The 143284-nt window shown below is 40.2% G+C and overlaps 8 protein-coding genes, 1 long non-coding RNA gene and 4 pseudogenes across 13 annotated transcripts in view; 6 read left to right on the forward strand and 7 right to left on the reverse strand.

Annotated features, from left to right (window-relative positions):
* Positions 1 to 13036: 13036 nt before the first annotated feature.
* Positions 13037 to 14652, reverse strand: LOC149112546 (uncharacterized; annotated as a pseudogene).
* A 4109-nt stretch (positions 14653 to 18761) lies between these two features.
* Positions 18762 to 34092, reverse strand: LOC110065229 (ATP-binding cassette subfamily C member 4-like). Its single transcript, XM_089288964.1, has 7 exons — positions 34054 to 34092; positions 29101 to 29654; positions 28193 to 28572; positions 25184 to 26442; positions 24256 to 24826; positions 23469 to 23605; positions 18762 to 22540 (listed from the first exon to the last, which is right to left on the reverse strand). The coding sequence occupies exons 2-7, from the start codon at positions 29635 to 29637 to the stop codon at positions 21624 to 21626; spliced, it is 3801 nt and encodes a 1266-aa protein (XP_089145090.1). The 5' UTR covers positions 29638 to 29654; positions 34054 to 34092; the 3' UTR covers positions 18762 to 21623.
* A 499-nt stretch (positions 34093 to 34591) lies between these two features.
* LOC149112547 (uncharacterized) lies at positions 34592 to 37535 on the reverse strand. The gene is made up of 2 exons (XR_016207043.1): positions 36317 to 37535; positions 34592 to 35358 (listed from the first exon to the last, which is right to left on the reverse strand). It is a non-coding gene; the product is annotated as an uncharacterized LOC149112547 (long non-coding RNA).
* A 3380-nt stretch (positions 37536 to 40915) lies between these two features.
* Positions 40916 to 42850, forward strand: LOC149112548 (zinc finger MYM-type protein 2-like; annotated as a pseudogene).
* A 1372-nt stretch (positions 42851 to 44222) lies between these two features.
* On the reverse strand, positions 44223 to 45184 carry LOC149112549 (uncharacterized; annotated as a pseudogene).
* A 10253-nt stretch (positions 45185 to 55437) lies between these two features.
* Positions 55438 to 68972, reverse strand: LOC110055133 (actin-related protein 8-like). The gene is made up of 13 exons (XM_089288944.1): positions 68745 to 68972; positions 66900 to 67184; positions 66006 to 66113; positions 65018 to 65191; positions 64584 to 64694; positions 63541 to 63656; positions 62765 to 62825; positions 62209 to 62301; positions 61372 to 61476; positions 60896 to 61006; positions 60335 to 60521; positions 57613 to 57776; positions 55438 to 56612 (listed from the first exon to the last, which is right to left on the reverse strand). The coding sequence occupies exons 1-13, from the start codon at positions 68793 to 68795 to the stop codon at positions 56457 to 56459; spliced, it is 1722 nt and encodes a 573-aa protein (XP_089145070.1). The 5' UTR covers positions 68796 to 68972; the 3' UTR covers positions 55438 to 56456.
* Positions 68957 to 74391, forward strand: LOC110055136 (autophagy protein 12-like). Of its 2 annotated transcripts, XM_089288962.1 has the most exons (5): positions 68957 to 69133; positions 69889 to 70025; positions 70669 to 70731; positions 71128 to 71173; positions 72142 to 74391. In XM_089288962.1, the coding sequence occupies exons 1-4, from the start codon at positions 68986 to 68988 to the stop codon at positions 71146 to 71148; spliced, it is 369 nt and encodes a 122-aa protein (XP_089145088.1). In that variant the 5' UTR covers positions 68957 to 68985; the 3' UTR covers positions 71149 to 71173; positions 72142 to 74391. The 2 variants fall into 2 exon arrangements, with proteins under 2 accessions (XP_089145088.1, XP_020617174.2); XM_020761515.2 differs by lacking the exon at positions 71128 to 71173.
* A 4272-nt stretch (positions 74392 to 78663) lies between these two features.
* LOC110055138 (sphingosine kinase 1-like) lies at positions 78664 to 86745 on the forward strand. Of its 2 annotated transcripts, none has more exons than XM_020761518.2 (5): positions 78664 to 79168; positions 80797 to 80940; positions 81609 to 81703; positions 83057 to 83172; positions 84395 to 86745. In XM_020761518.2, the coding sequence occupies exons 1-5, from the start codon at positions 78772 to 78774 to the stop codon at positions 85251 to 85253; spliced, it is 1611 nt and encodes a 536-aa protein (XP_020617177.2). In that variant the 5' UTR covers positions 78664 to 78771; the 3' UTR covers positions 85254 to 86745. The 2 variants fall into 2 exon arrangements, with proteins under 2 accessions (XP_020617177.2, XP_020617178.2); XM_020761519.2 differs by having other exon boundaries at positions 84695 to 86745.
* A 2448-nt stretch (positions 86746 to 89193) lies between these two features.
* LOC149112550 (uncharacterized) lies at positions 89194 to 92006 on the forward strand (annotated as a pseudogene).
* A 1083-nt stretch (positions 92007 to 93089) lies between these two features.
* Positions 93090 to 101498, reverse strand: LOC110055119 (uncharacterized). Of its 2 annotated transcripts, XR_002297291.2 has the most exons (3): positions 101056 to 101498; positions 99133 to 99678; positions 93090 to 96833 (listed from the first exon to the last, which is right to left on the reverse strand). XR_002297291.2 is itself a non-coding variant. In XM_020761499.2 (2 exons), exons 1-2 carry the CDS (start codon positions 101433 to 101435, stop codon positions 99282 to 99284), a joined length of 777 nt encoding a protein of 258 aa, XP_020617158.2. In that variant the 5' UTR covers positions 101436 to 101498; the 3' UTR covers positions 96835 to 99281. The 2 variants fall into 2 exon arrangements, 1 of the variants encoding a protein (XP_020617158.2); XM_020761499.2 differs by lacking the exon at positions 93090 to 96833 and having other exon boundaries at positions 96835 to 99678.
* A 14764-nt stretch (positions 101499 to 116262) lies between these two features.
* On the forward strand, positions 116263 to 120975 carry LOC110055111 (uncharacterized). The gene is made up of 6 exons (XM_089288954.1): positions 116263 to 116610; positions 117158 to 117235; positions 118442 to 118699; positions 119042 to 119167; positions 119489 to 119659; positions 120144 to 120975. Exons 1-6 carry the CDS (start codon positions 116440 to 116442, stop codon positions 120231 to 120233), a joined length of 894 nt encoding a protein of 297 aa, XP_089145080.1. The 5' UTR covers positions 116263 to 116439; the 3' UTR covers positions 120234 to 120975.
* A 2863-nt stretch (positions 120976 to 123838) lies between these two features.
* Positions 123839 to 139875, reverse strand: LOC110055116 (sorting nexin-8-like). Of its 2 annotated transcripts, XM_020761496.2 has the most exons (13): positions 139827 to 139875; positions 139574 to 139701; positions 136784 to 136919; positions 134486 to 134679; positions 133884 to 134001; positions 133126 to 133247; positions 132439 to 132519; positions 131265 to 131385; positions 130054 to 130093; positions 129140 to 129272; positions 128173 to 128241; positions 127029 to 127325; positions 123839 to 125188 (listed from the first exon to the last, which is right to left on the reverse strand). In XM_020761496.2, the coding sequence occupies exons 1-13, from the start codon at positions 139846 to 139848 to the stop codon at positions 125090 to 125092; spliced, it is 1560 nt and encodes a 519-aa protein (XP_020617155.1). In that variant the 5' UTR covers positions 139849 to 139875; the 3' UTR covers positions 123839 to 125089. The 2 variants fall into 2 exon arrangements, with proteins under 2 accessions (XP_020617155.1, XP_089145071.1); XM_089288945.1 differs by lacking the exon at positions 139827 to 139875 and having other exon boundaries at positions 139574 to 139794.
* Positions 139867 to 143284, forward strand: part of LOC110055115 (peroxisomal 2,4-dienoyl-CoA reductase [(3E)-enoyl-CoA-producing]-like) — a 12112-nt gene continuing 8694 nt past the window's right edge. The window contains exons 1-2 of the mRNA XM_020761495.2: positions 139867 to 140057; positions 142462 to 142513. Coding sequence (XP_020617154.2) covers positions 139867 to 140057; positions 142462 to 142513 — 243 coding nt within the window. The remainder of the gene's footprint in view (positions 140058 to 142461; positions 142514 to 143284) is intronic.

Genomic DNA, 143284 nt, shown 5'->3' on the forward strand with positions numbered 1-143284 from the left:
AAACTACACTAGAGCGTTTATTTCATTCTTTAATTGTCTCTATCAAAGAGAGCAAAATGTTCATACCCGCAGCCGAAACTCTCCCGAGCAAGTGGCATTAAAACTTGTCAAATTGTCCAAAAACGCAGGAAACTGCTCAAATTTTGCTGCAGACTCCGTGGTATCTACTGAAAGCATAAATTTTTATCAATCTCTAACGGGACTCGTTCACCGATGAAGGATATAATCTCGGTCAAGTGGCGCTGTTTACTTTCAATATCTCTCGTTGAAACGCTTCTCAGTTGTATTAATCGATATCAGTGTGTATTTTAATTAAATTTAAGTGGTTTTATTGTTAACGCCAAAGGTGGCAACAGAACTTGCTGTTCTGTGACAATTTGATAATTAGATTAGTTCTTCTTTATCGGTCAAACGAAAATTTGCGTGTTAAATAAAGCAAATCATTCCTCTTCCATTTCGTCTTTCAACATTGAACTTTCTTCCATCTATCTCCTGCTGTGAAAAGATTACAAGCACATCTTCCGTGTGTTTTCGAGAAAACAAGAGTCTCAGGCTACATACCTTTGGGAGGAAAACAAAAGTATCAAGCTACAAACGCTTGCGTGAAGAGTATAATTGTCACGTTCGCTACTTAAATGTATTGTTTAATTTAACATAAGCAAAAATCAACGTAAAACACTACAGTAAAATTTAAGAGCTGTCTTGACAAACGGTAATTAGTTGTAAGCTATTCTTGGACTGTGAATGAAAATACACACACCCAAACATATACAATGCTAAGATCATGTCTCATCAAAACTAGCAAGGTCAATACAAACCAGGGGTGAATGGTAGGGGTTATAAAGGAACTGTGTAATGAGTACTGTGTAATGAGTACTGTGTCAGAGCTACACAATTACAGTCTGCACTATCTGAGATTGTCTCACTAGTTTTCTTACGCGTAAGAAACACATTCACCCTAATGTATTGAAACAAGGTGGTTTCCCTGCAAAGACAAAAGCCTGTCTAAATTAGCCTCAAACATGGCAGCGACGATCTCGCGTGTAGGGTGTTTGGAAAACCCGAATAGCGAATAGCGAATAGCGAATAGCGAATAGCGAATAGTCGCGAATAGTGCGAATAGTCTCGAATAGTGCGAATAGAGGCGAACAGTCGCGAAAAGTGGCGAATAGTGACGAACAGTCGTAAATAGTCACCGCTTTAGATCTAATATCCAGCGTTAATTAATTATCCAAATAAGCAACAGAACTTCAGTGAATTTATTACCTTTTCTTCTCCGGACTCAGGGTAGTAGGCTGTCCATCGCCGACATTAAGAAAACAGAAAACACAAGGATTACCTAATAAAGACGTATTTACGCTTTTGCAGCGGTTAAAACAGAAGAAATTACGTTTAGAAACACCTTTTGTCCTGATAAGCGTCTGTGCTTTTTAGCGGGAAAATCCCATCCTTAAGTTGCTACGAGCTTGACTGCGAGATACTGGGTACCCTGTTTGCTACTATTTGCCACTATTTGCCACTATTTGCCACTATTTGCCACTATTTGCCACTATTCGCCACTATTCAAGACTGTTCGCCACTACTCGCACTATTCGTACTATTTGCTATTCGCTATTCGGGACTATTCGCTGTTCGCTATTCGCGACTATTCGCTATTCGCTATTCGTGTTTTCCAGACAACCCTCGTGTGTAATATCACGCACGTTTCTCTGCCACTCAGGCGAGAAATATTCATTCACGAGAAACACGATCAAGTGGAAACTGACACTCATCGCTCTATAATATGCAAATGAAACTTTGTGTTTTCAAATGTCAATTCGAAGCGGCGGGGTCGGTTATTATTATTATTTTTTTTTTTATCAATTCGGCTTCAACTTCGCCGCGGATATCTTTCTCCAGTTTGTCAACATCAACAATCTTTCTGCTCGATGGACTTGTTCCTTCGATGGACTTGTTCCTTCAAGAAGTTGTACTGCTGAACTCGGAAAGGATGACGTCAAACTCGTGGGCAGACACGGCGTTGTTATTCAAAGCTTTGGATAACAGTCTGCTGATCGTGTCGCGTTTGGCGACGGCGAGCGTGGTAATCTCTTGATGCTTTTTAATTTTTGCCTCAAGTTTTCTGCTGGCGATTATCAGCCCTGAAGAAACGAGAGCGAAACAGTCGCCAACGCCGCCTAATGGAACTGTGGCCGGCAGGCCAACCACAGACCGAGCCGAACCAAAGCTCGCGCTTGAAAACGCTGCTGAGAGAAAACTGGAGCACGCGGCACTCCAGTTAAGGCGGGGGTACACATGAATTTAAGTGAAATTTTAGAAAGTTTCAAGAGGGATTAAAAGGATAAAAAGGGTTTTGGAACACCACCAGACAGTTGATTGCCCCCAAAAGGGCACCCCGGGTTGGTGGGCAACTGTTTGGTGTACGTCTACTAATGTCTAACTTCAAATTCTAATTTTAAAACAACATCAAATCTTCAAAATATCCTATTTCCATAAATTTTACTAACCCTTTGAGAAAAACTGTTTATCCCCAAATATACCCAAAAATCACCAAAAAATTTACAAAACAGCCCAAAACGTAGCTATGTGAAATGAGCAGAGAGATTCTTCACTGCTTGAAACGTGAACGAGATATTTGCATTCAAACCATAATACCCAGCAAAAATGTGGCCTTCATGTTAACCCCCATCTTAACGAATTTTTTTGCCCGTTTGTATTTTTTCGCAACGAAGCGATAGTTGCCGACCTCTTGGTCCAAAACTTTGGCCATCTCGTCGATCTTTTGCAAACGGAAATTTTCAGCTGATGCCGTCAGCACGGGATGGAGAGGCTCTTCAGGAGGAGCGGAAGGCAGAACGTTCGCAGACGACATGGTATAAAAAGCGTTAATTAATTTCTAATTCAAATTTTAGAGGCATGCCTTTGAAATCAAAGAGCTCGCCACGTTCATCTTTGACGCTGACAGTTATGCTATTTACATAGACGTCTATCGAACAGTCACGCAACACCTGTTGCAGGGTAGAATCGTAGCTTACTTTGGCATAAGGCAAGCTTTTTATATCAAATCTAGCCAAAACATCTGATCTCTTCCCGTTCAAAAAGGTTTTGGTTTTGTCGAGCAGATCGCAATGAATAAAATATGTCGTTGGAGATGTAAGCCGTTTTACGAATGTTATAAGTTTTAAATTCCGGCCGATACCAAGCAAACGAGCTAAATCACGGTCAAAGGTAATTGGTTTTAACCCAAAATGTTTGATTACGAGCTGTCCAACAGGTTGATTTGTTTCTGTTTCCAGGTGTAATCACATTTTGCGAACAGACCGCCTATTTCTTTTGCCAAGCTCTCTAAAGTGTAATGCCCAGGGAGGATTTTAGAAACCTGCTTAGCTGGAGCATCTTGGGCCCCCAACTCAGCTGAACCTTCGTTTTGCAGATTGTGCCAGCTATTGTACAAACTGCAAGAGAGGAGTCTGATGAAATGTACCTTTGGGATCGGCTCCTCAAAGTACACAGTTTCTTCGTTGTTTTGCGCGACAATCGTTAGCACCACCATTATATTGTACAAAAATACAATATATTCAAAATGGATAGCGCCGCGTTCAAGGACTTTCAAAAATGGGCACAAAGGCCCGATACGAAAGCCAAAGAAGCCGCGGCCCAGACAAGCGCGTGGGCCGCATTCACAAACTAGTTCCCGAACGCTGATCGATCGTGATCGCCTCGCACTAGCCCCGCTTTTTGATATATTTTTGAAACAAAAAGGCCACTGCTGCAAGAATCAGCAGCCAGGTGTGCTCGGTGACATAGCTGACCACCTGCCCCGCGGTTTTGAAAAGGAAGCTCGCGACCTGGCCGATCAGCCTGGGGAGCATGGACCCCAGCTTCGCGCTTATTTCTTTGAGGCCGGCTCCCAAAGCTCTGCCGGTGGCTTTCAAAGCATTAGTAGCTGAACCGACGACAGCCCCGATCGTGACTCCGGCAGCCAAGAAGACGGCCGCCACCGTCACACCATATTTTTTGAAAATATCTTTGATTCTTTCGGAGAGAGGGCGCGCTATTTCTCTTTCCTCAATCTGGGATTACAAACGCGCGAGCTCCTCGTTTATTTCTGCCACTCTTTCTTCTGCACCGGCTTTGTCAAAGGGCGAAGCATCTAAAGCCTGGAGGGTCTCTTGGGCTTCTACGTTTTTACGTAGCAGCTTGCTTTCTCGCTCTCTCAGGGCATCTAACGCTTTGGTTCTGTTAAGGGTTTCTTCCAGCGCATTTGTTTTATTTCTCTCTTCCGCAATACTTGCTTCAAGGCGGATGTTCTTTTCATCTTCATTGTCCAGATTTTTTACTTTTTTTTTTCACGTTCTTTTCTTTCTTTTATTGCGTCTTGTAAAACTTTTTCTAAATTCTTTGTCAGTTGTTTCTTCCTTTTAAGTTCTGCTTCATATTCTGGCCCTTGGTCTTTGAGTTGTTCAATCTTGGCTTTTTCTTTATTTAACTTCTCATTTAGAGACATTACCACTTCATTTTGTTCATTTAAACTTTGTTTTGCTTTTCGCTCTCGCTCTCGAGATTCATTTAGTTCTTTTTGCCGTTTTCGAATATCAGCAGTGTTTTTACAGCACTATCCCCCAGAATTTTTTTGACGAATGTTTTACTTAAGAAGTCTTTCCGCAAACCGCTGCCATCATCTAAAGCTACTTTGTACTCTCCACCCTTCGGGCCCACAACTACAATATCCATCGGCTTTTTTTGTTGGAAAATGTGATTACCAGTTCATCAACGTTGGCGTTGGGATACCAGGCTTTGATTAATTTTCTTCCTCGCTTAAAAGGTTTTCACGAGGATCGATTTTTGTTAAATAAAGCAAACCTGTGTTTTTGTTTTTTAAAGCATTTAGCCTTCTTTCAATCTCTTCAGTGGAGTCCCCTTTTCTTCCACCGAAAGAGGTCTTGGTGTCAGGCAGCCCGATCTTTTATTTTTGCATTGTTTGCATTTTAATTTCTTCTACATTAGAAGGCCTGGGGTAGATGCAGAGGTTGGAACAAAAGGTGTGGTTTTGTTGACGCCCTCGCTATCATCCTCGCCCCCCCCCCCCATCATCCAGGCCCCCATCATCCACGCCCCCCCCCCCCCCCCCATCATCTACGCCCCCGCTGTCATCCTCGCCCCTGCTATCATAATCGCCAGGGTCATAGCCATCGTCATATTGATGGGGGTCATAGACAGGGTGTTCATAGCCGCCTTCTGCCATCAGTATATTTCAAGCACGTTCTTTTTTTAAATTAGAAAATAATCTCGGCTGGTTATACGACGGCCGAGATGCATGACGATGAAGAGAGAAAAACCGGGCGAAATTCCACACGTGCTGCTTCCAACATACATGGCGAAAACTTTGCGGGCCATGAAGGCGCCGCGTGCCGTCAAATGCATCACCTTTAACCGCACCGAAGCCGTCCCCGGCGAGACCTTGTACGTTTCGGTGCCCAAGCTGAACGAACACGAAGTGCTGGTCCCTGGCACGCTGGCGCTGCGCTTTGACATCGACCTGGAGGGCGGGCACGCCAAAAACTTCCTCGTTCAGAACGTCACACGGGCGCTGGTCGACAAGCTGGTCGTGAAGTTCGCGGGCCACACCTGCAAGACACGGTGGGGTACGACATCTACAAAACGTTCGAAGACTTGTTCCTCCCGGTCGAACGACGCGACAACATGGTGCCGGAGGGGATCCAGAGCGAAGCCTTATGCAAGATACGCTCCAAAGCCGGGGACAAGAAAACGTCGGGCGTCGACGCTGAAAACACGCTGAACGAGATCTTCGGAACAAAGTACTACATTAGGCTCGACCACCAGATTTTTGACCGACCACGGCGTGTTCTACCCCCAAGCCCTGAACAACGACCTCGTGTTCGGAGTAACGCTCGCCCCTTCTTCACAGGTGGTCAGGGGCTCGGACTCCACTAAGCTGAAATACAAGCTGACCAACATCCAGCTCGAGTACGAAATGATCCGCAGGAAGTTCCTCGGAGCCGACGCGCTCAGTGTGTATCAGGCCGGCAAAGAGTTCGCTTATGACCACGTGATGCGCCACAAAGTCGTGTCCTTCATAAAAGAGACGGCCTCGCGGCTGAACATCAAAGTGGACGCCCAGAGACGGTCCTTGAAAGGGATCCTCTTGCTTTTCGTGGAGCCTTTTACCGCAGGCGCCCGGGACTCGGAAAAATCCATCTTCCCTGAAATCACCAAAGTCAGCGTCACCATCAACGGCTCGCCGAACATGCTGTACAACGAAGGCATCGAAAGCCAAGACATGTGGGCCGAAGCCAGCCGCTTCTTTGTAAAAGGAAAAAGCAAAACCAAACACATGACCCTGAAAAAGTTCTACACCGGTAACCTGTTCGGGCTGCTGATCGACCTGCGCTCAATGGCCGATCAAACGATGCACGGCAGCGGAACGCGGCTTGTGAACACCACCGACGGCGTCCAGCTGGAAATCGAGCGGAAGACAACCGGCGCAGGCGACGTGAACTGCCATATCTTCGTGGTCTCCAACGCCCAGTTCAGCATCCAAAGCAGAGGGCTAGACACCGTGCAGTTTTGATGGACCCCGGCAACATCCCCTTCAACACACTCATCGTGGGGCCAACCAACTCAGGCAAAACGTGGTTCCTCGTGGACAAGCTCTGCGGCCCTTTCCGAGGCCGGTTTTATTTCGTCGTGCTCATCTTCCCGACGTTCGCTCATAACAAGACCCTGTATCGCTTCGCTGAGAGAGATCCGCGGCTGTTTGTTATCATCTGCCAGCAGCACGAAGTGGAGTTTTGGTTAAAAGTGGCGAGTTTCGTTTTTGAAGGCGCCAACACGCTGATAGTCCTTGATGACTGTGCGGCCTCCAAAGACGTGAAAGGGCGCACCGGCGAGCTCGTGAAGCTTGGCTTCTCTGCCCCCCACGCGAACATCAGCGTGTGGGTGCTGACCCAGCAGCTCTCCAGCATCGCGAAACCGTTCCGTGAAAATGTGGCGGCCATCGTGCTGTTTTACACCCCTTCGGCCAAGTCCACGAAGGCCATCTTTCAAGAATACGCGGGTGAGCTTTCCCAAGATGACTTCAAGCAGCTGATTGCAAGGCTGAAAGAGCGCAAGTTCTCCAACCTGGTGTTCTCTCTTCGCACCCTTACGAGATCGAATTTTCGTATTAAAAAAACCACACGCAGACGAAAGATGGACGCTGATGAAGCCAAAGCTTTTCAAGAAGTCATGCAGATGATGGAAACCGAGCCCTCAGGCTCTCCTGGCGGTGGAAGCGGCAACGCGCTTGCTCAGCCAAACATGCGTGAACAGCTGGCAATTCTTGTTTCCACAGGCAAAGCAAACGAAGCCGTTGGCGTGCACCTGACACACGAGCAGGTGAAGCGCTTTACTGACAAAGAGGTTGAAAAGCACTACAAAAGATACGAGACGTACATGGGCGCCAAGACCACTGAAACTTTGATTGAAAGCTTCCTGATGTTGGCCACGAAAGCGGTCGACATGGTGGTGCGGGTCAAAGATGCCGACGCTTTGCAGAATGAGCTGAAAAACGACTATATAATTACTAAAGAGCTGTCTGCCCTGGCAGGCGGCCTTGTCTTGAGATGTGGACGGCTGCTCGCGGTGGCCAATTAGGCACTGATCACGACAAAAAAATATCGATTTCAGTCCACTGCGCCGTGATGATCCGCTTGAAGGTGTTGATGAAGTACCCGCGCCCAAAGTTGTTGAGCAAACTGCTGATTGCTCGGCAAGCCGAGCTGAATAATTGGTTAGCATTCCTCAATTATATATTTTTGTTGAATAAAATAATGGCAGATTCATAAACCACTCAAACTGCGGCCGCCCAAACAAGTTTGGGCCTCCGGCTGCCGAGCAGGCACAAGTGACTTCAAAAATACCAACCTCCACACCTGTGGCTGCCAAAAACCCGAAGCGGGTGGCTGCGGGAAAAGCCGTTGCTGCGAAAACAAAACAGGCGCGCGAAGCACAGAAAGAAGCCGCTGAAGCCGCTGAAGCTGCTGGCCTCGTTCCAAGCCAAAATCGCCCCAAGGCGTCCCCAAACGAAGAGGCGGCCGCTTCCACCAATGAAGACACGACAAACGTTGTCACGACAACTCAATGGCTCAGCATAATCAGCATTTTTGTTTCCATCATTAGCCTCTACTACAAACGCGAAGAGATAAAAAAGATTTTCAATCCACAGCCTGCCCCGCCTCAACCAGTCGTTGCCCAAACTCGTTTGGACGAGATGCAAGCCCCTGCTTCGACTAGTTGAAGCATTCCTGTGGATACGCAGCCCACCCAGACAAACAAATCGCCCCGCCCAAAGAGCCTCGGTTCGCTGACTTTTATCAACCCAGTGAGCAACAAAAACAAGGCGAGCTGCTTTTTGTGGGCGGCAGCGCGCTCGCTCTCGGCTACGCAGCTTTCCGTTTTCTTTGAAAATGCTTGCATTTTCAGTTTGAATAAATGCCTTGGTGATATAAATGGACGCCAAGTTTGTCAAAGTCTACTACAGCCCCCAGGGCTACTGGAAAGGCATCGCTGCCATCAAAAAATTAGCGGACGCCGCAAAAGTCCCTGAAGAAACCGCCAAGTAGTGGCTCATCAAACAAGCCCTTTGGAAGATCAATCTCCCCGCGCCGCGCTACATTCCTCGTCCCAAATTCGACGCATCGTCGCCTAACGCGGTCCACCAAGCGGACCTTCTTTTTCTACCTCACGACAAGCTCCCTGGTGGGCGCAAAATTTACAAATACGTGCTGACTGTTGTCGACGTCGTCAGCCGTTACAAGGAGGCTGAGCCTCTGACCTCCAAAGACTCCGCTAAGGTTGCGAAAGCTCTTCAATCGATTTACAAGCGTAGCCCTTTGACCTGGCCTCAGCTGCTGCAGGTCGACCCTGGGCGCGAGTTCATGGGAAGCGTGACCAAAGAAATGGAAAACCACAAAACCGCTAATCGCCGCGGACGCCCTGAAATTCACAGAGACCAAACTATCGTGGAGCGTTTCAACTGCACGCTCGCTGAGCGCTTGTTTGGACATCAGTATGCCGTAGAAATGCTGCCGCCTTCTGGCCAGCCGTCGACTGCCTGGGTTAACAGGCTCCCCGACGTTGTTACTGCTCTTAACGGCGAAGTCACTAGTCTTATCGGGAAAGAAACCAGCTGTCGCAATCAAAGAGAAATCTAATAAGATCCAGGACCACGAGATCATGGTGTCTTTCGACGTAGAGTCACTGTTTACCAACGTACCGATCGAGAGCGCCGGACAAGCTGGGCTACAAAAAATGGAGAACGACGTAGGCCTGGCTGACCGCACGACACTTACACCAGTTCAAATCGCGGACCTCTTGGATTTCGTATTAAGATCTACGTACTTCCAGTACAACGGATCGATTTACGAACAACGAGACGGCGCAGCCATGGGGAGCCCTGTATCCGCGGTTATTGCTAATCTCTACATGGAGATATTTGAAGAACAAGCAATAGAGTCCGTACCTTGCAAGCCTAAGATCTGGAAACGCTACGTAGATGCTACTTTCACCATCCTGGATCGGGATAGAGTTGACGTCTTCCTGCAACACCTGAACAGTCAACAACCATCAATCCGTTTCACCATGGAGATCGAGAACAACAGCAAGATCGCCTTTCTCGACACGTCAGTTTACAGAGAAGCTGATGGCCGCCTTACCACCAGTGTCTACAGGAAACCAACACATGCTGATCATTACCTAGCGTATGATTCACACCAGCCTTAGTCAGTAAAGCGCGGTATTGTGAAGTGTCTGTACGACCGGGCTAAACGTCTCGTGACCAAACCATCAGTAATCGCTGGAGAGAAGAAACATCTGTCATCTGTACTTGTTTCTAACGGATATCCCTCCTCTTTTGTACAGAAGATCACAAAGGCACGAACAACCCCAAGAAGAGAGCCTGTCGCGGAATTTAAATCCACCGCCGTTTTACCTTATGTCCAAGAAGTTTCGGAGTCTCTCCGCCGCTGCCTAGAACAACAAGGCATTCGCACCGTCTTTTAGTCCGACACGACACTTCGGTCACACTTAGTGCGACCAAAGGACACCGTCAACCCGGCTAAACAAGGTGGTGTTGTCTACAGGATTCCCTGCGAGTGCGGTAAAGTCTACGTCGGGGAAACAGGGAGATCTATGCAGGAGAGGATCAAAGAACACGATAGGGATATACGACTCGCCCGTACCCAGACCTCCGCCGTTTCTAAACAAACCCACGAGACCGGCCACTATCCTATCTGGAATGAGGTTAAGTTTATTGATCGAGATCCTCACTGGTACACACGTAAGGTCAAGGAAGCTATTCACATAAGACTTAACCCTAATAATATCAACAGGGATAGTGGAATTGAAATTCCTGAAGCATGGATACCCACGATCAAGAAACACAGCAACAGGAGAACGGTACAACAGCGCACCACTGAGGGAACAGCTACTCGCCGGAACAATGGAACAATAGGAGGATCGAAATGCACCAATCACAGCCGACCTTTGTGATATAAATGATACCGTGCAATCAGTCGACCTTATCGCCTGAAGAAGACGAGCAGTAAGCAGTCGAAACGTCGCGATCTACATCTCAAGTGACTACATCGTGAGACAAACGATAATACACTTTATTATTGCATCTACCTCGATGAATAACAACCTTTTCCTCGACAAAGAGAAATCTGTCACCTCCAAACCCTCTACAATGTATTCCAGACCTGTTGGCTTGAAAGAAAAAATTCCCTCCACTCATCAATGTAAGATATTTGTATCAGCCGGGCGAACTTGAAGGGGGGACTAAAAGAGCCACAGACCCAGTATGGTCTTTGAAAGTATACCATCTTGAAAGAGCTGTAACTAAACCGAACGAACCTGTTGTCTATTATTTGTCCGAGGGGCCTAAGCGCGGCTTTGTTCGCGAAGAGCTGTTGGTTGTGCCTCCAAATACGCAGCTTCCTCCCGAACAAGTCCGTGCCTGATGATGTCTTTGTGTCCGTATGCCGGTGTGTGCACGCCGTCTTCTGCTATCCACCGCTTCGTGTCGCACGCCGACAGCGAGACCTTTCCACGCGCATGCCGTAGATCTCGTGGCCCTCGCTTCGCAAGATGTTCATCCCGTGCCAGAACTGCTTTTCCTCGAACAGTGCCTCTTTGTATTGCTCATGCTGGATCTCTTTTTCTACCACGCTGTTTTTTACTCCCTTGGCTTTCTTGACATTTTTTCTTTTTCTTCCATGATGGAATACATTTTTGGCCGTATAGCCACCGCTTCATCAATCACCTTTCCCGCGCACTCGTCTTTCATCTTCCCCAACACCTTTTTGTTTTCGCTGCTGTAGAGGGGGTGCTCTTTGGGATAACTGCTTGTATCGTACAGCACGAGGTCTTCCGCCATGTCTCGGTAGACGTCGTCCGTCTCTATTTCCGTGAGCAGGCTGTCGGTGTCTGTGTAGATCAGCTCGCACTTTTGCCCGTAACGGGCTTTCATCTGGTTGTAGACGAAGTCGTACGTCAAAATCTTGCTGTTCTCTAAGATCGTCATGCCGGTGTAGATCGGCTTGTCCAAGAGCAGCCTCGTTTAGTGCATGTGGATGCCCGCCAGGTCGTTTCCGAATATCTCGTGTCTTGCATACGAGGGGCTGGCCACCAGGCGGCGGATCTTGTCGATCTCCCAGCTGAGGACGATCTTCACGCCGACGCGGTTTCTCAGGTTTTCCATGGTTTTGCCGAACACCGAGTTGTTCATCAGTTTGTAGAAGTTGGTCTCGAACTCGCTCTTCGCTTCTTTCCTGAACTCCGTGTTCATCCGGATGTAGGGCTCCATCCACCGCTTCTGGTCGAACTCGATCACCCGGTGGACTTTTTTCAAACGCATCCCCTGGCTGAGGTAAAACTGCAGATTCTTGTAATGGACGACGTAATTGCTTTTGTCCACCAGCGTGAGCACCAGTTTCTCGCTTTTCGGAAAGTTCAGTTCTAGGTCTTCCATCATTCTTTTTTGGTAACCCGACATCTGCTCAACCCCGATCGCCTTTTCCTCTGGCGCGAGCGGGTAGCTGTTGTGGGGTTCGTGGAGCTCCTCCGGATACTCCAATTCCACCTCTAAGATCCATCCTATCCGGGAGTTTTCTTTCAGCTTCATGATTATCTCTTGGGTGGGCATCACTCTCTTCCACTTGAAGCCTCCTTTGGGCAGCGGCAGGCTCATGGCCCAGCCGTACAGATTGTTTGCGTCCAGGTACGTTATGAATTTGTGCGGCTTGGTGGGGTCGTAGTCGGCGGCCCGCGGGTTGTTGGCCTTCGCGTACCGCTTGCTCGCCATCGAGATGCCGCCCCGCATGCCTTTTTCGAAGAACAGGTGCATGTGCAGGTCTTTCAAAAGCTCCAGCTCTACGCCGGCCTTTTTCAGCAGCGCGTCCCAGCTCAGACCGGGGGCTGTGTAATAATGTGCTGGATCTAGCCTATACCTCCCCATGCAGACTTTTCGGAAGTTTTCGAACACATCTGCCAGCAGCACGACGTCGGTTTTCACGTATAGATCGTGATAGTCGCCGAGGGTTTTGCATCCGAACTCGGCCCAGACCTTCTTCGCGTGGGCGTACTCTTCATCAGCTATCCCTTTTCCGGCCAGCTTCGAGAAGAACTCTTGTTTGGCCGGGAGCTCTGTCTCGGTGAACCTTTCAAAGCCGTCCATGTATTCGTAAGGATAAATCCCTTTCTTCAGGAGCAGCTTCCTCTTTCCGGTATCTTCGTAAGTTTTTTTTCTGTTATTTTCATGTCTTCTGGTGCGCTGCCCTTAACTAGCGCGTCTAAGCTGCTCATCATGAAATTTAAGTTGTCTATGAACTTCAGGTTTCCGAGTGAAAAGGAGAGGTATTTCTCTGTGTTGTTCGGGATGCAACTTATTTCTCCCTACACCCGCGCCATGGCCTGCATCAGGAGATGTCCGTCATATCCTTGCAAGTTGTGAAAGACCACTGGAATTGGCGTTTTGGAGTTTAGGCGGAGCTTCAGGTTGCAGGCATTGTGCGCAGCCCCCCGATATTTCCCTGTGATGTGGCAGTGGTCTTTCACCGAGTCTTTGTAGTTTTTCACCAAAAGCGGCGCTTTGCAAAATATGCAGTCTACGCTGTCGGGAACTTTGGGCTGTCTCTCTCTCTCAGAGGCCCCACAAACCCATTCCTGTCCTGGTAATAGCACCTTTTGTGGCTTTGACCGTGGTACTCGCCGGTGTTGGGGTCGTGCACGTCGAGCAAGTCTCGAAACTCTACCTTTACCAGACTTTCGTTGCAGATGCGACATTCGGTCGCGCTGTTGTATCAACGCCAGTCTTCCGGCGTCATCACGAGCGGCTTTTTGTCGGCCAGCTCGGCCCTCATCAGCTTTTCGTGGTACTGAAGGCTCGCCAAAAACCTGTACACCGCGTCTTTCCCGTGGTACACGAACGGGCCGTGCGTCTGGCCGTCGCTTTTCACAATTATGTACGAAAAACCGCAGGGCTCGTGGGCCTCTGTTTTGATCGTTTCCTGGCCTTTTTTCGCGCAGCCGTGGATCTTCCTTATTAAAGATTCGAAGTCGGCGTACACCACGAACGGCGCTTTCATCTGCTTGTGGTGGTTCTTGAACTTTACCTTGTTTTCGCCCTCTCTGGGCAGCTCGGTCCTTGTTGGCCTTTTCAGCTGCTGTTATGCCTGCTTTGGTCATACAACAAAGCGTTCAACCTTCTCACGAAAGTATAATGAGATTTTTCGTTGTTCTGTATCAACATCAAGTTAATTCTCGGGAGGCTTCCCTCTTTTTCGCTGAGCCTATCCACGATCACGCGCTCTTTTTCCCAGCCAAACACGTTTATAGCCAGATGCGGTTTTTGCTTTTCTAGCTTATTTATCTGTGATACGGGGAAGTCTATTCCTGTAAAATTCAGCCCGTCTTCCGTGGGGTATCTTGATGGCCATGACACGTTCGTGCCGTCTTTCGGTGGAAATAACGCCGCACGCAGCGCCCATCTCAAGCACTGTTTGTCCCGGTTTTGGACGTTGATGATCGCTTTTTTGTTTTGTAGCTTTTTGGGCAGCGGCATGTATCTGCCTCCACGAAAGGGCTGATATTAGGCGACATTAACGAAAGCTTCCAAGACGACTTCTACCACCCTGCCTGAGCCTCTTTGGGACCAGGCTTCTCTTTCGCCTTTGAATTCATCAATGGATCGGCGTAATACGCTATTTACTGTTGCCGCGTTGTTTCTGTTGAAAACCTCGGGGTCTCTCTGTTTAAAATAGTACTTCATTTCTTGCTTTTCACCATCTCTAGTTATCAATGTTAAGCGCAAACTGCGTTTTTACGCTTTTTAGGATTTTACTTTCATTTTCTATTACTTCGGCAAATCTTGATTTCGTTTTTTGTGCGAATTTCAGAAGGTCGGCTTTGAATTTATAGGCTTCTGGAACTTCCATTTTCCACACACGAAACCATTCGTTGAAGTTGGTTTTTCCCAACTGAAAATCAAAACCTGCTGGGCTTTATGGGGGGCCGAAGTCTCGCTTTCTTTTCGCGCGAGATAGGACCGTAATATATCTCTATCACATCAGATGAAAATCTTGACACGGCCATGGTTGCTTTATACCAAGGCAAGCGGCTTGTTCAATTGGAAAATAATCCTAGATAAACAATCGCGGTCAGTTAACACACATGTATAATGGGGGTTCTGGACTCAAGGCGGTTTGTGCTAATCGCGTCGAGCGAAGCGAGACGCGAAATAAGCAGCAAACCGCCTTGATCTAGAACCTCCATTATACATGTGTGTCGAGCAACTTTTTGCATTCTGAGCAATTTCTAGTTTTCTACATATCGGAGCAGCTTTTAGTGCTTTAATTGACCATGCTTCCATATTTTGCAATGTTTCATTAAACAATTTCTGAATTTCCTGTGAAAAAGGAGCAGTTCCTCCCCCCTGGGGCAGATCATGGGCGAAAGATGCATGCAGCCGAGCTGCTAGGTCAGTGGTTTTTTAAAGAAAATACAGAATGGCGGACGAAGATTCACACTCCACTGATTCGAGTGTTTCAGGTGACGAAGGTCATTCAGATCCTCCGACCATTTTATTGGCTTATAATAGAATTTTTAGAAGATTATTATTGCTATATTTATATTGACAAATTTATTTAGCGACGTTAGTTACAACGCAAAATTGCACAAAAACGCTTAGAAATGTTACTTTTGTTGTACTATATAAGATGACCTGTGCAGTTTCAATTTAGCTGCAAAATTAATTTCCGTCGAGTTTAGTGCAAGTTCCTATTGTTTAAGTTTCGGCAATGTTAATATTATTCTGAACAATCCAAACTCTACTTTGAGCCTTTGACTTTTGCCAAGCTAAGATGTTTACTTAAACGTGAGTATTTTGAATTTGTTTGACTACATTTTCATCGAGTATTTTTGACCTTGCCTACCTACATTTTCGTTATTCGAAGAAGCGAATTTTTCATTGACAATTTTAGAAACCAGGTTAAGCGTTTTCGCTCGACCGTTGCTCAACTGATGGTGGCGTGTTAGGATCCTAATGACCTTTGTTTTCCTTCGCCGTGCATCGTGAGAACTAATTGTAGTCAATCACAAATAAAACGTGTTTTAGCGCCCAAGTTGTTGCCGCTATGTTACAAAAGAATTGCTTCATGCTTTTAGCTACGCGTAGATCGAGTTATGGATGCACTTGGGAAGTTTGGAGGGCACGTACTAAAGAAGTCAAAGAAGCTAGAGTTGCTCCTGGCTGTCGCCTCGAGCAACTCTTACGCTTCTTTCGTGCTCCTCAAACTTCCCGCGTGCATCCATAACTCGATATACGCACGCTAAGCGTGAACCAATTCTTCAATATGCTCACTCGATTCACTCTGGTTTTCTCCCTATTGGCTCGTTCCGCGCCCAGGAGCTCGATTTTCTTTCTTGTCATGTCCTCAACACGAGTTCCGACTACTAGGAGAAACACATTGCTTTCATAGTCATAGTATTTTTTTTCTTGGACAATTCTGTCCGAGGGTTGATGTCCTAAACATCAATTTTATTACCATTTGAAGTACAGATATTTAAACGAACATATGCTTTGCAAGTCAGTTGAGTTTCAACAGGTGGACAACAACGTACCACAAGAACAAAATAACCGTTTATTTCGAAAGTCGTTCTTGGCTTTATATACATCATAACGAGGCTAGCGTGCACCCTAGTACCGAGGCGACTAGCTAGCCTACCATACATAACAAGTTGAAATGATGTGATGCCAGCACACTACAAAAGAATCTCAGCGAAACACTTTGGTATTTTTGTGATACTTAACACGAGTAAGGACTACTGGCGTAAAGGTTTTCTGTTTGAAGGAAAAGCTTTGAATCTTTTACACAAAACGCATGCAGTGACCGCTGTCTGACGACCTGTCGATACGATTTTACAATCTAGTTACTTGAAAACTTGTTTCATTCGAGGCACTGTCATTGACTATTTATTTAATTCTTGTAGTGTCTTTTCCTGGAGTTTCAATTGGGGTCAACGAGACCCAAACTATGACGTTTCTGTCTAAATCTCTTATCCTGACCTTGAAGCAACTTTCCTTCTTTAGAGGAGCTACAGTACGTCACGGTTTGGGCATCTTGCAATTGAAATGTTTCGCCTAAATTTTTCAAGTTCGTCATTTGTAATCCGTGTTAATCTTCTCCATCCTTAACCATCCTTGTTCCTTTATGGTTTATTATTATCTCTTTGGTGTTTTTCTATCTTAGTAAACTTTTATTTTCAGATTTCCTTTAAGTTAATTTTGTACATTGCAAAAACAACTCAAAATAACGTGATGGAGCTCCTTTAACTTATCAAAATCACGTTACGTCACTGTTCTTACCTCAAGTCACTTCAGCAACACTTTTGACTTGTGATATCACTTTTTTTGAAAGTCATTTCGTATCACTTCTCCAGTTTTTTAAAGTCACTTTACATCCGTTTTCTTCACTTTCATCATCGTGTAGTCTCAAAACTAGACCACCCTTGTACAGAGCCAAGGAAAAACTCCTCAGGAGCAGTGTAGCCTAAGATTATTTACTACAGGTTGTCCAAATGAAAGGCGACCTCTCCCGCAGTACCCTGACTCCAATCGATATCCATTTTCGTTGACTGATCACAATTCTTGAGCAGAGTCCAGGATATTAAGCACAGCACCACCTTTCCAACAAATCGTCCGCGGATCCATTTCCTGTTACAGGAAAAACATGACGAAAAACTTAGAAGAAGTACGAAAACTGGACTAGACTCCTTTAAAGGAGCTACTTCACGGTACGTGCATCTAAATTTTTCAGGCTCGTCGTTTGTAATCCGTGTCAATCTTCTCCATCCTTGACCATCCTTGTTCCTTTATGGTTTGTTATTATCTCTTGGGTGTTTTTCTATGTTAGTAAACTGCTATTTTCAGGTTTCCTTCAATAAAATGAACCGCTACAGTAAAGATCTAGATTACCATTGTGTTTTTATTTTATCTAGTGATTATTTCACTGGTGATAAGTTTAAGTCTGCATGGGATTCCTGTGATCCATGACACTGACACAGATATCTGGGTTCAAGAACATTAAATGACCAAGAAAAAATTATAAAATCCTCAGGTTCAGGTTTGATTGTACGCATGTGTTCACTTTCAATATGGGTTTCTGAACATGCTTAGAGAGAATAACCGCTTTAACTAATGCTGCCTCACCTTCCAATTTCTCCCAGAGGTCTCGATTTCTTGGTGGTAATCAAAAGGAACGTGGCCACTGGGAACGAGATTGGTGATTAGTTGGTTAATTTCTGTATCGCTGTTTTCTATTCACAGGCCATGGGCTCAACAGACACCCAGTAGCAGCAGAGAAGTTCCAGACTTATAACCTGAAGGTCGTCAAGAGTCTCTTTAGTAAATTATTGGATGGTTTTAAAAGGAAATATGTGTCCAAAGTTTGTTGGAAATGTAATGTAACCTACATGTATATGTTTGTTTAAAGACATGGGAAGAGCACTAAACTGCAAAGCCATGTTGAATAAGGATTTTCTTTGTGATGCCATATTAGATGTCGGGAATAATGATGTCATAGGCTGCCCTGTTTATTATAGTAATAGCTATTAGCTATTTTGTGGCATTGCGGGGGAGGGGGAGGTGATGTCATAGAATCAAAGATGGTGGCACTTCATGGCCAATACTCATGTTTAGTTTACTGCTTTGCCTTTCAACTTTGACCGTATTTCCATTAAGGTAGCAGCAATCTGGAGGTTTCCTTTAAGCACACTGCATTAGTGGCAACAACAAGAAAGTTACTAAACAATTAACTCATCAATGCAGTGGCTTTATGAGAAGCACATGGTGTTGTGGTAACAGGTCTGGGTTTTAGCTCGGCCAGAATCCTTGCACTGTGTTCTTGGGCAAGAGAGTTGATTCACACAGCTCCTCTTACCACCCAGGAGTACAAATTTGTTAGCAGTGAATGGTTGGGCAACCTGCAAAAGTGCTAAGAGGTAACCGGCAAAGGTCAAGCATCCCGTTCAACCGCACTGTATTACCCCAGGCACTGCGGTTTTTAGTTCATGAGGGTTTTTAAAATGAGGATATTTCACACACTTACTGGCAAACATGTGTGTTAGATCTATAAGCCACAAAATTTATGAGGCGTGAACAGATGTATATATTTTTAAAAGCTTATACAGACCCCCTATACAAGTTGACACGACAGTAAACAACCTTTAATGTTTGCAGTGGTATTGCTAACCATTGATTAACATTAATGGGAAAAAAATTTGCTATACAACTTCATCTATTGCAACTACTTTAACCAAGGCCACCTGACAAGATTCTGTGTAAGTTGACGATTCTGTGTAAGTTGGGGAGCAGGGATGATGCAGTGGTGAGAGTGCTTGCCTCCCACCCTACTGCCCGGTGTCATATCTGGGTTGAGTTTGTCGTTGGTTCTCGCCATGCTCCAAGGGTTTTCCTCCGATGTCCCGAATTCTCTGAGTTCTCCGGTTTTCCTCCCTCCACAAAAACCAACATCTCAAAATTCCAATTCGACCAGGATAACGGACCCGCGTGAAAACCAGCTAAGGCTGATGTGTCTTCCTCCCTCTCTAAAATATGTTCTAATGAAAACTTTAGATGTAATGATAGACTTCAGACAAATTATTGCTCTTAGCAAGCTCCACATCATAGAAGTAATGATGATACCATTTTTATCGTTTTAACACACAAACTATTGGTCAATTTGCAAAGAACTTTTCTAGGGTGGCCTTGGTTGAAGAAGTCACACTATAAGTGGTTAACAATGTATACAATTTTTATTGTTTAATTCCAAGTTGATTAGTTAGTTGAAGACAACATTATTTATAACCTCTCTACTCCCTTGAATCCATCTATATTGTAGGAAAGGCATTCAAGCTTCACAACAGAATTGAATTATCTTCTTAATAATACACATGAAAAATACACATGAAAAATCGATTCTGATTGGCTAAGAGCAGTGCAGTTCAAATGTAACACCAGTGCAAAAAGTGTAACATCAGCGCAAAAAGTGTAACACCAGTGCAAATTACACATCGAAATTCTGGATTATGATTGACTGAGAGACAATAGCAGGAACTTTTCTAAGAAAATGATATCACGGAAAATGATGATGAAAATTTTTTGCCGAAACTTTGAAAAAGTTTTCTCAAATGAGAAAAAATGGCTTCAAGAAAGATCTTCCGGCACTTCCTCCACGCGAATTTTTTCATGTTTGTATTATTAATAAGTAATCACTGCATACGGTTTTTCTCGTTCAATTTGGAGTTAATTTGCACTTGTGAGTTTTTCAAAAAGCTGAAATTACACTCGCCGAAGCGGCTCGTGCAATTTCAGCTTTTTGAAAATCTCACTCGTGCAAATTAATTCCAAATTGAACTCGAAACCGTATGATGTCCTATACTAACACAGTTTGAAAAGTGTCCAGCCACAAGATTGAAGTTAACAATCCTGGCAAACTTTACCCTATTGTTGGCCACATCTATTGTATCTATCGTGTAATATCCAGACCCTGTAAGGGATCAAAGCATTGTAATAATGTAACAACAGAGTAAGAAATTTATCTCGCAAAACTTTAGGACCAAAAGACACTTGTGAACAATAATGACTTCAAAGGTTTTCTCAGAATTTTACGGTAGCTTATTGTTTGTGTTTTACCTTTTTCAGGCTTCAGGTATATATTGGAGTTTAGAGTTCTAGGGACTTTAAATTTAATTCCAAAGACCTTGCCTTTAAGGTAAATCTAACAAAAGATAATCGCATGCATTGGGGACATGCACACAATAAAATATGGGTCGTTTTTGACTTTGAGAGTCTCGACACTTAATGACACTGAGCTGTGCAGACTTTGATTTTGACCTACATAGGCTTGATTTCGAATAGCGAAGACGTTATATTTTGGAGTTCTAGGAACTTGAAACTAAATTCGAAAGACCTTGCCTTTTAGTTAAATCGACAGGCTAAAGATTTACGCACGCATTGGTTATGCGCATAGTCTATAAAACATAGGTCGTTTTGGACTTTGAGGGTCTCGACGCTGAGGCGCGGAAATTAATTTCATTGTCTTGATCAGCTGTCGGGTTGTTTCAAGTATCAAGTAAAGTAAAGCTATTTACCTTCAACTTTGTGTTCTTATTTAGATGGCTATTAAAATCGACATTAATTTTAAGTGGCCATTCCGTTATCAAAATCGAAGAGACAATGATCAATGCTGGCAACAATATTGCCATACCATCCCGAGATGATCTTATAATTAAAGTTCTTATTTTATAGTGAGTCCAGAAAAAATTACCTAGCGTCAACACTATTTTTTTTTCTACTATTGCTGACTTCATCTAGCTGTGAACAGTTCTATTGTTTTTCTAATAAACAACGCTACTGGCCGAACTCTTATATTGATAAAATTAGCATCAATATTACGGTTATTAAGGTGAAAAGTTTTGTCTTACTACTTTTTCCCCAAAATCGCCCACCCAAACTTTTTTTTTCAAAACAAATACTTACAAAAAGGGCTTACTTTTTGACTATCTTACCATATTGTAGGTAAGTCTCGATAAGTCAGGTTCTAAATTATTTTTCTTGCTGTAGATCGTAACTAGACAAACTTGTCGGATATCAACCTAACCATTACAGTTAGGAGTCTACTGAAATGCTCCTTCCTCCAGAGGCTTTTAATTCACCTAAAAAAAAACTCTTGCACGTCTTGCATGCCTATTTTTTTCAACATGTAGGTGCATCATTACAAGAGAGATGATATCGGTAGTACAAAAGATTGTAAGTAATCAGGCAATTGATAACGATTGCTAGATGACAATCGATGAAGTTATGGAAATTTAACTTGTGACTAGCGAGTGGTCATCAACTTTGTGAAACTAACACCTTAAACATCCCATAAAACAAGTAAAAAATAATAGTCAGTTACCCAGCACCACTTAATTGAAGACGTTTTTCTTAGCGACTGCCTTGATGATTATGAGAAATAAAAAATGTTGTCAATGACTTAAGTTCATCAATAGCGATGCACGATTCTTCATTGTTCATTGTTATCCGGACGGAGAGAAGGTCCACAGAGTACACTGTCTATATCACTCAGTAGCATGTCAAAGGTATCAAACTCGGTCACCTCTCCCTCCTTAAAAACCAGAATCTTGTCACAGTCTCTGATGGTGTTCAGACGATGAGCTATCGTGATGACTGTGGAATTCTTCAATTTCTCACGTACTACGCTCCACATTGTTTGTTCTGTCTGTGGATCCACGTGTGCAGTGGGCTCATCCAATACGATAATCTTGTTTTGCTGTAACAGTACACGAGCCAAACAAATTAACTGCCGTTCTCCAACGCTGACGTTTGCACCATGTTCCAGCAGCTCGTGATCCAGCTGTCCCTCCAGACCTTCTACCAAATCTTTTAGTTGCACATCTTCTAAAACTCGCCATAAATCTGCATCTTGGAATCTGTCTACGAGATCGAGATTTTTTCTGAGTGATCCACTAAACAGGACAGGGCTTTGGCCAAGAACGGATATACATCTTCGAGCTTGTTGGAGGTTAATCTTCTTTATTTTTACACCATCGACCATTATCTCTCCATCAGCGTCAGGCATGCGTAGCAAAGCTGCCACAAAAGATGACTTGCCCGCACCTGTGCGACCAGCAACACCAATCTTTGCTCCTCCTTTAATATCGAGGTTGATTTTCTTCAACACTTGAGGTCCCCCCGGATAATAAGTCAATGATACGTCTTGGAAGGTGATATTTCCTTCACCTGGCCAATGCTCAGGAGGGCGTCCTACTACTTTGTACCCAGGCTCTGAGTCCAACTTGGTATACGCCATAACTCGTTCAACTGACGTCATGAAATTCTCGACGTCTGATGCTTTTTTGACAGCGAATTGAGTTAAGACCGCCGTTTGGATCACAGAAGTAAGTGCCAGTCCAACGAAAGCTGATTGAGAAAAGAGAATGTTTTTCTTTATACCGTTAGTATTATGGGGCAGGGTGACGAGGCCTCAAGGTCAAAATGAAAACTGTTAGCTATTTTCGTCGATTTTTTTACAGAGAAAATGGGCGAATGTTTTACGATAAATCAGTCTTACTTTGTGGTAAACAGGAATTGCTCAGCGTGCTATAGGAAAATTTTACTGTATCTAGTTGAGTAAACGTCCTTGTGACGAATGTTGGTCACTGGAAGTGTTCCGCTGCTCTACAGGATTTCTGCTTTATCGTTTATCATTGTTTTACATTTCAACATAATTAAAGACTTCCAAATACTCTCGACGAAGATCCGAATATGTAAGGACAGGTATAGCTCCGACAGAACACCTTATATGGCGTATTTAGCCACGAAATAGCGCACTATTTAAGGAATCTGACAATGCTTTAGTTCTTGGCCTGGACCGAACTTCTAGATGTCGGTATATTATTGAAGGATTTGTTTAAATTGTCGTCCGGTAGCCGTGAAGTAACACATGACTTTTTCGGCTTACATACCACTCGCAGATTTGATTAAGATCATTAACTACTTATTAACCGAGAGTGAGGCTTTTACGGGAAAATCTCAGACCGAGACTTTGCCGTATTGACCCAGCTGTCGCTCGGTCAATACGGCAAGGCCGAGGGCGCAGGGCGCAGCCCAAGTCAACTATCACGCATAGAAATCGAGAGCGAATCAACTAGTCATTCAAAACGTTATGTAAATCCTCCTCACAGACACTTCGAAAATGCCAAGAAGCGGCCGTCATTTTGCAAACAACCGCACACTGCTACGCTACTCACTTTCTATCACAGAATAGATGGTGAGTAGGGTAGCCAATCAGAGAACGGCATTTGTGATAGAACGCTAGTAGATTTATACTAAAATAAGATATACTTACCGGCATCTTGTGACGCGAAAACTGCCGCTAGGGCCACTGTACCAATTAACAGAGAGGTGATAATCTCCATGCGAACCCCAAGCCATCTACCACTGGCGATCACCATAATATATGACTTGTTATGAATATCTTGATATCTTCGAGAAAAAGCAACAGGTACTATAATATATCCAGACTTTCACATCGCAACTTACTTTTCTGCGTACGTTTTATCCTAGATACTTCTTGTTGACATGTTATTCAAGGAAGTGACACTGTATCAGGCTCTTTAAGTTATTTATTTGGATTATAAATGGTCTTTTCTATTGTGCAAACGTTTTCGTTTGGTTTATGGATATTTGTCATTATTTGTATTACTGACCTTTTTTGTAAGGATGAAGTTAATAATATATGCGCACGGGCTTGTCTCATGTCAACCCTATATTTGAAACGTGGCTGTCTTGTGTCATTAGCTTGCAAAATTTCGTGAAAAGATTCGTAATTAAATCGAGATCTCTGAATTTCAATTACAATAGCTCTAACTACACAAGAAACGAAGTACAAATACGACGTGCAATTAATTAGTTCGCAATGACAATCTTTCCTTTCGAGGTTACGACTACTCTGAATATGGCGCTTATTTGAGATCAATTTTGGCCGATTTTGGGCATCGAAAAGAAATAAACTGCGTCAAAAAAAACAAAGATTGATCAAACTTAAACCAATATTTCTGTAACTAGTACCCGTAGTGCTTCATGTTCTGGGCGAATTTGATGAAATTCCATTTTTTCGCTATTTCCCAACATACCTGTTAAATTGATCCACGAAATCTCTTTGTCTCCTTCTTGTTCGAATCGTATCCAGGCCGTTCAGAGTCTCCGAAATGTGAGAGAAGACTGGGCTGCGGCATATGGACTCTAATCGTTTCAGCTCTCTGGAAGTCTTCAAGTAATACTTGGCGATGTAGAGGACCAACACAGTCAGCGGAACAGTAGCAAATAGAAGCCAAGGATTTGCGACAGATGGAACGATGACGGATGTAAACAACAGCAATACCAACTGGATTGAAAACAGAAATCTTAGTGGCAACAGCTCGTCCATACAGCCCACATCTTTAGAAAATCGATTCAGGATTCGTCCCGCAGGATTCGAATCAAAGAACAGAACTGGTGCTTGTAAAATTGCCTCAACCATTTTGTCATGAAGACGCTCAGAACATCTTACACAAACCAAGAGGAATGCGTATGCACGAATGATTGCAAATATAATGGCTGCCCCAACAAGACAGCCATAAATAGACAAGTTTGTCTTGTCCTGCTGTTCTGTTGGAAGTTTCTTGGTCAAAAACGACAGCCACACATCAGGAGCTAATATCATTGCTAAAAAAATGGTAAAAGGTAGCCCGATTAGTAACTATTAATTATTGCAGTCCAGATTGTGATCATACACAAAGACTGAATTGTGGGACGGGCGAAAGGAGCTGCCTTTGTTTGATAAGTTCATTTCACGAACTTTCTGAAAGCACCGTATGTCGAGTATGTCGGTTCTTTCCTTCTTAATGGCAGATTACAGTTTTAACGATTAGAAGAACCACAATTTCTGCGTTGCGTTGAAGTGAATTCAGGGATAATAAAATTCTTAGTAACCTCACTGGGAATCATCCACATCTGTGGTTGCTACGTGCTTACCTTTAGAAATCTTAAGACTGATATCAGAGCAACTTTGCAAGAGCTTACCTTGCGTGATTACACAAAAAAAAACCAATGCGATGATCACTGAGGCAGGCACCCCACTTCTGAAGTAGTTCCAATATAGCTTGGTTGACACTACTCCGATTGTGCGATCTTCTACAGAGATTTCCAAACCCTTGGCGTCACTGGGTATTCCAGGTACCATTCTTTCACCTTCCCCTTTATTCTCCTCAACAGCATTGTTTTCTGAGTTATCATCGTTTGCAACCTTCTGGTAGAGCGGGTCAAGCGTTTGATTTAAAATGCCTTTTTCTTGTAGCTCAGTGAATTTACCCTTGCTCAATACACCACCTTTATACAACACGATCACTTGATGAGCTTCTTTCATGTGCTGTTCTTGATGAGTGGTCAACAGTCGTGTTTTATTACCCAGTAGGTCTTTGATACATTTTTCAAAGATTTGTAGGCCAACTTTAACATCTACCGCACTCAGAGGATCGTCCAATAAGTAAAGATCTGCATCGACGTATACTGCGCGTGCTAAGCTTACTCTTGCCCGCTGGCCTCCACTCAGAACGACACCGCGTTCGCCAACAATGGTTTCGTCGCCATTGGGAAACTGCTGGATATCTTCCATGAGGGCGCATGCTTTGATTATTCTGGTATACCTGTGTTCATCGTATGGTTGACCAAACAAAATGTTTTCTCTTAGAGTTCCAGAGAAGACCCAAGCTACTTGTGGCACATAGGCAATAGTCTCTGGGCGAGTTATTCCGCTTGTGTCAGAGATCTCACCAGCGATTGCGGAGAGAAGAGTAGATTTTCCACTGCCAACTGGTCCAGTCACTACCGTCAAGCTCCCTGAAGTTGCAGTTAATTCGATATCTTGTAGGATAAATTCATCTTTTCTATTTGATTCTTTATACGTCAAATGCGACACACATAGAAGTGCCTGTGTGCTAGTATCTTTCAACGCCGTTTCACTTGTGTTTTCTGAACGCTTTGCTTCAGAGATCGAAGGGATCGTCGATAGATTTTCTGACAAAAGAAAATCTTGAATTCTACCTAGAGAAACATATGCGTCGCGTATCTCCAAAATACCGTAGGCTAAGTGAGAACAAATGGCTAATCTTAGCATACCCAGAAAAGCAAGGAGCATAAAAGCATTAACTGGTGTAAGGGGTTGACCAGATAACACAAGAGTAATGATTGACACCAAGGTGGCCACTAGTACTGAAGTGTACTCCAACGCACCAAGACTTGCTAAAATGGCACTCTTCGTACGGATGATGTTTATCTCGCGTCTGAAAGAAAAAGAGGAGACTGTGATGTTTGGCAACATTTGTAATTTGCAGAACATGGCAAGTCATCTATAGCTTTTACAAAAAAAATAACACCACGAAGCATACATAATTACTTGGTAAAATTCAAAAAGGACGAGGAAAGCCTCTGTTCTAGTAATACTACATGAACAAACGTAGGCAAGCGAGGAAGGAAGTTTTAACATTCTTTCTCAAACTCATTAATAATTCATCAAGATTAAACAAAGTAAATCATGACCTTGACGGTGTTTGGATATCTAATCTTAATTAGCCATGTGGATTTTTACGATTTTAATTCTCCCTTTTCTTCTTAGTTTCACTTTTGATTGAGAAGATACATCAAACACTCAAGACAGTGTTTGACCACATTTCCAAACACCTCGAAGGTCGTCAAAAATAGTCCGCTACGCGTCGTATTTTCAACTCTCTTCGCGGTGTTTGGAAATGTGGTCAAACACGGTCTTTCGTGTTTGATATAGTACTTCGAGCCCTCGTTTTCCTCCCTTTTCTCGTCCTCTCTTTTTCTTTTTAATACCACTGTTTTCTTTTGAATAGGAGAGTCTAATCACGTTTTGGCTGGAGCTGTCAGCTTCATCAATAGTGAGAAGGTGGCTGTTTACTAAGACTGTTATTTCCGCTTTGATCAGAAGGGTTCTCGGGAACTCGTTCGTCTAATTGACTACCATAATTCTGCAATTATACCGACAGTACAGTACACAGGAGTGTGGGACGTTCATCTTTCAGGCAATCCAGTCCTAGCTATTCTTTAGTAGTTCGCTCTAATCCATTCATTACGCCCAGGAAATGGTACTTCGGTCTGTTTTCATCTGTCGGATTGGTGCACGGTGACACATAAAGAGACGATAGGCATTCAAGAAGGAATTTGTGGGTAACAAAGCTGCGGTTCCTAGTTGGAGTACGCGAGGCCATGCAAGTAGAGAGCACTCCATAGAGGTTTATCTCTCTTTGTCCTTCCTTTATGTACCATGGCCCAAAAAGGTCGACTGCGCTGTGCGTTAACGGGGCCACTTGCTCAAGTTGATCTGTTGGAAGGCCATCTTCTGCTGTGAGCTGCTACTCTCAGTTTCCAACAAATAAATTCAAGTTTTTTTGGATATATTATGTACGATGGTAGAAGCGCGCTTTAATATCTTAAAGCCAGATGCGCGGATTTCAGCGTGATATTTTAACCGATCGTAATCACAGCCTGACCGCTGATGAAAGTGGCGAATTGTCAGCTCTGTCAAGTGCGATCTCTTCGGCAATATTGCGTGATGCTTTACGACGTTTGAAACTTCGGCTTGTATTTGTCCTCCAACTCGCAGAACGCAACCTTTGTCAAGGATTGGGTCCAGGCGGTTTACTGGACTAATCTCTTAGTTCAGGATGCGCTGCTGGGTTTACCTCTCGCTGCAGAACTCCTGGTATGTGTCTACTGCAAGGACGCAGAGTGTAAACCATTACAGGAGGTATAGACTTTTCTTTCAAGGCAATCCTTCTTCATATGTCAGCACTAAGCATTGGGCGTTAGACTTAATTCACAGCTTCACTGTATGACGATCGAAGATGACTTGAAATCAAACCATCTTTAATTTCAACTCCACGCGATAGAATATGGGAAGGCCGTTTCTAAGACTCCAAGAAACCAGTATGCTCTAAATCACGCTTACACTTAAAGGGTAATTGAGTAGAAAAATTTTAACAGCAACATCACAAATGTTTGTCTTCCTACCTTCGTGTAATTTCTGTCTTCTCCCGGTATTCGTCCTCCCAGCCATGCGTCTTAATAGAGCGGATTCCAGAAACTACCTCTGTCATCAAGGAAATTCGCTTGTCAGATTGCGCTGCTGTGCGCAGGCGTAGTACCGCACTAAAAGAGGACATCAAGGCGTAGTATGGTGTGAGAAAACACAAAAAGATCACGCCCATAAGAGCTTGCCAACCAATCAAATGCAAGAGCAAAAACGTTGCTACCACGGTTTTAGGCAAGGAGATAATTACTGCACTAAACCAAACGGCTGCCTCCTCCATTCGCTGAACATCATTTGATACATGGTCAATCACGAGGCCTCTTGAAAATCTGGACAACGCACGCTTGTCGAGGAGAAGTGTCTGAAAAACGAAAATGTTTGATTGATTTGCTTTTGCTGAAAATAAAATTGGGTCGCTTATGTCCGCTTTCATTCTCAGCATACATCGAGCAATTCAGTCAGTCAGTCAGTCAGTCAGTCAGTCAGTTAATCAGTCATTAGCTCGCTCACTCAGTGGTTTGTTCATCAATTTGATATTATAATTATAATAGTACTGAACTGAAAACATTTAGACAGTTATCAATGTGGAACCTGTTAAAAAAATAAATTAATTAATATCAATGATTTTCAGAATGAATAGAAGCATATAAAAGTGCGAAAAAGTGGTATAAAAGTGCTAAAATGCAAGCATTTAGAACTAAAAATAACTACACCTTTATCGTGAGATGCATACTTGGTAACTCTCAACTTACTTTTATCAATACTGATAAGCTTAAGCTCACGCAAGAATTTCCCCACTTACCACGGCGAAATTTGGAACTGGCTGCTTTAAGGACCCATTAAAGTACTAAGAAATTAGACAGGTAAGAGTCTCTCCTATTCAGCTCACCTTTCTGTAAACTAGACCTTTTATGGCGCTACTGATTCTAATACCCTGTAGTTCACATTGGTAGGAAAAATGATGCATAGCGAAGCAACCAACCAACGCGTTAATACCCATAGTCACTGCTAATGCGCAACCGTAGAGTAGATTATCTTCTTGTTGTTCGCCTGAAATTAGCATGGTAATCAGATATCCGAGAAACAATGGTGAAAGTAGGCAGGAAACTACCCACAAAACACCAGTGAAAACCACAAAGAAGACTTCCTTAATAGAGAGCATCATAAATATACTTTTCCAGAGTTTCGGCTTTTTCTCTTTTCCTTTGGAATTTGTTATCTCGTCGTTCCATTTTGTTTGGAGACGTTCTGTTACTGACGAGGTAGTGTTCTCGTTTGAAAGAGGTAAAAAGTCATTTTCATCCAAAGGTCGTTCACTGCCTGTCTTGAAGACACTGTTCATCCATTGAAAGAGAAGAAGAGACACAAAGCTGACTTTTTCTGCCTCGTCATCGTTGGGGATCTTCTTGTAACCATCAGTTGCCATGACTCTAGATCAACAACCTGATAAAAAAATTCACACACAGAGGTTACACTTAGCTTTAAAACAATGTTACACTGCAAAACAGTGCCACAACATTTACTACACAATGGAAGTCTATGTAATAAAAACTAGTGAACTAAAAATGTTTCGGACTCTCTCGTTACTGTTATCGCTGAACATAGAACTGTCGTACGAAGTTATAGCATACTGTTGCAAATCAAAGATTCTGACTGATAATTAAAAGACATCGTGAATTCACTCTTAATCTCGAATTGGCTCAATTTAGTCACGATTAGATGATATATTCTGTTGCTATGGTCTTGTAATAGCCATCTGTTTCCAGGAAACTAGGGACCGTTCATTTTTTATCAGATAGGGGGGGCTGGTGGGATTTGGGGGGGGGGGCATGCGAAAAAAAATGGCTTTCGAGGGGGGGCCATCCCAAAAAAATAAGGGAAAAAGGGGGGGTCACGTGAAATATTTTAGTAAAACTTTAAAATGGCATAATGTTTGAATATCAAAAAAATTGCTATAGAATAAACATAGAAGGCAGGATACAAATTTATTACAAACTTTCCTTCTGCTTTAAAAAAACGTTTGGCGACAAATAGCATTTGTAGCTACTGAAAAGAAGTATTTAACACTGTTATTTTCGAATGCAACTTTCACTGGCACTCATCTTCATCTTCGCTGTCGTTGAGTTCTTCGTCGCCGCTTGTGCTGCTATGGGAGTCTCTTTCACCGATGCTGCAAGAAGCAGCAATGCTTTCCGTCAGAGTGTACTCTTCAGGGTACATGAAGGTGTAAACATAATCTCTGACTTCCTGCTCAAGGTTGGTGGTGATTCTGCTTCTTGCAGCATTGGTGAAATAATTCCCTTCCAAGAGCAGTGCGATGTATGGCCCATCTCTTCTAAATAACGACGTGGCAACATCCTCAACTTTAATACACTCTTCCGGGACGGCCGTTCTAGGAGGGTACACAAGGCATTGTGGAAGATCATTTCCTAGCGGGTTTCCAACACAGATTCCATAAACTCGTCGGACGTTGTTTTCAGTCCGCTTCCTCTTTCTTTCATTTGACTTTCTGCGGTTTTCTTTTTTCCTTCTCCTTTTGTTGATGTGCTGTTTGAGTATGCCCTTGAATATGCTGTTATAATTGCTCTTATTTTCTAGTGCTTCCATGTCCTGCGTGACCTTCGTCAACTTAGCTTCTATACATTTGATCTGTTTTACATTAAAACTGTGGGCATTCATCAATTCAGATGAGGGAGATGCCAATGAGAGGCCAAATGCCACACGCTCAGGGCGAGCCATAACTAGGAGATCCGAAATTGACTTCTCTTTCTTTTGATTTGTTTTTCAAACAACAGCTCTCTGTAGTATAGGGATTGTAAATATTGTCTTCACAGTGAGCACAAAACGTGAAGTAGGGGGATAATAGAGAAATATTAAAAAAGTTGAAATCTAAATACTGTTTGTTCAATTTTTTTTGGGGGGGGGGGTCATCCCAAAAAATGACCGCTATAAGGGGGGGGCCACGTGAAAAAATTGGTAAGCTGAGGGGGGGTCATGCGATTTTTAAATGGTGCTTCCCAAATCCCACCAGCCCCCCCTCCCTCATAAAAAATGAACGGTCCCCTATAAGAAATTATTTGATACTTTTTTAGTTTAAACTAATGGAAATATTATAACTTTTAACCCAATCAAATCAACTGCAAGTGGCGAGAATGTTGTAACAGTGAATAAAAAATCAAATAGTGGTTTTTCCCAACTTTCCTGATTCCTTCCATTCATTTTAAATGAGGGTTAATATAACTGTCACGGTCGCACTATCGCCATTAACCACATTTAGTCACGCTTCGTATATACGTTTTGAACTTGATTTTTGATTTTTTTTAAGTCAGTGTTCAACTCTTATCGTGTTTATCAGTTCGTATTGTTTCCTGGCGCTTCGTTTCTCTTTCTTGGAAAAATAAGCAATAAGATTCATGTTCCTTGCAAATTTTTCGCCTTTAAAATTTTCCATCAGTGTGTATATGCCTTACTGTATCAAATTCTATATCTCTGTTGACGCTTTTCAAGCTTTCTGATTGGTTCATGCACTAAATAACAGTTACCGGCCATTATACCTGTGTTTCTCCGTACATGGAAAATGAATGCGGCAAGAGTAGCTTAGTTTAAAATGCTTCCCCCGAAAAGGGTCTGTCGGTGAAAATGAGTGAAAGCAGCACATTTGTTTAGCTTTTTATCACGAAAATACAGGAAATAATGACAGTGCCATCCTGGAAACAACAACAACAGAAATTTTAAGCACGGAACACTTTAATTTAAAGGGCCTATAAAGGTACAACGAAAGCGACTAGATGAAGTAGAAGAGCAGCAAAACGTTCACTGTAAAATCCAAAAACCAACACATTATCGTTCCAGTTCAGTAGGTAATCACATGATTTTGAGTGCAATTTGGAATAAATAAGTTCGAGTAAATTTTTCTAAGAAAAAAAAAAATTATTTCGCTTTATGAGAGCTTTTAAACTAAACAACAGTTTATGTTCTATGATGATGCAAATCACGGACATCTGCTAGAGACACATAATCAGTCCAGACAAATTATGCGTCTGCTGTCTTGTGAACTATTAAATGCTCTTTGCATCGATACAAGCACACCTTTAGTAAGGCACGTTGGATGCTTGGTCATGGAATCCATGCCAGAGTTACAGGTAAGGGTAGAACTGACGATTGAAACAGATCACAACTCAAGAAATAATACGCTAAGACCCAAAAGAAAATTATTCGCCGTCAATTCAAAAATCGCTGGAGCCTTGATTTGGCCATGGGTCATTGATTAATTAAGAAATCTCCTTAAGTTTAAAACAAAAAAGATTCCTGTGGTTAGTATTCTATTACGCACTGCAACAATAGATGGTTTTCAGATCTTTTCACTGTCACGCAACGAAAAACAACGAAAACTATTCAGTGGATAAAGTCAAGAAATTGTAATGTTATAGGAGATTGGTAAAAAAGACATTTCTCCAAGTTTTGGGTCTCTGCGTTCTCCCAAACTTCGGATATTCGTCGAAATGTTTTGCGCAAATTTACAGAGCCCAGTATGGGGCCGCCGTGTTGTTGCAGCTCTGTGCTCCACCAATATGGCGGCCGGAAAATAGTGCAAACATCTGGAACTTTCTTCGGCTACCTAGTCGACTGATTATCTGGACCGAACCATAAAAAATTTACACAAGCACTTTTCCTAATACTTTATCTCCTAAAAAGACTGAAAATCACTAGGTAAGTGTATATTTTTCCACAAACGCGATCGGAGCGGTATTTCACTCACTGCCATAACTCTGAACTTCAAACTGCGCTGGTTTCTAAGCCAAGCACGCTATTGAGCTGAAAAGTTGTAAACAGATATAAGTTTAGATACCCTTATTCCTGATGAGGACAAAACCTTTCGTGGCTCTTAAGTTTTGGATTTTGGAATTTGATGACGTCACGTGAAAACAATCTATTTAAGTTATGGGAAAAAAATTCGGCGGGGTAGAGTGAAACGTTCCTCTGGGCATTATACTCAAACGGAGGGAGAGATTTGACGACATTCTTTTGGCAGTTCCGGTTCCTCTGCATTTGGTATATTCCTTAGGCCGCTCCAATCAACAATATCAAATTATTCATGTGGTTTGTTGACTTACATGCAATGTCGATAATTTATGCAGTGCGAATATCCATGATAAAAAAACACCACGGATACTAAACTTGTTGGGTCATTGTTCGTGTCCTGTCTTATGGTTAAGCAAGTTCTGCATTCTACACAACTTGAAATTAAAACTGCAGTGATGTATTTTCAGGTCTGCACTGCATGCTAGAAATGATCCATCTATAACTTGGTTACGGTGGGATATATTCAAATTTACTCGTGCTGCAACTGAACGAAACATGAATGAACTAATGATCCATGCAATGCGAGAAGAACTTGCTAATTCCCTACCCAGTCTAGAAATTACAAGGAATGACGTGAAAATATTACAGTTCCTCCCAGGTGCGCCCAGGGCTCAGTAGGACAACAAAATAAAAGCAAAAAGCCAAACATATACACCGTTTGTCGTAAATTTCGCAATGGCGATCGTCTGCAAATAAAAAGGTAAAATTTCCCAAACTGCGTCCCTTGGGTATTTCAACATGACGCTACATCGCATTAAACTGTGCCACGTACATTTCTAATCATCAAAGTTCTTCACACCTGAAGAGTAAACTTTTTGCGTTCCGGTTGGTACATCGCATGAATTATAAAAATTATAAATGCAAACTGGAAATAAAACAACTAAAGGGAGTGAGAGACTGAGAGATCTTCACACTTCATCCCAAGTAAAGAAACTTGAATGAAACAATTATGAGAACAAACTGGCCCCAGCAGACTTACTAAGTGATATCTTGCCTTAGACAGCACTACTCAGGTTGTATCGGCACGTCAAATGCGTTGTTAAAGGTTTTGTAAAGGTCGCCTTTGCACGCTTTTGAGGATCTGTGACGCGAATCAAAGATCATCTGTGAATAAACCTTTACCACCAAATCAAAGGCGTGAAAGGCCGTTTTTACTCACCTGTGAACGCCTGTGTTTTTAGGGTTGAAGGTGATCCTTTGATACGCCTTTGCGCACTGTCAAAGGCGGGTCAAAAGTGTAATCAAATTTGTCTGCGATTCAAGTCAAAGGTTTGCTAAAGACGTGGTCGAAGATGGCTGTGACGCAGGCCAAAGGTTTGTCAAAGGTGCTCCGCGCGTTCCGCGCTCGCGCGTCTCGCCCGAACTTCTCGCTCGCGCTCCTCTTTCGCGATTCGCGACCGTTGATCACGTTTCGCGCGATCCACATCTTATACGCATTTTTCTGCTTGCTACACTAGCTTTGTAGCACCGCATACGAAGAATGCAATCATATCCGTACTCTTGCTTTGTCTGACAAGTTTTGAAGATTATGTCAGCTTTAATAAGGTTATTTTGTACCAAAACTCTTGACAAATGTTAACGGAAAAGCGGCCCGGAAAGATCATTGCACCTGATTTTAGGAAAATAAATATACTCAACTTAATTCATCTCAGTTTTAATTTTTTTTTCCCGTTTTTATCAAGAGTAAATACCTTCAAGTACCTTACATAAATGTTTTGGACTTCAGATTTCAAAAAGCCACGTTACAGGCTTGGTTTCAAACTACACGTAATGCGACTGATCATGAGGAAAACATTGTTCTATGTATCGCGAAAACAACAGTGAACAAATTTTCCATGGTATAAAGCGCATTTATCTAACATTGACGTACTATGGCTAAATTCTCAGTTCCTTAAATTTACTAGACCAGACTAGACAATAGAGAGGATAACCGCAGAATTTCGGGAAAGATATGGCAAACTTTGCACAAAAGTCAACTAGTGTAAAAGCCTCCTTTCCAGATGGCACGTACAGTCCGTTGCATGGAACTCCTAATGTTTTGGCAATTCTCCTTTTCTGCTGCTTGCACTTGCTAATTCTTGCATTATAAGTGGAATGGAATACAGTGTTTTCCACCTCTTTCTCATCAAAGTGGTTCAACTGCCTTGTTGGGGTCAATGCCAACTGAATCCCCATGCTTTCTAGGGAAGACACATTTTGACAAAGTCTAAGGCGTTGACGAAATTAATCAATGCATCTTCACTGGATAAGTCCATCCTGTCAACCATTGCTTGTCCGCATTTGTCTAAACAGAAGCAAACAGACAAAAACGTTGGAAATGAATATTAAGGGTGAATCTTGGCATTCTATTCCTTAAAGTTAACCCATGGTTTTTGCTAATATCACATTAATAAAACGTGACCAATCAGATCATTACTCCTCCTCCGAATAGTTTGTGCTTCTGTCAATAGCAAATATGTATTTAATGTTACCGCAGATTTGGAATTTTAATCTTAAACTCAGTCCACTAACAAAAGAACGGTGAAAATAGTCTTGTCTGTAGTCCATAAACATATTTTCGCTCACGCGGTTGGTCTAAACGCATCACGTGACCGAATATGCCCCAGGTAAAACCGGGCAAAGTATGAGTAATATTCCTCATTTTCAAAAGATCCAGTGTGTTGCGTAATATACTTGACTGAGGATAATTAACACAATAGCTCCATATTTTGACTTTAAAAATATGTAAGGATATATGTCTTTGGCATTATGTGCTCCTCAAAGCTCACGGTTTTCCTTGAGCTTTGCTCTAAGAAAACTGTTTGCTAATCTGGGAACTGGTACTGTCTGTGGACAAATATTTTCATCTGAGTGCATAACACTTTTCAGAGAAATGCATGAGTCAAGGATAGAAGAGGGGACTCAATTGGTAGCCTTTTTTTTTTGTATTTCTCTCCATTCTACTTAGAGATTTGGTCAGACAGATATGTCATTAAGAGCCAGTTTAACAAGCTAATTTCACCGGCTGAACAAGGGCTTATCCCCAGCTAGGATTTCATAAGAGAACAAAGACTTGGGGTCGTTTTAAAAATGCACAGCTTGGCACAAATAAACAAAAAGCTTAAAGCCAGTTTACCAGTCCATCTGTCTGCCTGTCTCTTACAGACATCTCACAACAAAGATCTTTTATCGTTGCAAAATAGCAATCTAAAAAACCAACAAATCTGACATAAACTGTGACAAGAAATGAGGAATACACACACCTTTGGGAATATTGCTGTTCCTGTGTAATTTCCACAGATCTCTTCATGATCAGTAGTGTTATCTCTTTCCTTATTTTCCTTGTAGATCATATTTGAAAAGGAGCATATAAACATATCAACAGTTAGCAACTACTTGTACACTTTTTTTCCACTGAAAAAAATTCCTGAAATTAAATAATTTAACATGAGACAAGCCTGCATGGAATCGCATAGCTGTTGCATTCATTGAAACAAAAATCCAGGGCAAGATGATGGATACAACCACTAGGACTCCCAGCAGCCGCATCTCATAGAGGGAAATGGCCATTATCCAGACAAATTTGCCAACAAAATTTTAAATTGAGTAAAGCAAATGAAGGTCTTTGTCAATTACTTTTACTAAGTTATTATCAAATCCTCTACACCTTAAATTCTCTACTGATCCCATCAATAGTTATGAATTAATCATAGTATTAATTTTGCTTGAAAAAATTTGGTTTGGAAACCTGATGGCCAAACCAAAACAGTTGATATTGCAGACAACCACACAAAATTTAGATGCAAAACTCAGCTTTTACCAATCAAAAACCAACATTTCCTGAGACTGGGTTGCAAACTTTGATTCATTTACCAAAAAGATTCCCATCCCTTGCATGTTTTCAACAACATTTTAATTTCTTAGTTTCGTCCAGGTGAGCCAGTTGATGTATTTGTCCCATAAGAAAGACAACATTTCCTCACTCAATGTCCTTAAATGAACCAAAAAGAAACAACTTTTTTTCACAGAGTGATGAGACTATAATAAAAATGATCAATTAAAATAATATTAATAAATTATAGCCAGGTTTTTTAAATCTATTTATATACTTTCTTTGCTGGAAAAAGATATAAAAAGTTGTGGCTGAAGAAGTTATAAGATGGTCTATGCTACAAAATATAGAAATAACAAATGAATATTCCAGCCTTTTACTTACCAAAATGTTGCGATGTTTGCACACTTTGGAGCACTGCATGATTAAACTGCATCTGAGTTGACTATGAACTACAGAGTTGCATATTGTATCCTCTCCCAATTTATTCTGTTAATATCTTCAGTTCTCCTAGAATGGCTAGCTGAAGGATAAAAACAACATTCATAAGCAAATTTCCACTAGTCAGTTTTTAATTGGCATTTAATTGTCTACTGCTCAAAAGACCAAGACATGAAACTCTAAAACTATTGGTACTGTCCAGAGAGGTCACATAATATTATTATGAGGTCAGCTTTTTAATTTGCAACTAATGACAAGTTTGATTTTTATCAAACATTGTAACAATTTCACCCACTAAAGATAAGCTGGATTATGTGTACTAAAGACATCCATGGTCGAGTGTCGATCAATACCCTTGATCAATACTCTCAATCGACACTCGATCAACACCTGATCGATACTCAATCGACACTCCATCGACACTCAATCTACATTTCTATTACTCAGTTTTGCAAATGTCACAGGGTAGGTGCATTTGATCACCTGGTATGACACCATTCTTAGCCCAGGAGACAGTTCAAAATGTCAAATGCCTGGCAAGTTCGTGGTGGGGGGGGGGGGGGGGGGGGGTTGGCCAGGAGATAGTGAAGTTCGAAATGACTGATCCATAAGCCTGATACAACAAATATCAAAACATATTTTTATTACAGTTGCTACTGATCTCGCAAACTGATTGTCATCACAGTGGTCAAAATTTGTTGTGGACTCACTCGGCTGTGTTTCACAAGTCCACAACATTTTGGCCACTGTGATGATGCGTATCACTGTCAATAAGAGTGCAGACCACATTCGATTTGTTAAATTCACACCAGTGAAGTCATTTATCAACATCAATGAACAAACATCATCATAATTTCAACTGTGGCAACAAACAGAGCTTTTTTCAATAGAATGGTAACTAGAGACAAAAGCAAAAACTTATCCATAGATTAAATTTTCAGAGTCAACAACTCTTTCAATGGTATAATTAATATAATAATTAAGTCAGGTCGAGATGGTTTGTCATGCATGGCTGACTGAGTTTTTCCTTCAATGCAAATTTCCTCTACATTTACATGAGCTTTCTTTCAAGGGAATTGCTTAAGCTCAGAAATTACCAGAGGCATTGTGCACAACAATTTATACGAAGATAGCGTTAAGTTTAAGCTTAATTATTAAGTCACGTTTATTTCAAGCACTGATCATGCTAAAATCTATGCTATGACGGACACTTCAATTTAATGCACAAGACTTGACTGAGTAAGGAAAAAATACTACCTTTGTCAACTTTTGTAAATAAGTATATGTGAATTGAAAATAAAGTCTTGTCTTTTCTTAACGCAGAGCTTTGCCGATGAACTGAGGTTCAGTCAAGTGCAATTAATCTTCGACCAAAATGTTTTCGCCGAGGATCTGTCCTACTATGATATACGCAATTCATAGCTCTTTATTCCCTTATGTAGCCATTGCTGCGTTTAATTTACTTTTTCAACTCCGTTATTCTCTGAACATTGAAAAAAAATGAACGAAATTCAAAGACTTACCTTTCCTGGTCCAAAACACAATGAAATTTCACCAGATCCGCCATAATCAAGCCAAATGAAGAAAAATGTCTGCTTTCCTCACAGCCGACTTCGTTGACCTTTGGTCTCTCTGTGATTGGCCAGAAAAATGCGGGAAGCCGCTGGCAGCCGCGTTTTCCCGCTGTTTTCGAGCTGTTTTCTTGTGCCACCTCCAGGTCAAGTGAAAACTTTTTTATTAAAAAAATACACATTGGCAAGAAAGCAAGCTTTCATTTAATCATTAAAACAGAAAAAAATACGAAAACGCAGGCTATTAGGGCGTTAAAAGAGGAGTCGCAGGATATGGCCATATTTGACCTCGCCTTTGACATGACATGACGTAGGATCAAAGTTGTACAAAGCCATGGCGCCTTTGAACGCCTTTGACATAAGAGATCAAAGGTATGCAAAGCCGTGGTGTCTTTGAACGCCTTTGACATAAGAGATCAAAGGTATGCAAAGCCGTGGTGTCTTTGAACGCCTTTAACGCGCGTCAAAACTTAAGTCAAAGTTATTGACATGTTTGACCTCACCTTTAACAGGGATCAAATGTATAGCAAATCCATAAGATATTTGATTCCTCCTTTGACGTGGGTCAAGGGTGGAGTCAAAGTTAACATCACATTTGCCCTCTTCTTTGTCATGGATCAAATGTATCGGTAAAGCCATGACAGTTTTGCCATATATTTGACGCACGTCAAAGTTTGAATCAAAGCTATGATCATATTTGACCTCGACTTTGATCAAGATCAAATTTAGAGTAAATCCAATTTTTCGTGCCGTGCGGTTACCTTGAGTTCTCCAGGTTAGTAAAACTAAGAGAAAATCGTGGCTGCTTCTCGAACCTTAACATCAACATCGCGATAACATCTCGGCGGGGGGGGGGGGTACTGCCACATATGGGCTATAAAGGTATGTGCCGCTGTGAAGGGTATGGTTTTCAAGCAGTTTACTCCAGGATAGGGTATATAAATCAGACCGTTTGGGTCTAGAAAAGGGTATCATTTTTCACAAAACTGACTGGTTAGTTGAAGATTTCATCTAGAGTAAGGAAACCAGGAATTGCCACTCAAAAATATAAAAAAAATCACATCGGCAAGTTTAAATTTACGCAAATAAGCCTCAACAGTGTCGATAAATGGGGGGATTTAGGGAGTTTACTCTAGTATAGGTTAGCAAAATTCAGCTGAACTAGCTCTGGTATAGGCTGAGGGTTCCAGGGTCCCAGCGCACATCTCCACTCAGAAATTCCCAAAGTATCCCCCCGGGGATAACTCTGACCTGCTTCTTATTATGCAGACACTTTCGAAGTTAGACTTTGCCTATTGTTATGTTTTACATTTTTTAAGGCAATAAGCCTTTTGTTGTCTGTCAGTAGGGATTTTTCCGTCCTGTTTCCCGATATTATAATCGGGTCAAATCGGATTCAGTCGGCAACTTGTCGCTGATGACAAATTTTTCCCAACTTCCCCCGAGCTTGTTGTCTTTTCATCGCCTTTGAACATTGCTTGCTAACCGCTGTGATGATGCAACTTTGCGGAATAAGGTCCTCAGAGCTTGGAATACTTACATAGTAACACTGATTTACAAAGGGGTGTAGGAGCCACATTAGCGGTGGAGTACGGTGTAACGTAAACGAAAGGAATGTTGTGAATGTGAATTTATAATGACAGTTTACTGTCACGCCAGTAAAATATAGTTAATGGAGCGTTACGTACGTTCTCAATGAGCCGTTCATGGCGGCATCGCTTTCTATAGAGCTATTGAGCAGTTGTATTCCAAAGGTCAGCAAATTGTAAGCTTTATTGTAGCTAAACCTAAAACATTGCAGGTTTGCTATCTTGAGAACGTTATAACGAACCATAGTATTGGTCAGGAGCCCATCACTCCTGCATTGGTGCAAAGCACTGGGATTATAGCACTATTCATATTTAACCCTTTGACGCCCAAGTAGCCATATACGGCCACTTAATGGTCGTGCTCTTTGCATCACTTGTGACGTCAGCAATTTAAATATCACCTGATATTATTGATAAGCAGATGGTAGTACTGGGCTAGGCCTTTCCCTACAATGATCAGGTTTAGATATCGACGACATTCCGACGTCGCGAATCGAAAAACAACGTTATCAGTTTTGGTGCAAAAACGGTGGTAAAATGGTCCTCTATCCCTATGATTGATCAAGGTCCATTTCTAGGCTTCGCCCATAATTAACATCCAACTTTTCACGGCAGCCAGAAAAAACATGCAACGCAAAAGGTAACCAGAGTAAAAGGGCCGAGAAAAAATGAAAGGAAAGAGGCAACAAACAAAATTGAGAACGGTTAATGGCGCATGCCCAGAATTGAAATATTGCCCAATTTTATACCTAATCCTCGAAAAATCTCTCGTTTTGGTAAAAAAAAGCTTTCTTAGCAAAACGTAGGCTTTCATCAAGGGTTCCAAACACCGAGAAACGGATGAAAGCACGACGCCGAAGGCGGAGTGCTTTTATTGTTTCGGGGTGTTTGGAACCCTTGATGAAAAACGAAGTACGAGTTTTTGAGCTGGCTTCTCAAACTAGTGTGAAAATTTAGTAGAATTATTTCCGAAGAATAGGTAATTAGAAGGCGTGCACAATAGGCTATTGTTTGTTTCTTATTCGTGGTAAATGAAATGAATATTTAATATGCGGCGATGTTGGCGGGTTTTTTGGTAGATTAACATTACGCCGCGTGATGGAGGTCGAGTCCGGATCAGAACGATTTCGCGTTCCTAAAACTTCTTCTCAAGAAAATGTTCTGGTGAATGACGCTGTTCCAGCTTCAACTAAGCATAAAAACAAGCGGGCTGTGAGCATTTTTGCCGAATGGCAGAGGTTAAGAGAGGTTAAAGTTCCGGTATTAGATTGTGGTGGTCTCTTCAAGGACTACGATTTACGCAAGGTTACCGCTCTGAGCGCAGATATTGCCGGAATGGACGGTCTGTCGCTGAACTATTGGTTGTCAAAATTCGTGATAGAGGTAGCTAAAAAGTCCGGTGGAAGATACTCTCCCAAGACTGTTTATGGTATCATTTGTGCCCTCAAGAGTTATTTGGAGGAGAAAAATGGATCCGAAGCTTTGAATCCTCTGGACGTTAGTGACGAAAGGTAATTGACAACTTTTAGACCGCATTGTTCAGAATTTTAAAATGCACTGTTTGGGGAATTGAATTTGGTGTGTTGTTTTTCGAAGGTTTGTCCTGTTCCGACGTTGCTTAGATGCCGAGATGAAGGATGGCGTTCGAGAAGGGCTTCATATTAAGTGCAAGAAGGAGGAGAAGGAGTTTGTGAGCGAGCAAGAAGAAGCAACATTCTGGGAGAAGAAATTGCTGGGAACTACATCAGCTAAGTCGTTATTGAACACGATCTATTTCTATAACGGATAAGTTTTTGGGTTGCGTGGTGGAGATCACACAAATATTGTAGTAAACAACTTTGAAATTGGTTCCAATTTTATTAAGTTTGAAGAAAATGCCTCCAAAACTTATCATGGAGGTCTTTGTGATATTAAATATGCGCCACGAGTGGCTAAGCACGTTACGTTTGTCATTCTAATGAGGAAAAGCACGAGCCGTGCCTTGTGAAGATATTTAGATTGTATATAGGCTTAGTTGAGACTCATGCAAAGAAAGTTACTGCGTTTTACTTTAAGCCATCGAAAACTAAGTTCGCGTTCGATAAAGTGCCCGTAGGTATTAACAGCTTGAACAAGATTTTGCCTGAAATGTGCGAGGCGGCAGGCTTTAAACGCAAAACCACTCATAGTTTGCGCGTTACCTCTGTTTCCTCCCTGTTCAATGCCGGGATGGAAGAAAAATTGATTCGCGAAAGGTCGGGGCGTCGTTCTAATGCATTGTTTCAGTACGAAAAGCCTACGGAAGAAAATGTTTCTAAAGTTTCAAAGATCCTAGGTCCAAGTGTTAGTGCAGTTTCATATTCTACCACAGAAAAACAAGACGAATCTATAGCTTTTAAGGATGCTGTTTTCCAGAAAGGAAAAGTCAAAAACTGTACAATTAACGTAACGGTGTCTAAGAAAGAATAATACCTTGCCGTATTGTACTGAAGCGGAAAATATACTGTATTAGTATTAACACTGATTAAAATTCAAGTTTCTTGATCAGTGTCTTGATCAGTTTTTGAACTAATAGAATGTGTCTTGATCGGTATGTTCATTGGGTATCAAAATACATGCACCTGACCCAATTGATACAAGCTGATTGGGTCATCAGTACATGAATGATTAATGAACTGGTGATGGTGAATATGACCAGTGAGACCTTCTTGAACGAGGTCCATCCACGTCTTAACATCAAACACTGAATCCAACTGATGGACTTCGATTCCTGGTGTGTAACTTTACCTAGTGTGGAAGATTAAAACTAGCCTGATCCATGCCATCTATAGTTATGGACAGGTACTTTTCGAAATTTCGCTTGGCCCTTGCCAAGTGCTTGTAACATGTTACTCGTATTTCAGTCCTGAGGAAGAACACCGTCAAATGTTTAGGTAATCATTCAGCTTGACTCCGAGTTTTTTTCTACAGGAGGCAGAAGTTGCTCTTCCTGGGGTGGGTACTCCCAGAAAAAATGGCTCGGGGTGTGCGGCCTGCTTCCCAAAACCCGATTTATAACCAAAAGCTGCGATTTTCCCTACCCTATTTATTACCTGACCTTTATATCAATACCCCGTTCCAGACCTGCCTTATAATTAGTTCCCTAGTTCAGACCAATGTTAAATTGCCGTAAACATAATTTGTGAAGGGTTTTTGTTGATGGTTTTTTACAATAATTGCCTAATTTTTCGCGCACTGATTGCCTTATTTTTATCGTCAATAAGAGTACAGACGGATAAAATTTTAATTCATGCAAGCTTTCAACACTTCAACTTTCAGCTGTCAACTTTTCAACCAATGAGACTTTATTGACTTTTTTAAGTAGCCAGTCAAAAAGCGAGAAACTCTATTGACAATGCTCGCGTCATTTTGAATAAAAAATTCACTTATCTTTGTTTACGGCAAGTTTACGGCGTCTTCTCCCTTATTTATTCCCGGCATTTGACCATTTTGGGGTCTTTTTACTGTAAAAAAACAAATTAACGTCAGTTTTTTTATGCGTCTGTCCTCTCATTGATGATAAATTTCGTCATAACATTTGTCAAAGTTCACTGCAGAACCACTCGCCTGGCGCTTGTTCCACGGCCACTTTGACAATGTTATGACGCAATTTATCATCGATAAGGGGACAGACGAATAAGAAACTGACGTCAATTTGTTAAATCGATAATGTTTAGAAGAAATATAAGTGATAGAAACCGATGTTTTGGTGGTGCATCTTGCGCCATTATCAAGGTTACATAATTAAAGATAAAAAGCGGTTTGTGAAGAGGCTAAGTTGAAGCTAATTTGCATAAGAGAGTGCCAAGCTAATTACATGAATACTTTAGCACGAAGAGAATCAGACTGTCCATTCAGTGCTGGTTTAAGATCTTGAATACAAAGCATTTCATTAACAAGGCAGTCAAATTTGTTCGTGCATTTCTTGATTGCACTGAAGCGTGCCAAGAAATTGGTCGGAACAGCAGTGTTATGTTCTTTGGAATAATATTTGTAAATAGAAGACGCCTTTTGACGGTGTCCCTCAACGCGCGTGTGAAGGTGGCCCTTTGTGCACCCGACATAACCTGCATCACACAGGTCGCGCTTTAATAAATAAACAACGCATTGCTAGGTTACGATGTTAGGCTTGGGCTCACACAGGCTTAGATCTTGTTTAAGCTTGGGGCTAGTAAACACTGGCTGGATGGTCTTTTGCACCTTGCTGCTAAGATCTCTAAGTTGTCGTTTGACAGACACTGCAGCATCCTGATCTTTATAGGGGATAACTATCCGGATAGCGTCATCGGTATGCTGTTTGGGCTGGTCCAATGCAACTCTCGAGGTGATAAACCTGTTGATGACGGAATAAATAAGGTGATTCGGATAGCTCAGCTTACGGAAGACTCCTCTCAAGCGTTCACACTCTTCTAAGAAATGCGCCCAAGATGAAGATAGCCGGTGCGAGCGATCAAGCATGGTGACGAGCAAACCATGCTTGTAGCGGCTGTCCACATGGCTATGATAGTGCGGGAGTAGCCCAGTGTCGGCTTAACGTAAACCTTTGTTTCAACACATGGCGCGCGATTTAGAAGCTGCACCCCAGGGAAAGGGAGCATCCCATTTTCCTCTACCTCCATAGTGAAGCTGACGGCGCTATGGGCGTGGTTCAAGGTATCCAGAAATACTGTAGCTGCTGCCAGTTCTGGCAGCAGTTCGTAGCGGCGGTAAAATTCTGGGAGTTTTCCTTGAATTCCTAAGAACTCTTCAATAGAGCGCATGAATACATTAGCCAAAAGGGGTCCAAGGGGAGATCCCATAACTGCTACGGGAACTTACTACTAAGCCCTTGCTAAATGGCTTCATGCTAAGCTTAAGACTCTGTCGGTAAATGAACATACCATCACTGATATCTTTGCCTTCACAAATGAAATTTGTTGAGTTAAGATAAACCCGGGAGAAATCTTGGTCTCTTATGACGTCTCATCGCTCTTCACAAATGTACCCTTAGACGAGACAATTGACATCCTGGCACGCAAAGCTTTCGAGAACAACTGGCTCAATGACACCTATGATCTAAACTTGGCTAAATCTGACCTCGTCGATCTACTACATGTTGCTACAAAGGGGCAGCTGTTTCAGTTTGACGGGGCTCTATACGAACAGACCGATGGAGTAGCTATGGGTCTCCCTTTGGACCCCTTTTGGCTAATGTATTCATGTGCTCTATTGAAGAGTCCCTAGGAAGTCAAGGAAAACTCCCAGAAATTTACCGCCGCCTCGTGGAAGCCACTCTAATCAAGATGCCAGATCTGGCAGCAGCTACAGTATTCCTGGATACCTTAACCTGCAGAGCAGGCGAGATTTTTTCGAGCGAGCGCTCACATCGTAAAACGTTTAGCCGCCATCTTGAATTTTTCATGCAGTGGAAGACTGAGGAGAGAAAGAAAGTTTTACCAAGGGGGTGAATGATAGGCAAGAGGAAGGATGGGGGGGGGGGGGGGTGGAGCGAAGAAAATCTCGCCTGCCCGAGGTCATTGTTCTTTTAGGAAACTCCGTTCGCCCACGAACGGAGTTTCTGATTGGTGCGGCTTGACCCTGCCTGTCAATTGTCTGTCAGTCAGTTTCGTTTCGTTCGTGCGGGTAAGAAACATGGCAAACTCTGTCGAAAGTGATGTTGTTAGTTTCGATTCCGCCCTCGGGGAATCTCTCAAGCGTTTATGTGAACTTGGAATGTCTCGCGAATTACGAACGGAGCAAAAAGACGCAATTTCCACACTGGTATCCGGAAAAGATCTGTTGGCAGTGACCCATTGGCTTTGGGAAAAGCTTAATATTTACGTAAAATGGGGTTGACTAGCCTACACGACTTCTACGGTTCGTGACATTTGTACATTTGCCGTTCTCTGTTCGGTCACTCGACCTTTCTTGTCGCTTCACTCGTGTTCATGAAGGGCACTTCATGTTGTGTAATAAGGAGGAATTTTAAGCGGAGTTGAGCCGTTAGATCGTGCTATGGCAAATTTTTATAAGTCAAAGGTCTGCATGGTTTACGCTGTTATCTGCATGTCGACTCGTTGAGTTTGACACCTCTGTAATTTGTCATGTGTTTATGCATTGTTTAGGCTCATTTCTATTACAAGATATGCTTTTAAGGCTCCATGAATTTGCTTTTGAGGGACAAAATATGAAATTTACCGTGAACATGTTGCTTACTTGCATTCTATATTGTGACACCGGGCCCGGCTGTGACTAGAACTGTTTACAAGCACAGTAGGTAGATCCTTATCACGGATATCATATTTGTTCTCGTACGATTTCCTTCGGAGACGCTGTAGCTTTACTTTGAGAAAGCTATGCGTTTGTCTAGAGACATTCTTATGTTTCTTGCAGTTATCTGATCGAGCTTCTGTTTCTCTTGCTCGATGTATAGGTTTATTCCTCCTTTGGTTGTTCTGGCACCACATGATTCAAGTGTAGCTGTTTACGCGCAAGTCCCGTTAACTGTTTTGCGTGTTTTATATGCCATTGTTCGGCTTAGTTCAGGCAAGACCATGGTTTCGATCCTCCATGTGGATCTCATCAGTTGCCGGTATTTCTAAAATACTCTTTAGGTCTGAAGTCGCTAGCGCAACACATACCTCTGTGAGAATGCAAGACATCCTGCGGCTTGGCACAAACTTCTCGTGGTGTGTACCCTTGTGAGACTTCCGGTGTCGAGAAAACCTCATTTTGATTGGTTACCCGCTCATTTCCGGAAATGCGGTGAAGCGCAACTAATCAGGAGGTGTTTCGCATTTTAACGGGCTTTTCGGGCAGGCGTCTTCTCATTTTTCCCCTCCCCCATCCTCCACCGTCTAACATGGCGGTCTAAAAAGGCGGTCGCAAGGTTGTAACGCTAACTCGCCCCAATAAGACGCCTGCACTGCAGGCTATGGATACCTTGAACCACGCCCATAGCGCCGTCAGCTTCAGTATACTCTCACTAGAGTTCTTCGTCTTGCGGCCAGGGAAGGCGTCATAATCTGTTTCAGTGACATGTCGATGATATTAAATAAAATATAAACCAGAAAGTGCCGATGGAATATGAGACAAGCTTTAAAATGAAGTCACGATATTAATAGTGCTTTAAAAGTAAATAGTGCGTTCGAGTCATTTCTGATGCTTTCAAACGATGGCGGACTCCACCGACGCCAATAATGTGGAACAAAACAAAGCCATTATATATCGGATCACGTCTAAACACACGTGAAGAAAGATTTGGGCAGGAAAAAAACGTGAGCGGACAAAACCGGGGAATGCCGATAAATCAAGTAGTCCCGCAATGATGAACGAATTACACAACATGAACCTTCCTCTGCTTCTCCCCCTGAACCAAGTTCAGATCTACGAACTGAACTTAAAGATAACAAAGTGCCTACGAATGGATGTTGAGCGCGGCGAGCAGACGTAAATGTCTTGTTTACCCAATGAAAGCCATCACAATAAACTCTGAGCTTGCATCGAGATGCTTGTCCGGGCGTTAAGGAACGTTTGATTAATCAATCTAAAACAGATCTTAAGGAATAAAAACCCAGATAATCTGGAATACTTGCCTGAGTATGTCGTTGCTTGAGTTAGATATACCTTCCCATGTCAATTTTTTTTCTCTCGCGTGTTCTCGCGCGTTCAGAGATTTGCCACACTCGCGTTTTAGGTGCGGGAATTCCAGCCAACGCTTATGTAACTTTTTAAAGATGCTACTTTTATCCCTTCCCCAAATCTAAACACGAGTATTTCACTTGTTCAAGTCTATGGATTTGGACAGTGCTTGGGTGAAAGATTTTTGCCCATATCAAGTTTCTTTTCTCTCGTTAGTTCTCGCGCGTTTAGAGAGGGGCCACACTCGCGTTTTAGGTGCGGGGATCTTAATAAATACTTACTTAACTTTTTAAAGATGCTACTTTTAGCTCTCCCACAAATCTACACACGTGCATTTTACTTGTGGAAGTCTGTCGCTTTGGATAATGCTCGGGTTAAAGATTTTTGCCCATTTATATCTTTTTTTTTACTCGCGTGTTTTCGCGAGTATAGCGATGTGGAAGACTTGCGGTTTTTTTTTTTTGTGAGGATCCGAAATTAACTTTGTTTTCTGCCGTAAGTTCTCGCGCGTTTAGAGATGCGCCACAATCGCGTTTTAGGCGTGGGGATCGCTTACCTAACTTTTTAAAGGTGCTACTTTTAGCCCTCTCCCAGATCTACACCCGTGTATTTCACTTGTGGAAGTTTACCGATTTGGACAGTGTTTGGGTGAGAGATTCTCGACACTATCAACTTTCTTTTCTCTCGTAAATTCTCGCGCGTTTAGAGATGCCCCACACTCGCGTTTTAGGTGCGGGAATCGCAACCAATGCTTACCTAACTTTTAAAGATGCTAATTTTACCTTTACCCTAAATCTACCCACGTGTATTTTACTTGTGGAAGTCTGTTGATTTGGACAGTGCTTCGGTAAGAGATTCTCGCGTATATCACTTTTCTTTTCGCTAGTAAGTTCTCGCGCGTTTAGAGATGCGCCATACTTGCGGTTTTGGTATCGGAATGTTCAACTATAAATACCGGACTTTTTAAAGATGCTAGATTTGGCCCTTTCTCAAATCTACACACGTGCATTTTACTTGTTTAAGTCTGTCGCTTTGGACAATGCCTGGGTTAAAGATTCTCGCCCATTTAGATTTTTTTACTCGCGTGTTTTCTCGAATTAGTTTAGAGTCCTTGGGACCCGGAAATACCGCCCAAATTCCTGGATATTGACCCAAAGTTGGTCAAAATCACACTTGGCATAGCCCGGTTTCGGCGACTTTCTAGTCTCTAGGTGGCTATCTTTCGACCAGACTGCTCATAACCAAAGCGTTCAAAAATTTTTCCTCTGTGCATTTAACTAAAAACTAAAGTCTTTTCGAATTAGTTTATAGTCCCTGAGACTCCGAAATATCGCCCAAGTTTCTGGACATCGCCCTAAAGTTGCTCAAAATCACGCTGCGCGTAGCCCAGTCTCGGCGAGTTTCTAGTCACTAAGTGAGTTAAGGAGGGGATATATTACGGCCAGACTGCCCATAACCAAGCGTTCAAAGATTTTTCTTCTGTCCCTTTTACTGAAAACCAAAGTCTTTTCGAATTAGTTTATAGTCCCTGGGACTCGGAAATATCGCCCAAGTTCCTGGAAATCGACTCAAAGTAGGTCAAAATCACGCTTCGCGGAGCCCGGTCTCGGCGACTTTCTAGTCACAAAGTGGCTATCTTTCGGCCAGACCTCTCATAACCAATCGTTCAAAATTTTTCCTTATCCATTTCCCTAAAAATCAGTCTTCGCGAATTAGTTTAGGGTCCCTGGGACACGAAAAAATCACCCAAGTTCCTTTAAATCGACCCAGAGTTGGTCAAAATCACGCTGCACGTAGCCCGGTCTCGGTGACTTTAAGCACTGTCCAAATCCATAGACTTCCACAAGTAAAATAAACGTGTGTAGATTTGGGGAAGGGCTAAAAGTAGCATATTTTAAAAGTTAGGTAAGGATTGTTTGAGATTCCCGAACCTAAAACTCGAGTGTGGCGCATCTCTAAACGCGCAAGGACTTACGAGAGAAAAGAAACTTTATAGTGGCGAGAATTTCTTACCCAAGCACTGTCCAAATCGATAGACTTCCACAAGTGAAATACATGTGTGCAGATTTAGAAGAGGACTAAAAGTAAAATATTTAAAAAGTTAGGTAAGCATTGGTTGCGATCTCTGCACCTAAAATGCGAATATGGCGCATCTCTAAACGCGCGAGAACTTACGAGAGAAAAGAAAGCTGATATGGGTAAGAATAACTAACCCAAGCACTGTCCAAATTTATAGACTTCCACAAGTGAAATACACGTGTGTAGATTTGGGGCAAGGCTAAAAGTAGCATCTTTAAAAAGTTAGGTCAGCATTGGTTGGGAGCCCTGCACCTAAAACGCGAGTGTGGCGCATCTCTAAACGCGCAAGAAGTTACGACAGAAAAAAAGTTCATATGGACGAGAATTTCTCACCCAAGCACTGTCCAAATCCATAGTCTTCCAGAAGTGAAATACGCGTGTGTAGATTTGGGGGAGGGATAAAAGTAGCATCTTTAAAAGGATAGGTAGCATTGGTCGTGATCTCTGTACCTAAAACGGGAGTGTGGCGCATCTCTAAACGTGCGAGAACTTACCAGAGAAAAGAAAGTTGATATGGGCGAGAATCTCTCACCCCATGAGGGAAGGCAATGACTTCTACTCTAGGTATCTCTTCGTGGTGGTTTTTTTTTTTTTTGTTTTTTTTGTTTTTTTTTGTTAATGCTATGAGAACAGGGCTGTATTCCTCTAAGGCTGTGGGTGTAATTCGTAAAAAGACTGAGTTCTTATAAATCGTGTAGAAATTCTTCGATCCAGTTGAAATTTATGTTGTTGGCACATGGGTGGGCCCTTTATATGTAGACTGTGATGTAAGATACCTTAAACTATTTTTACTGTTCATGATGCACTGCTACGTTAGTCTGCTTTATAAATATTTAACTGCTCTGGTCGAGTTTTTAATTTCAATTTGATTAAACGTTCTTTTTATGCGTTCCTGCTAAAAATGGTGCAAAGTTGTTAATTTAGTAATTTCAATTTGAAGAAAAGGTCCTGTTAGTACCTTCTTGTTACTTGATGGAAATTTTGCGGGGTTTGTTTTACCAGGGCGCTTCATTACGACTCCTGGAATTAGCTATACCTTACCTAGTTGAATCGTCATCAGTTTATCGTACGTTATTCAGGTTACTGAGTGGAAAAATAATTATACTTTTGAATCTTAGTTCCTCTATTTTCAGGGGATGGGGGGTGGGTTCACTTCTTTCGGAGGTCGTTACTTATGGACTTTTGACGATTCGTTGCGTGTACGAGACATTGGCCGAACGATTGGCCAGGCCATTGGTAGCCGTGCATGATCACCTAAAGCACTGACAATCTATCTCAGCTCCATGTACTAAGTTTATCCTCGCGCTTTTCTTTTTGCCCTCGGCTGTGTAATTGTGCGATATTTTCTACACAATAACTTCAATTGCCGAGCATGATAATACTGCATGTGGCTCCTACTGCCAACGACATGGCGACACACTCAAACAAGTATTCCAGATCATCTGGGTTTTTATTCCTTAAGATCTGTTTTAGATTGATTAATCAAACGCTCCTTTACGTCCGGACAAGCATCTCGATGTAAGCTCAGAGTTCATTGGGATGGCTTTCATTGGGTAAACAAGACATTTACGTCTGCTCGCCGCGCTCAACATCCATTCGTAGGCACTTTGTTATCTTTAAGTTCAGTTCGTAGATCTGAACTTGGTTCAGGGGGAGAAGCAGAGGAAGGTTCATGTTGTGTAATTCGTTCATCATTGCGGGACTACTTGATTTATCGGCATTCCCCGGTTTTGTCCGCTCACGTTTTTTTCCTGTTCAAGTCTTTCTTCACGTGTTTTTAGACGTGATCCGATATATAATGACCTTGTTTTGTTCCAGATTATAGGCGTCGGTAGAGTCCGCCATCATTTCAAAACATCGGAAATGACTCGAACGCACTATTTACTTTTAAAGCACTATTAATATCGTGACTTCATTTTAAAGCTTGTCTCATATTCCATCGGCCCTTTCTGGTTTATTTTTTATATATCATCGACATGTCACTGAAACAGATTATGACGCCTTCCCTGGCCGCAAGACGAGAATATGTAAGGAATTCTAGGATAATTTTCCTACCATTTCTCTGCGGCACTTACAGTAGAAGCCCCGTGTGTCCCGTCGTGGAAAAATGGATCACACTTGGAAGAAAGGGTCACTTTCGTAAAAATGGGTCACACTTGGAAAAAACGGTTACACTTGGAAAAGAGAGTCACTCTTGAAAAAAAGGGTCACACTTGGAAAAATGGGTCAACACTTGGATAAAAGTGTCACACTTGGAAAGAAGGGTTACACTTGGAAAAATAGATCACATTTAGAAAAATAGGTCACACTTAGAAAACGTTTTCACAAGTAGAAAAATGGGTAACACTTGCAAAAGGGGGTCTTGAGAAATAGAGTCACACTTGGAAAAATAGGTCAAATTTGAAAAAAGTTGGTCCCACTTAGAAAAATAGGTCACACTTGCAAAAAGAGGGTCAAAAAAAGGTCACACTTGGAAACTGAGGTCACATTTGGAAAAATGGCCCACACTTACAAAAATAGGTAACAGCTGCCAAAATGGGCTTCACTTGGAAAAGTGGGTAACACTTGCAAAAAAGGGTCACACTGGTAAAAATGGATCACGCTTGGAAAATGGGTCACACTTGGAAAAAAGGGTCATACTCCTAGAAACGGGTCACACTTGGAAAAAAATGATTACACTTCGAAAAGAGAGTTACATTTGGAAAAATGGATCACACTCAAAAAAAGGGGTCACACTTTGGAAAAACGGTCACATTTGGAAAAATAGGTCACACTTAGAAAAGCTTTTCACAGTTAGAAAAATGAATCACACCAGAGGCCCGTTTCTCGAAAGCCCCAGAAACTTTTCGGGCCCAGAAAGCCATAGCAAAATCTCGAACCTTACGATTACAGAGCTGTTTTATTCACATATTCTTAATATGAACAGAGGTTCCCTTCATACAAGAAGTTTCAGGCGTATACACTTCTCCGTTTTTAGATGCAGACGAACTGAAAATGGCTTTACGGGCCCGAAAAGTTTCCGGGGCTTTCGAGAAACGGGCCCCAGGAGCCCTGGTTACTCTTAAAAAAATAGGTCACACTTGGTAAAAATAGTCACACTTGGAAAAAAATTGTCCCACTTAGAAAAGTGGATTCACACTTGGAGAAAAAGGGGGTCACACTTGAAAATGCGGGTAACACTTCGAAATAAGGGGCGCACTTGGAAAAATGGCCCACACTTAGAAACACTTGCAAAAAAAATGGGCTTCACTTGGAAAAATGGGTAACATTTGCAAAAAAGGGTCACACTGGTAAAACTGGATCACGCTTGGAAAATGGGTCACACTTGGAAAAAAGGGTCACACTGTTAAAAACGGGTCACACTTGGAAAAAAAATGATTACACTTCGAAAAGAGAGTTACATTTGGAAAAATGAATCACTCAGAAAAATGGGTCACACTTGGAGAAAACGGTCACATTTCGAAAACTAGGTCACTCTTAGAAAAGCTTTTCACACTTAGAAAAAAGAATCACACCAGGAGCCCTGGTCACACTTGAAAAAATGGGTTACACTTGGAAAAAAGGGTCACACTTCTAAAAATGTGTCACAGTTGGAAAAAAAGGGTCACTCTTGTAAAAATGTGTCACACTTGGAAAAAAAGGTCACTCTTGTAAAAATGTGTCACACTTGGAAAAAAGGGTCACTCTTGTAAAAATGTGTCACACTTGGAAAAAAAGGTTCACACTTTTAAAAATGGGTCACACTTGGAAAAAATAGTCACACTTGGAAAAAAATTGTCCCACTTAGAAAAGTGGATCACACTTGGAAAAAAGGTTTCACACTTGGAGAAAAAGTCACACTTGAAAACGCGGGCAACACTTCGAAATAAGGGGTGCACTGGGAAAAACGGGTCACACTTGGAAAAATAGGTCACACTTGGAAAAATAGGTCACACTTGGAAAAGTGGGTCACATTAGTAAAAATGAATCACATTTGAAAAAATGGGTCACACTTGGAAAAAAGTCCCAATAATGAAAATAGATCACACTTAGTAAAATGGGTCACACTTGGGAAAATGGGTCAGTTAAAACGCTTAACCTGGTTTCTAAAATTGTCAATGAAAAATTCGCTTCTTCGAATTAACTATAGTGAAAAGGTAGGTAAACAAAGTCAAAACTACTCGATGAAAATGTAGACAAACAGTTTAAGTAAACACCTTAGCTTGGCAAACGTCAAAGGCTCGAAGTAGGGTTTGGATTTTTCAGAATAATCTTCACATTGCCGAAACTTAAACAAAAGGAACTTTCACGAAACGCAGCTAAATTGAAATTGTACGCGTCATGTTATATACGCACCGCCATGTTATAAAAGAATTGGTTCATTCTTTTAGCTGTGCGTATATCGAGTTATGGATGCAATTGGGAAGCTTAGAGAGCACTCAAGAAGATAGAGTTGTCCTTACGATAAGCATGAACCCATTCTTTAATATAAGCATGACCGTGCGTATATGACATGACGTGTGCAATTTCAATTTAGCTGCGTTTCGTGCAAGTTCCTTTTGTTTAAGTTTCATGGAGTTTTTTTTTGACTTTGTTTACCTACCTTTTCATTATAGTTAATTCGAAGAAGCGAATTTTTCATTGACAATTTTAGTAACCAGGTTAAGCGCTTTCGGCCAACCGTTGCTCAACTGATGGTGGCCTGTTAGGATCCTAATGACCTTTGTTTTCCTTCGCCGTGCATCGTGAGAACTAATTGCAGTCGATCACAAATAAAACATGTTTTAGCGTCCAAGTTGTTGTCGCTATGTTATAACGAAAGAATTCCCTCATGCTTTTAGCTGTGCGTGTATCGAGTTATGGATGCACTTGGAGAGCACTCAAGAAGCTAGTGCCTCTATCTACTATTAGGCTTCTTTCGTGCTCTCCAAACTTCTCGCTTGCATCCATAACTTGATATACGAGCGCTAAGCATGAGCCAATCCAATATGCTCACTCGATTCACTCTGGTTTTCTCCCTATTGGCTCGTTCCACGCCCACGAGCTCGGTTTTCTTTCTCGTCATATCCGCAACACCAGTTCCGACTACTAGGAGAAAAACATTGCTTTCACAGTCATAGTATTTTTTTTTTCTTGGACAATTCTGTCCAATGGTTGATGTCCTAAACATCAATTTTATTACCATTTGAAGTACAGCTATTTAAACGAAGATATGCTTTGCAAGTCAGTTGTGTTTCAACAGGTGGACAACAACGTACCACAAGAACAAAATAACCGTTTATTTCGAAAGTCGTTCTTCTCTTTATATACATCATAACGAGGCTAGCGTGCACCCTAGTACCGAGGCGACCAGCTAGCCAACCTAAGCTACCATACATAACAAGTTGTACTGAGGTGATGCCAGCACACTACGAAAGGATCTCAGCGAAACACTCTGATATTTTGTGGTACTTAAAATGAGTAAGGACTACTGGCGTAAAGGTTTCCTGTTTGAAGGAAAAGCTTTTCCCATAAATCCAAAGTGATTGAATCTTTTACACAAAACGCGTGCAGTGACAGCTGTCTGAAGACCTGTCGATACGATTTTACAATCTGGTTACTTGGAAACTTGTTTCATTCGAGGCACTGCCAATGAATATTTACTTAATTCTTGTAGTACTTTTCCTGGAGTTTCGATTGGGGGTCAACGAGACCCAACCCCAATCAGCCGCAACGAAGTAAAGGGACCTAAGAACTATGGGGGTTGACTATGACGTTTCTGTCCAAGTCTCTTATCCTGACCTTGAAGCAACTTTTCTTCTTTAGGGGAGCTACAGTACATCACGGTTTGCGCATCTTGAAATGTTTAGCCTAAATTTTTCAAGTTTGTCATTTGTAATCCGTGTTAATCTTCTCCATCCTTGACCATCCTTGTTCCTTTATGGTTTATTATTATCTCTTTGGTGTTTTTCTATTTTAGTAAACTTTTATTTTCAGATTTCCTTTAATTTAAAGTTAATTTTGTACATTGCCAAAATAACTCAAAATAACGTGATTGAGCTCCTTTAACCTATCAAAATCACGTTATGTCACTGTTCTTTCCTCAAGTCACTTCAGCAACACTTTTTACTAGCAATATCGCTCTTTTTTAAAGTCATTTCGTATCTCTTCTCCAGTTTTTTAAAGTCACTTTACATCCGTTTTCTTCAATTTCATCATCGTGTTGTCTCAGAACAAGGCCACCCTTGTACAGAGCCAAAGAAAAACCCCTCAGAAGTAGTGTAGCCTACGATTATTAACTACAGATTGTCCAAATGAAAGGCGACCTCTCCCGTAGTACCCTGACTCCGATCGATATCCATTCCCGTTGACTGATCCACAATTCTTGAGCAGAGTCCAGGATACTAAGCACAGCACCACCTTTCCAACAAATCGTCCGCGGATCCATTTCCTGTTACAGGAAAAACATGACGAAAAACTTAGAAGAAGTACGAAAACTGGACTAGACTCCTTTAAAGCAGCTACTTCACGGTGTGTGCATGTTCAAAAATTGAGCCTAAATTTTTCAGGCTCGTCGTTTGTAATCCGTGTTAATCTTCGCCATCCTTAACCATCCTTGTTCCTTTATGGTTTGTTATTATCTCTGTGGTGTTTTTGTATGTTAGTAAACTACTATTTTCAGGTTTCCTTCAATTTAAGGATAATTTTGTCCGTGGCCAAAATAACTCAAATACCGGGACTGAGTTCCTTTCAGAATTGAGAACACCGAAAAAGCAAAGATCTGAAGAACAAGGAGAGATTTTTGTTGAAGCAGCCTTTGGGGGAATTAGCTGGCAACTCCAACACTCGCTGAAATCGAGATTCTGTGGCTGCATTTTGAACAAGTTGACAGAAAACACGGCAGTAACTAATCGTTGCTTAAAATTAGTTTTTGACCGAGGAAAGAAGACTATGCGCACGCACTCCGAAACAGGTTCAACGTGTTGGACCCTTGTGTTTCTGCTTATGCTCCTGTCTGAGGAGACACCATGAATACTCTATCCCACAAATTTTTAAACTGAATTTGCGACATATTATTGCCCTGCAGTAATAGCCCTATAAGATCACAGGAAATCGTCAGTTCCTTCTCCCCATGTGGGCAACAAGGCGGGAGAGATACTAACGGTTTGATTTTGAAAACCACACTCCTTGACAGACGCAGGAATCGATATTAGGAAATGAGGATGGGAATCACTCGCATGGATTGCCATGCATAGACTACCTTGAAAACACAGATGTTCCATATTCCAGTTTCTTAAAGATTCTTTCCAATTTACCCAAAAATGTTGTCCCAACGCAAAAAAAAAAATTGTTTTCCATATTTAGTTTTAATTTCGTCAATCAAAGGTAACATTCCCTTTTCAGCCAAACACAGTTTATAGCAAATACCTGACAGGGGTGAAACAACTTACCTTGGGTCTGGCAATGACTTCAACCTGATCCACGAGTTTGCGGTGAGACGCGGGTAATTTGGCCTGGAGTCGAGACTGTAAAGCGATTTGGGCGCCATTAAACATGAAACCGCCCCCAATTAGAAGAACTGAGCTGTACATCTTACGTTTGGTTTCCTCGGTAGCTACAGGAAATAGAGTCAAACGTCAGGATGCTCTGACAAATAGAAGTCTCCTGTCACGTGATTATTTAAAGGATATCGTCCGCTAAGAGTTAAGAACCATTAAATTCCACATTGATGACGTGACACTACAGAGATCTTAACTTCGTTCCCAGGGTCCTCTCACTTCCTCCCTCGAGAAAGTAGAGAGAGGACCCTGGGAACGAGGTAGCAGAGACCTTTCGTTGCTTGTTACTTGTGCGTGAAAATTCATAATCGAAACAATTCAATGTTACAAAATAACTGAGATACTACGCGTTCTCTCATTGGTCGATAGGTGTGTCAAGATGAGAGTATGTAAACACTGTAGTGACGTTTTAGATTCGCGCGTATTTTTCAGAAATATTTTATAAAAGCAATAGAGCACTTTTTCCGTAGTCACTTGAGATGTAGATCGCGACGTTTCGACTGCTTACTGCTAGTCTTCTTCAGGCGATAAGGTCGACTGATTGCACGGTATCATTTATATCACAAAGGTCGGCTGTGATTGGTGCATTTCGATCCTCCTATTGTTCCATTATTCCGGCGAGTAGCTGTTCCCTCAGTGGTCCGCTGTTGTACCGTTCTCCTGCTGTTGTGTTTCTTGATCTTGGGTATCCATGCTTCAGGAATTTCAATTCCACTATCCCTGTTGATGTTGTTAGGGTGAAGTCTTATGTGAATAGCTTCCTTGACCCTACGTGTGTACCAGTGAGGATCTCGATCAATAAACTTGACCTCATTCCAGATAGGATAGTGGCCGGTCTCGTGGGTGTGTTCAGAAACGGCGGAGGTCTGGGTTCGGGCGAGTCGTATATCCCTGTCGTGTTCTTTGATCCTCTCCTGCATAGATCTCCCTGTTTCCCCGATGTAGACTTTGCCGCACTCACAGGGAACAAGATCGCCTTTCTCGACACGTCAGTTTACAGAGAACCTGATGGCCGCCTTACCACCAGTGTCTACAGGAAACCAACACATACTGATCAGTACCTAGCGTATGATTCACACCACCCTCGTTCAGTAAAGCGCGGTATTGTGAAGTGTCTGTACGACCGGGCTAAACGTCTCGTCACCAAACCATCAGTAATCGCTGGAGAGAAGAAACATCTGTCATCTGTACTTGTTTCTAACGGATATCCCTCCTCTTTTGTACAGAAGATCACAAAGACACGAACAACCCCAAGAAGAGAGCCTGTCGCGGAATTTAAATCCACCGCCGTTTTACCTTATGTCCAAGGAGTTTCCGCCGCTGCCTAGAACAACAAGGCATTCGCACCGTCTTTAAGTCCGACACGACACTTCGGTCACACTTAGTGCGACCAAAGGACACCGTCAACCCGGCTAAACAAGATGGTGTTGTCTACAGGATTCCCTGTGAGTGCGGCAAAGTCTACATCGGGGAAACAGGGAGATCTATGCAGGAGAGGATCAAAGAACACGACAGGGATATACGACTCGCCCGAACCCAGACCTCCGCCGTTTCTGAACACACCCACGAGACCGGCCACTATCCTATCTGGAATGAGGTCAAGTTTATTGATCGAGATCCTCACTGGTACACACGTAGGGTCAAGGAAGCTATTCACATAAGACTTCACCCTAACAACATCAACAGGGATAGTGGAATTGAAATTCCTGAAGCATGGATACCCACGATCAAGAAACACAACAGCAGGAGAACGGTACAACAGCGGACCACTGAGGGAACAGCTACTCGCCGGAATAATGGAACAATAGGAGGATCGAAATGCACCAATCACAGCCGACCTTTGTGATATAAATGATACCGTGCAATCAGTCGACCTTATCGCCTGAAGAAGACTAGCAGTAAGCAGTCGAAACGTCGCGATCTACATCTCAAGTGACTACATCGTGAGACAAACGATAATACACTTTATTATTGCATCTACCACGATGAATAACAACAACCTTTTCCTCGACACTTTTTCCGTGTTTACATAGCCTCATCTAAACACTTGGGGGTTTGGGAAAAGTCTCGAAAGTTATACAAACCCGAGACGCAGTCGAGGGTTTGCATAACTGTCTCGAATTCTCCGAACCCTCCTCGTGTTTAGATTAGGCTATGTAAACACGGAAAAAGTGCTCTATTGCTTAATTCAATATTAAATTGTGAGTATAGCATTTTAATAAGGAGATTTCATAAGACGCTAGTCAGTCAACTACACAAACTACTCAGAAAAAAAAATTTCCGTGTTCTGCAAAAAAAATTCGAACCTATAGGACCTTACGCATACCGGCCGGATGCTCTACCGCTGAACTACAGAAGACTCGTGGTAGCTAAGCCATAGCAGTGCTAAGTTAAAGTAGGAAGTCTACATGTAGCTGTATGGCCTCAAGTTTTCTGCGGCTCAGTGGCAGAATATGAAGGTATACATCTGACTCCTGTTGGGAGAATTCTCTCAATGTTATTAGCTTGTGTTAACATATACCATCATACAACAGGAAATGAGACTTTTCAAAAAAACTTACAAGTGTGCATTTACAAAAACTGACAAACTGTAGCACTAAAGTACTCCACTTACGACAACAATTGATGCTGTGAAGTATGGCTTGATCTAGACCCAGGCTCTTTTCAGAGACAAGCTTCATCTGTTTGTTACCAGTCTTCAAGGTTGTTGTTATTTCCTGATCAGGGTCTGGGACTGACTCGGTGTTTGGCCCAGCCTTTGAGCCTGATGACTTACTGGATTGGTCCTGGCCTCTCTGTGACTGCAGATTATAACACAAATGACGACAGTCACACAGAGAACTGAGCAGAATCAAATTTGGTCTGTATTCAGAGTGCTTAACAAAATCGGAAGACCGGAAAATTTGATGACAGACAGAATCGGACGACAAAATTTAAATTCAACCCCCGAGTGGTTTACAACGATCTGATACCCCAGTGGAGTGGCATTATTGGAAACGGGGCGCTTAATCAGGGAGGGGTGTGACTTTTCCCCCCTTGAGCGTCTAACAAAAGCCAGACCCCTGACGGAGACGGAGACCGTATCGCGTCGCGTCGCATCGCATCGCGTCGCGTCGCATCGCATAGCATAGGAGTCCCCCTTCCCGTCCCCCACGGGGTCTGCCGGTTACCTTACCTCAAGTAAGTATCGGTCATCACACAAGTCTTCTGGGTCATCATATTGGTGATCTTTAGTGAAAACCAACTTCTCACCCACAATACCAAACAACTGAGGAAAGAACATCCCCTGAGAAAAAAGGAACAGCTCTTAGACAAGTTCTACAGAATCAAACCTTTTTATTGCAGGCTGCTTAGAGCCTGTTCGTTTCTCGACAATCAGAAGGGAGTAAGGTGCGAGGGTTTAAGATGCCTGGAACAGGTTAGCGCGCACGAGAAGATATCGTCTCGCCCAAACCCCGTCACGCGCATACCGCCTTTTTGCCTTCGCGTTCACGAGTTTGGTCATCGAACCCTAAAAAAGGAAGAAAAGGCCGACGGCAAGCAAATCACACTAGTGGCACTACTATGTAAAACCGAGAGAATATGATCTGATAATCTCTTGGTAAAACCGATAGGAATACCACTTCAAGCCAGCGAGTGTTTTGCACATACCATAGGAGCTTCAATTGCCTCATCTCCAATCTTCAACTGGTACGAACGAGGCGTATCGAAAGGACGGTGTACCTGAAACTCGTGCACTTGGCCACCAACAATATCCTGAGTAAGCAAAAAATAGTAAAAGTCGAGTGAGGTACACGTAGGATTACCTATAACCAAAAAATGTCAAAACTTGTATTCTCGCGCGCTCATCCTTCGAGATCATGGTTGATTTGACCATACATGCAGACCGTGACTGACATTAACACAACTTGTAACGATAAGCTGTCGCGACATCGCCAATAAATGAAAGTCGAAAGTATCAACTGACCTTCGAGGCAAAACTTCCGAGGAACTCATCCGCTTAAACCAGAAAAAGGTATCTTTGGCTCTGCCACGCGCCAACGCAATCCCCCCACTGATTTTCCTTGTAACTCGCTGGTAAAGTTTCGCTACTAATTTTAACCAACAAATTGGCCGCATTTTTCTATGGTCTACACTCTTATAGACCACAAAATGAAGCCATAAAGCGTCTAAAAGCTTTGCTGGAGGTCTCACTTTCGTTTTGAACACTGTAGAAAAGTCATGGCCTAGGTTCCATATTTCTTTCCATACATAAGGAGCCAGGGGAGCCAGGCTCTTAAGCCCCTGATCTCTTAAGTTACACTCTCAGTCAGATGCCAGCTACAAGTATCCGTTTCAAAATCAATCCTAAATTCTCCTTGCTTATAGGTCCGGCAGCGTCCTCCACTTGTAAAAGTTAAAGATTATAACTAAGGGATAGTTTTATATGCTGAAGGCCTCTTAGATGGAGCCAATCCAATGACTTGTGGAACACAAAAACTTTATTACCTGACTTAGATGACAGAACGTTTCCTTTAACTCGTGCAAAAGAAGTACATCAAGCTTATTGTTGATATCACACTCTTTGTAGGGAAAGCTGACCTTAATACAAATGAGATAAAATGTATTAGCTTCATTGTACTCTGCTCTTAATCATTATAACTAAACTCATAAGGTCCCACGGGTCTTCAATCTGAATGTTTAAGTTGCAGATGCCACTTTAGTGCCATTTCTCTTTGCGTCCTGTCCCCTAGAGTGATAGGGGACAGGAAAACGAGACCTTGAGAATAAGGCTGCTCAAGTGCCACCCAAGGGGTACAGTTGACTCGCTCAAAGAGGACACCACTGTGAGCCAGACACCTCAGGTGACAGACATGAGAGACAGACATGAGAGAAGTGTCTGACAATGACTTGAGGATGATTGTTAAATAAAACGTTGAAAAGAACTCCCCAAGTACAAGAAGCTATTCAATCCACTACACCATGTGCCATGCGATGTGTATGATGCATCATCTCTGTCATGACTTTACAGTTGGTTAGATTTTAGCCCTTGAACATTACTTACTCTTCTCAACAGCCAGTAGAAGGATCTTGTGATGTCTCTCCCTCCATACTGGAGCCACAATCTAAAATAACACTTGAATCAGCTCTTGCAAAATAACAAGCCTGGCACAAATCACTTTGACTTTCTTCGCTTCATTCTTAGAAGTACTTATCCATGTGAAAGAAAGGAAATACAAGACAACTGCTTGTGGCATAAAAATAGGCTCAAGTCTAATATTTGGGACTGCAGATGTCTAAATGTAGAAAGAACATCATCGCCTTGGGTGCCACTTTTTTGTTCTTACCACATTTTGATATCATCTGTGATCAATTACTGAACAGACACACAGCAAGATGGAATCTATTTTATTAGATTTATACATATATAGTTGTATTTCATACATTGCTTTAGTTTTGTCTTTTGTAATTTTTGTTGGAGGACACCTCTGTAAAGCACTCTCTGCTGAAGTAGGTATCCTCAATAAAGATTCATTCTACTACTTGACAACGACAGGATTCAGGTTGGATTTGAAGAAAACTCCTGAGATTCCTGAGCGACTTTTTTGAAGAAAGGTGGTCGAGAGAGGATCTAACAATTAAGGTTCTGTCAAGATTGTTCATCAAGTTTACTCTCTGAGGTAACTCTGTACAAAGTCAATATAGACATGCAAGTTTTCACTATGACTAAGGTTGCACAGTAAAACCATAGGGCTTTTTAAAATATAAGATGTATATTGAAAACATATATATATCAAAACACAGGTTGAAAATGAAATTGAAAATTGAACATAGTTTTACCGTGAACTTGGAATGACAAGACCATCTTCTACACAGCAGATACTTGTCTTCTCGTCTCCAACATCCACTACACAGGCAGCACTCAAACCACAACCAAACACTGAAGACACAGACTCCTATAAGCCATAAACAAAGCTTTGATTACAGAGATTGACAACATGAATGTAAGGGTAGTTGTCCTTTTTTATTAGTGCCTTACATACTGGATTCTAGATTGAACCAGGTTTAAGTCCTGGCTTGGCTGGGATTTCTCTTAGACCAGACAATTTACTCTCACGGGACAAAAGAAAACAATTTCCTTGACTGTAACAAGATTCAGTTTGATTTAGTGAGCAATTTTTGTCAAGGTATATTTTCATACATTTACTTCGAACATATGCCCTAAATACAGACACAGATCTGGATACAATCATGTATTTATCAAAAGTCAATCACAAGCCATTGAAACATTTTATTTCAAGTACACAAGGACACATATTCAAATCAGTGGAGCATTTTTACACCAGTGTATATCGCACACCAAACCATAAAGCAACGTGAACTAGCCACCTCTACTAAGAGAACTTTGCATGTATGCCAACTTTCCCTTATTATCCATGAGTCTTCCAGATACAGACAGAATCTCATGGTCTCCAGTGCAAGGCTTTTCAGGACAAATGGAAACTAACTATCACATGAAACAAATAATGTAAACATGACATGGTTAAAAATCTCAAGTGGCAGGGAGGCAGACCAGTTGGCTATTTACAAAACAGCCAAGAAATTGAACTTTGGATTACCAAAAACAACACCAGCTAGTGGCCAGAACTGGACTGTAGTGGTCACTAAAAAATACTGTGAAGCACAAGATGCTGACCTTTCTGCAGGGTGCATCTTCATTGTCCTTTACAGAGGCTCAGGTGGGTCAAGGGGAGGGGTTGAGAGGGCTGCAAACACCCCTCCCCCCATTCAGGAGTTCCTGGATACACCCCTGATTCAATAGAGCTCTGCTAACAATGACAGAGTGATAATTACTGTTTTACAGTTTAACTTCCCCTTCTTACCTGGTGGATGATGGCAGATGAAAATCCAAGTTTACAAAGTAAGATGTTCATCATCTCCTTGATATGGTTCTTGTCAAAAGAGTCAGGGACCACTAAAACAGCTCGATAGTACTAATAAAATAACCATTTGTTATTTTAGAATAAACAGTAGCAATGAAAAAACATGGCATTTCCAAGACAACAGTCAAATTATTACAAGATTGGCAACTTATATATAGAAATGAAAGTGTGAAACTACATTAGCAGAATAAAATGAGGTGCCGAAACTCAAACAGACTACATCCCAGTTTTGTGCATTAGTGATGCAAATTTTTATCCGTCGAAGACCACCTGTTGAAATCTTATGTCTTTCAATACTTCTTACCAGAGAATGCTATATTCTATATTATCAAAGTTAATTTTGCTCAGATTATATCATGAGTTTTCATACCAACCCCTAGATCACGTAGTGGAATAGTCAAGGCAGTCTGTATAGCATAAGCCCACAGGGTCTCTAGATCAGCACAGACTGCTGTAAGTGAACCTCCTGCTCCACTGTGAAGATTCAGATGTCCTCCTTTCACCGGCCAGTGAAGGGTATATGGTTCATTGGGATGAATGTAAAGAGCCTGAAATAATTTGATAAATGCACCTTGCACTTTGGTTCACTACTACTGTTACTAAATAATAACACTCTAACAAACACAATATACATACATGTACATGTACCATTTAGGTATGCACTGCTGTAATATGTATATATAAGAAGAAAAACCTTTCTAAAGTTTTACCTGAGGTTGCAAACAGTACAAAAAAGAGTTTATGGGAAGCCAATGACCCTTAATGGAAACCAAAATTGCAGCTTGAGTAATTAACAATAAAATTTGTTCACATTACGTTCTGAACTTCAAACTCTGGTTGTATCTTATCTTTAAGTCTTTCCCAGCTCCAATTGTTTGCATCACTGAATATTTAAGGTTCAGTTTATTACTTTAACATCAATTGAAGGGGTAAATGGAATAAAGCCCCAAGTGACTTTTGGAAAACGTTGAGGTAACCAGGATTGAAATACCTCCCAGCCATTTATACAGTTTACTCTTGTCTTCATTATGGTCTAAAAGAACTGGTAGTAATTGCTACTTTTTTGAGACAATAACTAAACCCAGAGTAAACTGTGAAAACTGCTGGTATGTATTTCAATCCTGGCTGCCTAGAAATTTTCCAGAAGTCACTTAGGGCTCTATTTCACATACCCCTTCAATTTATGTACATGAAAGCTCAAAGAATGATAGTTCACACAGATCAACTTATTATTTGCAAAAATGTTTTACTTTATAATCATTCATGTTTATTCTATTTCTATTCCTGTCTCATCATTGTACCTATTCTTAATTACACAGACTTTGTCTAGACTTTTTAAACAAAATCAAGAACTGGACTTACAGGTTCACCAACAATGAAAGGAGGTTCTGAGCTGGTGTCTGTCCATTTGATTGATGACTCATCCCCGTGGTGAAGCTCAGCGTCAACCTTGGCATTAAATGCTGACACCTGTGAAGCATAGCTGTTGTTATTGTTTTTTTTTTTTTGCAGCCTTGTTTTCTTAATTCAGTATGCTGTACAGATAATTTGCCTTTACCTCTGTAATCTATGCAAATACAGTCGAACCTCCCGCAAGCAACCACCCAAAATGTCAAACCTAGGTGGTCGCTTACATGAGGTGGTTGCTTATGAGAGCTTAGACCACACTGGGTCAAAATTTGGCCTTATTAGCATATGGTAACTGCAGAGACTTGGCCTGTGTTTCAATGTTTTATCCATGTGAAAAGTCTATTTCAAGAAAGAATCCAGATTTTCCTATTGAGAAATGTCCGTCAGTTGTACTACCCAGGAATACGATAATGTTATGTACAACATCTTATTATCCAATTTCAGCTCTATGATCTGTCAAGTGGTCACTTACGGGAGGTTAAAATCAAAAGAAAATTTCAAAATTATAGCTCTAAAAGTGGTCGCAGTCGCTTAGGAGAGGTGGTCACTTACAAGAGGTTCCAAATTATATAGTGACTTGACTTGGAAATATTTGGTACTTTGGAAAACTGGTCGTTGAGGAGAGGTGGTTCAACTATACACCATAATAGTCTCTCCCCACATAATAAAAGTTAAATCCGCATTAGAGCCTTGCTTTACCACTACTACTAAAGCACTTTGATATGCGATTAGAACAGTGTACCAGTAGTCAAGTTAACATTCTCATGACTAACACAAATGAAATGTATGTGGAAATCAGAATATTTTAATCCTAGCATTTAAAGAGTGAAGTGGCTTGTCCCTCACCTGTGAAACTGTTGTTTGATGCTTCCGAGAGCCAGGTGAAGTCTTCCTTGACCAAATAGCTTGTTCTATAACACTGAGAGCAAGCTCTTTTTGTGTTTCGCTGTCAGGATGATCAAGTCCATCTCTCACAAGTAAGCTTTGATCTGGGAGATCAGCAGTGCACTGCGAAGGTTTTCTCCAAGCAATAACATGAGGAATGCTCTGTGGCAGATGGTCAGTGGCACGACCCAACCACATGGAGGTTGAACCAGGATGAAGAATTACAACAGTAGAGGCCTGCAGAGGCTAATTATTATAAAACATTTTTCATTACATAAGACCATTGATTAATAAGAACCAGGTGGGGTAAATACCAGTTGGCACACAATTTACATGGTGTATGTACACCAGTCCAAAGATCTTTAAGTTGTGGGTTACAAATCTTGCAGCATACCGACACACAAATATGGCCTTAGGCATCAATCATTATGTCACTGTATCAGTGCTAAACCTTAAAATTTTCTAAAGCTTACTCCCTCATGGGCAAAATTTTCTGAAAGTGCTCTAAAGCTTGTTTCAAAGGGATAAAAATGTGTAGGACTAGATTTACTTTATTTATTTCTAATGTGAACATGAGAGGTTCTAAAAGTCTCAGAAAAACTATTAAAAATGTTTGGCATCTTTTGATCTCTGAATATTTTCTGAGTGGTAATATATAAATTTAAGGGCTTTTCATTGGGTAATGATAAAAAACACTTTTTTAATAATAATAATACATTTTTATAGTGCTAGTTATATACAATATTCAAAAGTGCTTCACATATCATGATAAAAAGTCACAATTAAAAAATAAAATATGCTATCACAAGGCTAAAAACAAATGTAAATTTAAAAGTAGACACTGAACGTTTTCAGACTTTAGACTTTCCACTTAAAAAATAAAAATTATCATTAAACGTCATACCCTGTTTTAAACAAAAATACCTTCCCAAATGGTGCCCTGACATGATAAACAACAACATAAACAGCAACATAAGCTGTTTATCGACATAAAAAGCTGATCCTAAAGTTTAAATCAGAGTACCATTAGTACTTAACATGTTCACAAAATGAAACAATATACAAATCTAATACTACAAGATGAAAGCTATACATCCTTTGCTGTCTCAGTACTCATCCAAAAAATGGGAGGAGGGTGCTTGTTTTAAATTTTGGCTGATAGGAGAGGTACTTATTCGAGGGGGGTACTTATTCGAGGGGCGGCGTTAATTCAAGGATTTACGGAATTCAATTTTCTCGGCTTTTGTCGCACAGCAAAGAAATTATAATTTGTTTTCTTATCAATTTTACGCATCAAGTTGAATTCTTTTTGTTGATATTTTTTAATATTTTGGCCCTTCATTTATTCCACTTTAAATAAACAATGTCTTGAAACCTGATGTTGTGTCTGTGGTTACTGCGCGTATGGTTTATTTTTGTGCTTTTGCTCTCTCTGAAATATTTCAAAACACACCAGGGAATTAGGGGTGGGTCATGGGCAATTTCATGCAGGCGTCAAATGGTTAAATCTCGTCAATGGGGGGGGGGGGGGGGGGGGAGAGTGGATATGAGATGAAAATGTCCCGAAGTTTATTCTTCATTTTACCTGGCAAACTCAATGGCTGTCACCATGTAAATTATTCACTCTTCAGTGTTTTGTGTATCGCTTCTGTGGATACACATAAGCTTAAAACTAGTGGTATGTGTGGACGGATACACACATTATTAAGACAGGACATAAGACTGATAAGACTTAAATATCACGAACACATATCAGTGTGACACCAAGGCTAACCATCAAGAAAAAAAAAAGAATGACTGTTTCACCTCGACTGATTCAGCTGGTGGGGGGCGTTCAATTTTCACTCCACGAGGCATTTCTGTTCTATGGTCGTTGTCTCTTAGTGTTGTAACAAAAGACGCAAAGTTTGCAGACCTCTAACCGCCATTTTGTTTTTTATATCTGAGCCTGCGATATTTTGAGTAGATACGTGGTGTAACGGCAGTAGTTTGCTATAAACTATATGATTGTTACACCACCTAGTTATTGGCAAAAGCTCGCTGCAATATGGCGGATGCCGGAGGAAGAGGCGTCCAAGAAGAGAATGGCGGTGATATGGCCGAAGGGCAACGAAAAATGTCTGAACCAGCCCTACCTCTAAACAATCATCAAGCACAGAAAAGTGAAGCGTCGAAGAAATCATTGAAAAAGAAAGGTGAGTAGCTGAAATCAGCCTAAGTGTCTTCTATGATATTTAGCTCTTATTAACCGAGCAGGAGGTCTGTATGGGAGAATCTTGACCGAGGTCTGTACACACGACCGAGGTCAAGATTCTCCTATACAGACCGACTTAGCTCGGTTAATAAGATGTTTATTTTATGGCAAAGAAGAAAACTTTAATTCATTTAATGTAACTGGTTTGCTGACATTTTGCTTGCGAACGGCGATGAGCTTAACTTAAACCTGCCAAAATTTGCTCATGCTCTTTACCCCTTTTTTTTTTGTCATCAGGCTTTTTGGCACTTCCATAAATGATTGAGAAGAAAATAAAAGAAAATGGTGAACATTTTTGTATTTTAGTTTGCTACTTTTTCAATGCAAAATGAGACCGGTCTACAGATGCCAGTCTAGATGGGAAAATCTAGACCGCGGTCAATATCGATTTCAGCCAATCAAATTCGTGAATTCGGTAGTTCCCAGTCCTTGTGAGACACAGCCATATAATAATTTGTATGTATCAATCAGCACTCAATGGCGTGTCTGCGAAAATTAGTCGACTCTTGACTGATTATCGACCGAGATGTTGAGCGAGTGTCGATTGAGTGTCAACAGGGATGCCGATCAAGTGTCAATTGAGTATCAATCTCAATTGAGTATCAGTTGACACTCGACTGTGGATGCCTTCAATACACATGATCTGGTTATAGCTTAAATTGTGTGACTGTGTTGTTTCTGCTGCTTCTGTTGCAGTGGAAGTGTTGCTTAAAGCTGCTGGAGATGCCCCTATTATGGTGAAGAAGAAATGGGTAGTGGATGGATCAAAACAAGTGGCATATATTATAGAATTTATTAGGAAGTACATCAAATGTGAGCCACAAGACTCATTGGTGAGTTGACAAAGGGTGTAAAATCTCTTAGATACCAGGATGTTTCTGTAATTATTGGTCTTTTCATCATGTTCAAGCCCATTACAAATTGATCAAAATCAATTATCAAAAGCCTAAGTGTTCAATCAATATTACTGGATATTATTTGATAATTATTTATCAACTGGTCAAATAATCAATAAATGTTAACGATCTGTAAATAAATATCAATAATCCAAGAGCTGGGGTCAGATGATCAATGACTAGAGTGAGGCAGATCAATATTTACTAATTTACTAAACTGGTTAGAGACAAATGTTATTATCGATTTTGATCAATTACCAGAGTGAAACTAGCATATTTACATCTCAGACTGGGAAAACCAAATTATCCAGAATCAAATGAAAAATGATTAAAACAGTCCTAGTTGAGAGGTGAAATTTCGCTTGATCTTGATAATGGGGCTGTATTTTACGACCCTTAACGACATCCCTGACTAACTGTCACTTCTTTGTTATTAATGGTCGATTCTGTACATCAGCCAGGAATTTTTCATTCCAGCCATGTGCAAATCCATATGTTGACTTTCATTGAAATCTTTTAATTATATGGTGTAGGTGTTAGAGCTCTCTTGGTGCTAACTCCAATACATCTTTCATTTCAGTTTGTTTATGTAGGTCAGTGTTTTGCACCAACTCCTGATCAGACATTACAGAACTTATATGATGTGAGTAGGTCATCTTATTTAAGAAATAGAAAACATTACCTGTTTCTATCGAGTTTTAGTATATTAATCTACTACTCTACTATCACAAGTGCTTTTCTCTAATTGACTACGGTACTCACTATCTATTCTGTTGTAGGTAATAAATAGCTTAGCAGTGTGCGCTTGTTGACAAGATGGCGGCTGCCTCTTTGTGTTTTCAAAGTGTATGTGTAGAGGATTTAGATAAAGTTTTGAATGACTACTTTTTTACATGAAATTTTTGTGATGCGTTTATTTCGCGATTTTGAGGTGCGCATATTTTGCAACAATTAAATTCCGTGATTTGGCTAAAATTTTGTATTTTGAATCACTTTAACGTCGCATTTTTGAGTAACACACGATTTATTTTCTTGGCAGTGTTACTTAACATGTCCTTGAGTTTAGTAACCCAACTTTCTCAAAGGTACAGTAATGTCAAAATTAACGCAAATGCAACAGCAGGACCATATATGTCAACAGTAACTTAATGTGAGTCACTTAATTTTGTCGTCATGTTATGTTCACATTTCATGTAATAAGTTAGTAGATTTATACTAACACAATAATTATTAAATTATTAGATTATGCAGCTCTCAATTTCTATGCATGATAGTTCATAATCTAATTGTTTAATAGAAACACCAATGAAAGCGTGGGAGATTTTCAAGTTCTCCCAAACTTCCATGAGTGTTTCTATCATTACGTCAACAGCTCGTGCTAGTTCTGTGTTTCTATCAAATTATGGAAACACGATTTTAAACCAGTCAGCTCATGTATTTTCTTTGGGTTGTTTTCTAAAATTAATTAGAGAGTACCCTATATTCCGAACCCAAACATTTCCCTTCTGGTTTACCAGAATAAGTAGATTTTACTGGCAGGCAAAGTAAAATTTCACACCACTTGCCCTATGGACAAGGACTCAGGCATTCTTTCTATTGATGTATTGTGATTCCAAGGGGAAATAGTAAACTTAGGCAAGTAAATAACTGTCCAAGAAGAGCAAATTTAGAGTTGTTGTGCACGTAAGCCAGTCATGAGCTTGTTACATGCAAAGGTTCCACTGTGTAAATCGGCCCCAAGAATGCCCATGCTAAAACCTGTGTTGGACATCTATTACTATAAAACCTGTTTGTTTAGAACTCTGTAAGGCCACAAGACTAGCAGAACATGTTGATTGTACAAGGGAAAGAAATTTATCTTTTCAGTTGATGATTAGGATAAGTGAGTGACTCTACATTATTTTCTTCAAAGTATCCTCAAAAAGAAGTAAAGCATGTTTTCTGTTTATATTTATCTCAAGTGTGGAAACACTTGAGAAATTAAAGTAAATCGGGAACACGTAAAAAACCTGATCTGATGAAATTTTTATTGCTTTCACATTTTTGACTTTAGTGCTTTGGAGCTGATGGAAAGTTAGTTCTTCATTACTGTAAGACACAAGCATGGGGATGACAGAAAGTGTATATAAAGTAAAACTTCTAATTGTTTAACAATCATAACATTTTTAATATACTTGTATTAAATAATGCTCATTGTTCTCTAGTTATGAATTTCAACACTTGAGCTCTGAAAACTGTGACAGCAAGGAAATGTCATTTCATAACTGTAGGCTTCTTTAGTGAAGTAAAGTATACGGTAAAATTTTATAAGTAATGTTTAGGTGATCGTTTAGGTGATGGACCGTCACAATAAAGTAAAACTCCACCCTATAACTAACCTGCAGTGCAGGCATATTTTGGGCATGCGATTGCACATTTTCTTATTAGGCCACCATCTTGGATTTTGTAACTGTGGAGGATAGGGGCAAGGGAAAATTTGCCCCAACCCTCTACTGGTCAAAGCATCCAATAATAATCCAAGATAGCAGCATTGAAAACCTGGTTTATCTAGCGTTCTGTTCCAAAATAATCCCTGCACTTCAGGCTTGTTCCACTACCCGACTACCACCTGCCGACAAGATTGTGGTTGTCAGGTTGATGTGGTTAAATCTCCCCCTCCTACAATACGATAATAAGGTGAATGTCAAACGATCTGTCAAAATAACAGAGTTTTAAATGTCATTCATCTTCTGTCTCTCTCACCCAGGGATTTGGCTGAGGGCAGGAGATGACCGACATTTCAGGCTAGAGAAATGTAAGTGGTGACAGTTTTTGTGTAAAATGAATAACATGTAAATATTTTCAGTTGGTGTTTTGAAGTGAAGTGTAATCATTGTCTATCAAAATTGTCACATGTAATAGTAAGGAGACAACTATAATAGGCAGCTGCGTAGGTTGTTATTTTCTAGAGAAGTTCCTGAACTGTGAAAATGATCACATGGCTTCCTACTTTCAAAAATGAGAATTCTCTGGTAATAGCATTGCATAGTATCAAAATTATGACTTTTGTAAAGTTCAGTTGAATGTCCTGCTGAAATTTATGAATCTATGACTTACTGCACCTTTTAATAAGATGCAAACTTTGTTCAATTTTGCTGCCATCGATCATCTTAGCAGACCTCCCAGGAAACAGATGTTTACTTCAAGGGGTTCAAAAGGTCACATCTGTGGGTTATGATTGGTAGATCTTGATCCATTTTGTTTGTTTTTTCAAAGTTCATTGGTTGTCATTGTAATGATGATTGACTGTGGCCAAAAGTGCAACCATTGTTTTTAGTCAGGTTTTGAACTGCAGAGTTTACATGGTAAAGGCTCAGTAAGTTATTTGCATTACTACTGGCTATTTACATATTTCCTTACTACATCATACCTTTGGGGAGAAAAAGTATACTCTAGTATTTTAGGGAATAAATCGATGATGAATCAATGCACTTCAAGTGCAGCAGTCATTTTACCTCTGAATAGAGTTATTTCCTGATTCAGTCCCGGACAATTCTTGCATGTTTTTACAGTGTGACTCTACTTGATTTGGGCCTTTGGAAGAAAACTGACCAATCAAAATGGTAACTGAGAAAAATGAATGCCGATCCTTTTTGCAATCAAGCCAATATGTGGAAGCACTACATTAAAATTTAAACCAAGGATTCAAGACAAGGAGAGGTCTGTTATCCTTGAATTTATACACCACTTATGCCTCTATGTGGTATACATTTTTGTGGCAAATTATCACAAATTATTACTAATTTTACTTCAAAAATTTAGCTGGAAAACTTGCATTGAGATGGCCAAACCAAAACTGCTGAAAACTTCTTGAAAGTTAGAATTTATTAAAACTAGCCAATCAGAAAATGACAGCATTTCCTGAATGATCCGCAACATCTGCAACTCCGTTGGGTATCAATTTCTTTTTGTAGGACAGCAGTTTGCATTCTGTAACATCGTAGAACATGGGTCACCATCCCTTGTTCTCAAATCATGTGATTTGTTAACTTTGTTCCAACTGGTCTAGCCTGCATGGCTGGCATTCAAAGGGGAGAGAGAGGGGGAAACTTGAAGTCTGTGAAGCACGATCGGGTTTCTCTCCCCTTCTGAATACCTACCACGCAGGCTACATTACTGGTCCAGCTCAAGCAGTCACACTATAATGACTAACTGTGGTCTGAAATGAAACAATAAACGTGTTAGTACATTAGCCATTAGCAACACGATTTATAAAGTATTTTATGAAAAGAAAATCTAATAAAATCGAAGATTGGACACACAAGTGTCTGCTTATTATTAGTTTAGACTGCAGTAGTGTCAGACGGGGAAGAGTCTCTCTCATTTTCTTAGCTCTTCTGAATGAGCCATGCGCATTCCTTGTATTCTGCATTATACCTTTGTACAGCCTCCCTCTCTTCATCCCGGGGGGAGGGGGGGGGGAGCGGAGGTTTCCCATATAAAAAGGTCGCGGATGCTCGTCGTTTTGCTTCGGAGTGTAAGTCAAGGACCTTGGTCTTACTTAGTGTGTTCAGGATGAAACGGTTGTGCGAGTTTCTACTGCTGAAAGAAGGAAATTTAGAGGAATTGAGTCGGCAGGGTTAATTTCAGTGGAGTCACTCGCTTCCAGCGGCGGGCACTCCGGAAATCAGTGTGTGGCTTTGTCTTTCTTTTAGCAGTGGAAACCCACCCCTGGGGGGGCTACTCCTAGAAAAATAGGGTGGGGGTGTGCGGCCCGCGTCCCAAAACCCTTACCCTATTTATGACTAAAATTTGCGATATTCCCTACCCTATTTATGACCCGACCAAAAATTCGAAACCCTATCTATGACATGAGCCTTAAATCAAAACCCTGTTTCTGACCTGCGTTATGATTAGTTCCCTGGTTCAGACCAATGTTAAATTACCGTTAACATAATTTGTGAAGGGCTTTTGTTGATTTCCTCTTCGATAATGATGAAAAAGTGGCTTCTACTTACAAACATACCCATATCAAGGCTAGAGTGCAAAAACCATACCCTATTTATGATCAAAATGGCCAAAATCAACTAAAATCGGTACCTATTTATGACCAAAACGGCTGAAAAACCATACCCTTTGGGGCCACACATGCTATATAGCCCATATAAGGGAGTACCCCGCCCCCCCTCCCCCGTGAAACCCACACAACGATAACTCGCCGAAAGCGCGTTACATTGGCCTGAGAAGCTGGCAAAGAACGAAGAATAAGGACCTAAGGTCTAAGGCCTAAGGTCTATGGCCCCGACCACACCGTAATGCGTTTTTAAAAGTATATCCGTTTCCGTCTCGGCCAAAACGAAGAAAAATACTTTCGCCCGCACTAGCGTTTTCGTCTTGTTTTCACCTCTCCACACATCGAAAACGCATACTTTTTTGTGCGTTTTTACCTACCTTCCACACTAAAACGCCCGAAAACGCTGATGGAAGCGACAACATATGACTCCTTTTTGGTCACCATTTTCAAAAGCCCTCGTCTTTATCTGTCCACACTAAAAACGGAGCGTTTTCAAAAGACTCCAATTTTTTGAAACCGTTTTCATCGGCGTTTTCGGTGAATATTTTTTTTTTTGTCTTAGTTCTTTAGTTCGCTTGCAAAGGAACATTTCCAGCCTTAACCTAGCTGGATTCGACGTTCCCTGATCCCTCAAGTCGGCAATTTTTTTTGCCAGCAAGCTTAAGGGGGTTGCTAGAGGCCGTGGGTTGGAGCGAGTAACGCTGCTTCACAGAGGTTATTCGCAAACTGGCTTGTGGGCTGGACGATAGCCTCTCCCCAGGTATCTGGAAATTTGAGTCTGCGAACTAGGAATTACTCTTGAACTGGTTTGGGAGCCGAGTAATTCCTCCCCAGGAACTCCCGCGAGGTTTTTTTGTTTTTATTTTCGATTATTTTGCTTGTCTTGATTTTTCTGAACTTTATTTCCTTCTCGCAATTCATTAATCGTTTCCTTTTTCTTCTGTACCCGTATTTTTATAACTTTTTTTCACGCCAAGTAGGAAAAACAAAGTATTTTGAGGCATTATGGCTTAAAAAGATTTCTTATTCAGCACAGGATGTAATTTTAAGTTGCTTTTTTTTTCTATTTTTGGCTTTAACTTACATCTACCCTCATAATTGATATTTAATTGCAATTTTATCACTTGCTTGTAAATAATACTTCAATGATCAACTGATTCATCAAGTTACAACTTGCCAGCCTGCGTAGCAAGCGTTGCCGTGCAAAGAGCTTTTCCGCATTCTGACCGCGCGAAAATTGGAGCGAAAGCAAAAATTCACTGCGGAGAAGCTCTTCGTACGAGAACGCTTGGTGGCTAACAACTTGATAGAAACTTGTACATCTACGTGTGGCAAGTGCACTACTTCGTTCGTCTCATTTGAGATCAGCCTGGTTGGCTAATCCTCAACAGTACTTGAACTGATGAAACTCCTCATCGTGTCGTGCCAATTAGCCTATTTTTTAAGGATCAAACCGATCTGCCATAATTTACGGCTTTACAAACGATTTCAGTCAACAACTTGGTCCAAAGCTCTGCTTAATAAGTGCCGAGTATCGCATCTGTTGTGCTTGATGTGATGAAGAAACATCACGGAGGGAAGGCCCAGATACAGGATAACTAAACAAATCGAGATTGGAATGAACTGGGAACGAAGAGCAATTTCTCTAGTCGGGAATAAGTGAGAGCACTTTACTTCGACGTAGTCAAGAATTTGGACTTCATAGATGCTTTGTGGACATAAGTTATGAGGACCTATATAATGTTATTACAGGAATGTTGAGCCAAACATCCTATGCTGGTGAGAGTGGTGGTACATTTAACAACTACTGCTAAGGTTATGTTTGTGTTAGATGACAAAACAGTTTGCTCATGTTCTCAGTTCAAATTAAATAAACCACGATCTATGAATATTGTCCCGTGTTTTGTTGTGTCGCTTACGATTTACAGAGGGTGTCAAAACCAGAAACACGTAAACATGGCGTTCAGAGCCACCTTAAATTTTCTAAATTTAAAGGTGGCTCTAAACCCTATGTACAATTTTTTAAAACTTTGCCAAAAGTTCGTCTTATCATGCTTATTAAAATTTGATAATATAAAAAAAATTTCACTGTGCCGTTTTTGAATTATAAGCCTCTAAAGCTGTCATTAAGGGTGTTTTTAGCTGGTCATACTGTTGCTATGGTAACCTATTGTGTCTCGAAAATGATAACTTGTTCGCCAATGATTGGGCAGTAACCATCTGAACCATCAATGTTGCCAAAATCATACCAAACTTGCACCTTGAGGTAAGCTGTCGTTTTAAGATCTAAAAAGTATCCCTTTCGTTTCTCGTTATTCAAACTTCTGAGGTCCTGCAAAGGATGACCATCACGCAATTATAGCTAAATATATTCTAAAATAAAGGCAGTCTTCAAAATTTTACATTATTAGGCCAGGTACAGAGGACAAAATGAAAGAACATTTACATGTAGGATGTGCGCTTTTTCTCTACCCTGGGGAGTCAGTCGTTAAAATTGACAATCGATAATTTACATAATTTAAACTTACCTTTGATTTCGCTTACTTGTCCTCTAATCCTTAAATAAATCCAACAGAAAAATAGAGAATATCTCCTATTCGCAACAAATGCAAATATTGTAAAATTATTGCACAAAAGGCTGAGAGACATGCGGCAATAGTTCGATTGATACCTAATTTCTTAATTTCGTTTTGAAGAGAGAGAGAAAATCTTCGTCAAGTTCCCTTATTGTAACAGAAATGAAAGAATACAAGTCAATATATGAAATATCATGTATTAATTTGAACTGGGGAGAAAGATATGAAGACATGATCGATCATCGCAGCTATGCACACAACTTAAAAGCAGTTGTGAAATTGCGAACTCACAAAGTGACCAGCTCCCACTTGGCTTGATAGCTCAGCTAGTAGAGCACTGTACCGGTTTTCGCAGAGGTCACAGGTTCGAACCCCGTTTAGGCCTGAAGTTATTTAAGGCTTTAATTTCACAACTGCTTAAGTTGTGTGCATGGCTGCGATGACCAATCCTGTCTTCAGAAATAAAAGACTTAACAAATATTTCCTTTCTAAGCTGAACAAATTCAAAGATTCCAATTATATTTTCACGGTCCTTTGGCAAACCAGGCAAACATAAACATTCACAAATCACAAGTGGCTTATAAAGGAGACTGTTCTTGTGTGGTTAGTTTCATCAGTGAGACCTAGAAAAATGTGTCGGTGCAAAACTGATGACTCTGGACCTTCCCGTTATCTCCCTCAGAATCCTTACTGGATTCCTTCAGTTGGCGCATACTCCTCCCGGCCAAATCTTTTTATCAGCGCAGAATTCTTGAAAGCCCGCTAATTCAGCATTGGAAGCCTAGTTTGAATAGACATATTAACTCCTATGTTGCGAAACGTTTCCCATCGGGAATTACCCAGCATATTAAAGTCATAAAAGGTAAAGGGTCTGCAAAACCAGGAGTTGTCAAAATGAAGTACATTTCGTGGTGTGTAACAACATGCACTTACTCCCTAAAGCGACACAGCTGACCAATACGACCTACAATTCTTCGAAGTGTCAAGTCGATGGAGTTCGGTCAGCCGGTAAACAGAATACATACATGCTTAAAATTATTGTTTGGTGATCGTGATGGATTCAGAAGACGAGATCGTTAACGGACGATTTGAACTTCTGCCAACGAAAAGATTGTTCTTCGTGAGCTTGTCAAGGAAATCTTTGACCTACACCAAGGGCGCAGAGAGATGCTGCTCGTGTGTTGGAAAGCACCGTTCCGCGACATCAATTTCGACGAATTTGGAGGATATTTATGGTGCCAAGGCTTACCGCGGACCGGAAGGTGATCCTGCCGCTTATTTTCAAGTGTATTCATGTCCCCTTTCTGAAAAGAAACGAGTAAGGCAGAAAACCTGCTTTAAAGTTGCCTCTTCTGATGGCGAAGAAGCGAATATAGCCGTAGCCGAGAAATGGGTTCGAACTATTTTATGGTTGGTCAAGGAACCGGAAAAGAATGTCATTAGCATTGAAGGTAAGATTTGATGACTGCGTAGTGACTTAAAGACGGTTATTTGAATTTTTTTCGCGAGTAAGACGTTTGAGAAAATTTTTAGGTGTGTGTAAGGTAGTGATTGGGAGATTACGTACAGGTAGCAATAGACAGTATCACTTTACAGATTCAAGTCACGAGACTCATGTCTGACTATTTGCCAATCGAAACAAAAACTTCAAAGGAGTGAATTTGTGCTACATTTAGCACAAATGATGTTTTGAAAATCATTGCTGTAATTTTAAAGGAGTTTCAAACACAATGATACATATTTATTTTTTTAATTTCACTTGCCTTTAAGGCTTAATGTTGCATTAGTTAAGTTGTTGCAATACCTAAGATCCAAATCAATGATCAACTGCTGATTACAGAGGTGTCTTAATACACACCCCAGACATAAAAACTGGTGAAGATTTTTAAACAGCGAGGCCAAAAAATCATAGATCACTGGCAAATAAAGGAATTCACATCATTCTATGAAAATAGTTTATAGACATGCATGAAATAAAAAGTTGAAATGACTCATTTGTAACTTATCCAGAGACACACCGTGTTGTTGGACTGCAGTGGGTGGCTAATTATGCATCTACAAGATCATATATTTGAACTGCAGAGAAAGGTATGAAGACATGACTGATCATCGCAGTTTTGTTACACAACTTATTGTATTATAAGCAGTTATGAAATGAAAGCCTGAAAAAATTTCAGGCTTGAACAGGATTGAAACCCACGACCTCTGCAATAGCTTAGTTGGTTGATCACTGCACTGGTATCACAGAGGTCATAGGTTTGAATCCCATTCAAGCCTGAATTTTTTTCAGGCTCTAATTTCACAACTGCTTTTGTTGTTTATATCACGGTGATGATCAATAATTATGTCTTCATAATTATGCATCTTTTCTAATGAAAAAAATCAAAAGAATTGTTGCTGGCTGAGGTCAGGAGGTAGACAGTGACTTTATCTGGCCAGCAGCTGGTTACTTTTGACAGCCCTGCCCTTAGATATGTTCAGCTCCTGTCCTTGGGATAATACCGAACTTGTGGGGTACACCTTGACTTGCATGCTCACAACTCACTTGTACTCGACAAATCCTTGTTTAATTGTCTTCCAGTGTTACAGTGCATCCTATTTCCTGGGTTCTCTCTCTGAAAAATCCTATCACATAATCACTTGTGTCTCTGATTACACTCTTAACAAAGCTCATGATCCTACCTGTCAGCTATGAAAATATGTCACGTTGTCATGGCACTTCCATTTAGGATCATTCAAAGCCACTGCTTAGGGATAGACCATTATTTTTTTGGAGGGGGGAGAGGGGGTGGACAATTTCCAAAAAAACCCATTCCTGCACAACAAAATCTGCTAAAAAAATCGTCCAAGGGGAGCCATGGGGAGAAAAATTGAGCAAGTGTTTTATACTATACAGGTCATGTGTTTGACTTAAAAAAATATTATTGCACAAGCTGCTGCTCACTCAGTAAAGTCATGCGCAACCTAAAGGCGAGAAAACATTTCGTGCCCCAGAAAATTTCCCAACCACACGTCCCACCCACCCCTCTCAAAAAATAATGGTTGATCCCTTAGATGTCATCATTTATCTGTTTTACAGAAGAGGGGACTTTGCCATCTTCACGCAAACTCCTGATACTAATCAACCCATTCAGTGGATCTGGGAGGAGTGTCAAAACCTTTTATGACAAAGTAGAGCCAATGCTGAATGAAGCTGACATTGATTTTGATGCAGTGACCACAGGTAATCCCATTCACATTTATTAATTTCATTTGCTGTAACTTAACGTATCCTTTTCCTATAAATCTTGCACATTTGAGGCTGGTATTTATAGTTAGTGACAGACAGTTGAATTCCAGTCTAAAGTATTTGAACATTCTCGTCCCTTTAGCTTCCAACTTTGAGCTTTCCCTATTTATTTTTGTGTTTATTTTCCCTATGTATTTTTGTATTTAAATTTTGTTTATTCAATCTTGCACTCATGTCACTGGGTGATTTTGCAAGAATCCAACACAAGTGTAAACTGTGATGGTGCTTTCAATATAATTTGAAGTGGGTGGCTGCCCTGATGTGCATTTTATTAAAGGACGAGCACTGTGCAAATTGACAAGGTATGAGAATGACTTTTCTCACCTTGTTTGGCCATCTTGAGGAAATTTTTGTTTTACAAGTAAGTTCAGTTCAAAGATTTTTTCCTGCCTGTGAAAACCAATGTTCGCCTTCCTGCTGGAAATCTTGTGGAAACCTCACTATTATTACTGTACTGTATTGTTGTCAGTTGAGTGAAGGTGATTGTAAACTTGAATGATTTCTCCAAGTTAATTAATAGGGTAACATTCTTAATTTCATTTTCAAAGTTAAAATTTTTGAAGGTTCTATGTGATTATCAAATCTTGTTTTCCTCTATGTAGAATATGCTGGTCATGCAGTAGAGATGATGTTGTCAATGAACCTTCTTCAAGTTGATGGGATTGTGATTTGCTCTGGAGATGGTCTGGTCTATGAGGTGCTGTATTTTCTTGTTTACCCCAACAACGTATTACTCGATCATTTTCTAAATTGTCCTTTATACCACCAAGTTGCAATCATGATTATTATTTTTATAGCTTCTTCCCAAGGACAATAAGAGACTGAATTCTCAAGATCATTGTATTTACAATTAATTTATTCTTTTTTCCATTTTTATAATATGTTATTAGTTTTTATATCATTTAATTGCAATTAATTTATTCATTTTTTCAATATTTATTATTTTTTTTACTTTATATTGATTGGATGCAAGAGCAGTATCAATTATTAAATGTAGATGTAGGTCACAGGGCACTTATCTCAAATGATACTTTTCAGGTTTCCACTTGTCTGTCTCCATGATTGAACCATCCCTTGTCCATAAATTTAGTTTGACTGCTTTTTAATGTACTATTAGTTGCTTCCTGCTGTGGCAAGTAAAAATGACTGTTTTGGTAAGAGGCATAGTCACTGGTTCATGGTTCATGCCTTGGACACTAGCTTCAGTGGTGCTGGTCCTGAATCCTGGTGGTAGTCAAAGTGACGAGTTGTGAAGGGTGTATTCAAGACTTATTTCGTCAAGGTTAAGACTTCCTCAGCCTTGTAAAAAAAAAAAGCAAAACTCCAGAATTGCTTAAGTTTGCAAATTGCTTTCTCATATTGTTGCCTTCTTGCCTTGGTGAGACCCATGAATTTTGGCTACATTCTTGAAAAATTCATAGTTTTAAAAGAGCTATTCCCCATCTCTGACATGTTGTTCAATCTCTGATTTGTTGCATTTCTTGGCTGACACTAGTCTTATAGTGTCCTGTTGGGAGACAAAAACAAATGGGTATAAGCAAATTGCTGGAGCAGTTTGACAATATGCCACCAGGTGGTAGCCTGTGATAAACTAGTATCCCAGAGTAGCTATACTATTTGTATGACTGAAACTGCAATTAAGTACCAGAACCACTGAGCCATTTGCTCCTCCACTCCACTGAATTACAACAGGCTTTTAACTGATGAGAGAGGTGAGGTGGCCTCGTGGTTAGTGTGCTCGTCTCCAGATTGAGCAGCCTGGGTTTGAGCCCTGGCCGGGGACATTGTATTGTGTTCTTGGGCAAGACTCTTTACTCTCGCAGTGTCTCTTTCTGCTCAGGTGTATAAATGGGTATGGGTAAATTTAATGCTGGGGTGTAACCCTGCAATTGACTGGTGTACTCCTAGTCACTCTGTGCTATTGAAACTGGAGGTAAGCCCTGGCCTGATGTGCCACTTGGCTCATATGCAGACTTAAACTTTTACCTGTACTTTATCTGATGAGCCTCAAGACTCATAGACACTCGTGGCTTTCTTGTTTTGCATTTAGGTTATTAATGGCTTGATGAAGCGTCCTGACTGGGAGACTGCAATAAAGATTCCCCTGGGTGTCATTCCAACAGGTTCTGGGAATGCACTTTGTCTTTCTGCTCTCCACGCTACTGGGTAGGTCACATTTCTAGGTTTTGTGTCTGAAGGATCAGAAGAGTTTTTACAGTATGGCATAATTAACTTTCGCTAGGGGACTCACCTAATACCAATGAGCCAATCAAAGCAAAAGTTGTCTTCAGAAATATTCAGTTCAGAATATTAAATTATTCTTTTGTAGTCGAAAAATTTGATGATGTAAAAGGTGATAGACTCCCTGTTCCTTGGTTCAGGATTTTCTTTGTTACTAGGTTGTCATAATTTGTGGCTTGGTTCATAATTTTTTGCCTTTGGTATGGAGTCTTGTTAGAATCATTTAAGGCTCTTTAAAGGCAACAATATAACATAAGTGAATACTGTTTGGGTGGTCAGTGTTCATGATTAAAACCTTAAAAAATGTTGGATCTGACCTAAAAATTATGTAAAAGTATAAAAACTAAATTTTGGACAACGTCCTGTTTGCCTTCATCGCAGTTAAATGACTAGATGAGCCCCCCCAAAAAAGAGTCTTAACACATGTTTTGATCCCTAAGGGGCACAATAAAAGGCAAATAGGCCTTAGGGAGAGGCTGGCACTTATTTACAGCATCGGTATTTAGCATGGAATGCCAAGATTCTAAGAATAAACGTTTTTGTCGATTGCTAATGCCACACTTTAGTAGTTCTACGTAGTTGGGATGGATATCATGTCCAGTCGTGGCTTCCTCTTGTGCCAGGCTTGTGCTCTGCTCCCCAAGAATTCCAACATCTTTCACTTGAAACAATGAAACGGCAATTAAACAGCACACAGAAAGGACTGGACATGATATCCATCCCAACTACATTGACATACTAGAGCATGGCATTGGCAATCGACAAAGACGCTTATTCTTTTTGTTAAATTTCACTAATTCTTCTTTACATTTCAAAACAGTAGGAGAAGTGATTGGCTTAATAGCAAACAAATTCAGACTCATTTATTAGCAAGTCAAGCAGTTATACCTAGAAAAGATCTTAAGTTTCTGAACTTTTTGTAATGAAGTACCAGCGGTTTCCCTTGTACCGTGGTTAAACTGAGAGTATTTTTTATTTTAACTGAGGGACTAACTGCAGCTCAAGAAATCGACCTAGATCCTTTGTGATGGTCAAGTTTCTGTTGGCTAGAATAATGGAAAAAATAACAATTATTTTGATGCACCCAGTAGTAGAGTGCTTTTTGCTAACAAATGAGTCAAACATATTCTTATTGCTCTTTTGCTAGGGAGCCATTTAATTTGATAAGTGCGATTTTTGGAGTTATACGTGGAAATCTACTTGATTTAGACATCTGCTCTGTGGTAACACCGACAGAAAAGCTGTACGCATTTCTGTCAGTAACATGGGGAATGGTCTCTGATGTGGACATTGAGTCAGAGAAATACAGATATCTTGGAGAGACAAGATTTCTTATTGGCACAATAGCAAAAATTATTGGCCTGCGGAAATATCGAGGGCGGATCTCATATTTGCCAGTCGATCATTTTTTACATGGTGGAGAGAATAACTTCGCTTTTAATTCCAGCCCTGGTGAAGTGGCCCACAGTGGTACATTGGATGACAATGTGAGCTCCACTTCACAACATAGGGAATTATGTCAAGGCAATAAGGCAATTGGTAATGGTACGTGCCATAAAGACAGTAATGCAAGTCCTTTAAGCCAAGGGCCAGTAGATCATCTGCTTCCTCCCCTATGCTCAGAGCTTCCACCCAGTTGGAAGGTGGAGGAAGGCGAGTTCATTCTAGGCTGTCCAGTGTTCCTTAGTCACCTCGGAACTGACTTCATGGCAAACCCTGAAGGAAAGTTTGGAGATGGCTTGATGGGTATCTTTTATGTTAGATCAGGGACAGGCAGAATGGCACTTTTGGATCTGTTTGGAAAAATGAAGGATGGATCTCATGTTCTTAGCCATCATGTTGAGTACATCAGGGCATTTGCTTTCCGTTTAGAGCCTGACACAAGCCAGCGTGGAACTATAGCAGTTGATGGTGAAAAAATTGATTATGTGCCAATTCAAGGACAAATGCATAAGTCGCTTGGAAAATTGATGTGTGTGACAGCACCTAAGAATATTACACAGTGAATGAATAGATCATCACTTCTCATTTATTTATGAATATTTTACAGTACAGACTGTAACTAAATTATTCTATGAACAATTTTAAGAATTTATATCTGGAATGAACGGATACATGTATCTCATATTTAACCCTTTCTGATCAGCCTATCAGTGTATTTACAGAATGAAATTGTATCAATAACTTTTCTTGTTTTCCAAATTTTGATTTAATAAATCAGCAGACTGTAAAGAGATGGCAATTTTTTGGGGGAGTCCTCTAAGTGATGACCATCAAGGATGAAATGAATGGAATTTAGTCTATGTACCAGGGTAAAAGTTCATATAAGTCTGACCAAATACTGAGTATTACCTTATTCCTTAGCTAGATAAAAGATAAGTCAAGGCTGTGGTCTAAGGGAAATTATGAGGAACCCAGAGGTTCCTAACCATGAAATCCTGGGTGCCGGCACAAAAGCTTACATGAAAGAAGTAAGTTTTTCCAGTCGCCCAAAGGCAAAAGTTAATCGCCTGTGGCACCCGAACGCTTCTAGAACACAGCCCTATAAGTTGTTTTTAAATCATTTAATTATTATTAAGGGACACTATCACGATGATTTTGGTGCATTTTCAGTTTAAGCAGGAGGCAGTCAATTTGTAATTGTTATTACAAACCTGAGCAGTATTGATATTTGATTAAATTTTGATTGTTTATCAATAGTGTAGTAAATATTTACCTAGATTTATGACTATAAGTTGTAAGGTCTTAGTTGAATAGTGTGGTTTTAATATTTTTATTATTATTTGTATTTTAAATGTATATGAATATCTATATCATTCTATCCATGGACAATTAATGGAGTATGGTGCTCTATAAATAAATTTACTTTAAATTATAATCCATCAAATATTTTCCCTCACACTCAATTGGCCTAAACGCGTCTCGTGACTGAATATGCACCCGAGTGATATTCCCCAATTTTCAAAAGTGCACAGTTTTCCTCAAGCTACCCTCTCGGAAAAGATAATGTCCATGGACAAATATCGTGCCAAATGGAGACTTGTTTATTTATGACCGAGTACCTTCGTTTGTTCATAAATTGCTTCTAGAACTCCAAGATGACTTGTTGATAGGCAAACTGAATTAGTTCATTTTTTCCAAGACATCATACTCTTGTCCCGGGGCATAAACAAAAGAAAGCCAAATTTCTTGCCACAAAAGTGGAAGGGAAGATTAGGTTTTTAACTTCTACTCTTACAATTGAAAAGATCATCAATGATCCCAATACTTGTTATTCCTTGTCGTAGTAAATCACTTTTTCAATTACTACAGTACTCCGCCAGAAATGTGAAATTACATTTACAGACTTAACAGAGAAATTTTTTTTATATTCTCGTTGACGTCCATAGTAGTAACTATCATTTTTCGTCGCAATGCGTCTTACATAATACAACATTCTAGCCATAAATCATGTATCAAGTCATATGCATCTTAACTGCATTAAAGATGTCCCAGTAATGGAGTGCTTTTATTTATTTATTTATTCATTCATTCATTCATTCATTCATTCATTCATTCATTCATTCATTCATTCATTCATTCATTCATTCATTCATTCATTCATTCATTCATTCATTCATTCATTCATTCATTCATTCATTCATTCATTCATTCATTCATTCATTCATTCATTCATTCATTTATTTATTCATTCTCATCTCACTGAAGCTGCTAACCCAAAGCGGGAGCGGGGACGGTAGAGTGGTGGGAGTGTGTTACCTCTTTTCAGATATCCCATCCCACTGCCTCTTAACCTATCACTTTCTTTCAGTCACAATGTCTGGTCTTCTAAAGACTCTCCGCTTAAATGTCAGATTTTGGAAGGGCATCGAAACGACAATAGCCTCTTAAAATCTCGCATTGTCTTCAGCCTCCTTCCCGTTATATCTACACGATTGGTGAATTATTGTCAAGAGGGTCAGATGAAGGGTAAGAGAGTTACTCCCCCATCGGGGGCGTAGCCAGGATTTTTCAAAGGGGGGCTCACGCTGTGTCAAACTGAAAATACTCACGAGATTGTCATTTCGTTTTCACCACCTGTTGTAGGTTGTTTGCTTAAGAAAGGCTTACAAAAGGGGGAGCCAAGGGCACCCCAGGACTCTACCCCCCCCCCCCCCCCTAAAGCTAACTACAGTCAAACCTGCATATAACGGTCCTGTATATAGCGGTCACCCTGTGTATAACGGTCACTGAACAACTTTCCAAAACTCGTCCCTTACATTTACTGTTAAGTTGACCTGCATATAGCGGTAACTTGTATATAACGGACGCGGTCACCCTTTAGACTTCCTGAATCCACAATTTCATTATCTTTTACCTGCATATAACGGTCACGAAATTGGGTTACAGTTAACGAATAATGACAAACTTTAATCATCAGCTCGTTAAATAGCAGCCACCAAGGCAGGGGTCTCAGATATTAGTACTAAACACAACTACTAATACATGTCATCGCCGACGTCCAACACATGCTTGGGGCCGATAGCATTAAAGTGTCGCCGCCTTCAAACAATAGTTACTGTAACTGTAACGACACAACCGTACCACACTGGCTTTCGTCATAATTCCCTGACTATAACACTGTTCTGTACTTATCAAGTTGACCACCGCGGTTTTACACTGTATTGGACCAAAAAAGGGCTCGGCATCAATTTCTCTTCTATCAGCTTCCGATGCAGCCACTCGCAGGAGACTTAGATCAAAGTATACTGCACCTCCCTTAGAGCACACCACGGACATTTTATGGACATTTCCTATCGTGTTTATTGCGTTGCTGTCACTCGTTATTGTAAATAAAACGTAAATCGAGTGATTATTTGCACATAAAAATGCTATTTGTTGACTTCCAGGGGAGTTTAAAGGAAACCTGTGTACAGCAGTCACCCTGTATATCGCGGTCACCTGGCCATTTCCCAAGGGTGACCGTTATATACAGGTTTGACTGTACGCCCCTGCCCATAGGCCTTATTCCTAAGGCAATCCCTCTCAAGATATGTTTAGACCCGGGAAGGGGATACTTCCTTATATGGGCTGTATGTGGCATCAAAAGGTATGGTTTTTGAGCAGTTTTGGTTCGAAATAGGTTGAGGGTATCGATCTTGGCCAGTTTGGTCTCAAATAGGGATTGTTTTTTGCACTCTAGTCGAGTTGAGTATGTTTTTTTTATAAGAAGCTTCTTTTTCATCAATAGCGATAAGACCATCAACAAAGACTAAGGGTATTGATTTAAGGGTCAGGTCAGGTCAGGTCATAAATAGGGTAACGAAAATCGCAGATCCCACCCCATTTTTTCGTTAGGGCGTGGATTCATCGTTTATTTCGGTTTCCTTGCCTCAAAATTTTGTTTCTCTAAAAGTGTTTGAAACTTGGATTTCTTACGTTTGAATCGCATAATTGATAAGCTCATCAAGAACCGAGTTGTTTTCTGGAATCAACTCGCGTCTGTGTTGCTTATTCGAGCGAAGGCGCTCTTGTCAATTGTGCCCAAGTGTTGACCGAGCCAAAGGAGCTCAAGTCGAGCCAACGAGTGCATTTTGTGAGTGGAGTCCTGAAATAGAAAGGAACTTCAAATCAAACAAATATTAATAACATTGTGTCTCGATACCCGGCAGTCGGGAAGTGCTTTCAAACAACTAGATACCCGGCAGTCTAATTCCACGGAATAACTCACTTCTTATTCTTTAAAGTCAAACGAAATCATGTATTATACTTTCGCCCTACAGTACCAACGCTTGGGCCTTTTCTGTTTATACGGTCTGCTTTGTTTATGTGGGTAGTTGATAACATACATAAAGGGACCTTTTTAATTTTATGAGTTAAACGTCCGCTTTGTCGGCGACTGTTACCGTCAGAAACGTTTCTTAACCATCCGAAAGTAACGGCTTCCCTGACCCGAAAGTTGCGGCCCCTTTTGCCTGCTAAATCCGAAAGTAACGGGGGCCGTTACTTTCGGAATTCTACGGTAACATCTTCAAAAATAATTATTGAAATCTCTGAGAGTAGTCGATATTTGTTCAGTGATGCCAAGCGATTGTAAATAATGTTTTGGTTTTGCAGTGGAAAGGGGATTTTTTTATCGGGATAGGGTGCCGTTCCTTCTCTTTCTTCCTCGCGTATTTTGCCACCCGATCCCTACCCCTTCCCCGTTTACGCCAGCAACACAGGCTATATTTGTGAGTAAGTTTAGACAATAGGTAGTCTGCCTCTGCCAGTCTGTTAGTGCCGCCATTACGTCACTCTGTACCGAGTTCAAGTTATGTCTAACTTTCCAGAGTATCCAGAGATCGTGCTGAAGAGTGCGGATGAGGCCAGAAGAATCGACTTCTGTGGGTACTGACGACTACTATTATAACATTCGTTCAGATCTGGGTGTCTACATGAGAAGCACAAATTTCCATCAAGGGAATGATATCAAGGTTTACTCTCTAAGCCAAGCCTGTCAATGGGGTGATCACTACTTGGCTACTGGCTTAGATTATTTCTACCGTAGAGTCACCAACTTCATCCCAACTGTCACGGAGGAAGCCATTATTACGCTGCATTTGGTCATTACTGACATCTTATTATATGGCTAGTTCCGTGTGCGGGCAAGATGAATCAAATCCTGCGCTGTGATTGGCTACGCGAGCGGGCAAGATGGGGCTATCTTGCCCGCTCGGGACTACCCGCCGTGTCCCGCAAGAAAAATTTCCGCGAAAGCCATATAATAAATCCTCTATTGACCAAGCTTGTTCGGTCAAGATGGTTGGATATTGGCCTCGTTCTCTTTTTTGCGAGTCTATGGCCAATATCCAGCCATCTTGATCTCACGCTTGGTCAATAACCCATACGTATTTGCTGACAGGGGCGTGTACCGAAAAGTGCTCAACATGAACACTGATGAGGGCGCCGTTGAATATAGCATCCACGATGCGTTCTAGGATGGGCTCTATTTTCTGGGGTTTGACTGGTCATGTCTACTGTTTGAGGCAAGTAGACAAATGGGGTGTCACTTACCACAAAAGCACCAACATGCGTAGACTACGAGTAGTCCCTTTCACTTAGTCCGTCGTGCGTGACGCGGAAGAAAACTGCGAGAAAGAAATGGCCGTGCGAAATCCTGCCATTTTTTTCTCGCGGTTTTCTTTCGCGTCACGCACGACAGACTAAGCGAAAGAGGGACTACTCGTACTTTACAACATGCATGACAACGGCGATGCATACACGTTCAACGTTCACAAGTCAGTGCTCAACTTTCTACTTGGTGGCGTGGCACAAACCACTGGCAAAGCGTTTGGTTATTGGGATAACATCAAATATTTTGCAAACGACACCGACGTTACAGTCGACTGGGAAAGAACCATCAAGAAAATCGTTGGCTTCAACAGAAGTGAAATGTCCTCCATAGAGCACAACTGGTCCATTGATGTAGGAGCACAGTATCAGAGCGGTCTTTTGAGTGAAGCCATCTGCAAATATCAGTTTAGCCTCAAAGTCCAGTATGGTGGAAAAAGCGTTAACTCAGAGTAGCAGCAATGGAGTCACATCACTGAGGAATCCGGAACCGTTCAACTGCATAAGATGTACGTTTGGCACTGTATTAACTGGGTTTGGCGAGGACAAGAATCTTTTCAGCCCTAACCTGGAGATCACCAACGATTCAAAACCACCCGAAGAACCACCAATGAAGACTATATATATCCATGCAAAGTCGGGATGAACAATTGCCTGTCCAAGAAGTAACCAATATTGCTGTCAAGTGTGAGACAAGTGAACTTTAGACAGACCTGATCTCGAGTTCATTTATTATTAAGGGGAAGCCGGAGTGTTTTGTAATTTTGTAGTAATTTGGCTTTATTTAGTTGAATTTGGCCCTCCCTTGATTATTAGGTATTCGTATTTAGCTTTTTGATATACGCTTCATTTATTCATAGCAACTGGGTTTCTAGTGGGTATCGGATGTTAAGTTGTAGAAACTCCATCGTGACTGTTCATGTATTCACGTGGGTTTTTGTAGCATGTTAGCCTGCGAGCAGGCTCACGTTGGAGCACAAGCGCGCGCGGCGTAGCCGCGGGCGCGATATCGAGCGGCGAAGCCGCGAGACGAGAAAGTGACTTTCTTGGCACCTTTTCACCAGACCCCTTCCCCCCGAATCGCTTTGCTCGTCACTACTCGCGCGCGTGACTCAAAGGTGAGCCTGCTCGCAGGCTAGTAGTATGTTTGCAGTTAGATTTTGTCATTACTATGAGTGCAGTAAGCCGATTTGGGTTTATTTTCCCATTGTAGACCACGTGATATTCTTTAGAGAATTTTTCTTTTATCGATCTTAAAATTATTCATTCATATACATGCGACCATTTCAAAATTTGAAAGCAAGAATTCTCAAGAGTATCATCACGTGGTCTACATTAAGAAAACAAACCGCCCAAGCTAAAGAGGGTCTATTCCTGAAAAATTTGATTTTGACTTAAAATGGGCGCTAGCTTAAAAGACTTCCCACCAAAGTTTTGTTATTATAAATTTACATTTTCAGTAAAATCAAGTAGTGCATTTGTGAGAGACATTTATTTGGTACGATTCCAGTGTTGATTCCAACCGTTCATTTGACATTTATGTCTCGTGATCAAGTAGCGTCGTTTAGCCCTTTTAATTAAACCTTGGGCGCTTTCCATTCGACCAAAAAATTCTGGTGTGAATTTCCGGTGAACATGCTATCGATCGGTCAATAAATCAATTTATCTGAATCTTTCTCTAGTTAGTGCTGCAAGGTATATATAGCAGTTGACAAGACAGGATGAAGAAAAAGAGATTTAATCTCGGCATGTAGACTAAACATTCTCAGCGTCATCCCTCTTAAGTTATTTTGGGGCACTGTACCCAGTAGACTTGCCACAAGTCGACCTCATGAGTTTCAGGGTAGAATAGCGAGCGAAGCGAACTGCGAGGTTTTAGACTTCGAAGCGGCGTTGTGAAGGTCGCGAGGCGGCCGAGCGACCGACGAAGCACGAATGACTTTTCTCAAAGTTTAGGTACCCAGCGGATTGTGTGGATGTTTTCCCGCAGGATGGAAATGCACGTTTCGCCGTTTAGGCTGGTGTCACAAGATTCGCTATTTCTTTACCCTCCCTGGATTTCCGAAACCGGGTGTATTCTAAAAATAAAATTACCTTGATTGTTTGACTTATATGGGGAACTAACTTAGCCTGCGAGCAGGCTCACGTTGGAGCACAAGCGCCCGCGGCGTAACCGCAAGCGCGAAATCGAGCGGCGAAACCGCGAGTCTCTTCACCAGACTCCTTCCTGCCGGATCGCTTTGCTCTTAGCCGGGAGACGCAAATGTGACCCTGCTTGCAGGATAGAACTAACTCTGGGCGCTTTCCATTCGATGAAAAATCCGGTTTGAGTTTCTGGGCATTTTCAGGGACGAATGGAACAGCATTTTCCGTAAAAGAAGACAACCTCGAAACTTTCCGAAATTTCTTACCGGGAATTTCTATTCCATTTGATTATCCCCGAAATTTCCGGAAAGTTCGGTTGAATGTTTCGCTTTTCCGAAATTCAACAGTTTCCGGACTTACTGGAAAGTTTCGCCGGAAATTTCTGTACCATTTGCCCCCGTTTCGAGATGTTTGGATGAATGGAAAACGCCCTCTACCCGTCTTCCTCTCATGACTTAACAGATTACTTTATTCAGACGACACAATCCGAGCAGTTTAATTTGGAAATAAAAACTAAATAAACGTGATCTCCACTTAACTGAAATAGCCCCGATAAATAGTGATCGGCGAGATTGCAATCGAAAAATTCATCAGCACTAACCAAATCAAAAGTAATTACTTGACTTTATTAATGCTTGATTTAGAACGAAAAGTAAATGCCGAAGTATTCAACAAAAAGGTCACCTAGGCAAAAGTACTACCCAGTCAATCACTGCCCGATGTTTGCACCATTTATAACGTCCAAATTGCCTTAGTCGGCCTTAGCCACTTCTACGTTCCCCTGGTCTACATTTCTGTTAACGAGTCGATTTCTTTGGCAAGACCTCTAGAAAGGTCCAAAAGTCAATGTATAAGTTTTACTTCTTTGCATTCATGTTTTTCTGGAAGAGGAGAGGGGTTAGGTTACTCCAAGAGAAAATGATGGTTACTTTGAACGATTCAGGTTGGACGCGTGAAAACTTGAGTGAAGACTGAATCACCTTGCATTTGCTCCAGATCGTTATAGCTCGGTTCTCTCTTTGGATTTTACGATGCAGCTCTAATACAAGTCCTTTTTCTTTTCATACACCGCCCCACCAAAAAGATAAATAAACTTGGAAATAATTAGCAATTAGACCCGTAACCCGCAAGGGCTACGGGTCAAAAGCCCATGAGGCGAAGCCTCATGGGCTATTACCCCGTGGCCCTTGACGCCGAGGGGTCTAATTGTTTTAGTATCACCCAACTAGTCGGACAGAAAAGGCACTAATAAATTTAGCAAATGCGAGTTGAAGAAATATTTATTTGGGAATAAAACGAAAGAAAGCGTCACGCTCGATTGCGCCAATTTCGCTACTCGAGCACTATTAGTAATAGTCCTCTAGTAGCGTAGCCAATTAAAATGTAGGATTTGCATTAGTCCACTAGTTGGGTGATACTAATCTCATTTAGCAACTGTTATCAAGGGAGTACATCTAGCTCCTGTACTCTTTGCAGTCACCCTTCCCGCTTCCCAAACATTGAATGATTGCGACGATTGGTTCGCTACTCATGCGGTGTTGCTGTACAATTCTGGCACATATTATGGTCCAAACATTGATATCAGCCCATCGGTTATCATGGATTTCAAGTTTTAAGATCGATGTCATATCACCTTAGGTCTTTTCTAAACCACTTGTTTGAGGTAGTTCAACATTATGGTTGTAAAATTAGATTCAGTTTGAGTTATTCTTGACCTGTGAATAATCAGGTTCCTGGATAAACAGTCAATTCATTTCTTTGTCAGCCCAAAACCCCATACAAGAACACTAGATTTGTTACGCTGCCTAATTGGATCCGTCCAGTTTCGTCAGTCCCTGGAAATGTTCTAAAACGCTGTCACGAACTAATTATGCAAACATTCGACAAAATTAGAGAACGTTCAAGCATTTCTGCTAGATTTTAAATTTGCAAATCAGCTTCTTTACAAATGGAGGTCTAACGATAATTACACAGTGTAACGATACCACCCCGCTGGTACTGGTATTTTTTCTTCCAATCGCATGTAAGTTGTCAGTCACACGGCTGAAACTTAATTTTCGTTGTTCGTGTGCCATTTGCTTTCATTATCTTATTAAAACTTTTACGCTTCAGATGAAGAATAAAAGTTAAAAAGATTTACATTGTCAGGACCACGAAGAAGCATCCAGAAGTATTGCTAACCCTCCTAGACAAGATGCTTGTTGGGGAGGAAACCAGTTCCCAGTTTCCTATTCATTCTCCTGGAAAAAAAGAAAATAATTCTCGAAACCCCCGTCTCCATCATAACAACAGCAAGTTGTGGGCCAGCAGTGGCACCACCCACCATCCCAAGTTTCAATAAGGCCACTGCACTCCCACATCTGAAATGAAACTTGCACAAAATTAAACTTTTTGGCTGGGTTATAAATAATAGGAGGGGAAAATGTTCCCCAGAATCTTTCTTTTCCTTTTTCTTTTTTGCAAACTACTTTCATTAAACCTCTCAGAATACAAAATTTGGAATTCACTGCAGGTGAAAGGAAGATGCCAAAAGAGATGAGTAGACTTAAAGTCACTGTTGGCAAATGATATCACCAGAAAGGCATGCCAATGTAGGAAACCACAAGTTTCTTGGATAACGAAGGCAGGAACATTTTGGGGAGGGATACTAAGTCACATTTTTGATGAACTCTCCATCTGAGAAAATAAATTAGACACAAAAAATAATCAACAAACTCCTTTTGTCACTCTGGAAGTACATGTAAGTTCGTCACAAATTCCAGAACTCCTCAGACATTTTTTGCACCTCAAGTAAATTTTCAGCTGGATTAATACAAATCCTAGATTAGTACTTACAGTCTTTCCTGCTGAAAGGCAGAACCTGACAGTATTTCTGTATCTGCAAGATTGGTTTCTATCCAACTACAAGGAAGTCACATTGGACACCTCGTAGATGGCAATTCAAGGGAGAACCCTAAGCTCTTCTTCTCTAGGGAAATGTCACCGCTTTAAGACTACGAGGGGAGGGAGGGAATGGGGCACTCCCAACACTGTGGCACTGGTTCCAATCCTGGACCTAGCGCCATGACTAGGTAGTGTTTGTTGTTGGTTTGTCCTTGCACAGCGAGTTTTTCTTCCGGTTCAACACAGATTTCCTCCTTCCACAAAAAACAACACTCCAAATTCTAATTCAATCTCAATACAACGAGTTTATCAGAGCTTTTTAACATATTAAGAGAGGATTCTAGAAGTCGTTTTTGGACTGTGTGGATGTGAAATCGAAATTTCAAGAAAATGTGGTACTAAAACAATGATAAACCACTGAAAGTGAGGCAAGAGAAAATTTAAATAGATGGCATAACTAAAGATCTAGAAGGAAACATGGATGGGATATCCATGTCAAAAATTATTTCAAGAATTCATATTGAGTAGAATGTTCTCAAAGTGGTGTTTCCTTTTGAATTCTGCTAAATTGAAAGTTCAGAAAACGTCCATATCACATTTTGCCAATCTCAGTTACTTTATCCTGTTATGATGGTAACAGACAATGTTATTATTTGAAGAAAAAAAATTTGCATTTTGAAAATAACCTTTCAATTTCTGTACATTATTAGTGCAAAGAGCCAATCAAAATTTGCCTCAGACAATTTAACTGTAGTTGGAAACCAACCAAGTATTGTAACCTTTTGAGTCCTATTTTATATAGCTAGCCCTATGAGCGAGCAAGCTGAACTGAATCCCGTGCTATGATTGGCTACCCAAGCAGGCAAGATGGCACTCTCTTGCTTGCTCAGGATTACCTGCTGTATGTCGCAAGAAAATAGTGTTCTTTTTCCATATAATAAATCCTTTCTTCACCAAGCTTGTTAGGTCAAGATGGCTGGATATTACCTTGTTCTTTCTTTTTTTGCATGTTTATGGACCTAGACTCCATCTTGGTCCATAAACACACACAAAAGAACTCAGCCAATGTCCAGCCATCTTGCCCTCACGCTTGGTCAGTAACCCATGCACAATACAAATTCTCCCTGCCGGCCATGATAATTTGAAAAAGGCACTTGTTGGGAGAATTTGTATAAATATCAAGACAATATCCCTTTAGTGATCATCTTCTGGCTTGCATTATTGTTTAGCTCAACAAAACAAGGACAGATTACTTATGATCACTCTTTGGACTTAAAGGGCAAATTTAGTTGAATAGAATGATTGACGATCAGCAACCAATCAGGAAACTGGACAGCGACAACGCCAACTAACAGGAGTCTGCAACAGCATGGGCTCCTTCGTCAACGGCAGAAAACAGCAAAACACTGCAGCCATGGTCACAGCATGACCAGTCAACCCGCACAGCAAGTATAAATAAACTGCGCCTACAGGAAAGGCCAATATGATAGATTTAAAATCAAATACATTCTACGTTGAGTACATAAAATAACAAATATGAACTAACTTTAGGTCAAAGTTCCTTAGTTTGACACTAGAAAATTACTTGGATCAGAAACCCATCATCAGGAGTGTGTACATGTACCCTGCATTCTTTGTCTAGATAAAGCTATACTCAGGGTGAATTTGACAGGATTTTTCTCATCCCTGCTCTAAGGCAACCAATCAAGCTACAGCTACTACCACAGTACAGTTGAAACTCTGCTGACAGACACCTTCTGTAGATGGAAATTTTGCCTAAGCAAACACTTATTTTCCTGGCTGCATACAAAAACAGCCCCATTTAACCTCACACAGTCTTATGGCTCTTGTGAAGCACGAAGGTGTCCTATTACAGGACGTGCACTTGTACACTATTTGAACAAGCGACAAGTAAATCTCATTGTCAGGTCACAAAGAGGGAGCAACTCGTACCCTGATATTCTCAATCAAACCAAACACATGTGAGAAAATTGTTCAATAAGCCAAATGTTGGATGTCCACAACCTAGACTATGTATTGGTTACTGCTTGTATAACACAAAACACGTCAACTAATGCCACTTGGTTATCTTTGTTAACTATTCACAACCAAGTTTCCTACCAAACTAAAGCAAAATCAAGCTATACAAAGAAATTAACTACTGTACAAAAAATACAACAGCACATGTGCATAGTTTAAATTTGGAAAATCAGGAGAATGACATTATTAAGGTGATTCCTCAGAAATAAAAGTTGCTGAACAATTTTTTTGAAACTTCCCTTGAATACTCCCTACGGAGTGCTGTTTCGAAAAATACACTAAACAGTATATCGTATGTCACCCCTGCTCATTAAAGAGATATGATGGGCCAATCTTACCCCATGTAAGCCTAACAACGCACATTATTTCATCAGTTCATGTTAAATTTTGGGTAGCTGGAAGCAAAAGTTGTTAAAGCAATACTTAATGGGCAGAAGGTCTTGGGCACTTGGGACAATGTAGTATATAATTTATGGGAGAATCACACAATTCTAAACGGCACTGACTCAAAAGGTTCCTCCAATTGTTGTTTTCGAGGTCTTAATTTGCATCCTTAAGTAAAGGTTTTGTGCAATCTTTAAGCTATTTCTATTTTCCCTACCGAACAATTTTTTTAATTTTATAACTTAAAGAGAATACTTTTTTGACCAAATTTATGGAATAAAAAATATAGGTCACCATGCTTGTTTGAGAGAAAACGAGCATTTATTTCGCTTTCGAGCTTAGCTTGAAGGAAATCTCTTATGCTGTGTACGTGCATGCGCTCATCCGCACACGTTAATGAAGCAGAAATCGTGCACAGCAGGGTTGCGCAATGCAATACTGAGGAATCACCTTAAAGAAACCTCCACCAAGTCTTGATAGAACAGTGTGATTCATGAATTTCTTGCAGTATTACTCCACTCCCTAGAACTTATGTTTTATATTAGTTGTATTGGCTAAAAATATGAAACTATTTTGAGATACAGATTGCATTGTCTCTATTCTCCAAATTCCTAGTTGACTGAAAGAACAGAAAGGTTGGTTTCAACACATAAAGCTACCAAATGCAACAATGCAGCACACCTAATAAAAACTATGTGCCCAATTTAGTCACAAACAATTCACTGTTACAGGTTGAATAATACAGCGATACTTCATGCTGCAAATATGTACAAGAACAGTTTGACAAAAACAAGCTTTTGAAGCCAATCAAAAAAAAAAACTTCAAAGCCTTTAAGCTGAAGCATTGTGGGTCACCACAAAACTGAGAAGGCGGTTGTTATTTGACTCTCGAGTATACTTGTGTGAAACTGGCAAACTCAGTTAAGGGGAAAAAACTGAGGTTATTCAATAAGAATGCTGAGAAAGTTTACTATTTCTGTAAAACCCATTCAAACTGTTCATGAGGCAGCCAACACTCGCAAAACTACTAACCAACCATTTCAATGATCTTTGACCTACTGAAGAAGAACATAATTATTTTTGGGCAAAGCAACCCTGATTATCCCTTCTTTGCAAACTATGAGTGATGGATTCAGCCTTTAAGAGCCACTGTGTACATAGTGTCTACGATTTTTTTTGTAACCAAATAGATACTTACAGCTATATTTTCACTAAGGTATACAAGAACAAAAAACTTCCAGTTCAATGCAAAGGGGTATTTAACAGGCATTCAACTATTAAGCAATGTAAAAAAATGATGAGTAAAAGAAATTGAGCATACTAAAAGTCTCGAGTCTCTACCTAAAACGGAGGAACGCCCATTCCATTCCCTCTATGCTCTGCAACAAAAGTTTACTCCCCTTCTCCAGAACAGCAACAAACCCTGGAAGAGAATACTTAAAAGAAACTGATTACTGCACCACAGTCAAAGTAAAACCAGGATGGAAAGCTTAGTCATCTGCATTGTTTTCTGCTCCATCATCGACATTCGATTGGTTGTTTTGGGAAGGGCCATCATTCTCTCCGTCACCTTCTTGACTTCCTTGGTCAGGAGTTGGGGACCTTCTTTGCTTGGGAGACCTAGAATGAGATCTTGACTTTATATTCTTTGGAGACCTTGAAAGGGATTTAGAGTGAGAATGGGACCTGGAACGAGACTGCCTTGGTTTTGAGCCTGACTTTGAACGTGATCTCGAATGTGATCTTCTACGACGTGGACTTCTGGACCGGGAACGACTATCTTGTTTCCTTGGTGACCGTGAGTGACTTTGACGAGTTCTACGTGGTGAGCGCGAATGTGATCGTGAGCGGCGATAACGAGGCGATCTGGAACGAGAGCGACGTGCCCTAAACAAACAAAGACTGGATAAGCATTTGTACATGACTTTCTTATTGAAAAAAAATTGGGCATTATTACAAGTCTTCAACAGTTTGTAATAAAAGAGAAAAGATATGTGACAATAGTGACAATGGACAACCTTAGCAGTGTCACACATTTTTCACTCAAATGAAAATAAGCTCTTGTGCTGATTTTATCGAGCAAAATTTAGTAAATATGCAAAAATTTGTAAGAATTTGTTGCAAGCTCATGGAAATATGGAACATCAAACTTGTCAAATTTTACAACAAAATGTATGTCAGGGGACAAGGCTTGGCCCCTGAAATAAGTTCCTTTGTAAAAAATTGGTACATTAAGGAGTTTCATATTTTACTAAATTCAACATGATAAATTTATCAAGAGAAGTTTTTTTGTTTATATGAAAATTGTCTTTATTGCATGACATGGTAAAGTGGTTGACTTAACAAGGAAAGGAGAAACTCAAACAATATTTAAATTAAGACTGCATGACTAATTTTTTACCCCATGATAATGCATTTAAATCTTCAATGAAGAAAATACTCCACTAGTCTTGCTTATTACCCAGCTTAATCTGCATGTGGTTGAGATGAACCGAATCCTACACTGTAGCTGGGTATTCAAGCAGGGATGAAGGTGCTATAATACATCTTCAGTATAGAATTGTGTTATTTTAGCATGATAAAACCTGTTTAATATCAACTAAAATTGTTTGGTCAAGATGGCTGGATATCAGCCTTGCTTTTTCTTCCGTGATTACAGACCTGTGCCTTGGTCCATAAAATATAAAAAAGAACTTGGCCGTTGTCCAGCCATATCAGCCATACACTTGTTCACATCTTTTAACAGCTGTTCAATACTTTTAACCTAAATTGTTTATTTAACACTGTATTCATTCTGCTAAATTTAGTTACTTTGGGGCACCTACTCGATTAGTTCCATAAACTATTTAGGTGTTCCAAATTCCACACAATCAACCTTATTTGAAAACTACTTGTCTTCCTTTATCTTCTTTTCTTTCTCTCTTTAACACTTTATTTTTTAAAAACAATTGTAAATTATTTCATTGATGCTATTTACATCTTCCATATGTAATTTGTATATATTTATATGCTTTCTATTTTTTTCTGACAGCTCTGTAAAATCTTGATGTTTGTGAGCGTTTAAATTAACATTGAATTGAATTGAATTTCCACAACCCTCTGCTGCTGGACTAAAGGATATGGTATGCGCAAGAGAATTTAGGGGTTAAAATTAAACCAAAAGCCTAACAATATTGTTTATCAGTATTGATAAGCTTTCTGAAAACAAGTGTCTAGTATTAAACTCTCACATCTACGGGGCCTAACATAGGGTGAAATCTTTACCTGCGTCTAGGGGACCGTGAACGTGAACGATATCGTGAGCCGCCGTAGTTCGAGTTTCTGTAACGATTACGCGGCTTGTAAGATTCTGAGGGTCTTCCGTATTTTGCCATCTGCACTCGGATTTCTCGTCCATCGATGATTGTTCCATGTAAGGAATCCATTGCGTCTTCAGCATCGCGTTTCTCGTGGAATCTGACAAAAGCAAACCCTCGGGATTCTTGTTTGTAGCGATCGCGCGGGATGTAAACGTCACCGAGTTCGCCGTATTTCGAGAATACCTTGGTCAAATCACCCGTGGTTGTACGATAAGTGAGGTTGTCGACTTTTAGACTAGTCATTCCCTCAATTTGAGGTGGCCCTCGGCTGCTATCGAAGCTCATGATGACAACGAACCTTCAAAATGGCGTCTTTCTTGCTTCCACGTGTCGTCTAATATGAATTGCGAAATAATTGAGCCCCCCTCAAGTCTTGTTTCAGTCTCGTACCCAGTTGCCACTCATTACGCAACAAGAAGATCTGTTAGATCTTATAACCGCGCTTTTAAAATTTAATTAATTTTATTAACAACAGCTTTCTTTCTTAAAAGTCACGATTGAATTGAATTGTTTTTTCCATTGAGTAAAGGGCTAGCAAAGAAGTCACACAAGTCACATAATTCAAGAATTGCGTTATCCACGGCTATCTTTAGTAGGGTGGTTATTTCCCTACAAATGACGTAATCCTTGCACGTTCTGACAAGTTCGTTGCTTGGCTTGCAAATGTTTAATTTTCCTTCCGATCTATGAACTCGCTGCGATGAAACCGCCAAAGAATTTACTTCACTTGCCTAAAACCACAAGAAATACTCGCAAAATTACAAATAAATTAATGAACGTCGCTTCTGGCGAAATAAACTTGCAAAATAAACACGATCTTGTTTGTCACGTAGCGAAAGTGAAAGCTGCAACGTCAACGCATTCCATGGCTGACGTAATACCTTTTTTTAGCGTGTTCATTATTCCCTTTAAATCCAACGCTTTGATAAAACGAAAAGAAAATATATTTTTTCCATAAAAAAGAAAACGATATCCGTAAAATTGTCCGTCTATTTATGTTTTAACAGCTTCTGCCGCGAAAACATCACACGTTGCGTGACTCAAACTTTGGCCGAGCGGAGGTCTGCGTCTGGTCACCGACAAAAAACAAGAAGATCTGTTAGATCTTATAACCGCGCTTTTAAAATTTAACTGTTTTCTTAGTACTACAGTCGCAACGCAGTGCATATTCCAAAGCAATCTTTGATGATTCATTGATTACTGTAGACATCACAGCACTTGATCAACATAAACTCTATTATCGCACCATCAGTCGTAGCCGTTGTGACATCTCCGATGACGTAATAGTCTTAATCTGGAAGTTTCTTCGGGATATGTATGGGCATGAAGATACGAACACTATTACAAACCGCTTTCTTTCTTTAAAGTCACGATTAAATTTAATTGTTTTTTTCCCTTGAGTTAAGGGTTAGCAAAGAAGTCACACGAGTCACATAATTCAAGAATTGCGTTATCTACGGCTATCTTTAGTACGGTGGTTATTTCCCTATCAATGACGTAATCTTTGCACGTTCTGACACGTTCTTTGCTTGGCTTCCAAACATTTAATTTTCTTTCCGATCTATGAACTCGCTGCGATGAAACAGTCAAAGGATTTACTTCATTTGCCTAAAACCGCAAGAAATACTCGCAAAATTACAAATAAATTAATCACCGTCGCTTCTGCCGAAATAAACTTGCAAAGTAAACACGATCTTATTTGTCACGTAGCGAAAGTGAAAGCTGCAACGTCAGCGCATTCCATGGCTGACGTAATACCTTTTTTCAGCGTATTTATTATTCCCTTTAAATCCAACACTTTGATAAAGCGAAAAGAAAATATATTTTACCCACAAAAAAGAAAACAATATCCGTAAAATTGTTCGTGTGTTTATGTTTTAACAGCTTCTGGCGGAAAAACATCACACGTTGCGTGACTCAAAGTTTGGCCGAGCGGAGGTCTGCGTCTGGTCACCGACAAAAAAACAAGAAGATCTCTTAGATCTTATAACCGCGCTTTTAAAATTTAACTGTTTGCTTAGCACTACCGTCGGAACGGAGTGCACATTCCAAAGTAGTCATTGATGATTCTTTTCTTACTGTAGACATCACATCACTTGATCAACACAAACTGTATTATTGCACCATCAGTGGTAGCCATTGACAAATCTCCGATGACCTAATGGTCTTAATCTTTGTAGAACTTTCTTCGGGATATGTATGGGCATGAACGATATAAATGACACGATAATAACACTATTAACAACAGCTTTCTTTCTTAAAAGTCATGATTAAATTTAATTGGTGTTTTCCACGAGTAAAGGGCTAGCAAAGTAGTCACACAAGTCATATAATTTAATAATAAAACTCTATCCCGACCGATGTATCGATTTTGGTCACTCCAGTGACCACAGATTGAAAACGTGACAGAAAATTGGCGTTACTTTCGATGATCTCATCATTAGCCAATTATAGGCCATCTTTCAGCTCTTTTCGTCATATCCCCCCCACAGGAGAATTTTGTCAAGTTAGCTAATTTAGTATGCAAACCACCGTAATGGCGGTCCCCGTCGACGAAATGTTTATTTGCTCAAAATTGGGGCAAAATCTTTCGGAGATGGAAATCAGGACATTTGTAAGGATACAGAAAGTAATTTGGGGCCGGTTGCTGGCTTCTAAGGCTGAATTTATCCAGAAGTAAGCTGTATTTTCGTTTTCGTGCCGAAAGCCGTGCGATGAAATGTTATCGGCTTGTTCTGCTGTCTTGTTCTGTTTTTCTCTTGGTCTTTCTTGTAGCCCGCCGAGGCCAGTCTTTCGTCTAAATCAGTTGAAAAAAGTTCGAAAAAGATGTTCCCATTCAAGTTTACGCTCTCAGGCGATAATTCTGGAGATTTTTGGCCGAAACGTTCGGCTTTGTTATGTTGGTGTTTTTCGGTTGCTATGGGCGACCGTTGCTTCCTTTGTTAGGTCAAGTCTGGGGAGTGAGGTCACAAAAAAATTCTAATTAATTCTGGTTTTGTTCGATTTCGCTGAAATTTTAACACGATAAGGCTGGATTGTTAATGAATAGATTTACCGCCTGCCGATGTGTGGTAGCTATTAACGCTGAAGTGTTATATCGCTTCGAAGTCAGGGTTTTGAATAGATTTTTTTGCAACGTGTGGGTTCGGCGTGATTTTGTAATCGAAGGTTTTTGTTGACCCCGAACGAAAAAAATATCCGGAAAAGGTCATTTCATCGACGATTCAAAGGAATATAAATATGTATATGTTCCGAGCTAAATTTCTGCCGAAAAAATATAATTTTTGACGAACGCTGGGTTTTTAATTTTTTCCCGCGAAAGTCAGTATCGGTGTTTCAACAGCTTTTGGCGAGTAAACATCACAGGTTGCGTGACTCAAAATTTGGCCGAGTGGAAGCTTGGGTCTGGTCGCAGACAAAACTGCGAAAAAAAAACACCACGGGTACACCATGAACCGCGCTCGGCCCATGGCCGCGCGGTTAAAAAAAAATAAATAAACCCCGGGTAAACCTAGAACCGCGCTCGGCCCATGGCCGCGCGGTTGATTAAACCAAACAGCGCGAAAGACGGAGGAACAGAATCGGTGTCCGTTATTTACAGACCATAGATCTTTTAATATCGTATTCCCATTTCTATTACCGAGAGCTAACCGAAAATAGGCTAACCTGAGTACTATTGACTCACTATTCAGGCATTCAGGTTAACCGGAACGCTATTTGGGCCTAAATGTAGTATGCAGTCTGGAGTTAGGAGTTAGTTAGTAGTCTTCTCCAGCGAGAGGGCCAAAGCATTTGCGAAGAACGGCGTATATGCGTGTGCGGTATAGGGTACCGTCCTAAGTCTGGAGTTTGGAGCAACTTTTTGCGGTTCTACCAACCTCGAGCAAGTTCTGTCTTTCTGAGAAACTTTTGAGCAAAATAAAGGTTCAGAGTACATATCAAGCACGAAAAAGTCAACGATTTTATAGAAAACTTCAATTTATGCGGGTTTCTTGAATGTTTATCAACTTTTTGAACTTTGAACACATAACCTGTCACTGCACAACGTTCAGCAAGACGTCAAATGAACCATGTGGTTTGTTTCGTTAGACTCAGGAGTGCCCTTAAAGTCCTAGTATTGCCCATTAAGCACTGCACGCAGCGATCTCTTAGCGGCCATTTTTCTGATGTTGAAAATTCTGAAGACTCTTTTGTTTGCCGCCAGAATAGAACTTGAAAACAATAGACGCCTCGCTCCTGTGAAAACCAAAACAAACAACTGAGAGGTGCGCTAAGCATAATGGCCAATACTGTGCCTTTAAATTTCGCCCATATTTGCGAGCAACTCTTTAAAGTTAAGTTTCAATCTATTTTTCTTGACCGATGTTAGCAATTATTTTAAAAACCAAAAATAAATCCTTTAGTTAACCTTTGTATAAATATATAAAAAAAATCTAGGTAGCAACTTTTTGAATTTTTTGGCAATATTTTTTTCTAGCGAACAACTTTTCAGCATTTTACAAGCACAATCGGGACAGGCCTACCTACTGACGCTGACGAAAAGAAACCCACCGCCTGATACTCCTTACATCAAGGCAAGAGATCAAGGTCTCTTGATTAAGGGCACTTCTGAGACCATCACGAGGTTCCTACAGCCCTGCAACATACGCCTAGCCCACAGTGAAACCCACAACTACGTTACGACACTTACAGACCCACGTTGAAAGACAGGGACGAACCTAAAAACAGACAGGGAGCAGTTTACAAGATCAAATGCTCCGACTGCCACGCTTCCTAGCTACATCGGCGAGACTGGCATTGAAACCTTTAAAATGGTGATATCAACAATCACATCAGTTGCTGAACATCAGCAACAGACAAACCACAGAACTGACTGGTATTCTGCTTAATACTTACAAACTACAGTAAATTACAGTACAAACTATTTTCAACGACTGACTCTGGAAAGCTGGAACACTACATATAACTTAGAACAAATGCCTCTTTAACAGATTTCAACAACTACCGGCACCTTACAAACGACTTATTCACGACATAAACAAAATCGACCAACGAACCTCAAACTTACCGACTTCAGATTTAGGCAACAATATACCGATTTGATTTGACTAAAAATAGACAGATTGAAACCGATCAATGACTGTTGACAAGCTCTGTATGCACGAGTCTTTCAGCCAATACCATCGCAGCTAAACTGACCAATCAGTTTCAACGCAACAGACTTACAACACCATCGACTGACAAACATCATTCACTTAGCTCTGAAAATGAATTTCGCTCAGTTGGTCGCAACGTCAGCCTTTCAGTCTTCACCCGGACGATCACACAAGACGAACTTGGTCGAACTAATGATAAGTAGCCTGCGAAGGCAAACGTCACGGTATTTGCGGCTGTGCTTATCTCCGCCGAAAATTTTCGGCGGAAATACGTCGGCGCTCGCAGGCTAATGCGAACGGCTAGAGAGTGATGGATCATGGAGTCAAAAGATTTCATTTTTATGAGATGATAACGAATTGAACTCGTGACAAACATTTACAGTTTCGGATCCCTTTCTCATTTTTCCCTTTCCTGTTTTTGACTAAATTTGATACATTTTGGTATTACTCTTATGACGTCAGTTGCATTCCTCAGATTGGAGTTCATGACATTATACCGGAATCAGGGCTAAACACCTCAGGATTTCTGTAAAAAAAAAACACTGAGATGAAAAAAAACACCGGTACAGAACGTCAGATTTGCGTCAGAATCAGTTGTTAATTTTGCATCATTATCAATTGACGTCAATCTGCCATAGCGCAGGTGGCCCAAATTCAATTTGTGGCCACTGCTCTTTGACGCTGCGCACACGACGGGAAACAACGAAGAACGACATCGATAAAACGCGGAAGCCACAAACTCATTTGTAAAAACAGAGTTTGCGCCCAAATTACGTAAAACACACAAAGACAACCCTTTGTTGAGGTTCAGCAATGATCTCCTTCAAATAAGCGCCCCGTTTCTTATAAGCGCCTCGATTCCAATAACCGCACCCTTCCGAATAGCGCTCCTAGCGAAAATGACATCCAAGATAATGATATAGAATATACTGATTCCGACTGAATTAGACTGATGTGGTTAGACGGATGAATTATGAAGTCTGCCTGAGGTCAAGATGGCTGGATATTGGCCAAGTTCCTTTTCTGTGTGTTTACGGACCGATTGCAAGACGGAGTCGAGGTCCTTAAATTCGCACAAAAAAAAAAAAAAAAAACGAGGCCAGTATCCAACCATCTTGACCAAACAAGCTTGGTCAATAAAGGATCTATTATATGAAAAAAAGTACATTATTTTCTTGCGGGACAGCGGGTTATCCCGAGCGGGCGAGATAGCGTCATTTTGCTCGTTCGGGTAATCAATCACCGCGCAGGACTCGGTTCTTCTTGCCCCCCCCCCCCCCCCCCCCACGAAGCTTGCCATTTAACAAATTGACGTCAGTTTTTCATGCGTCTGTCCTGTTATTGATCATGAATTTCATCATAATATTGTCAAAGCAGATGGACAGACTCATGAAAAACTGACGCCAATTTGTTTTTTACGATAACAAATTGTCCGCTGTAGCTCGTTGACGCATTGCATTAACTATAAATTCATGTGTCTGTCCGCTTATTGACAAGGAAAATTGGCCAATGAGCGCGCGAGAATTTCTGCAGTTATCGTAAAAATAATAATGAACATTATGACCATCAGAGCCCCTCTTGTTACAGTTTTTGAGTTAAAGTATCTGCTGTTTTTTTCATTAATTAAGTGCGTTGTACCTCATTCAGATGTATACATTCAAAAAGAAATGAGTGTTCCCGGTCCCTAATAAGAGTTCCAAGTTCTCTTATAAGCGGCCTCCCTTGAGTTACCTAAAGTAAATTAGCCCCCCGAGCGCTAAATTGAATCATTGTGGTAAGTGAAGGTTATTTCTACATTAGTAGCTTTGATTTAGCATGTTAAGGACTAAACCAAGTTCATGGCACACTGGACTTGGGTCGCCTGTGACGATAGCAATGAAAACCTGACAGTTTGATCGTTGTTCGGTGGTGTAGCTAATGTATAGCAATCACATTTATTATGTTTAAGTCTTTGCTGAAGAGAAAAACAGGAAATACAAGGTAACCGGTAATTTACCAAAATTTTTCGATCAAATGCCCAGCTCCAGAGTAAAAATCATGTCTTCAAGATATATAGCTGGTTTTCACATGACGTCACTAAAATTCGAACTACAAAACTATTGATCTTCCTGAGATTTTACTTAAATGATGTATAAGAGCAGCTGAAAGCTAATATTCATACAAATTTTCGCTCCGAATGGGTTCTTGGTTTGGTGATACACTACGCCTGAATTTCTAAGCTTTTGCGTGACGCGGCATTTACATGACGGCCTAGAGAGCTGTCATGATGGTTAAAAAAGTGACTTATTTTGAGAAACTTGGCTATCTGAACAGTTCATGTGTTAGAAAAAGTATTATTTTGATGTTTTAGAGTTCCTCGAGGGATAAATTTACGTTTTTGTAGAAAAACTCAGTGACAGATGTTTCTGTTGGTTTCCGGCCGCCATGTTGGTGCCCATACGGATGGGCACCAGCATGGCGTCTCCATACAAATCTCTATAAATTTGGGTAAAAAATTTCTCCGCATATCTCGCATAAGAAAAATTGCTGTGACTAGAATTTTGGCGAGAGTCTTTGCATATTTACCTTCTTTCATTTCCCAGATTCTGGACTTTATCTATTGACCGGTTTTGATATTTATTTTTGATCTATTTTGAATTGCGTGACACTGAAAACCAGCAATTAGTAAAAACGCCCCTCAAACATGAATTCGACGTATAATAATAATCAGGGATAACAACCTCGTTGTCAAGGCATTTCCCTTTGAAACTGGGAACGAGGTTGCAGGGATAACGGCAAGATACACGGATGTGACAGAAAAGTATATAATAAAAACCCTTGCTTAATAATAACCGGGCTCGAGAAAAAAACAGCAGAAGTCACATAAAAGCCTGCTTCACCAGGCGCCGATTTAACCGAGAAAATACGGTACTAGTTTAATTGTGTAGTGACGAAAGTAAAACGATCTTTCCGTGTTCCGCTTCCTGTTTTCTATGTGTGATTGTTTTGATCTCATTAGATTTTGGCTGGATGCCAGTTTGAAAAAAGTAACTGTGGAGTTATTTTTAGTAGACAGCACGACAACAGACAGGATACCGTTTCAAATCTACATTGTTTTTGTGGTATCTTTTGATGACGCATCAATAAACCGAATCCTGATAAAAACCTGAACAAATTCCATAACTGATCAGTTACTAAGAGAACAAAAGAGGGAATGTTATTTCACTTCAAAAAGAAAACATAATCGAGCGCAGCAACGTGTAAAACCTTCACTTTATACAATGCCATGGCTCAAGTTGGGTTGGATTCAAGTCTTCTTGCTGAGCAAAAAAAGGTAAATCGTAGTTCAGTGGTCTAATAATAAACTGTTCATCTTCTTCAACTTTTAACAAATGACTAGTTGTATTTTTAAGTCACCCCAAAGGAATCGGCTTTGTTGGGATCGCAATTTTTTTTTTTGGTCTAAATGTTTCAAACTAAAAGATTACTGAAGAGTACAGGAACACATTTCTTTTACAACTTGAAGTATAGTTAGTAATGATACTGTCTGTGTTTGTTGCTTTTTGGGTTATTAGTACGTTTTTAGCCTCGTTGGATCATGCAGATGTCTGTAGTTTTCGGCTATATATATTTGCATTTTGAAAATTTTTAGTGAGCATCTACAGTAGTGAAAGATCCAGATTTGGAAAATTCCTGATGTTTGGATAGTGATCTAGAGATAGAGGTTTGTTGCTAGTTGATTAGAAGGTCAAGGCTGAAGCACTTGGCATTTTCTTCGGGCGGCATCCAGCTTCGAATTTAAATCTGTAGCTTGTCCACCGTTCATATTAACTTACAGAAAGAGCCAATTCTTGAAGGTAAAACTCCAAGCTTCTCCTTGATCTCTTAAGGTAGCTTTCAGCGATTAGATAAATCTTTTATCGCGTTAGGAGATTATGAATGTCATGCCAGGCTGGTTTAAGTCACATGCTTCTGAGGTTGCCAGAAATATTACAGTCTGATTTTAGCCAGGTTCTCGGCCCACCCGAGTTTTTTTTTTTTTTTTAATTAATTACCCTTAAGTCCAAATTTAATATCGGAAAGCCCATACTGAGGAGGTGGAGGAGGAGGAGAAGGAGGAGAAAAAGGAGGAGGCGGTGCATGGAGAAAGGATGTTGCTGTTACCCTGCAACTGACTACATACTACCAGGAGCCCATGGGCTCCTGATACTATACACATTGAGATTAGTTCAATAAGAATCGCACCATGCGGCTGGGCATTCTTTGAGCGAGTACTGAGCTTTTTACTGTGCGTTAGCATAATTATTTGCACCACTCTTACTACATTTTGCACTGCACTAAGTACACATGTCTGATTTATGATCTCCTCTGCGAAGGGACCAGACTTCCGCTTGTTGAAGAACAGGGTTTCGAATTCCCCGATGCAAATGGAACACTCCGCAATACCTGAGAGGCATATTAGGCGGATCGCTTTTCACTTAGATTTTTCAAGCATGTTTTGCTATAAGGAACTATAACTGAAATTATCATTCTCTTTACATACCTTTCAGTCTTGAATGGTGTTTTTTTTAGATCGCACTTTCCATAGGAGCGACCAGCATAGCTTAGCTTAGCTTCACGTAAGTGGACACATGCACTGAGATTTCTCTCTTCGCCGGAAGTTCATGCATGCAAAAAGCCACGAAACAATAAGCTGGCATGACTGTGTTCTCCAGTTTCTACATTGCTTGCATTGGTAGAGAAAGCAATGCACCTTTTCGTCTAGACTAGACTGTAAATACAAAGCAAGGATGTTACCGTTGAAGCAACTGTTAATATAGAGAATCTGGTAAACAGGAAGTTGTCGCCGTTTCACGACGCATAATTTATGGCGCTCTTTAAATTTATTTTTGCTTAGTGCACTTATACTTTCTGGACGGTGCATAAGCTAGCAGCAAAACGAGTCATTGAATAAGAGATTCCCTAAATTATTATTAACTCGCTTCATTGCGCAGCGCTTCGGCCGAATACAAAACTGAAGAAAAATGGGAATAGGACTTGCCTTTTGTAAGTCCCACCGCGCTAGTCGATGTGGTCTGAAAATTTTCCAAAGGCAGACATATACAGGTTTTGCCATTTCTGGATATGAGATGAAATAGATTTTTTTTTCAGAATTTCTACTGATGGTAGAATCCATTTTGGCAACTGAACGCGTTAAAATGGAACTTTTTTATTTGATTTTAAAGATATTCTCTCTCGACGTTTGCTCTAAGAGCAATTTCTGAAGTGAGAGTTTTGAATAAAATTATCAACATGATTCTGGATGTTAAATTTTTAATACGCTAAAGGAAGTCAGTGGACTGACAAAATGGAAGCTCTTGACAGCGAATACATGACTGTTTTTTTTTTTTCAGTTGTTTGAAAAAGACGACCCGCTTTCCAGAACTACACGACGACAATTTTTTCATTACTTGTATGCCGCTGTTTGTTGTTGTAGCGTTCTTAAAAGGCGACGCCTGATCGTGAAATGGGAAGTCACGAAAAACTATAATACTAAATACATCCGGTATTGGATAGGGAAGTGAGCGGGCCCTGGGTATGAGGAAGACTGACGTAATCTTTTTCCTGGGGAAGCAGATCATTATGTCACTACTACATCCGTTTTATCTTGAAGGCTTTATCAGTGTTCCACTATAAGTAGGGCTGCAAACACTTTTGCTGATCACAAGCTAAAAGATCTCAGCCGCTCTTCAGACTGCTTCGAGAACCCGCTTTCGTTTGTGAACGAAAAAATGGCTCTGTCTTCTCGTGCTCTCTGTACAAGGCTCCTTAAAAAGGTATTTGTCATTCTGCAAAATTATTACGATGCAGCTCAGATTTCCAACTAATCGGTTAGCGTGGGGTTAAAATGATTTTAGGCTCACCTGAGAACACTGTGTGAAGGGGTTTTTTTTTTAGTTTAATGCAAACTGACTGATAAGGCAGGATTTAACCGCCGAGCTGGCATACAATAGGAAACTCGCGCGACTAAGAAAGAGTTCCATTCCCTTTTCACTAACTAGACCATGAGTTCACCTTATTTTAACTTTCCACCTGATTTACGCAGAGAGATGATTTGTTTTGCTCCTGAGAATCAGATCAGAGTGCGTTGCCGGATAGTTTGCAAGCGGAGTCATCATCTCCGATTGATCCTGTCGCCGCACATCCGATCCCTCGCAATGTCAGCAAGCTATACGGCTTCAGTAAAATAATGCGGAGGTTTAGAAATTTTGCTACAGAAAAGGCCCTTAGGTTATGCTTGTTACTAGCGACACATACATGAGCTTAAACATGTACTTGAAGGCAAAAATGATATTGCTCAATACTGATGACTTATCAGTATTTCGTGAGAGCTGCTAGTCACATCCTGTTTAAAACCAAGTTCTGAGGAAAATAGCTAAATCATCACTGTGTAAACTGTTCTTAAGCAGCTATAGAAAATTACTTTCGTCACTGCTTGTTTCGATTTTCTTTTAATGGTTCAGCTCTGATCATTTTGTTGCACATTTAAATGAAAAGCTGGTGAGATGGAAAGCCTTGGAGAAACGTCGACTTGTCTCTACAAAAACTACCAACCAATAGCTCTTTCACCTAATAACTGCCCTTTTAATCACAAAAGGTGCTTTTTATCGCTAAAAACGAATTCGGAATTCGGAATTCTGGTAAAATAAACTGGAAATCCATTACCCGATGATAGTTTTAAGAGATAGAGAATAAATGTGATACCGAGTAAATGCATCGTGTCTATAATACAGGCAACAAATGCAAGGAATCGTTGATGTACTTGTAATATTTCGATATAATTCTATATCATCCTCAGACTGAGGTGACATACAGGTAGCAGAAATTTAAATACTGCAAGATGGTACAAGAGCATTAGCACGTAAAAATACAAAACAAAGACCATACTATCAAGGGAATAGGCATAGTTCCGGCCACTGGCTTTTAAATCAGCGTTCAAATATGGTGCCGAACGTTTGACATGGTAAGCTTCTTTATATAGTAATAGATTCCAATTATCATCGCAGTCTATTATGTTTGTGTTACCACGCACAGTTTGGGTGAGAAATCCTTTGTTCGTTGCAGTAGAAGGTAGGTTGTTCTCATTGATAAAAATGTCCGGTATGATGTATAAACCTTGTATGCACAATAGCGCAGATGTTTATACATAGCGCTTTCTTTGTCGGTGAGCGCATGTTCTTGTCTGCAGACAAGCAGAGTTCTGTTCGTTTCGCCGATGTACGAAGAATTGCAACCGGGACAAATGAATTCATATACAACATTTGATTAGCTTAGAGGCGGCGTTTTGTCTTTAGTGCTTGTGAAGAAACATAATTTTGTGGTCTACTGTTTTATTCAGATGTCCCGCACATTCCAGACGCTTACGCCTAAGGCTTTTAGCAAGCTTTGTTGTTAGGTCACCGACGAATGGGATGGTAAGCCAGATAGTTGAATGCTGGCTGTTGTGGGAAGTGTCGTTGGTAATAAGATCTGGAGCCCTGTTCTGTGCATTCGTAGTAAAGCGATCAATTAATACGCTCGCAACACGTTTAGGAATATTACAAGTACATCAACGATTCCTTGCATTTGTTGCCTGTATTATGGACACAACGCATTTACTCGGTATCACATTTATTCTCCAAACTGGAAATGAAAGAATTGAGATGTTTTGGGTAATGACACTTTCAATATTTCAACCAGTAGTGCCAAGCGCGGTTTACAGCTGTCTTCAGTTTTAACTCTTATCCTCATCATTATCTTCATGTAAACTCACTAGTAATTCTCGATAGGGCGTGGCGAGCTATCGGCGCTAGCCGCCCCTGCGGCATTTTGGGGCTTGCCGCCCAGGAAATTTTTAGGTTCTCGGAAATGCAATTTCCCACGTTTGGCATGCCGGGAACAGTTTTATAAATTTAAAACATAGAAAAACTTAAGTATTTAGTAACTTTTGTTGTTTATTTGTCAACCTTTGGAATAATTGATAGTAGGTTCAATAGGAGAGACTAGAGACCGTCAAACCAGCCGATTTAATTATTAAAGACGCTTTTCGGCAATAAATATAAAAATGTATATCACATTTTTCCGAATACGTGCGTATGTGCGTATGTGGTGGCTATGTTTCCGCCATGTTGAAAATTGCGCGCGCGATATCTGCAGCAAGAGACAACTCTTCTTCAAGTGGCAAGCTTTTCCCCTGCTCTATCATGCCAACTAGAAGAGTTATACGCCAGATACAAGATTCAGTGTTTTGTTGTATGACTGAGTGTAAAACAATCTTTCTCTCAATTGTGCCCTCTTCTAGCCAAACTATACAATTTCCATTTGAGTCAATTCGACTCGGATATTTCTGCAGAATGTTCTAATAGCGAATTTTTTTTGCCGTTGATGTTTGTCGTTGTGGGGCTCTGATGTTAATCTTTTTCTTTCTGTGCCTTAAAAACCAATGCTGGAGGAAAGCTGTAGCCACATTTAGGCGGTTTTTCAGTTAACGGAAGGAATAAGCTTGAGACGTTTGTTAACTCAATCCTTTACTCACACGATATTAAAATTTACGTTTGCTTTAGAACTCGTGTTAATCACTGATAATCACGAAAAAAATCAACACCGTCAGATCATGAAACTTAGAAATAGAACGGAATCTGATTCCATAATGTTTTTAACATCCATGCTTCAATTTTACTGCACTACAAAGCGGACTGCACAGGAAAGCAACCATAAGAGGTCACCTAACTTCCGAAATCTTCCCCAAACCTACCCAAATATATTCACCTTGTAACTGAAGAATTTCCTGTATCCAGGAAAATTTAGCATACCACCCAGCAGACCGGAACTCGCTAGCCAGTGAACAAGCTCCTTGAAGGGTCCGACCGCGGCTAGAAGGGCCGAGAAAGGAACTGGCTGAAATCAGCTAGATCGAAGTGGCCGAAGGAGGAATGGAGTGGGGGCTTTTATCCTATTTTCTCCCCACTTTCTCTTCGTTGCATCCTCGATCCACTAGAGAGCCAGGTCACAGGCTAGGAACTCGCGTGTGCGAATAGCAGGGGTAGAAAAACTCACCAGGTAGGGGTCTACTAGGTTCTATTTTCAGAAGGGAAGTGTAGATTTTTTAATGACCCAAAACAATCGTTTTACTTTATTGTGAATTAACAGGACTAAGCCATTCATTTCGTCTTCCTAAGCCTTTGTGTAGAAAGTTTTCGGTGGCCGGAAGTTTAAGGTTTTGACGTTTACTAGCCTTTTTGTTTCGAGCGTTTCAGGTTATGTTTCAAGACATAATTAATCCATGACGTCACTCATCGTTTGGCCCAGGTATTTAACCCGGTTTTAATGTCACGCATACAGAAGTTTCCTATCACCTTTGCTGTTCGAACGTAAATAAAAACTTGCTTTGTTATAACTAGCATTCTGATCATCTCTGTTTTGTTATCCCTGAGGAAAAGACCAGGCACTTTCACGCTGATCACCCCGAAAAAATTACGTGACCATTTATGTTGCTTTACAACTTACGTGATCTTCGATCACACAAGGTCACCGGGCGGATGGTCGGGGCCGACATTTGTTTTGTTTGGGCTTCAACGTGCTTTCACACAGCTTATGCCGTTGCGAAATTGCGCTGGTACTCAGTTGCGACACCACTGAGACGGGGTATCGCAATTTCGTTCCAAGCATATTGCAGTTTGATGCGTATGAATGACTGGGCTGTTGATATTTTGGTATATTATCATATCAGAAGCAAGCGCAGCGCAGCGCTGGATTTTACGTGATTTTACGAAGACTAACTTCATCTATTCGTCGATTTATTGAAATTATTTATAACCGAGTGATATATTACTAAATGTTACTAAAATATAATTGAAAAAAGTCAAAATCTTAGAGGATTTGTTTCGCCTGCTAACTTCGTTTATGATCATGAACAATATGCTTGGTCACGTTCAGACATTGTGACGTAAAGATGACGTCATGTGGATTCATCCAGATCTTTCGGTATCTGTCCCTCTGTCTAATTTTGGTCGTTACTCGAAGGGAAATTTTAATAATTGTATTTTCTCATGTATTTTATAATGGACACATAAAGCAGTCTTTCTCAGATTGCTAGCCGAGTCAGAAAATCAAGTTCGTCGAGAATAACTGCCGAAATGACAAACGTCGCGGATAAATATCGATGCGAGAACTGCTTGGAACTTCAGCGCTCGCTTGTCAAGACTTTAGGAGAGAAACGGTCGCTGCTTTTAAGATTACAAAAAGAGCAGGCACGAATAAGAAAACTCTTAAGAGAAGCGGAAAAATCGAGGAAAAGAGATGAAGAGGTATGAAGTCATGTTATCCATAAATGCCGCTACAAATACAACGCTATGGACAAAGAACAAGATGGATCTTTCGGAGTTCGGAGAGCATTCGCGCCATTACATGTATATTGTATTAACATTGCGTAACCTCCTTGCCGGTTATCCCTCAGTCAGGTATCCTCGTCTGAAAATATAATTTAAATGAGCGCTTCAAAATTTATTTCAACGGTTTTTTGTCGTTAGTTTAATGTAGCAAGGACGGGTTTCAACGTGTTTCTTGTTGTGGTAATAAACGTTTTCAACCGTTTTCATTGTTGACATTTCGTTGTGAAAAGACTCGACGCATTTCATCTTCATGGGATAGAAAGCATAAGTTAAACTTTTTTCGGTCACTGCTACAGGAAGCTTATCTAATCTACAAAAGCAGATTAAGTTTTCGAATTTTCTCGACAAGGTGTGACATCTAGGTGTGAAACAACAGACGAGAAAAAATCCAAAATGGTTGCTGAATCGCAGGCAATGTTTGGGTAAACGTTATGTTGATAGAAAATTGTCAATCATTTCTCAGGAGCAGTCACTTCCAAGGGACATTTCAAGACCTGCCGGTGAAGGTGGCGGAGAATGTTTAGAGTGGCAACTGAATGAGGTAACACAAAACTTTAAAAACTTTTTCGTATTGCCCCACATAAATTTCTTGCGTGACGGTTGTTCGTAACTGTTTACGGAAACCAAAGTTTGGATAAATTGCTTGCATTTCGTTGTCTTTTCACTTTCTGTCAATGAGCAGATTCTTAAAAAATCTTTGATGTACTTGTACGTGATTGTATCCTTTCTAAAGAATTTTAGATGTCAGGTTAGAAGTTAGAATAATCGTTGATCAAATCAAGTCAAACAATTTTGTATCTTTTAATCTTTAATCTTTCTTTAATCATTATTTACCACATGGTTGCCATGTTTAAGGGTTACCCCCAAGTCGATTAGTCTCTAGCCGTTTAGCCCCAATCAGAAGTCGATTAGTTAGCCCTCATATTCATGCTTAAAATAGGCAGACAGAGTGTTTTCGACTTCTTTAAACGGTTAGGGGCTAATCGTGGGGGCTAAATGACTGGTTACCCTTATAAGATTGCACTGGATCCATCATTAAATACGCGCCTAATACGACCAGTTTAGTATTGCAACCGGTTTGAGAGCAGAGGTTATGGACTGCCTCACTAGAAGTCAGATTAAAAGGGTTCCATTGGATAATTGGCACCATTTTGTAAACATAGCGTGACGTTTAAATTAGGATGACTGCATAGGGAACAGCCTGGCATGACAAGACCACGACAGCATTTTGCAGTTTTCACATTACTGGTAAAATCCAACAGTGTACTAAACAAGTGTGCACACTATTTTTGGGACCTTGTTTATCATGTCTGTCAGGGCCAAAATTAGTACAAGTTCTTACAGAATTCCCCCACCCCTATTTTATGGAATTTTAAACTAGAATCTTCCCTCTTATGTTGAAAATCTATTTAGTGATGCATGCGATTTGGTGGTTGTGAATAGAATATTACAAAGTTTTGGCATTCTTGACTGCAATTTGAATATCAATAACCACAACAATCATTATGCTGAGTATGCAGAACTGTTACTTGCCCAAGCTTGCATGATTAGCTAAAGAAAGATTCAGTCTCAAGTAACACTTTATTACACCTATCAGGTATTTCTCCTCATGAAAATCCTTCATTTACTACTCGTTTACTTCTTCAACATGTTTCCCTAGAAAGTTCTGGTAGAAGTAGTGATTTTAAATGCATGACTAAGTGCTAAATCGACTGTGAACCTAAATGTATTAATTTTGGTTCTGAAGGTTATGGAGGTCAACAAAAAGTGGAAAGAAGATTATGACACTCTAAAGATAAAACATGAAACTGAATGTCAACTTCTTCAGGAAGAACTGGACTTAACTAAGGAAAAGCTTGCAGATTCAGAAACACAAGTACTTGCCCTAGGATCTGAGGTTACTAGGCTTGCGACCACACTGAACGAGCTGTACCAAAGACATGGTGATTCTACAAGCAGCTCATCATTATTAGATGTGGATGATTATGAAGTATTTAAACAACAGGTATGTTAAAAAACATCACCATATGGTTCTGATTATTTAACAATGGTTCATTGCTTCAACAATATGATCCTATGGCCATTAACCTTTTTGTTTTCGAAGTTCGTATGATGAGCCTATAATAACACAACTGCCCGTAACTAATTACCTTGTCCCTTTTTCTGACTAAAAATTTCGGCCTCCTTTCATACTGGAAGACTGCAAGTATCTAGCTACCTTATCATTCTAGGACAAATAAAAAACACTGACATCTCAAACCGAACAAAGTCAGTGTTATTTATAATAACCTACTATGTGTGACTATTATTGGTAATACTAAGCAGATTTTAAACTGTGGTTGTGTAGATACAAGTGTACAAGGAAGATTTCTCAATTGAGAGGAGAGACCGTGAACGAGCACAAAGTGAGAAAGATTACCTTCAACAGCAGCTTGCTGATGCTCAAGAGGTCATTGCTACTTTGACACAAGAGGTATTTAATTCAAATTTAGTACTGTTGGAATTTTGTAAAGTTCTAGGGGCAGCAAATTAAGTCCCTCAAAAAGATGCCTGCAGAATGTTAGTTGAATTTTACAGGTCTCGCTGTCTTGATTTGTTGTCACCACTCCTTCTTTGAGTTTTGCGTTCTGTCTTGCGGTCTCAAATTTATCATTTTACCCCAAGCACAACACTGAGCCAGCCATAATTTCGTTGGTTAGCCTGTGATCTTTGTCTTAGTGGCTAATCCATATGGATGTTAAAGGTAAAATTATCTGTAATTTAATATATTCTTTTTGCTTATTGATTTGCCAAGGTTGAGATTTACAAGAGTCAATTAAATGAGAGCCGAGAGGAGACAAAAAGGCTCCGACGCCACTCTGATCCACCTCTGCATTCATCTTGTCCCCAGTTGCAGATCATCTACCCTGTGAACGAGCCCACTTCAGCCTCTCAATGGCAATGGAGACAGGAACAACAAAGAAGGGTGAGCACATGAGAGCAACATGAACTCTGCATATATTATTATCTCTAGATTGTGAAGCCAACCTTTTTAGTCACAAGCTCATAAGGCCAGCAATTATTGTTCAACAGAACTTGACTCTCAAAGGCTGAAGCCCACATGGAAGTAGTCCCAAATAGATCCAGTTTGAGACTGAACCAGATCTTGTATGTTTACTCTGGAACATGTTTACATGGGGCCTGCAATCTGCTAGCATTCCACTACCAGACTTGAACGTGAACAAATCAGCACTTAATTTCTATCAGTTACTCATGTGCTAAAGACATGAATCTTTCTTGGTCTAGGTCTGGATCCGTTTAGAACTGATCCAGCATAAACTCAGCCAACACTGTTGTGTAGCCTGGCCTCAAAGTATGCAGCTTAGTTGTTATTAACAGTCAAGGGTAAAGTTCTCCTTGCCATTTTCTTCCTTTACACTCATCTTCAACTCTTTGTTTAATTTATCCAGGGTATCTTAACAAGAGGCACAAACCATTACACTGCGCCGTCAAGTCTGTTCTATGGAGGAGATGTGGAAGTGGACAGAAAAAGGACTTGATTTGTTAATTAATTTAAAAGTTGAAAGTTAGAAATATAAGGAGTCAGACAAGCTAGTAGTCTGATTATTCTAAACCCTTATTAACATTTAAAATCAGTCAAGAAAGTGATTTTTGAATGTTATTTTTAAGTAAGTGTAGAACCTGTCCCAAATGGAGGCATGGTGCCTCATGGTTAGTGCACTCCATTCCCGGCTGGGGACATTGTGTTGTGTTCTTGGGCAGCACACTTTACTCTCACAGTGCCCATCTCGACCCAGGTGTTAAAATGGGAACAGGCAAATTTATGCTGGGGGTAACCCTGTGATGGACGAGCATTCCATCTGGGGGTAGAACTACAGCTGTACTCCTAATTTCTTCATGCTACAGAAACCAGAGACAAACTCAGCCACTTGGCTTGTATGCAGACTTAAGCTTAGAAGCTACCCCAAGTGTAAAGATGTAAAATTAACTGAAACATTAGATATGCAATATTGCAGTGCATAAAGAAGACTGATTAGACTTGCTAAATGTACAGGTACATTAAATGCAAAGCTGGACTTTGAAAGTAAGAAGGAATATAGTTAATAGACTGAAAGCAGTCTCGTCCCCAGTCTGTTGATCAATTTGTTTTACCATTGACTTACATAATTTAAGTCAATCCAGTTAAGAATGATCTAGTGGCAAAAGTGAAAGTTAAAAGAATGTAACTACAACCAACATTGAATATAACATTTCCATGCAAATAAAACCTGTGTACTTCAATTGCATTTTGTGCTTTTTCATTTGTTTTAGACCATAATTTTTTATGATATCTATTCACAATAATATTGTAAAAGTGTCATTGAACATTTTTAACCAAAACAGCTTACTTGTTCGGAAAAAAGCATGGACTACAATAATGCACAAGACAATCTTGGTTTGGATAAAATTGTTTTGTTAGTGCAAGTCACAGTCATACCAGGTCCAGATTTAAGATTTGTCTAGAAATAATGGTTTCAAATATGTATCTTTGTGCAACTCTGTCAACATTGATGTTGACACGGTGTCTTAACCCTTTAACCCCTAAGGCAAACAGCAGTTTTTCCCAAATTAGCAAATAAAGAATCTCTGGCTGTGTACAACATACCATTTGAAAGCCACTGAGCAGCTTATTTAAGAACTGACATCAGCACTGCAGCTATGAAGGAGGTAGTCATTTTGAGAGAAATTGCTTTAAACTGTGAAACTGAAAAACGTCCAACATGTATCAACTCAAATATCATAAATATACCCCTGAACTATACCTCATTTAGCAGGTCTTAGTATGTAGCTTGATTTGAAACAAGTTTTGCATTCCATGTGCATCTTAAAAAGAAATTGGGAACTTGTGGGGGTGGTCAATCATGTCTTAGATAGGAGGGTTCACAATTTTATGTTTTCATTGAACAGATCTTTACAAGACAATTTTTGTGGCAAAATTCACAGAAATCTCTCAAAAATTCTCAAAGTTATGACATTGTGTGCCAAATGGTACTCTTAGGGAGAGAAGGGTTAAATAATATGTGCTACTTGCCAGCCATGTTGGATAGAGTGACAGAATGTAGGTGAATACAGTAACAAGTTGGTGTTAGTAAGTCGGTCTGTCGGCCAGTAAGTCAAGACTTTATTGCCAAAGGTAATAAACTTGTGGCCCTCTATAATACTCATAAACAAATATTGTGCAGTTTTCTTGAATGATCCTACTATCAGGCCCACATACTGCAAGCAGACTGTTGTTTGGGGTTTAACACAACTCAAAGCTGGAAGAAATGAACTGGTGACCAAACAAGAGACTTACTTGTCGGCTACCTCACTGGAAGCAGTGCTTTTTGCTCACCACAAATGTACTGTTAACACCCTGGAACTAAGAACATCAGAAATTTGCAAATCTAAAAGTCAAGCTGTTCCACTAAGAGTGTTGTCCTAGTTCTTATCTAATCAAGACCACGGGGTAATCAAATTATTTTTTAACTGTCTTCTCTAAGAGTCTGTAAGCTTCGGCTGCTTGCTTTTCCAAAGACAGGTGAAAGATCTAGTAAGAGTTTTTATCTTTGTGGGTGATGGTGTAATCTACAACCAGCAAAACCCCAAAATCCCAAACAAAATCTGTGGTACTGAGTTTGCTTCATTTTGTAAAATACCTTTTTGCACGGCCACTCTCCACAGCAGGGTTGATTCAGAGTATGACCATAATAGTCAATAAAAATATACCACTGGTCAGTATAAAATGTTGTGAAAATAGATTTTAATACATCTTCAGAACTTGTGTTGTAATTGATATCATTACAATGCAGTGTTTTCAATGTAAAAGGTAAATAGAGAAAGTTATTGATATACAGGTCAGGTTTAAAGGAGCTCAGTCACAGTATTTTGAGTTATTTTGGCCACATGCAAAATTACCTTTAAATGGTAGGAAACCTGAAAATAACAGTTTAAGAAGATAGAAAAACACCAAAGAGATAATGAAAAACCATGAAGCAACAAGGATGGCAAAGGATGGAGATTATCAACACAGATTAAAAACGACGAATTTGAAAAATTGAGGCTAAACTTTTCAATATGCCCAAACCGTGACGTAGCTCCTTGAAAGCTACAAGTTTGTGGGTCATTTATGTGAGACAAATCATGCTTTTTTCAATTGACACAGGAATTTCAACAGCCGGTAGCTAGAGGATGCATGCATATTTTGAGTCTTCAGATCACAGGGCAGAGGGTAAAGTCTGCATATGGACCAAGTGGCCCACCAGGCCAGAGCTTATCCTGGTTTCTGTAGCATGAAGCGACTACGAGTATTTCTACTCCCTCCTGGATGGGATCCTTGTCCATCGCAGGGTTACCCCCAGCATTATGTTCACCAGTAGCCATTTATACACCTTGGTGGAAAGAGGCACCACGAGACTTAAGTGTCTTACCCAAGAGCACAGCGCAATGTCCCTGGGCAGGGCTCGAGCCCAGACCGCTTGATCTGGAGACAAGCTTACTAACCATGAGGCCACCAAGCCTCCTGCAGGGCTGAGGAGTTGAACTTAATTGGGACTACCAAGAACAAACTCAGCTAGTGATTGAATGAACTTTCTTTGTCTCTTGTTTGATAAATCAAAATGGTTTAGATAAAGACAATTAGGTAACTTGAAGCTCAGCACTCAAGTCAAACATTTACCTTGTTCTGAATTAAAAGTCAGTCAATGAAATGCTGGTTCTCAGTGAGAGTCAGACCATTCAAATGAAAGCTATGGAGTGGTGCTTTCATGTAATATCATCATGTAAGCAGTTCAAGGTGGTTCTAGCTTTTAAGTTTGTTGATGAAACTTAGGTGTGTGACCATTTAAATGGTAGTTATTGAGCAGTTCTTTCACGTGGCACCATCATGCAAGCAGTTCAAGGTGGTTCTAACTTTTAAGGTGAAATGTAAGTGTGTGGCCATTTAAATGAGAGCTATTGAGCGGTACATTCATTTAGTTGCTAGCTTTCAGTGTGAGGATGAAACTGGCGTGTGACGATAAACTTTACGTTGGAGCTATTAAGCTGTGGATCCCACTTTAACTCTGTGGACGAATTACCCACTCTGCAGGTGAGTAACATTCAATTGAAAGCCATCAAGCAGTACTGTCATTCACAACTGGTTTATTACACTGTACACATGTAAGGTGGCTAAAATGCTTACATCACTGGATGAAACCCTAGTGTACAACCAATCAGTTAAAAGCTAATGTGTAGCACTTGCATATGATAATATGTACAAATTATGCAGCTCTACATTGAAACCATACTGAATGATGAATGATCAGTACTTTAAGTAGCAGTGATAATATTATGCCTCTTTTATTTAGACAAAAGTTTAGTATTTTAACGTTAACCTTTTGTTTCAAAAGTACATGAATGAATCTACAAAGACTGCCTCTGTAGTGGCTCACCAACGTGTTTTGTTTCACCTCTTTTATAAGTATTTTTATCTTTACTGCAAAATAATTTTCTGTTAGAAAAATCCTCTCCAACTAGTGTCTTGAATATTTCAAATTTTTTGATAACTCAGAAAACTGAGTACAGGGGGATTGCTTAAAAATGATTCTATTTGCACTTGAGCGAGAACACAAGTTCCATGCACACACTTTCATTACATTGCCTTGTACAAGGACCCCAAAGTGCCACATAGAAAATATCCAATATTTGAAAATAATTTTCCAGAACAAACAGGCTGAATAATATGCAAGATAAGCTTCATGTATGGAAAATTACTGATTTGCTGTGTCTCTTATGTGGGCCTGTTATCACGTGTGGGACTGTTACACTCAGAAAGGTGTCCAGAATTACTCCCATGCTCTCTGTTTTTCACCTTTCACTGAAAAAAAGGCAATGGGTGCTTGAAAACAAGGCAGCTAGTTAATAATATTTATGTTAGCTATCTACATGGAAGCCTTGTGTTCAAAAAAGATAGGGCATAAATTCAGAAACAGGCTTGAAAAGATAACTCTGAAATTATTAAGGCATGATAATGCCTTGAAGCTGTGAGGTAGCTGTCTCACATTTTGTGTCAAGCTGTCTGTGATTTAAGTACCAAGTCTTGGATACAAGATCTGATCCAGCCAACACATCAGCCAAGACACATTTACCAACTTGCCAGTCAATTAGTGTATAGTAGCTGTGTTGATTAAATTAAATTATTTTTATTTTCTAACAAAGTTAGTCGATCCTTTAGATACCAAATAACATTGTTATCCCAGACATTGTTAATACCATAGCAGACTATGGGAGGTCTAACAAAAGATGCTCGTTCTCTAAAATCTCCCAGAGAGCCATATGCCCTGACTGAATGGCTGTGTGCCTTGAGATGGAATGTTCAACAAACAGGGTTCTAACATTACATCGTGGGAGGTGATCCAGGTGGTGATGATGCAGGGGAATTGCTGGGAAGTAAACCATCCACATGTGGCTCGAGTTCGTTCCACACTTCACCAACCTAGGTGTGACAAAAAAAAAAAAAAACATATTATGAGCAAACCATTTTGCAAACATTTGTCGAAAACTATCATGTCTAACACAATGCAATATAGAGCAAATTCAGTGTCCATTTTGATACTTTCTTTCATGGGTTCAGAAGGGGAAGGGTAGTGTAAGAATGAGATAAGTACTTGTATGGGCAGTCAAGTGGTGAAAGTGAAAGCAGGAAATAATCTCACATGCATTTTGTCAACATTCTAATAATTTTCCTAGCCTTTACATGAGGGAAATTACTGGCACATTGGCAAAATGCAAATCAGATAATTTTTTCATTTCATGAGCACACTATTTGATTACCTGTTAATATCATGGGTGACTAATTACACTTACAATCCTGCATTTTTTACTTGTTTATTGTATCGAGCCAAAGTGAAGAGTAATTTGTCAATTATGGTATTAGATATATACTTGAACCTGATATCTACCATGAACACCCTGGGACAGAAGCAGATAGCCATTGTGAGAGGAAGCTGTTGTGTCCAGACTAAAAAGCATGGATTGGTACTGGGGGGATGAAAATGCTGTTGTGGAAGGGTGACTGTGACAGAGAGGTAACCATCATCTGAGGTTCCATTCTTAATGATAAATGTTTCCCAAAAACATTTTATTAATTATCTTAATATAACTTAAAGGGCCATTGCTGCTCCTAATTAGTGGGATACTAGTCAAGCCTTTTTAGGTGACTGCCATCATTTTCAAGGTGAAACCCATTTTTATTATCAAATTTTGATCAACAGGATATGACTTAACTTTTGGCAAAATTGTAAAAAAATTCTGTGCATGGGGTTAAGAGCCACCTTAAATATTTGAAAATTTAAGGTGGCTCTGAACCCCTAGAATTTCTTAAAACTTTGCCAAAAGTTGCACCTTATCCTGCTAATCAAAGTTTGATGAAAAACAATGGGTTTTACCATGTCATTTTTGAATTATGAGGACTTAAAGCTAACATTAAGGATGCTTTTAGCAGGTCACACTGTTATTATGGTAACTTCTTCTGTCCCAAAAATGATACCAACATCTTGACCAAAAATTGGGCAGTCTTTTGATACCACAATTGTAGCATCAACTGATAAAGAGTGGTCATAATGGCCCATCAAATCTGAGTGAGGAAAGTGCTGAAAACTGTTTTGAGCCACCTTAATGACATGACCAAGCTTAAAATATATGAGGTTCTGAACGGATAGTGCGAAGTCAGCAAACTTCACTAAATGGCAGCAATAAGGCTAATATCTATAATGCTGTATAATAATAAATAGGTGAATGACATAAAGATCGTGTTCATGAAAAATGGTGGCTTGGATTTAAGCGTTCTCCAAAAGTATATTTGTGCTATCCGAATAAGTCAGCTGAAACATTTATATAAATAACACCAAAACAATTCCTCTAGAAGAGAATGCTAATTTTAATAAGTGATACATTTGGTTGAACTAGCGATATTTCCATACTGTAGATGAGAAAGTCCATTTTAAACTTGTCCACAGTGTTCCATAGCGTGCTTTTGGTTTATATGTATTCAGGAAGACCTTTGATTCAGACCTTCTTGCAACCCGAAGGAAGATATCATTGCTTCTAAGTCATTGGTTGATTCTTCTTTATGCTTATTCCTTACCATTTTGATCTCTTTACAAGTGTGTTTTGGTTCTAAGTACAGAATTTTGCCATCTAGAAGAAAACCATGACACAAGACACAATCTTTATTTTCAATGTTGCGATAAAAATAAAAAACTTTCCCCTACCCTTGGAATATTTTTCCTTAAAGAATGCCAGTAATGAGTGCTGGCAATAAGTTGACATCTTACCTCTTTGTGTCCCAATACCTGTGATGCAACCATTTTTTGTAGGATAATAGCCAATATCTTCATGTTAGCATGCACCAACTGGGTCTCTAACTGAAGACAATGCAGTGAATAAAAGTTCCGGTTTTCCATGTTACTGATGTCCGTCTCTTGTTCAACTATTTTGGACTCCAGTTGGTCGACTGCTTGTTCTTGTCCCTTTGCTTGTGCAGCAATCTGACGCTTTTTGATCTGCTGCATCTTGTGCAGTGAGTTTTGATGATCTTTTAATACTCCCTTTTCATGTCGTTCACACAGTTCCTGGTACAATATCATCATAATCAATATAATAAGCACTTAATGACGGGCCCCAAGGGAAACAGTGAGTTTTGTTTCCCCAAGACCCTCAATGAGGGAACATTGAGGTTGAGAAGAAACAAAACTCACTGTTTCCCACAGGGGCCAGTCATTAAGTGTTTTGTTACACCTACCAACTCAAAAATAAAAAAAAACTGTGAAGAAATCATTTGCTTGGCGCCGGCTGGCTCACAAATTTGCTGTGGTTTCAAGGAGCACGACCTGATCACGTGCGAGTTGAAAGTTCAAGTTGTTGTTTCCCTAGGGAGTTAGTGAGTTTTGACCAACAACATGTGACACATTCTCCTCTAATCGAAAAACATATTTGAGTAGAGAGGTATAACAATCACAGTTGTATGATGCTTCCTCTTCTTCAGTTTTGGATTCATTTGCAGAAAGTAATCAAAGTAGTGCTTATTTGAAAAAGCATTGCTGCGTAATTGCTTTTGTTGATTTGCGCTCGTTTTTGAGAAATAAAAAGAAATAGCTTCGGTGACTTCATCGTTCAGCAAAACAAAAGGTTTCTATTGCTTTTCATTCAACAAAAGATCTCTAAAAGATACCCTTGGAAAACTGTTTTTTTGCATACGTCATTTCTCGAAAATGAAGTGCAAATGAACAAAAACAATAAATTACAGAACGATGCTATTCATGTCAAAGCAAGTCAGTCTGCCAAAAATTAGCTTGATCCTGAAAAAATTAAAATCGGCCCAAAAAGCTATACAATTATGCCCTTTTTACAGTGATGAAAGCCTTCAATTAAAAACTAATTCTGGTTTTCAAAAGTTGATATTACAAAGTAATTCCATACCTTGTAACTGGAAGTTAAGTCCAAGAATAAGGCTAAATATTCAACTGCACCTGCATCTTCTCTACTAAACTGGGGAGCAATGAAATTAAAATAATAATTATTAATGTGATCTTCCAGTAAAGCATTCTAATATACATGGCACATGGTAGCAGAAATGGTGGTGGCAGAAAATGTAATCTTGGGAAAACACAAGAAGGCCAAGAATGAACATGGATGGTCAGCATCAGAAGTCCTACAAAATTTTGATATATACCCCTCCCCACTCCCAACAAAAATATGCCCATTGAATCCTAGGCAAAAAAATCCTTCCAATAACAAGCCCTCCTGGAATAAGGCCATGGGCTTGTACAAAATGTACATACATTAATTCTAGCTTGTTATATGAAAGTGTTCTGGTACAACAAGCAAGGAGCAAAACTATACTGTTATCAAAATCTGGGTACAGTGAGCATATCATCTGTCAGTTGCTCCTTCACTGTACACAATATGGAACAAAAAGGGCTTTTAGGGGACTACAATTTATTTTTTCGCAGAACGTCTCAGATATGTATACATTTTTGACACTTTTTGACTCAAAGGGTGATAGGCACTTCAATGGAAGATGTAATTTCTTACGGTAATAAGCTCTCAGTTTTAGAGCTTTCTTTGTATTTAATGTTGTTATGGTACGCTCACAGACCTGTGATGGTCACTCTACAGACCTAGAGTGATAAAGATTTCATTATATTTTATGCTGAGATGATTAGAGAGTTTCACCATGCACATAGTATTCTTTAGTTAAAAGTACAATTTTCAGATTACGACATCCTTTCTAAATAGCAACCCAAATTTTTTGGAAAATGACCAAATATTGATATATCAAATGTGGGCTAACATTATCAATCAAACAGTATTATCACTGTCATTGTCATTGTCATTAATGAAAAATGGTATGGTTCGTAATACCTTCTGGCAGTTGTTCACTTACCCAAGTGGCTCCTCTTTCAGAAAGCTTGGAGTAATAAGGCGTGATTCCAGTAAAGCCATGTTTAAGGGTGCCCCACGTGGTGTCATTGCCACTAGCCCACACTGTGGTTGGGTGCGGTTCATTGCTAAGAGCCCTATGAATGTATATGACACAATCTGTATGACATTCATACTTATCTCAGCTGGGATTAAATCATTACTTCAATAAAAGTTTGATAAAGGCAACAAAGGAAATATCAAATTTAAAAGACTACAGCCATGAAGGGATAATGGACGAACAAGGGGATGTTGGTGGTGATGTATGAAAAGGTTGGTTTTACCTATTCACACTAGCAACACAACAACACAATGACATAAACATAACAAAATAAGAACAACATGATAATGTTATGTTTTTCAGTGTGAATATCTGGGCATAATGACATATTAGCAACATAACAGCATGAACATAACGACATAAGGAAAAAAACTGATCTTTTCCTTGAGTATTTATGTTACTGTTTACATAAGCTATTATGTCACTATGTTATCATCTTGAAAGGTCGTTTTGTTGTTTTGTCGTTTAAGTCGGTTATGTCGCTATGTTGCTGGTGTGAATTAGGCCTGAGAGAATAGAGACCAATAATTCAGTGCAACCCGGGTGATGACAACACAATGTTTTCAATCCTTATTAAGAGCCTGCGGTGGCAATTAAGTGGTGAACATGTGTCTTTTGTTTCTATGCATGAAGCTGTAGATTCTATGTAATCAGATCCAGTTAGTTTAAATCTCTATCCTGGCTTCAAAATAATCATTTTCTATAGACAATAGAATTTAAGCAAGCAGAGAGGATGTCATTTTAATTTCCACACACAAAAAAACTGATCACTTAAAGCAACTAAATCAGGATAATTAAAAGTTTCCTGTTATACTCACGTCAGCTCTTTGGCAAATTGAAGCATGTCAGAAGAAAATGCTGTTCATGAACAAAATAAAAGCAACATTTAATAATTTATTATACAGGTAATACCCTTAAATTATAAATCAGTTGTAAACATCTAACATTCTTGACCAAGAAGTCATCTTTCAAGTGAATGATATGAAAACCTATTAGTCCAAAACATTTCACTTTTAAAAACTACACTGTCTATCATTTTTCAGCATTTTTTAATCTTCACAAGTGAAAAATGTTCACAAATATACTGTAAAAACATATGTTTTTTTACCAGTAAGTTACTAAAACATACAAATTTTAACTGATTACAATACACCATTTTTGTAGTCTCAGTATTGGATTGGAATAGCTTGCAACAGAGGCTAACACAAGGAGTCTTTAAGTGCAAATGTCATTAAATTTTTTTTTAATGAAATTTCCCCACATGAGCCTTCATTGCAAGCTAATTCCAGTCCAATACCAAGAATAAGAACTTAATGGCCTTTTCTCTGAAATGAACAACTACAACTTGAAACAATAAAACTCATGTACTAAATATATAAGATAATTTGGTTTTATCAACTGGGTTGATAATGTGAATTGGCCACTGTAAAGAGATTTGAAAGCTGATGTTTCGAGCGTTAGCCCTTTGTCTGAGCGATTCACTCCGACGAAGGGCTAAAGCTCAAAACGTCAGCTTTCGAATCTCTTTATAGTGGCCAATTCACATTATCAACCCAGTTGATAAAACCAAATTATCTTGTTATACTCCCCACTGACACAGCACCACAGTTTCTTTAAAAACTTACCCCCTCTATACTAAATATATATGCAATGTTATGTGTAATTGTTCCTGGGTGGCAATGAAAAGATCTCATAAAGTCACCCAGTTCAGTCATAAAAGGAAATCAATAGCATAATTTTTAAACAAATTGACCAACCTTAGTGGCTAGAAGAAATAACACAACATTTTCACTTATGTGGTCAGCATGTCATGCAAATTTATTGGTACAAAAGAAAGTGTTTGCAGTAAAGAGTTCAACTCTGAGAAGATTGGTTTGGGACCTTAACATGCCACCATTTCATTGTTTTGAGAGACCAACATGGCTGCTCTGACATCAAGTGAAAACACTCTCTAGTTTGGTTGTCATATTTAAAGTTAATGACATATCAACTTTCTCATGATTAACAAGACCTTTAACTGATGACTTACCAAGTGCTCTTGCTGTCATTCTGTCAGCAATATCTTTTAGCTTTTCCACACTATTATGAATGGCCTGAATTTGTAATCGACTGCTTTGAAAACTAGATTGTGTATCCATGGGAACTAATTCCTAAACAATGACAACATAACACTCAAACATAAGAAAAATAAAAAAACCCAATAAATTATCGATATTTGCCTACAGACAGTATCTGTTCCAAGAAGCAAACAATTTTCTGCGAGCGAAGCTTGAGAAAAACCGTGAGCTTTGAGGAACAGATAATGTCTAGGGACTAATATCTGAGTACATATTTAATGTCAAATGGAGGCTATTGTGTTTATTATCCTTCAACTATTTTTTGTAACACGCAAGATCTGTTGAAAATTGGCGAATATCACTTGGATATTCCCCAGTTGTAGCTGGGGCATATTATGTCACCAATCGTGCGCAAGCAAAAATGTTTGACGGATTATAATAATCAATACTTTGATTTCATTGATGGATACAGTGTCTTACAGTGTCTCAGACAGCCAGGAGGGCCAATAACTAAAATCAACCAACCAGAATGCTTCATTGCAGGTCCCATATGTAATCTATCAAACACACTTGAGAAGTCCTAATTACTGAACTACTGGTAAGTTATGTAATGTATCTCAGCACAGTACTAGGGGAATACCAATCCTTGGTCTTCAGTTTGGATAGATTAAGTGTACAGAGGTCTGTATTGTCAGTTCCTACAATGGGCAACAAACCTAGTTCAAAAATGATGTTTTCAATATTTAACCCCTCTAATCTATTTCATTTGCATCTAGCGTTAATTCTCTGATACCCCAGTCCTCCAATTCAATGATGTGTAGGTTCTGTGGTCTGTGCAGTCTTAAAAATAGAATACAGTAAATCAAAATTATTTGGGGAGAAATGTTTCAGAGATGCTTAAAAAATAGAATTGTACTGCAAAGTGTATCAACATTTTTGTCACTCATTGTAGGTCTGATATTCTTGCAGTTATAATGGACCTAACATTTTCCTTGCAGGATTTATAAATAAAAATGTCACAGGAGGGATTTTATATGTAGATGTCTCAAAATGTCTCATGAACTCATTTCATTTAACCCGAATTTTGTTACTAATAATACTTACAATTACCCATTAAATAAATCTGTGTAGAAGACCGAGTATCACCTTAGCTTTTGAGGCAAGAGGGCTGGTCATAAATTCATCAGGCATTGATTTAAACTGATCTTTCATTTTCTGACCAATATCCTACAAAGGATCAAACAATTATCTTTTACCACAGTTAAAATAATTATTATAAATCACAACTGTCATAAATTAAATAGAAACCCTTGGGACTGACAATTATTGAAAAAGTTTTCTAATGAAAGAACTGTTGCTTACATTATTAAAAAAAGTTTATTAATTAATGTCTCATCCTGTAGGTTTCACAATAAGGGTTGCATACTACCCAAGAAATCACTATTTTAGGATAGGAAGTTTTTACATGTATCTAGCCATTTATCACTAATAAATAATTCCCAAGAGTTCTTTGCAAAGTCCCCAGTGGCACTTACACTTGTGATCTCCCTGATACTATGTGTGTGCAATGACCATGGCTAAGGACTGAAATGAATAGAAAACACTTGTCTCACACACAGCTGGGAGTCTGAATGCTAGTCCATGAGATGTTTAAGTCGCATGGCCATGGTTTGGCTTGGCATGGCTTCCAGTCATGTGTAAGAAGGGAATTCAAACAACTCAGTAAATAATTATTATGATACTTTACCTCCTGCCACACGCAATCCCACTCCACCCCACCCCACCCACTCCCACCTCTGAAAGGTTTATTCTAAAGGTAAGTAAATGGCCTACCGAGCCCTTCACTGTAAGAAAGAAGTTTACAATCTTGTCTTCACAGAGCACTGGATGTCTCACAACAAGCATCAGGAAGCGCTTTAAAGCTCTCTTTCTGGCCTCAATGAACTCTTTGCTCGCTGCAAACGAAGGAACAAGAATTGGTTTCCCACTATATTTTTCCTGAATTTAGGAGATAAACACACCTCATATTGTCATTGAAAGTTTTCCCACAATGTCTGAGATGGATGATAACAAAGCAAATTTATAGCAAGTTTTGGTGGCCAGACTCATTAAAATTGATATATCAACCAGGATGATATCCCTTTAACAGGAAATACAAAATTATTTACCACAAGTTTGTCAATTGAAAACAATCAATTAAAATATAGGTCTACCTAAAAATGAACTAAAATGCTGAGATTCTTATTTGGTGTAACAATATTTCAGTTGACAATCTAACGCCCATTTACTCTTTACCAAACTCCCCTTTAAGAAATAGGGTGCTTAAAGTTGCACTTGAAGATCTATGACTCAATAGGGACTCGGTGCCAGAACAAGCTGTTGAAGTAATGATGATGAGAGCAAAGAGCTTAATAAGTCATATGTCAATTTTGAAAGAAATGAATAACAATTTAATCATCTAGTTTCTATCAAGATCTAGAATGAAACACCCATGAAAGTTTTGGAGAACTTGAACTAGTTCTCCCAAACTTTTACTCCTGTCTCAAGAACTTGATACAAACATGGAAAATGTTTTCTATTTCTAAACGTACCACCCATGAGCTTCTTTGGAGGAAGAGTTGGAATGAGACGATATGGAAATCTCAATAACAGCATATCATGGAAGGCAACAAAGTCGTTGTAACGTCGATTTACGGTGCAGTTATGCCTCTGAAACAAGATGGACAATCAAAAGGAATGTCAAGTCAAGCTAAAAGTTTTGCTAGGAAATCCTCCAGAGAGACAATAGTCTCACCGGTTACCTCCTACATTTTGCACGATTTTCCTAACGGATTTCCAGTACTCATTATACTCCTAAGTAGAGATAGGCACTGAGGGAGTCAAGTGTCTCTGCAGAGGAACAGCACTAGCAAATTACCCTGGCAAGTGCTTGAGCCCAAATGGTCTATTCCAGAATATAGGGTTAGACTCACAGATTATTATTACATCAAGGAAGCAGATCAATAGAATTGTACTGTTATCTCCTACAGTGCAGGTCATCAGTGAGGATCTAACACATCTTACAATTTGGGGAATCCTAAAACCTGTCAAGAATTCTTAAGTCAGAGTGACATCTTACATCAAAAATTTATCTATGATCTTCAGGTGATCTAAAAAAAAATCAAGAGTAAATTTTCTATCTATAAGGCCTTACCTTGCTAGAAACATGATACTCATTGTGCTTTAAGATAATGCCTTTCTTTTCTGGTACAAGTTCAACATCAACTGTATCCAAACTCACTAGTTCATCGTAGTTGTAGCCCAGTACATTTGGGTTGTTTTCACGTCTGTGCCGCACACTGAGAGATTTGAGATCTGATAGATCTCCTAACGAAGGCTTTGGTAAATCTACAAACATAAAATTATAGAAAGAAAGACTTTAATTAGGACTGCAGAGTTAGACCACTTTTTTCAATGCCATTTAATTGTATACTCTGAGTTCAATGCTTCACTGTCACAAAGCCATCATCAGGCACTGCCAAGAAATAAATGTTAAATAAATGTTAAATAAATAAATAAATAAATAAATAAATATTTTTAAGAAATGGACAACAACTTTAAGTTTAAAACAAGACATGTTTCGATCATTCAACGATTATCTTCAGTTGTGAATTTGCTTACAAGTTCGGAGAATTAATACAAGCAATGGTAAAGGTAAAGGTACAGTCTGCATACAAGCCAAGTGGCCCATCAGGCCGGAGCTTATCCCGGTTTCTGTAGCATGAAGCGACTAGGAGTATTTCTACTCCCCCCTGGGTGGGATGCTAGTCCATCACAAGGTTACCCCCAGCATTAAGTTCGCCGTTACCCATTTATACACCTGGGTGGAGAGAGGCAGGCACTGTGAGAGTAAAGTATCTTGCCCAAGAACACAACACAATGTCCCCGGCCAGGGCTCGAACCCGGACCGCTCAATCCAGAGACAAATGCACTAACCATGAGGCCACCGCGCCTCCCATAATACAAGCAATGGCGTATAAGTTAAAATGTGATACAATTCAAAATTTTGAAAAATTAACATACAATTTTAAGAAGTGCGAGACATGGAATAAAATAATGGAAAATAAAAAAAATTAAAAAAATGCAACAATATGGAATAATAATAATTCACGAATTTGATTGGTTGAAATCGATATTAAAAGTGGTCTAGATTTTCCCATCTAGACCGGCATCAAGACCGGCATCTAGACTGGTTTCATTTGGCAGTGAGAAAGTTTGCAAACTGAAATGCAAAAATATTGACTATTTTCTTCTAACAATATTTATTTGTGGAAGTGCCAAAAGACTGATGAGAAAAAAGTATAGAAGACGAGCAAACTTTGGCAGAATTAAGTTCGGCTCATCGCCATTTGCAAGCAAAATGTCAGCTAGTACAGCGCAGTTACATTAAATGAATTAAATTTCTCTAGTTTACCATATAATAAACATCTTATTAACCAAGCTTAGTCGGTCTGTATTGGGAGAATCTTGACCGCAGTCGTATGTACAGACCTCACTGCGTTCGGTCTGTACTCACGACCTTGGTCAAGATTCTCCCATACAGACCTGCTGGTCGGTTAATAAGAGCTAACTGTTAACCCTCTAATTGCAAATGAAGACTTCAATTCGCTATTATTCTATTCTAGAAACAAAAATTTAATTTACACGTATGTTTTACTTTTGATTTCAGTGATAATTTTGTTTTCCTTCATGTCAAATTAGGACAATGGATATAAGATAGAGGGAAATACATTCAAACTGGTTTGAATAATCTGGAAAAGAAAAATTTAAACCAAAACAAAAATACTTTGAACTCAGCTGATAGTTGGCAGGGAGTCTTATAAAGTCAACTATCAAATCAACAGAATGATCAATCCTAATGCAGGCAAGTGCAGAGAACTCAGTTTTCACTACCACACAAAAAGAACAAAGAAAAATTGATGTGTAACTGATATTAATATAGAGCATTAATTGTCCTGGGGTGTTTAATAAAGAGATGTATTTAACAGACTTAAAGCTATTATCACTACATCATGGTTAAGTCTGCGCCAGATCAGTGGCCTGTACATAAAGCTGGAGCTTATCCAAGTTTCTGTAGCATGAAGTGACTAGGAGTGTTTCTACTCCCCCATGGATGAGATGCTAGTCCAACGCAGGGTTGTGCCATGCAGCATTATATTTACTGGCAATTATTTATCCAACTGGGAGGAGAGAGGTACTGTAAGTTATCTAGTGTAAAGTATCTTGCCCAAGAACACATGCAGCACAATGATCCTGACCAGGGCTCTTACTCAGACCTATCAATCTGATGTACAGTACGCTAACAAATAGGCCACCATGCCTCAATTCATTATAGAGTGAGGATTTAAAGGACAATATTTTATGGCAACCCAAGGGCTTTGACAACCTTGAACTAGGAATCTTTTCTAATGACCTACAGTATTTAGTGGAAAAAGCACATTTAATATTTTACCTGAATCAACAAACTGCTCCAGTGCTTTCTCAGATATATTTTTTCCTTGCTGAGCAAGAGCAGTTAAAGCTAATGCTTTGTACAGACCATCTCTAGAAACATACCCATCTTGCCTGGGATCTACAGCTTCCCAAATCTGTCAAAAAGAAAAAAATCATCGCACAGAATTAATTCTGAAACATTTTGCACTTCTACTGTGGGTAATCAGTATATGAAATAGATTATTTACCCAAAACTTTGCACTGGAGTTCACTACTATGATTGATAACAAATTGATCTCTGGCCTTTACTGCCTATTACTTGATGGCTTGCTTGCTACCTCCAAGATATGTTAACAGGGCTGTACACCAGGCACATAGAAAAGATATCACCTACTCAAGTTACCGAATGAACTTCTGCAATAATAATACCAATTATTATATGGCTAGCTCTGTAACCAAAACAAGATGAACCAAATCCTATGCTGTGATTGGCTACTTAAAGGTATGATGGGCTATCTTACTTACTAGGGATTACCTGCTATATCCCGCAAGAAAATTGTCTTGTCTAGTTAAGGAAATAGAGAACATTTTTTGAGTTTTCATTGGGTTTTTGACACAAGTGAACCCTTTGGAGAACAAAAAATGCTTTGGGGTGCTTCGACACCTTTTTGAGTTCTCCCAAATTTTCACAAATATTTTATTTAAGAAATAGAAAACATGTACCATGTTTCTTTCAAGTTATAGAAACACAATTGGAAGTTTAAGAGATCAAGAAATACTGTGGGAACACGAGCTGCAGGCGAGTGTTTCCACAGCTTTTTCGAGTCCTCCCAAACTTTCATGAGTGTTTCTATTTAACAATTAGATTACGAATTTGAGATTTCTAAGAGGTGATAGCTGATTGGCCTTTGGCCTCATCAACTATCACCTCAGAGATATCGAGAGCGAATAATCTAATAGTAGAATTCTAACTGGACTTTCCTTCATATAATGATTCCAATTATTTCTGGTCTGAACATTAAACTTCACACTTTAGAGAATTCACGCAGACTGAATTGTCAATTTGGCATTTGCAGTTGTGTACGCGCTTATCAGTTTCTTTCAAAAATTTCCAGCTTTTTTAATTCAAGAAACCGTAAATACCCTCCTTTTAGTCTTCTCAGGACTTTGACTATCCATTTATTTCTAAATGTTCATTCAAAACGTCCAAGAAACAAGGAAACGTTGCAATTTTGTCAACCACACCAAGCCACTACACACTAATGGCTGGTAGTGTGCAATGGCTCAGCCAATCAGATTGTAGCATTTGCATTAGTATACTAGTAGAATTCATCTAAAATGCAATAGAAATACAGAGAACATGTTTTCTATTTCTTTTAAAAAACAAAGCAACGAAGAAAAGGAAAAAAAATTGTTAACTTTGATTATCAAAGTGTAAATTCTCTCTCATTACATTAACAGCTCATGCTAGTTCTGTGTTTCTATCGAGTTACAGAAACACGATTTTTAACCAATCAGCACGCACATTTTCTCAGGACTGTTCTCTAAAACTTGATGGAAACTGAGAAAAAATGTTTTCTCTTTCTTTTAGAAAACATTGTATGGAACAGAATGGAAAATCTTTTCTTTATTTTTCTTTTTTAATTAAAATGTAAATTCTCATAAATTGCTCGCGCCATTATTAGGTCAACAACTTGTGCTAGTTCTGTTGCTATGGAATTATAGAAGTACAGCTTTTAGCATGTGCTTTCTTACAGGGTGTCCCACACAACAAATCCTTTATTGACCAAGTTTGTTCAGTCACGATGGCTGGATATTGGCCTTGTTTTAAGTACAGTGACAAACCTTGACTGTGTCTTGCTCCATAGACACACACAAATAGGTGCTTGGCAGATATATGGCCATCTTGACCTCACACTTGGTCAATGACCCATATGTATTCAGAATCAGACAAGCACCTTGGGAACCATTCCCCCTCCCCCATCCCCCACCCCGCCTCCCGACAGGACCCTAGTCCTTTGTTAGCTCAGTCCAGCACCTCTTCCAGACCTGTATTTTCATTGGTTCTGGTAACCTGTAGCTGCTATATTTGTTTCAAGAGATAGGGACATTGTTTGGATCATTTACATATTGTTTCATGAGCCAATAACAATCATGTTTGGACAGCTAGAGGCCTGCCCCAGTTAGAGATCAATACGACACTTTTATTGACACCACTGACTGCTGATAACTTACCCAGGGATTACACCTGGTTCAACACAGGTATACTGAAACCACAATGTACAAGAACAGAAAAATATTTACAGTAAGCTTACAAGGAAATTATAAGATTACAGTATACATTTACAAGAATTATAATTACCAGACGTTAGAAATGGTTGATTCACCAAATTGATAACACTTCAACAAAACAATAACCTTAAATAGTATTAATTTAGCATAAGTCCATACTTAGGTTAAATGGCTGAATTATTAACAAGATTTGCCTCGTGCTGAGCTATTTCAATAGTGAATAGTGATGAAAGAAGACAGGAAGTCTAATGATACGAAGAAGAATAAACAAAGAGGAACCTCTCACTATGAGTGGTTAGAGATCAAATAACGATTGATTTAATAGCCTCTGAACCTGATAAGGAAGGTGGTTAAGCTTATTAAACATGACTTCGGATTGATAATGGGCTATTTAAATTGGTACAATTTTCGTACACTGCTAGTTGTGTGCATTTGGTATTTGGTAATTAATCATTTCCTTTCTTACGTAAACAAATAACGAGCGAACAAATAAACTACCTAACGTCTAGTAACCAACCTGACTGAGCGATTGTTTGGGAAGGCTCGATTTCACCAAGATCTTCACGAACATGTCTCGTTCAATCTTCTCCTCTTGATTTGGACATACGATCTGATACACCTCGCGGTAGAACGCGGGAACAGAACCTGCAGATTCAACCAGACAAATTTTATGCAAATACTTCCAAAATAAAGCTCTCATTGCAAACTGAAACTTTCCAATACAATCCACGTGAAAGAGTTCAAAACGAATGTAACAGATCACTACTTACCAAAGCTCAGTGCAGCCGCCATATCCCTCAAGTATCGAACATGCAATGCGCGCCTCCCCCTTCGGTCACGTGCTCATTATTCAAGATGGCGGACGAAGTGCTCGAGGCTGATATTGCCTGTTTGGATCATTATGATTATTTTTTTCGTCCTGATCTTCTCTCTGGAAAGGTAGCGTTCATCACTGGAGGTGGATCGGGTATTGGTTTTACCATAGCTGAAGTTTTTATGAGGTATGTGGCTGAGTGATGTTCGAAAACCTAAGATGCACTTAATCAAACCACCTTGCATAAACCCAGATAGACCTGCGTAGGGTTACGTACTCAGCTGTCCAGGTCTTGGATCTAAATTTTGAGTACAGTGCTTTACATGGTTCCAATGCAAACGAAAAACTTATGGCTCAAAGAACGCATATATTTTGCATTGGTTGCAGGACTCCAAGGAATGATAATCAGTTTTTTTTCTGTTTTACAGCACAGTGTTACATTAAGGGGTGTGTTAACCCCCTTACTAGCAGGGGGAGTATGCAAACGTAGTGTTTGTGTTGGCAGAGTCATAATTTTATGAACCTTAGCTGGAGATGTCATTTTACTAAAGCCTCCGACAGCACAGATGCTCTTCAGACTTGGCACAAGGAAAAATAATTTGTGTGGCAAGCCCTGAGAGCATCTGTGTAGGAGCTTGGTTATCTTAAAACCAATGGTTGCAAAAGAAAAGCAGATATATTTGTAACTGGACACAACTGTCAGTGCTCCCTTATATGTAGGTGATCGGTCACCCCAAAACGCAGACCATGCAGACCATGCATACTGCAGACTGCAGACTGTAGACTGCAGACCGTGCAGACTGTATGTGTAGACTGAGTACTTTTTTTCTTATTCTTGTTTTTGCATTTACTTTTGACTCACATTTTTTGGTTTCTAGTCACAAGTTAGTGTTCAATTATATGTTGGAGTGTTTGTTATTTATGAGAATGCCGCACAAGCTCAGTATGTGACTGTTGATTCAACAGATGAACGTGTTATAGGCTTTGTAAGGGAAACTCCCTTTAGTCCTAAATACGCTTAAGTAAAGCTATATATTTCCCCACGTAGGAATAAACTTTACTTGCAATGTAGTGTGACATGTAACATGTGCATGTTCTACTCTCGGTGTACAAAATGTAATTCCAAATGGCCCTTGGAGCGTGAATGTGATCACGCCAAAAAAACCGAGCATATAGAAGCATCACAGAAAATCAAATATAATTTGAAATTCTCAGCGCAAAATGGTTGCTGTGATACCATGGTTAATTTAGTTGGCCTTATGGCAGGGGTGTTTTTATGGCGATTTAGACTAGGAGTAGTTCCTCTTTCTCTTAGTCCGTCATGCGTGACGCAAAAGAAAACCTTGAGGAAAAAATTTGCTCGGGTACTTTCCTTCGAGGGCTATTTACGGTCATGCTCTATGGACTAAGTGAAAAGAGGGAATGCTTGTGGTCTAATGGTGATTCTGTACACTGCTTTTTGACGCGAAAGTGATTTGTTGGAGGGTGTTGCTACCAGTCACTGTCCTTACTTCGCTTTATGAATCACTTATGAGGAGGAGCGACCACTAAGGAAATAAAAAACAACAACAAAAACAACAAATTGAACATAAGAAATTAAACCGCAGGCCACAAAATTGTCAAAAATAGATAATTTGCACCCAAAATGTATGGAAGACACAAAGAACACCGTATGTTGATGTACATGTAAGTGAAGTTTATTTCAATGCTTTATTGTAGCTTACTTAGGACTAAAGTCTGTTAAACGCGTTTTTCTATTGAATCAACAGTCAGATACTGATTTTGTGTGGTCTGTGGATAAATAGCAAACTGCCAGATATATATTTGAACAATATTTTGTAACTAGAACTGAAAAAATGTGAGTCAAGTGTTTGAGAAAAAAGTACTCGATCTGCACAGTCTGGATGGACCAGGTCTGCACAGTCTGCAGTCTGAAGTCTACATCGTCTGCGTTTTTGGGTAACCAGAAAATTTACCTTAAATGGGTATAATTACATATATAAATTCATAATTTTACAACTGCATGCATGGGCAGCTGAGTGGAAGACAACACTGTCACTTGGGAATAGACCATTTTACAGTTGTCTGCTCAGTGACCTGGCCTTTAGATGGCAGCGAGGCTGGAGTTGACCTTGTTTTGATACCTCACTGCTTTTGTAATGTAAATGCACCTAGTTAGCATCAGAACAACTTGTTTTACACAACAAAAACTGTGAGGTCTGTATCAAAACAAGGTCAACTCCAGCCTCGCTGCCATCCAAAGGCCAGGTCACTGGGCAGACAACTGTAAAATGGTCTATTTGCACAGAAATGAAGAAGCAATAGTGAATGATAATTTTGATCCATGCAATTTAGCCAAATGCAACTCCATCAAATGCATACAACTTGTACCCTTCAATAAAAATAATTCATGTGGTACAAATTAAGGAGTAGTCATTCCAGGGATTGAGTCAGAATTGTCAATTTGAAAAATAGCCTTACACTATGCACTTTACCAATTTTGAAATTTGCATGTGAGTAGCCTGTTAATTAACACTCGCCTGACTTTCACTGTTAGAATGAGATTTATTTTATTTATTATTTTTTGTTAGACACCAGTGCTCAACTGTGATAGTGGGCCGGAAGTTTGAAAGACTTAAAAAGGTACCATTATCCCAAGAGGTGCTTTGATTGGTGCAGAGTGAGTTGTGGAGGATTATTTATTTAGTACATATTATATAGTCACGAGAATATTTAACAATTATTCCATGAGCGCGTGTTGGATATGAGATGGTTAATAGCCAACGAGGCCAGTAGGGCCGAGTTGGCTATAACCAATCTCATATCCAACAAGCGCGAATGGAATAATTGTTTTATTAAATTCGGTGCGTTTGTATTCTTGGTAATATAGCTTAATTTGATTGGATTTTAATTTTACAAAATGACCGGAAGTCGATGTGACAAAAACAACAACAAGTGGGAAATCACATGACATGCGCGCCATTTATGAAATTAGTTGAATGAAAAATTTGAGAGCGAAGCAAGCGAATTTGCTGAATGAAATTGCAATCAAGTGGAATTCAAGAAACGTCTATCAAATGAAGGAGATATAACCTGGGTCAGAAAGTTTGAAAAGCGTTCAAGTTCGAGTCATGGAGAAGAGCCAAATAATTGTGCACTTGCACATTGTTATTGTAATAATGCTGCGGAAAACTTTGATCGCCATGTGACACAGACTTTGTGCTAAAATTATTCTCGACAAGATCTCTCTCAGGATTCCCTTGCTTTGAAAGCCTTGGCATTTCAAGCTGTTTGTGTGGAGCTCATTGTTGGTCAGTTTTAGAGTCAACGACAGAAACTATCTTAGCATCAGATTCATCTTCAGAATCTCCGAGGCCACCCTGGTGGTTTTTCGTGGCTGGTAAAGAACTGGGC

The sequence above is a fragment of the Orbicella faveolata genome, unplaced genomic scaffold (assembly GCF_042242905.1).
Source record: "Orbicella faveolata isolate gen_17 unplaced genomic scaffold, um_ofav_v1 contig_2, whole genome shotgun sequence".
Lineage (NCBI taxonomy): Eukaryota > Metazoa > Cnidaria > Anthozoa > Scleractinia > Merulinidae > Orbicella > Orbicella faveolata.

Coding starts and splice junctions, on each gene's coding strand:
- LOC110065229 (XM_089288964.1), bottom strand. CDS start 29,637: ATGGCAACTGATGGTTACAAGAAGATCCCCAACGATGACGAGGCAGAA. Junction 24,827..25,183: donor TTTTTGTGTAATCACGCAAG/GTAAGCTCTTGC, acceptor CCATTTTTTTAG/CAATGATATTAGCTCCTGAT. Junction 22,541..23,468: donor TTTCGCGTCACAAGATGCCG/GTAAGTATATCT, acceptor TTTCTCAATCAG/CTTTCGTTGGACTGGCACTT.
- LOC110055133 (XM_089288944.1), bottom strand. CDS start 68,795: ATGCCTCGTGGAGTGAAAATTGAACGCCCCCCACCAGCTGAATCAGTC. Junction 66,114..66,899: donor ATCAAACAACAGTTTCACAG/GTGAGGGACAAG, acceptor TATGCTTCACAG/GTGTCAGCATTTAATGCCAA. Junction 61,007..61,371: donor AGGCAATTGAAGCTCCTATG/GTATGTGCAAAA, acceptor CTTTTTTCTCAG/GGGATGTTCTTTCCTCAGTT.
- LOC110055136 (XM_020761515.2), top strand. CDS start 68,986: ATGGCGGATGCCGGAGGAAGAGGCGTCCAAGAAGAGAATGGCGGTGAT. Junction 69,134..69,888: donor GAAATCATTGAAAAAGAAAG/GTGAGTAGCTGA, acceptor CTTCTGTTGCAG/TGGAAGTGTTGCTTAAAGCT. Junction 70,732..72,141: donor CATTACAGAACTTATATGAT/GTGAGTAGGTCA, acceptor TTTTGACTTTAG/TGCTTTGGAGCTGATGGAAA.
- LOC110055138 (XM_020761518.2), top strand. CDS start 78,772: ATGGATTCAGAAGACGAGATCGTTAACGGACGATTTGAACTTCTGCCA. Junction 80,941..81,608: donor TTTTGATGCAGTGACCACAG/GTAATCCCATTC, acceptor TCCTCTATGTAG/AATATGCTGGTCATGCAGTA. Junction 83,173..84,394: donor TCTGCTCTCCACGCTACTGG/GTAGGTCACATT, acceptor CTCTTTTGCTAG/GGAGCCATTTAATTTGATAA.
- LOC110055119 (XM_020761499.2), bottom strand. CDS start 101,435: ATGAGCTTCGATAGCAGCCGAGGGCCACCTCAAATTGAGGGAATGACT. Junction 99,679..101,055: donor TCACGGTCCCCTAGACGCAG/GTAAAGATTTCA, acceptor TTGTTTGTTTAG/GGCACGTCGCTCTCGTTCCA.
- LOC110055111 (XM_089288954.1), top strand. CDS start 116,440: ATGACAAACGTCGCGGATAAATATCGATGCGAGAACTGCTTGGAACTT. Junction 118,700..119,041: donor ATGAAGTATTTAAACAACAG/GTATGTTAAAAA, acceptor GTGGTTGTGTAG/ATACAAGTGTACAAGGAAGA. Junction 119,168..119,488: donor TTGCTACTTTGACACAAGAG/GTATTTAATTCA, acceptor TGATTTGCCAAG/GTTGAGATTTACAAGAGTCA.
- LOC110055116 (XM_089288945.1), bottom strand. CDS start 139,756: ATGAGAGCTTTATTTTGGAAGTATTTGCATAAAATTTGTCTGGTTGAA. Junction 128,242..129,139: donor CTGAAAGAGGAGCCACTTGG/GTAAGTGAACAA, acceptor ATTGCTCCCCAG/TTTAGTAGAGAAGATGCAGG. Junction 125,189..127,028: donor AGGTATTGGGACACAAAGAG/GTAAGATGTCAA, acceptor TGTCACACCTAG/GTTGGTGAAGTGTGGAACGA.